This window comes from Diabrotica undecimpunctata, chromosome 5, assembly GCF_040954645.1.
Source record: "Diabrotica undecimpunctata isolate CICGRU chromosome 5, icDiaUnde3, whole genome shotgun sequence".
Lineage (NCBI taxonomy): Eukaryota > Metazoa > Arthropoda > Insecta > Coleoptera > Chrysomelidae > Diabrotica > Diabrotica undecimpunctata.
The window spans coordinates 84,984,620-85,106,515 of NC_092807.1; the positions used below are offsets into that span (position 1 = coordinate 84,984,620).

A 121,896-nucleotide genomic window follows, 5' to 3' on the forward strand; every position below is an offset into this window, starting at 1 on the left:
AAATATTATTTGAATGGCGTTTTTGAAAATTTACTTTTATTGTCAATGAAATATATTAAAACATAAAAGAGTTGTTTACTTTTATTATCAATGATATACGTTAGAACAAAAAAGCTGTACTTAAATTTTTTTCCAACTACATAATGTATAAATCGTATTTTCAAGGATAACATAAACTATTGCTTCTGCAATTTTAAGAACTCTGTTATTTTTAACTGCTTTAAATGGTCCAGTATCATTCTATCATATTTTTTCTAAAGGTGTGAAACAGTTGTATTTATTCATTGTAAAGAAGTTTATTGCGGGCTGCAGTTAAGTTTATTGAGGGGCTGTTTGAAAAGGTATTTATTTATAGCCACGACCGGACTAAAAACGTAAAAAATACGTTTTTGGATCTTATTTATAATATATCTCTCGTTATAACCAAATTTGCCTCGCTATAGACGGTTATAGTTCAATAGAAATTTCACGGGACATCTAATGTATCTCGTTATAAGCGAAACCTCGTAATAACCGTGTTCGGTATAGAGGGAGTATACTGTATATGTATATATATATATTTAGATAAGACTTTTAAAGAAATATTTTGATCTGAATAAATAACCGTATACAAAGTGTTGCATTTTTGTGGCCATCAGCCTTTTTTTTACCAATTTTTAACACTAATTTAGAGGCATAAGTGTTACATTGGTGTTTTAAATATTGATTGTTGTTATTAGAAATCATATTATTTGTAATTATAACTTGACCAGTATAGCTCTGCACTTAAATCTGTGAATATATACAAATTAAATTTGTCGTAGACCATAGTCTAACCCAGAAATAATGCCAAGATACACATCTTTAGAAGAAGAAGTAAAAACCCGGTTAAAGTCACTATACAACAAATATATATATATATATATATATATATATATATATATATATATATATATATATATATATATATATATATATATATGTATATATATATATATATATATATATATATATATATGTATATATATATATATATATATATATATATATATATATATGTATATATATATATATGTATATATATATATATATATTTGTTGTATAGTGACTTTAACCGGGTTTTTACTTCTTCTTCTAAAGATGTGTATCTTGGCACCTTTTCTTGACAAAGGTGACCACGTTGATCAATTTTCTAAGATTTCTCAGCCAAGAAACACGTTTATGTCTAAAGCTTCTCCTGCCCTCAATCTTGCCTTGTAGAATTAGTTTTAGAAGTCGGTATTTATCATTACGCATAATGTTGTCAAAGTGAGTTATTTTTCTTTTCATGACGGTAGTAATCATTTCTTTTTTTTTATCACCTTAATATTAGATGTAGGGTTTTATCAATTATCCACTAGAGTCTTTCTGCATTATCTGCCAGCAGTACGTTGTTGTCTGTATATCAAATAGTATTAATAAGTTATAGTATAGTAAATAAGTACGCACTGTGAATTTTTGTTGAAAATAAAGGTTTAGTATTATAACGTTACTTTCGATTACGGATAGATACGGATTTTCAAAATATTGAATAGTTTTCTGTGTTATTTGGTCAAACGCCTTTTTTTATATTAAAGAAATATAAAAATACGTTGTAGTTGACATTCCTAGCTTTTTGTATTAATTCTTATCAGCTAAAAAATGCAGCTCTTGTTCTAAGCCCAAAAATTAGGATAGAAGTCAGACAAGGATGAATATTGTCACGTCTATTATTTAACGCTTACTCTGAGAAAATTGCAAAGAAAGCTACTAAATCAGAAACGTCAGGGATAAATAGAACTGGGTTTTTAATTAACAATATTAGATTATTGATGATGCCATCATAATGGCTAATAATTTAGAAAAGGTAAAAAAAATAGTAGATAAATATTGTAAAACAACAATAAAAACGAACTCCTATTGGTAGGAGGTAAGTATTTCAGAAGAGTAGAAATGTACGCGTAATTGAAATGCTAGTAATAGAAAATAAAGACTATACTGCTAAACTAAAAGTTACAATTGCAAAAGCACGAGGCAACTTATAAAAATGACAAAGGTTCTTTGTAGCAGAGAGTTTACACAAGCCCTAGAAATATGTTTGCTTAAATGTTACGTATAAAGTTTTCTATTCTATGGACTCGAATCGTGTAAGAATTCTGAAGATCTCATGGATGGATTACGTTATGAAGGTTGCAGTATTAAGAAGAACAAAGAAAAACAAGGGAAGTAGGAAGAACAATAAGAAAAAGAAAAACACAATATCTCAGATATGAAATGCGTGAACAAAATATGGCATCTTGTGGCTCATAATCCAAAACAAAATAAAGAGCATAAAAACTTGGAAAAAGACGAAAAAAGACTGAAGAATATTAGAGAATGGTATGGTTTCAGTTCAAAACTACTGTTTTGAGCACTTGCTTTCTTTGAAAGGTAAAGATTATTGTCAGCCTTCAAAGCAGCGATAGCACTCACTGAAGAAGATTATATGACAGAAGTATTGGACTTTGTTAATTTAATTGTTATTCATCAGTTCTCACTATTTGTGTATGGATTCTAGCACGGTTTGACGAATACTTTAATGATAATGTTTCTAATCTATTTAGGTTCTTTACTTTTATTGTCCAGGTTTCATATCCATAAGGCAAAGTGAGCTATATGTAGCACTTTTAATTTTCTTAGACATGTGTTCAGCGATGTTTATTTTTTACTACATTCAACAGAATTTGAATAAATTATTAATGATTTCTTTACCGATTTGACACCTTCGCTACGTTTATTTAACGCTACTTCAAATACTCATTCAGAGTATACATTAAAAAACATCGGTGACATAACACATTCCTATCTGACACCATTTGACTTTACTCATAGGCTTAATATGCTTTTCGGCTTATGACAAAATTTGGTAAAACCTTTCAGTCAGGGTATTTTCTCTGTGGACGCGTATGCTTATATTATTGTTGTAATTTGTTAGGACTGTAATAGCTTCCAAATTTCCATCATTTATACAGATAATGGTCATATTGACCCATTCTCTTGTTATTTTTGGTCCGTAGACATTTTTTGTTTCGTTTTGTGTTATTTTTGTATCTTCTATGTATTACTTATCTTCTTCTTTTGACAAACATTGGTTACGGATATAGTTATTCATGATAACTACATCCGCTTCTTGGCAGAACTGTATCAACTTTTGGAATTTGTGCAGATTATTTTAATATATAAACTCTAAACAAATTAATCTGAAGAGTTGATAATAATGTCGAAGAACATTAATTACAGTAAAATTAGATGAAATTATTATTAGAAATATAATATTAAGAATAAAAAAATACAAATGTTTGTTTCCCTATAATAAATATGATGTGTTACTTTGGGGCTTAATCAACAACAATTTGAATGGTTTATTTTACGAGCTCAGTGTTCAAACACATTATGAGCAAACTCGTTAAAAAAATTGTGTCGATCATACCATTAGAATATTTTTAAGATATATACTTATCGCCGAAAATTGTTCCCTATTCCTATTTTTTTCTGTATATTTACAAAAGAATATCGCTTTTATATATCTTTGTTGTGTTTTAGAATTTCCATGTTATACTGGTCAAAAAATACCATATTTTATATTGTAATTTTGTAATTTTTTAGTAAAACATTTAAATAATTATATTTAGCGTAAGAATTAATTATTGGTATAATTAAAATTTCTTTTTTACTAATAAGTTAAGTGATATTGTATATATTTAAAATAAGTAATAAATACAGTTGAATAATAAAAGTAATCGTTTATTTTGTAAATAAATACAAAAAAAAATGATATAAATATCCCAAAACCAAAAGCAACGAAACCAAGCTGAATTTTGCAGAGAATTTCAATTTTAGAACGCCAAAAAAGATGCAAAAAAATTTACCGCTTTTACCCTCGGGGTTTCTTCTAGAACAAGGAGCGAGGAACTGAAAAAATCGATTTATTAAGAATCTGTATGCCATATAAAAACATAAATAATAATAATAAAAATTTAATCAAATAAAAATTGTAGCTAAGATAATTTTGAACAAAAAACTGCATTAGCATATTTATGTAGAATGAACCCTTCTCTCAGAAGCAACGTTTGAAGCAATCGGCAAGTTTTAATGTAAGTTACGCTCGTGAAATTAGTGTTCAATAAAATTTGTATCAGCTCGACGGTAAAAATTTGATATTTTGTAATACGAGTTTCCTACTAAAGAGTGTAGCTTTTTGTACGCAATTTTTGTATTTTGCCTCAACCGAGATTTTATAAAGGCGTTAAATAAATATACGTGGCGCGATTTTTGCCAATTTTTGATTCTCCTGAGATCAATACAATTTATCCCCTTTATTAACCGGCCTTCGTAGTGTGAGGCATTCGAAATATGCATAAAAAACGCTGAATTTAAACTTTCATGTTACAAACGATCTAAAACATTTAAAAGGGCTATTTTTCAATTACGCTAATACGTTGTTTAAAACTAACCATTTTTTGCTACAAACTACACTCAAAACTATCTTCTTGGAGGCATTTCCCATGACGTGCGATCTCTTGGAATGTAGATCAGCATCTTAAATTCAGCGTTTTTTAGTCATATTTCAAATGCCTCGTATTTGTTGCCGCAACTCAAAATTCAAATTTTACATTATAGGTTTTGAAGATTGGTCTTTAAGAATTAAAGTTTCACTATGACCGGTCATTTGAAGTGATAAATTTTATGGATCTCACGAGAATTGTAAAAACAGGCAAAAAACGCGCAACGTTTATTTATTGAACAGATTTATAGAAACTCACTTAATTTGTGGCAAAATATAAAGGCGGATACACATATGCGAGCAGAACTGTTCGCGAACCGTTTGTGAACGCTATATTCGTCTATTTGTACGATGGGACGAACCGCTTGCGAGCTGTTCATTCGTTGCTCGTCAGGAACCACAGCCTGTCGGTTTTTGGGACGAACACAAAGAATGTTCGCAGTTAAATTTGGACGGAGTTCGAGACTATAAATTGTTTCTGCTAAGTGTGCGATGAGATCATTCGGTTAAACAAAATTGCTGAACGAGCGCGGCTTATTCAAAAGTAACGAGAGAAATTAATAACAGATAATGTAAACAAAATACCAAAATGTTTAGAATAACGAAGTAAATTAATTCTCGGTTTGTTATTAGATACTTAGGGTATTGGATAGCCTGAACATAAACATATTTTCAAGGAACTCTTCGCGAACAGCTCACGAGCAGTTCGCAAACAGTTCGGCTCGCATATGTGTACCCACCTTAAAACTTACACAAGAAAGATGTACACTTTCCCCTTTAAAACGCATTTTGATTTTTGTCGATAGGACACTCTGATCAAAACATATCGAATTTTTACCGCCGACTTGATACACATTTTATTTAACATTGATTTCGCGCGCGCAACTGACATACAAAACAGCTGGTCGCTTCAAGCGTTGTTTCTGAGTGAGTGAATCTTTCTACAGAAAAAGTGCCAATTAACATTTGTGTTTAAAATCATCTTAGCTACATTTTCTATTTGAAACATTTTTTTCTACGGCATGCAGGTTTTTGGTAAATCGATTTTTTTGTGTTTTTACCCCTCTACGAGTGGTTTTTAGGGGGAAGCCCTGAGGTAAAAGTGGTAAACTTTTTTGCAGCTTTTTTGGAGTTCCAAAAGTGATATTCTTGACAAAATTTAGCTTGTTGGTATGATTTTTAGGGGTCAAATCTCTGACGACTGGACTATAATATATTTTAATCATAATTTTTTCTACACCAATATTTTGCTCTTCCGTATTCAAGAGTTACTTTATTTACCATCACGCTGCATTTTGTTTATTGATTTTCAATGAAGCGTAATTAAAATCTATCATTTTGTCTTATACATATTTTATTTATAATTTATATATATATATATATATATATATATATATATATATATATATATATATATATATATATATATATTATTGACTGATACGTTATGTAAATTAAAGTTTTATTTTGAGGTTGCAGTCATTATTATATGTCTATATATATATATATATATATATATATATATATATATATATATATATATATATATATATATATATATATACATATATATATATATATTGTTATGATATGTGAATTCGATGCAAGAAAACTACAAGTTGCTCTTATTTACCGGCTAGCTTTATGAAGACAAAAATAATTTTTTTAAGTTGATTAATTTGTAATATTGTTAAATTTAGAAATGCTTTTAATAAAAATTATTGAACGCCTGAAAATAAAAAAAAATTTGACAAACATTTATTCTACTCACCTTGTATTCTCTAAATCTGTATTTTGAATTTAAATTTTTTTTACTTATTTGTCTTAGAACATGCAGACTCTTAACTCAAGCGAGTTCTGTGACCTGTACTGCTTGATAAAGCTATATAAAATTATATAAAGCAAAAATCACCACACAAGAAGTTTTATTTTTAATGTACTGTGCAATTATTCACAAGTGATCAATTAAATATTACACAACGATATCTTGTATAATATATAAAAAAAATTATTTAAGATTCTTCCAATAAATAAGCCAATACTTAACCGTTTAATAATAATATGAATGGATTTAGATTTATGACGTAATACAATATTGAAGTAAGTATATGAAATTAGTGTTTTGTGAAGTTGCAACAAGAAATACTTGATCTAAGATCTAATACGTGTTTGTTTGTCAAAGTATTTATAACCTCACTTACTATCTTTTTAGAGCGAAAACAAAGGTTTATAATCCTTCAATTTTTTTAGTTTAACTGTTTTGTTTAATGATTTTAGTAAGCAAAAGAAACGGTGAATTATATTTGGTTAATATTACAAAAGCGATAATAAAATTTTTGTGAACTTGACTTCAAATTATTTTGTTTTTTAACACAAAGATGATTTAGAATGATATAGGCTGTTAAAAAAAAAAGGTAAGATTATTTCTAAAGAAATTTCAAAACTTGCGTTTAACTTTATTAAAGTTCACTTTCGTCTTTCAGATAATCCCTTCTCTAAAAATTTTATGGAAATCTTCAATAACAAAGATTGCATCTTTCAGTGACGTCTTCTAATGGATTAGGGCCGCAAAACTATCAGAATTATCTCTCCAATGGTTGAGAAATATTTATAAGTACCCAAAATGAATTTTAAATGATCTTCAGTCAAAAATAAACACCAAACGGTCTCTTTATTCAGCGAGAATTCAAATGAGTGGAAAAACTCACCTTTCTGGTAGCTGTGGACCTCTTTATGATGACTGCTAACAATTCCCTTATTGGAAAATATACTGTTAATCTGCAGGCTTTGCTAAAATTTAATCAGAAACGATGGTTTCTTATCGGCAAGGTAATTTGAATATACTTTGTTATAATTCAGGACTTTTTTAAGGTTTTTTAAAATACTTTTGAAAAATTGTGACTGCTAAAAAAAATCAAAAATTTTTCTGCCCCTTCGTAACTATTGATTTTCTATCTTTTATTTTTCATTGCTTACCAGATCTCCAAGCATTTTGACAATGTTTTTTAAGATCTGACAGGATTTTTGTATATTTTTGACATTTATGATTAAAATAAAAATATTTTAAATTTTCATAAATTGTTAAATCTTGAGAATTATATTGACTTTTGAAATGAATTGAAACAAATACTAGAGAATTTAAGCATTCTTTTAACATATAATTTCTACAACAAATGATAATTTAAATATTAAAATTTTTACTAACAAATTTGACATACACCAATTTTAACATGAATTAGTTGCTTTTATTTTGCTTTTATTTAATTTTAAAGCTATCTGAAAGCATTTTTGATATTGAATCACTGAGAATTGTCTTCAGATTACCTGTCCATTAAAGATTATATCATTCTGAACTCTTATTTATGAGATATATCCTATTTCACCTCCTAACACGTTTTATTTTCCGAGCTCTATCCATGTTAACTGTATGTTTACTAACAAATTGAAACTTCTTACTTTGTGAATAAATGACTTAAATATTTTATCTGTTTTAGGACTGTTGAAGATTCTATTGACTTGTATATATTAGAATTTGGATTATAATAAAAATTGTAATTAATTAATAAATACAAATTTATGGTTTTTATTTCAACTCGATCCGAAGTGGTTTGATATTTGCTTTTTGTATCTTTATGTTGTGGCTATATTGGCTTATTCTGTAAGTATCTCTTACATAAATAATATAATATATATATAACGAACAATAACTTAAGTTTAAATCATAATCAATTTCATGATCAACAATTGTTTTTGGTTTAATTTTTTTTTTATATATTTTTTTTTAATTGAAAAGTGTTTATCAACCAACTATAACTCAGTGGCTATAATAACTCACGTATTAAAAGAATCTTATTTCTATTATGCTAAATTTGTTTATAATAAACCAACTGGTTTTAATTATAATAATAATAAAATTATTTTGAAAACATTAATTAAATCTGGTGATACAATATAGTCCTTATTGGTTTGTTACATGTCTGTGAATTCTGCTTATTTTTGCTTTTAGTTTCTTTCTTATTGTTGAATCTAGTTTCAACTATTAAATTAACAACAATAATACAATTGTTTGAGTTAAATATATATGTGGTATATTCAATATTGTCATTTTGTTTTATGTTCATACTATTCATAAAAAAAACTGTTTAGGAGCTTTAATTTCATAACAATTCTCCAAAAATTAATATTTCATATTTGACAATTTTTTTGGCAAATATCAAATATTCATTTTTCTTTGACTGGTTTTTTTGCAAGTTGTGTGATTGTTTCTCTGAACGTCGACACAAGTGTATGTTTCAGTGATTTTATGAATGTGTGATGGTTAAAAACAATTAAATTTTTGATTCAGTTGCATATATATGGTATACAATTATGCTGCAGATAGTTTGAATGCTCTCTTTGAAAAAAAATAATAATTAGTTTTGTTCTTTTAATTTTGCATTTGTAAGCTTAGGTTGCTTTAGTTTGTTTTATTAATGCATGTTTTATTTTGAATATATACAAAAAATTATAGAGTTTAAGTTTTATTTAAGCACGTGTGAGCTGCATTTTGTGGTTAGAGTGTAAGCTAGTTTGAATGTGACTTTATTATCATTCGGTTATTTTTAATAAGTTTTCGTTGAGGGTTGAGTTTATATTCTACTTTTGAATCCATTTTATAGTTGTTTTTCTTCCTTGGTTTCTTAGAGTTCTGCCATCTTCGTTTCAAATTTTTCCTCTCCAATCCTTCTTCTGTAATTCCATTCCAAGTTTTATTATTATACTGCATAATTATATCATTATAATCTTTCATAATTCATCATAATTCATATTATATTATATATCATATTCATAATCATAATATCCGCAATAATTCATATTTCATCATTTTTCATAAATAGCAGCATTATTATTATTATTATTCCATCTTCTGTATCCCATTCATGTCCTTTACTTAAAAAAAAAATTGTTTCATTTTATAAATATAACTTAAAATTAATAATGTCTTCTTATTTCTTCACTTATTGTTCATATTTGTAAATGTCTTTTATGTTAAAAACTCCTCTAAGATACCCACTCTCAGGATATTTCAATAAATAACTATTTTCTCCATCTTCTGTTTCAACTTCATAAGGTCCCTCCAATGGTGGTAAAAGTTTGTTACAAATGTTATCTCTATAATTGCTTACCCTATGTGCTCTAATTAATACTAGTTCTCCTTTTTGAAATTTTTGGTTTGTTCTCATCTTCCTTTTGTTTTGTCTTTTCAAATATTTCTCTCCATTCTTGATGATTCTTAGTTTTACATCTTGACAAATTTGGTCATATTCAGGTTCTATTTCTATAATCCAAGGTCTTTCTGGTCTTATCCTTTTCATTAGAAATAGTGGTATCTCATTAGTCACAGTGTTTGGTAACTGATTTATGTATTGTTCTATCCTTAATAAATGTTGATCCCATACAGTGTGTTTGTTTTCTATTGATATTCTTAAAAATTTTATCACTTCTTGAATATATCTTTCCGAAGGATTTGATTGAGGATGTCTGATGCTTGTAAAACTTAATTTGGTTCCATTTCTTGTTATAAAATTTTTGAATCGGTCGTTTTGGAAATATGTGGCATTATCCAGTATGCATTGTTTAGGTTTTCCTATTTCTTCAAAATAATTGTTTAAATTATTTATGATAGTGTTGACTTTTGTATTTTTACTGGAATAAAGTTTGATGAATTTTGAAAATAAATCTACGATTACCATGATATGTTTATGTCCATTTCCTTCCGTTTGTATCAAGTCACTCAAAAAATCTATAGCTATTATATCTAAGGGCTCTTGTGCTATTATATTTTTGGGAGTATTCCAATTTGAAAAATTCTTCGATTTTTGTCTTTGACAAGTATGACATTTTCTAGTCAAGTTTTTGATTATGCTTGTATCCTTCTTGGTGATATAGTTTTCTCGAAACATTAACCATATTTTCTTACTACCCGCGTGTCCATTCTTTTCATGTAAATCCTTCAGTATTTCTTCGGCTAAATTTTTGCTGATGTAATATAACTCTTGCTCTCCAATTCTTTTAATGTAAATTTGATCTTTCAGTATACATCTTTCCTTTTCTTTCTGTGTTAAATTTTGCTGATCTTCTCTAATGGCTTGTTTTGAGTACATTCCCTCCTGTTCTTTTAATATATTTAATCCGATTTGAATTTTTCTCTCTTCTCTTGTTCCTTCATCTTCGTTCCTTGTCAAGGCATCTGCAATGACATTATCTCTTCCTTTTATATGTCTAATTTCGAAGTTATATTCTTGAAGTAGTAACGTCCCACGATGTATTCTATTATTAAGCAATTTGTTATTCATGATATTTATTAACGATAAATGGTCAGTTTCAATATAAAATTTTGATCCTAATAAATAATACCGAAATTTTGTTACACAAAATAGTATGCTAGCAAATTCCAATTCGGTGACACTATACCTCTTCTCGTAATTTCTGGTTACACGTGACACAAATGAAATAGGAACTTCTTCATTGTCCTGGACTTGTAACAACACTCCTGCAAATTTGTGCATGGAAGCATCTGTCTGTAGAATGAATGGCAAATCGTACCTGGGGTGATAAATTCTTAGATTAGTCCGAAATATGTCCTTTAAATTTTGAAAGGCCTGGTTTTGTTCTTCTTTCCATTTCCATTTTTGATCCTTCTTCAATAGTTGAATTAATGGTAATTCTTTCTCACTCAAGTCTGGAATTAATCGTTTAAAGTAGTTGATTAGGCCTATAAATCCTCGTAAATTTTTCAAATTTTTCGGTGCTGGATAGTTCATTATTTTCTCAATTCTTTCTTCGTCCATAGAAATACCACTTCTGTCTAATTTATATCCTAAATACGTGACCTCTTGTTGATAAAATTGGCATTTGTTTAAGTTAATTTTTAATCCTGCTTCATTCAATGCATTCAACAAAATATTTATGTGTGTTAAATGTTCGTGTGATGTGTGAGAATAAATGAGAATATCGTCAATGTAGTGTATAATAAAGTCTTCGTATTGATCCAAAATTTGATGTAAAGCACGTACAAGAGCTGAACATGCACTTTGCAAACCGTATGGAACTACTTTAAATCTATATATTACCCCATCTATCGAAAAGGCTGTAAAATCCCTACTATCTTTATGCAATGGTATCAACCAAAAGCTATGCTTCAGGTCAATTTTTGTAAAATAATTTGATTTAGTTATTTTTCCAAAGATTGCATCTACACTTTGTGGTGCTTCATATTGTGGTGTTGAATATTTGTTAATGTTCCTGGCATCGAGGCATAATCTTAACTCACCATTGCTCTTCTTCACTACCAGTATAGGGTTTATGTACTTTGAATTGCTGTTTTCAATTATTCCGTTTTGTAACATCTTCTCTATCTCCTTTGAAACTTCTTTCCGGTATTTATAAGGAATTGGATATGTCTTCGATTTAAAATTTTCTATTCCTTTTACCTCAATTTTATGCATGTACTTTTCAGCCACTCGGTTTTCGGATTTTATCAAACCATCATATTTTTGCAACAATCTTCCTACATCTTCTTTCCATTCTTCTGCACATACTAAATTTTCTTCCAATTCCATTTTACTTTCTTCTGGTTCATTATTTATAAAATTGTAGTTTGTATGATTTTGAATATTGTTAATTTCCTTTATCTTTAATTCCTCTTGTTTTGATTCCTCGTCTTCTGTATTTCCAAATTTCAGTACTTCTTCTTGAATTTGTAAAGTTTTGTTTACATAATCGATGACCATTCCATTTCTGTCCATTTCGTCTGTCCCAATCAAAATATCATGTCTCATGTTTTCTACTATTATGAATTGCATACTATATTCGGTTGTATCAAATAATACTTTTCCCACTATTCCCTTCTTTGCTTCATATAGTTTTTTGTTGTTTGCACCCACTAGATTAACCTTTGGAATTGAATAACAATATTTTTGAAAATTTAATTCATTAATAACTTTATTGTCAATTAGTGAAACTTCAGAACCCGTGTCTATTAAAATTTTAACTTGTTTTTGAAAGAATTTACCCTGAATTAAAATTAACCCTTGCAAATTTTGATTTTTCTTTTCTTCCCCAAATGTTATGAACTCCCTTGGATGCTCATAGTGACATACGGCCGCATTTAGCAGGTGCTTTATTGAAAATTTGGTGATTGTGAATCTGTTGTGTATTGTGTGTCAAAGGGTTGTGATGGTGATGATGTGTTGAGTGTTTCAATTGGTGACTCTTGTTGACTGACGTCGGTGTATGATTGATGGTGACTTAGAAAATTCACTTGTCTTTTTTGGTTATTTCTATTTATATCTTCTAGACTTCTAGTGTTATGGTTTCGATTGTTTGTGTAGTTTTGATTTGACTGTTGTTGTGAATTGTTTGTCTGATTCTGTTGAATGGCACTGTTTGAAAATGCATGATTCATATTGCCATTGGAGTTAAAGTTTCTGTTGTTATTATTGTAATTATTTCTGTTAAAATTTCCGTTGTTTTGATTATTGTAATTACCGTTTTGATACCGTCCATTATTTCCATAGTTATTGTTGTTAGTTTGATTGTTACGATTATAGTTTTGGCGATTAAAGTTCTGATTATTTTGGTTGCGGTAGTTATTATTATTATTCCTAAAGTTCGAGTTATTATAGTTGTTGTTACCATTATTTTGTCTATAGTTATTGTTAAAATTACGATGATTATTGAAATTATTGCCGTTCTGATTATTGTTTCTGCTGTAGTTATTGCTCCCATTGAAGTTGTTATTATTGTTATTATTTGCTTGGTCATTGTTTTGATACATGGGGTTTCGTTGCTCATGCATCATCAAAAATTGGCACAGTTTGTCTATTTCTTTAAAGTTGTATAACATCATGATATCTTCCAATGTCCGATCAAAGTGTTGCACGATACAACCCACAATGTATTCTTCGTTAAAACCACAGTCTAAGTATTGAGCTGTGCTGTAAATTTGCATGGCGTACCGGTGGTATGACATGCTACGATTTGGGTTGTATTTGCCACTTAACAGCTCGTTTTTGATTGAACGCTGTTGTGCTTGACCCCAGAAATATTCACTGAATTTGGTCGCAAAGTCTTCCAGATCCACCAACTCATTTTCTTTGTTCGAAAACCATAGTAACGCCTCATCCGTCATCTGGTTTCTAATGAATTCTTTAAAGTCTTCGAAATTTCTGTAAGATGCATATCTGTGCCTAAGGAATTTCATGAAAGGTACTGGATGCTGCTGTTTTATTCTTCCACTAAAATAGATTTTACAATCTCTTTCGACCGTTTGTACAACCGGCCTTGCATCCAATTCCTTCTGTGTCACTTCTTTAAGAGACTCTTGTACTCTCCCAATTTCTTTCTCCATTATCTCTTTGGTCTTATTCATATTTTCATCTATTTCATCTTCTTTTTTCTTCCACTGTTCATTAATGTCTCGTCGAAATATCTCTTCCTTCTGCTCAATATGATGCTCCAGCTGTACTGCCAACACTCCCATTTGTTCGTCAATATCTTCGAACTTTTTTTGGTTATTTTGTTGTTCTAGCTTCAAATTTTGTTCCATTAATTCAATCTTTTTGTTTTGAGTTTCATTATTCTTTTCCAGCTGTGCCGATAACACTTCCATTTGTTCTTTGCACTGCTCTTCCATCTTGGCCATTTCTAGGGTTAACTCTTCTTTTACTTCTTCTATCTTCTTTCCCAACTTATCCCCAACCTGTTGTGCCATCTGTTGTATTTTGTCATCAAAATTTTGTGTTATTTCCCGTTTTATTTCTTTTTTTGTATCTTCAAGTTCTTTTGTCATATGTTGTTTATTTTCTTCTGCTTTCTGGTTTATATTTTGCTCAGTTTTTTTTATTTCCTGTAACAAAATTGCCATCATCTTGTGAAAGTCCAATTCATCCTTCTTTACGGGCTGAGCTTGGTCTCCACTTGCCATTTGCCTTTCCATTTGTGCTTCTTCTGGCTGTCTTTTCTCCTCCATTGTCTCCTGTACTTCTTCAGTCTCTTTAATTTGTTCTTCGGTTCTGTCTGTCACTTCCTGTTCTTCTTCTACGTTCTTATGTGATCTAGTCTTTCTTTTGTCCATGTTTATTTTTATTTAATTTCAATTCACTCAATAAACTTATTATCTACACAAATTATACTCTTAACACCCTGTATATTATGTTATTAAATGTTTAAGGTACACCACTGGTTAATACTTTGTTATAATGCACTACCTGTCACCGTCCAAATACACAGCCACACGTTGGGCTCGCCAAATTGTTATGATATGTGAATTCGATGCAAGAAAACTACAAGTTGCTCTTATTTACCGGCTAGCTTTATGAAGACAAAAATAATTTTTTTAAGTTGATTAATTTGTAATATTGTTAAATTTAGAAATGCTTTTAATAAAAATTATTGAACGCCTGAAAATAAAAAAAAATTTGACAAACATTTATTCTACTCACCTTGTATTCTCTAAATCTGTATTTTGAATTTAAATTTTTTTTACTTATTTGTCTTAGAACATGCAGACTCTTAACTCAAGCGAGTTCTGTGACCTGTACTGCTTGATAAAGCTATATAAAATTATATAAAGCAAAAATCACCACACAAGAAGTTTTATTTTTAATGTACTGTGCAATTATTCACAAGTGATCAATTAAATATTACACAACGATATCTTGTATAATATATAAAAAAAATTATTTAAGATTCTTCCAATAAATAAGCCAATACTTAACCGTTTAATAATAATATGAATGGATTTAGATTTATGACGTAATACAATATTGAAGTAAGTATATGAAATTAGTGTTTTGTGAAGTTGCAACAAGAAATACTTGATCTAAGATCTAATACGTGTTTGTTTGTCAAAGTATTTATAACCTCACTTACTATCTTTTTAGAGCGAAAACAAAGGTTTATAATCCTTCAATTTTTTTAGTTTAACTGTTTTGTTTAATGATTTTAGTAAGCAAAAGAAACGGTGAATTATATTTGGTTAATATTACAAAAGCGATAATAAAATTTTTGTGAACTTGACTTCAAATTATTTTGTTTTTTAACACAAAGATGATTTAGAATGATATAGGCTGTTAAAAAAAAAAGGTAAGATTATTTCTAAAGAAATTTCAAAACTTGCGTTTAACTTTATTAAAGTTCACTTTCGTCTTTCAGATAATCCCTTCTCTAAAAATTTTATGGAAATCTTCAATAACAAAGATTGCATCTTTCAGTGACGTCTTCTAATGGATTAGGGCCGCAAAACTATCAGAATTATCTCTCCAATGGTTGAGAAATATTTATAAGTACCCAAAATGAATTTTAAATGATCTTCAGTCAAAAATAAACACCAAACGGTCTCTTTATTCAGCGAGAATTCAAATGAGTGGAAAAACTCACCTTTCTGGTAGCTGTGGACCTCTTTATGATGACTGCTAACAATTCCCTTATTGGAAAATATACTGTTAATCTGCAGGCTTTGCTAAAATTTAATCAGAAACGATGGTTTCTTATCGGCAAGGTAATTTGAATATACTTTGTTATAATTCAGGACTTTTTTAAGGTTTTTTAAAATACTTTTGAAAAATTGTGACTGCTGAAAAAAATCAAAAATTTTTCTGCCCCTTCGTAACTATTGATTTTCTATCTTTTATTTTTCATTGCTTACCAGATCTCCAAGCATTTTGACAATGTTTTTTAAGATCTGACAGGATTTTTGTATATTTTTGACATTTATGATTAAAATAAAAATATTTTAAATTTTCATAAATTGTTAAATCTTGAGAATTATATTGACTTTTGAAATGAATTGAAACAAATACTAGAGAATTTAAGCATTCTTTTAACATATAATTTCTACAACAAATGATAATTTAAATATTAAAATTTTTACTAACAAATTTGACATACACCAATTTTAACATGAATTAGTTGCTTTTATTTTGCTTTTATTTAATTTTAAAGCTATCTGAAAGCATTTTTGATATTGAATCACTGAGAATTGTCTTCAGATTACCTGTCCATTAAAGATTATATCATTCTGAACTCTTATTTATGAGATATATCCTATTTCACCTCCTAACACGTTTTATTTTCCGAGCTCTATCCATGTTAACTGTATGTTTACTAACAAATTGAAACTTCTTACTTTGTGAATAAATGACTTAAATATTTTATCTGTTTTAGGACTGTTGAAGATTCTATTGACTTGTATATATTAGAATTTGGATTATAATAAAAATTGTAATTAATTAATAAATACAAATTTATGGTTTTTATTTCAACTCGATCCGAAGTGGTTTGATATTTGCTTTTTGTATCTTTATGTTGTGGCTATATTGGCTTATTCTGTAAGTATCTCTTACATAAATAATATAATATATATATATAACGAACAATAACTTAAGTTTAAATCATAATCAATTTCATGATCAACAATTGTTTTTGGTTTAATTTTTTTTTTATATATTTTTTATTAATTGAAAAGTGTTTATCAACCAACTATAACTCAGTGGCTATAATAACTCACGTATTAAAAGAATCTTATTTCTATTATGCTAAATTTGTTTATAATAAACCAACTGGTTTTAATTATAATAATAATAAAATTATTTTGAAAACATTAATTAAATCTGGTGATACAATATAGTCCTTATTGGTTTGTTACATGTCTGTGAATTCTGCTTATTTTTGCTTTTAGTTTCTTTCTTATTGTTGAATCTAGTTTCAACTATTAAATTAACAACAATAATACAATTGTTTGAGTTAAATATATATGTGGTATATTCAATATTGTCATTTTGTTTTATGTTCATACTATTCATAAAAAAAACTGTTTAGGAGCTTTAATTTCATAACAATATATATATATATATATATATATATATATATATATATATATATATATATATATATATATTATATATATATTATATATATAATATATGTTATATATATATATATATATATATATATATATATATATATATATATATATATATATATATATATATATACCGGGTGTGGCTCGACAAGTTTTGATTAAAAGTAATAATGGTGGATACAATTAAATTAAAAATCTGAAAATTCAAGGTGTAGGTTCTAGATGACACTGAGTTGAAATATAATGTTGTTCTGAATTGTGTGGCACTTCCAGTTATACCGTATCTGTTATTTTAAATATAACCTAATATTTTTTATTTTATTTTCGAAGTCTACATAAAATTAGACACCGTTAGAATGAGTGGAAAAAATATGCTATTTCGGCTGCAATATTAAGGATACTTGGGATCACAGCTACGAAATAAAAACTCGTATTGAAATAGTCAGAAGCTCTTTCAACAGCCTTAGGAAGATTTCCTGCAACTTACCTTTAAGTATCAATATACCCATAAGAATTCTTAGATGTTACGTCTTTAGTGTCCTTCTCTATGGAGTAGAAAGCTGGAGCCTTACAGAAGATGCCATAAAACGATTGGAGGCATTTGAAATGTGGTGCTACCGACGTATGTTCAGGGTCTCATATATATACCACACAAGTAACATAACTATTCTCCAGAGGCTAAGAAAAGACAAACAAATTATTAAAACCATAAAAAACAGAAAATTGGCTTACTTCGGCCACATCATTCGTAATGATAAATACCGACTTCTACAGTTGAATCTACAGGGCAAGATTGAGGGTAAGAGAGGCCCTAAACGTAGATATATATCCTGGCTGGCCAATCTTAGGAAATGGACTGGTCTAACGTCAACTGATCTATTTCGAACTGCTGTGAATAGAATAAGATGGGTCAATGTGGTCGCCAACATCTCTAGAAGATAGGCACATTTAGAAGAAGAGGAACAATATCTCCATTAATAAAGAAGCTACTGCCGTGAAATTGTAGCCAATAAACAACACACGCATGTTCATTAACGCATTGTATCTAATCCATTAATATTTCATACAGAGTGCTTTGAACTTAGCCGCCAACATGCACAATTAAAATCATTTATAAGTTGCTTACTTTAAATCAAACACCCTTTATTTTATTACTTTTTGACTGTATTTTTTTAAAGCAATTCGTGTAGTATCAGTATTCCCCATACCTAAATCCAACCACTTTTAAGATATTTCATTATCTAAGTTGAAACATAGCAACACTTAATTATTTCAACATTAGTAAAGAGTAGGCCATGATTTCCATTATTTAAGGTGATATTTTATTATTTTTTCATGTTATTAATTCTGAAATGTAACCAATAGCATAAAAGGATTATTAATTGTGAATATCATTTAAAACGTTGACTAGGTATTTTGTAATAATTTAATTAGATGTAGTAAAGATGCTGAGCATCTTTACTACCTACACCTTCGCCACTCGATATCTGTTTCTGACTATTTCTAAAGGGGCGGCAATATCACCATTTAAATTTTCATCATAAAATTTTAATGCTAAAATTTTATTGTCTTTTATTTCTCAAAACATGTTAAAACTCCAACTATGTTGGAAATAACGTTCGCTACTAATACGTGGATTTTCATTAAATCAATTATGTATGTCAATTAAATAATACATTTTTGCTAAAATTTGCTGCATCAGACCATATTACTTTTATGAAGTTTTCATCGTCTTGGATCTTCGTTACAAACAATTCACAATTATACCCTTCAAAGAAGATTGTAATACCACAGAACTGTAAGTTTACATCAAATGATATAAAAATGTCATAAAAATCAATTTGTGTTTTTTTTAAATCGTCGACGAATCGTCGACAAAATAATATCTCATAATCTCTAAGGAAGGCATTTGGAGAAACTGTCAAATATCCCAAAACATTAATTTCGTTTATATTATTATCCACTAGTGGTTTATTTTTATTAATTTTCTTTGATGACAGTTTTTAAGCAATCTTCTTACAATATCACCAGTTGCATTTGGTCGATTTGGATATCTTTCTACGAAAACGCGGAAAGTCTGTTCCACTACTAGTCAATTCTACTACACTCGTCGTAAATAATAAGATTTAACAAATCATCAGTAGTAAATCCTACATTGGTCATTATTTACTATATAATATATATACAATTAACGGTTTAACTATCAAATCTTTGATATCCATGGTCTATCCTTTACTAATATTGAAATAATTAAGTGTTATTATGTTTTAACTTAGATAATGAAATATCTCAAAAGTAATTGGATTTAGGTATAGGGAATACCATATCCAACGAATAGACTTAAACAAATACAGCGGAAAATGAAATAAAATACAGTTTGTTCTATTTAAACTAAGAGACTTATAAATGATTAAAATTTTGCATGTTGGCGACTAAGTTTAAAAAACCCTGTATGAAATATGAATGAGTTGGATACATTGTGTTAACGGAAAAGCGCTTGTTATCTGTTTTTCACGTCACTGGTCTTGTTATTATTGGAGATATCGTTATTTATTGTAAACTAGGATTTTTGTAAAATTTTGAAAAAAATCGAATCATCTCGAAAATAATTTATTTTTGGTATAGGATACTACTACTACTACTAAGGATTTCCACAGTTTTCACTGTCTTCCTTCACTCAACCGTTTTCTCCAATTTTCCCTGTCATTCCAGTCTCCATCTCGCAGGGTTCTTTTCTCCATAGCCTCGTCGATTTCATCTCTGAATGACCTTCGGGGTCTTCCTCTCTTTCTTCTTCCTTCTTCCTTCCATGGTATAGGATATTGTACACAAATTTTTATCTAAAATTTTATGTAAACTTCGAAAATAAAATATTAGGTTCTATTTAAAATAACAAAGTTGACACCTTCTTCCGGTATAACCGGAAGTGCCATATTCAGAACAACATTATATTTCACTCAGCATCATCCAAAACCTACACCTTTAAATTTTCAGATTTTTAACATGATAAAGCGCTCGAACAAGTCGATTGTTATTATTAGTTGCACATATTTTGCAATAAAAACTTTTTATATAGAGTATGTCATGTAACAGTGGTCAATACTGCCGCACCGAAACTGTTCCCTGCGCTTTTGGAATATAATATATGTAAAAGGGCAAAACTGATCGATAGGGGCATAAACATTAATGGAGAAAAGGTTATCCACCTGAGGTTTGCAGATGATATTGGGCTATTAGCTGATAGTATAGATGAGGCCAAAGAACTTTTAAATCAGCTCTACCTTTCCTCGCTAGATGGGGAATTAAAATTAATATATCTAAAATCCAAATGATGACAAATGGTAGTCAGCGAAGATATATGCTTAGGAACAAGAACCATAGACCATGTAATAGTCTATAAATACCTAGGTCACAAGATTTGTATTGGTAAAGATTACCAACCCGTTAAGCTTCTCCGTCGTATAAACCCGACTTGGACAGCCTTCGGCAAGTTGAACCACAATTTCAAATCGTCTGACATATCAATATGTCTTAAAAGAAAAACCTTTAATCAGTGTGTTTTGTCAGTGTTGACTTACGGAGCGGAAATGCTGACTATGACAAAGAGAACAGTGAAAAAGATCCATATGGATCAAAGGGCGATGAAGTGGGCTATGTTGGGCGTTTCAATATGAGATAAGATCCCAAACCGCCAGCTACAGTTGGAGAGATCGGATACTGGAATGGAGACCAAGAGCTGATGCGTACTGAAGCAGACTTTCCACCAACACGTTGGACTGACGATCTAAAACGTTGCCATAGTAGTTGGATGCAAGAGGCACAAGATCGAATTAGATGAAAGATTATGTGATAGATGCATGTCGAGCAGTGAATAAGCAAGGATTGAATGATGAGATGGTGAGGAATCAGAGAAAGAGATGCATAGAAGTGAATCTGACCTATTTAAATATAAAATGTAACTGTAGAGGGTGCATACCAAAGGTTGATTTGTCGCCATATACATACTAACTAACGAAAAAAAAATTAGGGAATATTTTAGTTTGACGCCGGTCTTATTTGATTACGTCTTCGGATATATAAAAGACGATCTTTGTTCAATACCAACAAACCGTGTTCCAAATCCATTGACTCCTGAGCAGAAATTATGCCTGATTTTAAAGTATGTATTTCCATTACTATTGACTACATCATTATTAGTTTATTATTTTCCAAAAACCATCTTAGTTAATAGTTCACCATTTTTTCTAAGATTTTGCACATTGTATTGGTAAGAGAAATTGGCCTATATGAATTAGGATCAGTTCGTGATTTATTTGGTCTAAGTAATGGAATTATTATCGCCTGCTTCCATTTTGTGGGAAACTCATTTTTTGTCCAATCTCTGTTGTATAGGTTAAGAAGATATTTTTTTCCATTATTTGGTAGATTTTGTAAGAAACTAACAGGAATATCGTCTGGTCCTGGCGGCGATTTTTTGCTGGTACTTAAAGAGTGATTAAGCTCTTCAATGGTAAATGTTATATTAAGAGGAGTTCATTTCAAATTGTTTTGCTAGTAGTTCTACTGTCGTTATTAGATGTTACTATCTGTTTATTTTTGCATAGGAATGGAATCCTTTTATGTGTATTGCTTCCAGATATTTTTATGATACGGTGCTTATAGGCATATTGGTATTAAGAGAAGACATAAATTCTTGCCAAGATTGTTTTCTGATTTTTTTTAGTTATATATCTAGCTTTAGTCCGTAATTTCTTATATTCTATAGTATTTTCAGGTGTTTTGTGACGTTTTAATTTGTTAAAGGAGTTTTTATATTTTTTATTATGTCATTACACTCTGCGTTCCAGTATGGTAATGAATTTCTTTTATGTAGAGTTTGTGTTTTACCTATATGTCTTTCACCAGCAAAATGGATTTCTGTATCTATTTATTATCTCTTCTATTTTAGTATCAGGTAGCGCATTAAATAAAATTGCTAGATTCTTAGAAGGAAACTGAATTAAAGTATTATTAAGCACAGCAGAGTATGATGTTTTGTTTTGAGATTGTTGATCATCAGTCATGGCTGTGACAAATTTTTGAGGTCGGATCTGATATCATTTGATAAACTCATTAGTACTTAATTAAACCAGTTATAAAACCAGAAATGATTCTGATAACAGGCTTTTCGGCCGCCACTTAACCTTAAAAAGGGTGTGCTTTGAAATGTTTTTGATATATAAGAATAACTCACTGTTGTATTCCGTAACGTAGTACGATCATTTATTGCTTTTGTTTAAGTTTATTTCGATATAGATTATTTTAAAAAAGGCAATTTTTCGGGACTGAAATGGAAACAGAATTTGTATTATCATGTTCAGGACCGGTCTTTTCTATTTTCATCTTTCTTTTCCATATTTTTTAGATCTTGCCTTCAGTTACTTGTTTTAATAGCTAAATAAGTAGCACTTACGTAGCGTAAATGAGTAATTTAGACGATTGTTGCACCATGTTGTCGTCTTCATTTCTACAATGAGACGTGCTATTTTTCACACTCTGTTGAGATTCAGACTGCTGTTTTATTGCTGAGGGTACTAAAATTAAAATGAAAATATTTTAATATTAGTAAACGAATTAAATATAAATTTACCTCCTCTTGTTCCAAGAGATACTATCTAAGAATGACAGCTGGTCCGATCTTTTCTTCGCTACTGCCCTATATGAACCCGTGCTAGGCTTGCCTCGTCTTTTTATGTAGTAACCTCTTACATATCCCCACATTTTGCTGCAATCATTATTTATAAACATAAAAACAAAAAATGAGTTAGGTGGTGTGAATTACTAGCTGTCATTTTTTAGGTTTTTGGCTACAATAGAATCATTTCGATCGTTGGCGTTTCAGTTTAGAATATATCATTTATGGATTGGTATAATAATAAGGCAAGTTTCTGAATCCATTGTTACAAGAATGCTCACTTTGGTAATGCCACAACCAACAGAAGAAATGTTCAAAACAACATCTAGGAAATATAGATCTCTTTAGGATTTTCCGAACTGTGTTGGAGCAATTGATGGTAAACACATTCGGATATAGGCTCCAAAGAATGGTGGTTCCAATGTTTTCAATTACAATGAGTTTTATTCAGTGGATATGTTGGCAATTGTAGATGCAGACAATAAATTTGTTGTAGTAGACATAGGATCATACGGAAGAGATGATTACAATGAACGTAATTTAAATTGTTTCTAATAAAACTTATTTCATTTCAGGCATATATTTAAAAAGCAGATTTGGACAAAAGATTCTGCAAAAAGAATTTTTTTATCGCCACAACCACTGCCTGGTATAAATATCCTTGTACCATGTTGTTCTCGGGGATGAGGCATTTGCTCTTTATGAACATTTCATGAAACCATACCCAAGAAATCAATCGGTGACTGATTAAACTAAAGCAATATATAACTACGAACTTTCTCGGGCTCACATGATAACTGAAAACGCCATTGGCATTCTATGTGCATTGTTTTTAATATTTTTTAGTCAATTGTTACGCATCCGGAAACCACGGATAAACTAATAATGTGTGCCTGTATCTTACATAATCTGAGAGAAGCAAATACACTTTCTAAATCAACTAATAGTAGAAAGAAATATCCACTACCTACAGAAAATTGACTTTCACTAATTCACAACAACGTACGTGGAGCAAATATAGCCAAATAGAGCAGTCCAAATTCATATTTTACATTTAAAACATATTTTAATGGACCCGCTGCTGTAGCATGGCAGGAACAGCATTACCAAGAAAATTAATGAATCACAGGAATGTAAAATATCTATCTCTATAAAAGCCTATGATGACAGTGACATCTCACACTGCAAGTCCAGTCAACTAACGGAGCCATCTAGGACAGAAATATGAATCCTAACATGAGACATAGCAAATAAGAGGGAAGGATATAACGAATATATTCAGACTAGTAAATTTGCCCGTCGCATGCAACGGGGGATCCAATCAATTGTCATCTACAGTCATTAAATTTTTAAAATAATAAACTTCTTGCACAGAATCCAAGTAAATATATAGTTTGAGCTGGTGCACTTCTAACTTGACATCATGGTTTTTTTACTATACTCTGTATGTATACACACACATACATATATATATATATATATATATATATATATATATATATATATATATATATATATATATATACTAATGGCACGCTATATACATAAGCAAACGTCTTACGTAGTTTGATTTGATGTGTGATAAATTATAGTAAATCTATTGTTATCTATAGTGCCCTATGGTATCTCGTATATTGCTATACGTTCATTAATAATGAAGATACTGTGTAGTGCGCTTTTGATAGTCGTCTTGTTTGTTTTTTTGTATCTGAATACATTCTTTATATCCTCTTTTTTCATTTGCTATATCGCATGTTAGAATTTGATCAGTTGTTTATTTTGTATTTAGCCAGAGGCCTTCTTTAAGTCGATAAATCAAAATTTGTCTTACAGTAAATCTATTTTTATCTATAGTGCTCTATGATACCTCCTACGTCGCTATACGTTCAAAAATAATGAGGATACTGTGTAGTGCCCTTTTGGTAGTCGCCGTGTTTATTTTTTCTATCTATCCATATAAAAAACTATGAATACAGTGACATCTCACACTGTAAGTCCATTCAACTAACGACGCTATCTAGGAAAGAAATATGAACTACCATATTTCAATCATATTTTCTATATCTGGGCTATGTCTTTCCATAAACTCTGTTTTAGTTAGGTTTTTCTATAATCTTTATATTTACAATTTTACAAACAGTCATGGGATCTAACAAAATCTATCAATATTTTGTCCTGCTCACTTGTTCATTCAATGTGTTTTAGTTCAGAACACATTACGCTAAAAAAAACACCTTTAAATAACGTTAAATTTATAAAACATATCTTCTTCTTCTTCTGGTTCCTATCCGTTTCGGATGTTGGAAATCATATTGGCAATCATGACCTTGCTCGCTGCGGCTCGAAACAGCTCCGTTGAGGTTTTCTTAAACCATGTTCTTAAATTCCGCAGCCATGATATTCTCCTTCTACCGGGTCCTCGCTTACCTTTGACTTTACCTTGCAATATAGACTGCAGCAGGGAGTAACAGTGCTGATTTCTCATAACGTGTCCCAGATATTGCAATTTTATGCGTTTGATCGTAAACACAATCTCTGGTTCCTTCTTCATTTTTTCTAGAACTTCCTTGTTCGTGATCCTTGCTGTCCATGATATTCTCAGCATTCTTCTATAAAGCCACATCTCAAATGCTTCAAGTTTTTTAATAGTGGTGTCTGTAAGCGTCCATGCCTCCGCCCCGTACAACAACACAGAGAAAACATAGCATCTCAAATGTCTCATTTTTGTATCCAGGGATATGTTGTGACTTTTGAAGATGGCGCTCATTTTGTTAAAGACCGTTCTTGCCTTTCCTATGCGGCACTTTATTTCCTGTACATTGCTCCACTGTTCGTTTATAATAGTTCCCAGGTAGCAATACTGTTTTACTCGCTCTATCTGCGTCCCATTAATGTATAGATGATTTATATTCTCATTTATATTCTCCTTGCTGACAATCATTTGTTTGGTTTTGTGGGTATTAATGTTTAGTCCGTACTGTTGACTGTACTCGTTTATTCTGTCCATTAGCCTCTGAAGTCCCTCTAAACTATCTGCTATCACCATGGTGTCGTCGGCATATCTAACATTGTTTACTCTTTCACCATTTAGAAGGATGCCTTCGTCTATTCCGTAAAGAGCCTCGTTAAAAATTTTTTCTGAGTACATATTAAATATCAACGGCGATAGAATACATCCCTGTCTAACTCCGCGTAGTATTTTTATGTGATATGTTTCTTCTCCGTTAATTTTCATGTATATAAAGCATATATACCTACTTTATCAGTTATAATACAATATTAAAAGACAAAGTAATCACCACACTTCACCACAGCAATAAACCGTTGACTGAATGTTTCTTGCCGTATTGGCTACCGCATGTAATATGCCGGCACCGTCATATTGCGTTGCAGTGGCTTCCATCGCTTTCTTAAAAATCACTTCTATCGTTGTTCGTGGTACAGTTTTCTATGACGCCATTTGCCGCAATATTGCAGTCGCAATGCTTTCGAGGAAACCATAGCTTAACATGATGTGAACATGGTTGGAAGCCGCTTTTTTCTATTTAGACTATTTCGTAGATTTAAAAAATATAATTGACGCTTTAACGGATGAGTTCCCAATCTCTGCTAGATGTTTAACATTTTCTTAAAAACGACGTTCTTCCGCTTCAACTTTCTTTCACTAAATCAAATTTTAGTTTGTTTCAAGAAACTATTACCTACTCAATTAGAATCATCAAAGTTCTCCTTGATGTAACGATTATTTTGCCTACCACATAGGGTATTATTATAGGGGGTTGAAAATTGGGGACTCACTTTTAACTGTAACTACACATTTAAATTAACACAGCTACACATTTTCCATGAAAAGGGACAAAAAACGAGAAAACATTACAAATTTGACGTAAAATTTGGACCGACCGCCCCTTACAATGGCTTCAGCGAGGGTGATGTAATTATCTTTGAAATTCATTCGCCCAACTTGGTATAAACAAAACATATAAACGGGAATATTCATTTAACGCGCAGAATATTAAGCGGCTTCGATCAAAAGAAAATACCAAAGAATATACGTCTGTGATATATTAACAAACTGTAAAATGTGTTTATATCAACTCGGCGACGAAAAAAGAATTTAAAAATGCTACATTGGTAGACAGCATAGCCTTAATAAAAGAAATTAGATCAGCTTGTCAAAGTGTTAAAAGTGGAAAAGATATTTTTCAAAAATTTAAAACAATAATTCAAAAAACCAATGGTTTTCAGGAACTTACTGAGGTAGCTGATGTTCTTGTTGGTAATCTATATAATATGGTATTAAAAATGCATATTTAGTGCGTATTTTCTAAAAGAAATGCATCGATATTTAATACACATTTTTGGCTAAATTAGTGCATATTTATGCGCACATTTTTTATTTTCTTGTGTATTTACCTGAGTCTACTTATTAGCTAGTGTTTTGGTATGACTTATGGCTTGCTCTTTCGTTTGTGTATGTTTATTGTCCGGGTGATTACGTATGATTTTTGTCCGGGTATAACTGCTATACACTAACTTCTAGATTTTTTTTTAACTTCTACACCCAACATACAGGAAGAATAATAGATATTCTGCATAACTTATCTCACACGTTACCAATAGTATTAATATCTAGCCCAAATTTGTTAAAAACATACTCTTAGTACATATACGATAAGTTGTGGGCCTCTAGTTTTTATGATTCTCAAGATTTTTGTAATATACTAAAATGTTTTAATCATGCTAAGTAGCGATTTCATGTGAAATAAAAATGATTATCTACTGAACTGAACAGTTGTGCATCGGTGTACAAGCATCTCGGTTTACACGTACATATGCATGTCAATAAGCTATTTTGTATGTACCTACAAAGTGTGTTAAAAGTTGGGAATATACAAATCATGAAGTTGCTGACATTAATTGATAATAAATATGAAGTCGAGGTGTTGATTAACAAGTTGAAAAATGTAGTAATACAGGTTTATTAAATAAATGTTCACTTTTATAGGGCAATCAAAGAGCTACAAATAACGTTAGGATATTTAATCAAAATGTTGTTAAAATGGTTTTATCGCTACGCTTCCTTCTTCTGAATTTGGTTTTATTAACTTTGTCTATGATATATGATAAAATTGTATTTTGGAAGCAATAAAAATTCAATTAAATTTGAGGCCAAATTGAGGCAATATAGATATACGAAATCTTTTAATTGTGTGTATTGTGATGCAAGAAAAGAATAACTGACCATCAAAGTAGATTAAAACAAGCCAAAACATATCCAAGAGATCAACAGTTAATGCCACATACAACTTGAAACAAATCCTAGATATGTTTTGGAAGTTTGATACAGATATACTATAAATAAAATAATAATATACATTATAAAAGATTAAATAAAAAAATTCTAAATACAAAAGGATTAACATAAAATCAATGACAATGTAGTAAAGATTTCTTCAAAATACGTAATTAAAGAGCTTCAATTATGTATAAATTTTCACATATCTAACAAAAAAAGAATGAATTCAATAAAATAAGAAGCAAAGATATAGAGGGGTTCGTAAAAAGGAAAAATTTAAAAAGAATAAGTGCTCCAAACCTGAATAATTGTACAAATCTAAATATGGTAAAGTACCTTGGAGGTAATACTAAACTCGACGTGGCATAAAACAGAGAAACCTATCGTTTGATGGTATCCAATTTTTGGTAGAAGACAGCACATAAAGAAGATGAAGACGAGCTGTCAGTATTGTTTTGCGATAGATTAAGGAGTGAAAATGCCGACCACTTAAGATTGTTTGGTAATAACATCGTAACTAAAATGATTTTAGAAATAAAAGGGGGCTAACATGAAAGAGCACATACTCTTTAAGTTCTTAATAGATAACGTAGTAGACTACAAGCCCATGGGACATTTTTGATGGGTCATTTGACCCAGAATAAATCACATATAAATCAATACTGTAATATGTAATAACAAATTTAGAAACTATGCCGTCAATTTTTATCGGTACAGGTGGCTACATATATAGGTAAGGTAAACTAACCATTCAAGAGATTTGAGGTTATTTTGGTCAAACATATTTCTACAGCATTTATAACTTAGGTAGATAATACAAAAATAATAATTGCGATCTAATGCTGTACAAAAATATTGGTCCCAGTAGCAGGTACAATCTGTGATTTTCGGAAAATTTTGACGCCATTTTCGGCAATTTGATACAGTACGGCATTCATACACATAGTTTCGGATCGGTATTTAGATTACTTTTTTTGCAGTGCCGTACATATCGGCTGACACATGGGTGAGAAATCTAAGGCGCAACCTTTGATTTTAACATGCATTCGTTGAGGTCATTAAAAATGTACGGCATCAATTCCAAATGATTACTTGATGCGTAAAAGAATATTTGACAACTATGCCGTCTAAAAGTTATGGTTCTTGCAAATGTTTATAAACAGTTATCTTTGGAAATAGAATTGTTATTTTTTCGGTAAGATAATTATTTCTTGTGCGGTAGTTATTTTTTGACAAAGTATAACTAAAAACAATCTCATAGCTGGTTAAAATAAATTTGAAAAAAACACATTCATTTAAATCGGGATCCGGCCAATTTAAATGAATGTGTGAACAATAATGAAAGGGAAAATAAAGTTACTTAGAATAATATTATTGATCTCGAAAATCGTTATAGACCAGGCGATAATAGTCCTTAATTTTGTGTTTGTTGAGCACAAAGAAAAAAATTTTTATCTTTAAATCAATTAAAATCGGTCACTACCTACTGCCTGATGAAGCAATAAGTAAAGTGGATAATATACTGTCAGTAGGAATAAACTACGTGAAAGTGATATTTAAAACTTTGGAATCGGCTAATTCTCTAGTTAATCATTATGTTATTAAACAAAATAATTTAGTTGCATATATTCTCAATTCTACAACCACAAAAAAGGTATCATAAGAATGGTTGATACTTTTTGAAGTTATACTTCTATACGCGCGGTCGACGTTGAAAATGAAAAGAAAAACGCACGGGAGTGAATCGGTGAAATCATTACATATGTAAGATATGAGTAAGAGAGAGGCAGAAGATATATTTTCTCTCTCTTTCTCTATCGGGAATAAAAATGTCCTTTTGTATATATATATTCAATATTATATATATATATATATATATATATATATATATATATATATATATATATATATATATATAATATATATATATATTGAAATGATATTGTTTAAAAAATTAATTTATAAGTTATATACTAGATAATTTTAGATATAACAAGTATTTGGTTAGTTTAAGAAGTTAAATACTAGAGAATTTAATAAAAATATATTTATGTGAGGGCATTTTAAGAAATTAGCATATAATAATTGTAAAAAGTTGTATTTTAGTAGTTATGATTTTGTAGATATATTTAAGTGAGCCATGTGACTAGGCAACACACTATACATTCTCTCCAAGTGACATTTTAGGAATTAAAGTGGGGTTATAATAATAATGTTAGTTTAAAATGTTTAATTTATATATATTTAATGATTTAAATGTTTATTCTGATCTGAAAAGCCTAAATGTCAACAAAATTATTAATAGAAAAGAATGGAATTCTCTGGATCACCGGAGATGGCCATGTTTGCGAAATGGTTTGTTCCAGAAAATTCAGACATGTATTTAATAGAACAAATTGGAACATGATCTCTTACCACATGATTCTAGAATATCCAAAAAGATATAAATACCCGTGATTTGGATTCAAGATGGCAGTTTTTAGTCAGAAGTCAGGCCAGTTTATTATGAAAGTTAGTAGACACATTTAGTTAGTGAAGTAAATTGTTCAGAATTTTCAAGAAGTCAGTCAGAAAAGTTTAGTAAGAAATATGAAAGTTAGTTGGAGTCAGTGAATCAGTTACAAATAGTCAAATTGTTTAATATAGTGAGTTAAATGAAGATTAAAAATTATGCATATATTTAATGCACATTTATAATTATACACAAATAATTATTGAAGATTATAAAAGTATATTAGAAGAATATTGGATGGACATTGGAAGGAATTAAAATATATTATGATTGGAGATTAGTATAAATCAACTTATAATAATTGGATATTGGTATATTGAAAAGAAGAATAAATATAAATGGTGTTTGCTGGTTTGCTTGGTGGTGTATAAATGCTGGTGAAGAAAACTATATCTTAAATTGGTAGAAGCTGATAATTGGAAAAAGTAATTTCACAAAAACAAGGATAACCGAAGTACGAAGACATTCAGTGATGATTAGAATCTATATAGTGGAAAACAGTTCATTTAGGCATTCAGTGAAAGAAAGGTACAAAATTTGTTAATATAATTTAGTTAGTGTCATAACAATTTCAATTTTGAAGATAGTTTGTTTAAATTTTACATTGTCTATAGAATTTAATTAGTTTTATAAGAATATCAATTTAAAGATAGTTTATTTTAAATTTACATTGGCTAGGTTAGATATATATGTGTGTTTCATAATAGTTATAATAAAGATAATTTAAAAAAGTACTTACAAACTAATTCTTTGAGAACCGCGATAAAAACCCTATATTATTAAAAATACTCATTGCTCATCATTCAAACAAAAAACACATCATAACAATATATATATATATATATATATATATATATATATATATATATATATATATATATATATATATATATATATATATATATATATATATATATATAACATATATTAATAATATTATTTATGTGATATGTTTTGTATTATTTATTAAATGTTCATAATTATTTTAGGCTTTTGTATTTCAAAATAATAATTACAATAAATCACTGTATGACCGAGAACTGTCAATTTTGAAATACGTTAGCGTCATGTCTAATTGGCAAATTTCTTACGTGTTTGGTTTATACGCTGGTATATGTGAGTTCGAATCCCAATATGAATTTCCTTTTTTATTTTTGAAATATTTAAAACCCCACGTTAGTCTTATTAAATATATGTAATATATGCAAAAATGCTAAATTTTAAAATAAAATGAAAATTTACAACATAATCCGAGTTGTTGGTTTTTTATTTTTATCTTCCACAAACATTTTTTGAACTTATACTTCTATACGCACGTTCGACGTTGGAAATTTGTGTGTATTCGTGTGTATTGAGTGAATCGGTAAAATCATTACATATGGAAGATATATGTAAGAGAGAGACAGAAGATATATTTTCTCTCTCTTACTCTCTCGAGACTAAATCTTTTTTTATTAATATTATTATCATGCTAAATTAAACATATGCGTAAGTTATGTATATTGTCATTTTTAAATACTTATGAATATTGCATTTTAATTTGTATTGTATTATAATATTGAATTATGTGGCAGTGTATTATATTGTATTTTTATATTAATACCAAAATTAATAATGAATTTTACTGCAGAGTGTGTGTAAAAAAGTTTTTTTGGATTCAACTCCTTTTATACATAGGTATATGAAAATAAAAATATATATTTTCATTAAAATATTGGTTCAATCCTTCATTTACTTACTATACTCCTATTACAGGTCAAATGTTTATATAAAGCAAACGATGCACCATATACCTGTATACCTAATTCTTTTTCTCTTTCTGCTCTCTCTTACCTATAGCATTACATATGTAATTATTGTGCAGATTGACTCCCATATAAATTTGTAACGACGAACGCGTGTATAGAAGTATAACTTCTACCGGCAGTACCAGTTTCCAACAAAAAAATACTAAGCGTACAAAGGATGAAAAGAAAAATAATAGATTTATCAATTCCTGTTTAGTTAATAGTTAGACAGATACAGCAGGTTCGATTAATTTTGTTAACTCTACACATAATGACATTCATGTTTTATTAGAATTATGACCGAAGCTTAACGAAAACTTTTTTTTTTTGGGAGGGTTCAGTTTAGTTAAAAAATGTAGAGTTGATGGTTATGGCGACGTAGACATTTTAATAGCGCAAGGGCTAGTTTTTAAAGAGGTTAATATAATTTAGTACACAAAGAGTTAGAAGTTTGCGCAATTACTTTAGCTACTATAAACTTATCAATATTTACCGACCGCCCGACGTGGTTGTCAATTTTACCTGATGACATATACCTGATGATCCTGATACCTGATGATCGACACGATAAAATTTTAGCAGATGCAAAAAATCATCTAGAACTTGTAATAAACGATGGTACTCACACTAGAATTAAGTCTAGCAGAAATCATTCAGTGGTGGCTGAAATGCAATGTGGATGAATGAAATCGTAGCATTAACTTGTCATTTTTTAGTTGATAAATTAATTGATGGCAGAATGGGATCAGACCACTACCCAATACCTATCGACATGCAAATTAACACCTTTACTACACCTTTTTCAATAAATCCCTTTACTAAATGGAATGGCACATGCGCAGACTGAGAATTATTTCAAATACTCTTGGAAAAAGATGTTACTCAGTTACTTCTTCTTCTTCTTGTACTGCCTATCCGTTTCGGATGTTGGTGACCATCATGGCAATCTGTATTTTGCAAACTTGGCTCTGAAAAGATTTGTGGTTATTGTGTTTTTTCAACGTCCGAGATTTTTCAACCAGAAAATTCTTCGCCTACCTGATCCTCGTTTTTCTTCTACTTTTCCTTGAAGAAAAACTCAGTTACTTACTGAAAATAATACAAGTAATGCCTCAACATTTTTCCAGGTGATTTCCACTGCATCGACTCGGCCTATGCCTGTTAAAAAATCTTTTACTCTCATTTCTCCGAGGCCATTTTGGTGGGATCAGGAATGTAGTAAGATGGTCGAAAACGGAAAGTGGCTTTAAAAATTGTAGAATTCAGTCCAATCATACTAATTATTCAGTTTATCAAAACGTAGCTAACCAAACTAAACGTTTATTTACAAACAAACAACGCTGCAGCTGAATTAACTTTCTAAATAAACTTAACAAAAATACACCACTGGCGAAAATTTGGAAGTTCGTTAAAGCTGTAAATAACAACATTTCCATTGTCCCAAAAAACCTCTTTCTAAAAAAATAAAAGAGGAAATACTAAACAACATGAACCCAATTTCATAGTAAAATCATTCAACAAACTTCTATTTAATCATGAAGATAAAATGTCTACTTCTTTCACAATTAACGAACTGGATTTAGCGATTAAAAATAGTCATGACACTGCTCCCGGGTTAGATGGCTTTACCTATAAAACAATTTATAATTTACTATCTTCTGTTTAACTTTTTCTTTTGCAATTATTTAATGACTGGTGGAGGAAACAAACATATTCTGACTGGTTTAAAAATATAATTTGTCTCATACTTAAACCTTATAAAAATCCAGAAATTCCATCATCATACTATCCAATCTCGTTAATATCATATGTCATCAAAACATTCGAAAGATTAATTAAGTTTAGATTAGACCCTATCAGGGACATATGATGTAGGTGACCTAAATATTTTAGTAGACAAAATGAAAAAAATTACAATTAATAAAGCTGGATGTGCCAACTGTACCTAAAGATAAAATTACAATTAAAAGCTGCAAACTAGGGACTTTGTTGATATTACCGTAATAAGTTTGCATTTTGATAGTGAGAAATTAGTTCGGCTATCACTTAATAGATGGAAAAATAAGTTCACGTTTCATTTAATAGAAGGCAGCAGTCATGTATTAAATGGCGACAGATGCGTGTTTGCCGAATTTAAGAAAAATCTGGAAAACATTGACACGTAGTTTTGTGGTTATGCCAATTGTCTATTTGTTATGGAGTAACCTTGGTAATACGAATCACGTGGTTTGGTTTAGCAAAGCGGCCCCTCCCAATTAATATTTTGGCTTCTTCTTCTTCGTTTTTTTTTGGGTTTCAAAAATTTCACTGAACAGCACTGGTTCCCTTTAAGAAATGGCTGATTTTATCTGCGCGAACCAGATGCGCGTAATTGACAAGCAGAGTGGGCATTCTGATTGTTTATTTTGTGTCAATGAAAAACCAGCGATAAATTTCTGTTTACTACTAATTGACAGCTGGGTGATATAGTCGTTTCGCTAATCCCAGTCCGAACTGTCTAGTGAATTTAGTAATTATTTTTTTTGCAAAGAGTTACAAGTGGCTGAAAAATACTATACAACCAAACACACATGTTCATAGCGTATTTCATTAGAGTATTTCGTCGACCTTCTTTGCGAACTTATACTAATATTCTATTATTCCTATCAGAAAGTAATTTTACACGACTCAGGATTTTACCTTTTTCATGTAACGTATTTTATTATGTGGATTATATAACATAATATTGAGTACGTTTTGTGATTATATATCATTTAAAATCTTGCTTATTCGGCATTATTATCATCACTTTAAAAAAATAATAAATAAACTGAAAAATATTAAACGTTTATTGAAAATATTCTCAAGAAACTTAAGCTAAATGCTACCAAAAATTGCTACCAAATAAAAAGTTGGTTGTCTATATTTGGCGCAACTCAACGATATAAACTAAATATATTTTTTTATATATAATAGAACCTTACTTTCTTTATACACGCTATAAGTTTCTAAGCGAATTTGATTTTTGACGCTGTCAAACTGAACTGGACGTTAACTGAAATGTTTTTGTTATTAAGAACATTTGTAACATTTACATAATTTGATAAATATATTTTAATGATTAACTTACCTCAACAGGGTTTCATTCCGCAAATAATTAAATAAAAATGGTAGGTAGCTTGAATAAACCTTTGTGCAGTTTCATTACCATGTAATTTAACTAATCCTTACTCATTTAAAAATATTAACTTTTAAAGAACATTTATCATATTTATTTAAGAAAAACTTAGAAACGCATTAGCTGATGGAACAAGTGGAAAACTTTGATTATCCATAATAATAAAATTCAAAATAGAGCTAACTGGTTGACTAAATAGAACTAACAAAGAATTAAACAAAAATAGAACAAATAGAACAATAAAACTGTATTTACTAAAATACACAAAGCGAATAATACAAATATTTACTACAATATATTAAATTGTAACAACTCAAATATTTTAAATAAACTGGGGAAATTTTATGGGTGTAGTATACACTTCCACTATTTAGGATAATTCTTCTTTTTTAATGGAAGAAGTCTGCAATAGTAAGTATATATGAGCTTGTTACGTTAGGAATGTCCTACGGTTAATTTTCGCAAGAGACTCCTGGTTCGAAAAAATACAAAATTTAATTTCAATTACCTACAAAAAAAATTACTTTTGTATTAAAATACACAAATGTGACTTTAGAGTTTTACTTAATTCAGTTTGCTTCGGTGGTACAATTCGACTGAATAACCCTAACTATATCTACGCAATTGTATATATTCTTATAATATGATATTCGATACTTCCTACATTCTCAGACGAAAAAGTCGCAAAATTTAATTGGCTAACATCAGCTCTCATCCGGAGAGATGATACGCTGAGTAGGGAATTTTTTAAATAAACATTAAGTATTTACTCGACATTCTCCCACCTTGAGAAATTTGACATAATTTCTTAAAAAATGCAGAGAGTTACGAGAAAGTCATGAAAATATCACTTAAATGTTAGGAGTTTTCACCACCCGGCCACATTACGAATACCTTTCATTTAAGTCGGATGCTCTGCTTTTTATCACTCCCGAACTCTTTTCACTTGGTTCTTCCTCAAACTGGAGTCGACCAACATTCTCTGGTTTCTGGAACCTTTCTGGAACCGCATCCATTATTTTAAGGTCCAATATTTTTCGAGGAGCAAACTAAGTAGTCCTTGCGTGCCTACATGACAAGAGCGTTTGTGTAGGCTCAAAATTAACTTACGCTCTATAAAATAATCACCCGGAAGTAAGATGAGCAGACGAAAATCTTCCGTGTCAAGTCTCTCAGTAACGCGAGTTTTTAAACGTATAAGTCCAGATTCATCGAGAAACGTGTTTAGCGAGGAATTTAGTTTCGTATCTGAACCAAACGCTTCGTTCTGCACTAGCTTCAGTACAAATATTTCGGCTTTATCGATTTCCTCAGCGAGCAATTCACCTGAACGTTTTTCGTTTGAATTTCTTGCATTATAACAAAATCGTAGCGCCCTAGGTATCATTCTTAAAAGTTTTATGTACGGAGAAACGTAATACAGATGCCAATTGTCAGATGTCATATTCAGTAGTGTCGAACTGGCTTTTTTCTTTTTCTCGGTACAGACTTCTTCTTCATCAACTTCTAATTTTTGTTGGGGCCAATCATTTTCATTTCTGTACAACCATTCCAGTCCCTCCTACCATCGAGAGTCGAACGATTGCCGAACACCATAGCCTCTTGATGGAAGATCGGCAGGATTGAGAGAACCAGGTACATAGTTCCAACACTCAGGATTGGCTTAATTTCTAATCTCCTGAACTCCATTAAAAACAAAAACAGACTAGTCATCCTTACGTTGAATCCAGGAAAGAAGAGTAGTGGATTCGCTCCAAAAATAAGACTCATCATATTGAGAAAATTGTCTTTTTACTGACTGATAAAGTCTAACACCAATAGTGGTTGCCATCCCCGTGTGAAGGCGGGCCGCTCAAGTAGAATACCTTCACGGCTTCTCCTGCTTGTCGTAACAGGCCACTAAATGCAGCAGCTCTCCGCTGTTCACTACCCAAATTCCTAACCTGTCCCTGTGTTATAACAAAAACTCCCAACTATCATACGACACCCACCCCTACCCGTCATGCACGTCCTGATACCCAAACCTATACCCGAGGAGAAAACCTCCACTAATACAAAAATCAGTGGAAAAAATCACTGAGAATAAATGGATATACATAGAACAGGCGGCTACGCATCAGTCTAATATATCCCCACCCTAACCTCAAGGTGTAACACCATCGTGCCGAAGGGGTGCATGGCCCAAGGGGAAAAGTGGGTCTCAAGCGATGTCCTACGGAGGGGGCGAATTGAAGGGGATTTTAGCCTTGGCGGAGTATGGGGGCACTGCCCCGCTGGACCGAAGAATCGACCCAACTCGTGGGAAGAAAAATGGAAAAATATTTAATAAAAAAGAAGGTAAGTATAGGGGTAGGAGAGTATATGGAGGATATCGGCGAAGAGAGGCTGGCGACATTAGCGGAAGAGGAAGAAAAAGACAGTCAGGAGGAGAAACATGACGAGCCAAAGGAGAAGAACGAAGGGGAAAACGAGGACATAAGTGAAACAGTGGAGGAGAATGGCAGTGGAAAAGAAACGGGAAATAGTAATGACGAAAGTGAATAGACGACCAACATTAACAGAAAAAAGAAAAAGAAATCGCACGGAGAGAAAGACATATGAGCTGGTGGAAATAAGAATAAAAGTAAAATCAACTTAAAAAAAAGTGAAACAGAGAAAGGAATGTAAAAATGAGGGGATGCATCGACGAGTTAGTGAACCTAATAAAGACGGTCGCAAATACGAAGAATTAGATCAAACAGGGAGCTGCAAAGGTACGGCAGATTTAGTGCGAAACGGAAAGAAACACTAGAGAGTTAATGTATAGTGCTACAGAGGATATTGAGAAAAGGGAAGGTATAAGAAGATGCGTAACAACAATAGTAACGCAAACAAAAATAACTGTAGCAACAACTACGAGGTGCGTAGGGACACAGGTAGAAGTAAATTGGTAAGAGAACCCAGAATTACAAAGAAAAAGGATTGCGGAACTACGTAAGAAAATGAAGACGGCAGAAAGCACCGAGGAAATAAGTGAAGTACTAGATCAAGACTGGCCAGAGAAGGTTAATGATAAGGTAACCATCTGTGAAAAAGGAATTTTGGAGGTACCGTACGATGTGGAATCTTGTTAACAGAGGATGCTGCTGACGCAAGAGTGAAGGGGGATTTTAGTGCAAGATACCCAGACCTCCCCGGATTTACGTGGAAGATGAAAATGGAGGAATTGGGACTATGTCTCAAATAACATGTATAGTAGAGGAAAATGGGAGAGAGAGGACATCAAAAGAATTTGTTTACAAGCTGAAACAAAGGAGGGGAGAAGAACCAATGGCTGTTAAATTCGACTAGAAGCTATTCAACCGTATGGAAATAATGGATACAGAAAAGATAGGTATAGCAGCACCAGCAGCACTAGAAGTGGACAAATCAAGAAAAGTGCTAGAGTGGGCAGTAAGAGGAAAGAAGGTATTGGCAACGATATACAGCAAAACGTTTAAGGAAAGGCAAAGAGTAGCCACAGGAAAGAAAGGGATGGTAATCGTCACAAAACCGAAGGACAGGCCCTGTACTGAACTAAAAGAGTTAAGGGGAAAGCTAGGAGAAAGAGAGGATGTCGTCATAAACAAGGTTAGACAAACCAGACAAGAAGGTGTGGTTCTGGAATTAGATGGAGGCAGGAAAATGGCAGAACAAGTCAGGAATTTAGTAGCATCAAGTCAAGGATGCGCAATAAGAGTAGTGGCAAAAGGTGGAAGAGTAAAGAAGGGTTTGATACTGGCGGACATGGATGGCCTAACCACAGAAAAAGATATCGTGGAATCGGTGGAGAAATTTGCTGGTATGGAAGAATCATGTGAAGTAAAAATAAGGACAAACAAGGTAGAGAGTAGAATTTGTTATGTGGAGGTGAATAAGGACATAGCCAGAATGTAACGAGTCCATCACTTCAATAATTCTTTAATCACTTTTAAATGAAATTTTTAAATCCATATTCGATTAATATCTCTTAATTTTTAACTTCTAAGTTGTTATTAAGCAGCGACCCAAAGCGGCTATTTTGGCAGACATGCTTATCTGACTAGAAACGAGTGGTCACCGCCACTTCTGTTCTTACTTCGGGTAAAGCAACTTGGGTTTAAAAGTAGGTGGCCAGAGATTGCTTAAAAGTTGTTTTTTTTAGAATATTAAAGTTTTTTTTGGGAAGAAGAAGTTACAGAAAGTTTTGGTTTGTTTTGTTTTAGTGTCCCGTTTGGTTTGTAGCCACTCTAAGCCGGTAAATGTATCCAATTATCAACAAAAAAAAATAAAAAAAAACCGTCAGCTATTTTGATGTCTATAATATTGTCATTTTTTCTTTGATAGCGAATATATCGATCTGTCATTTCTCACATCATTTCATTAAGAAATATTCGACGTATTTATAATAAGATAAAATCATATGTCAATTTTCTATTTTACTTTCCGGCCTTAAAAATATATAATTATCTATCTTTAAAACTATCTATTATCTATTAAGAGTATCTATAAAAATATTTTGTCTCATTCCGTTTTTTTTTATTCTAAAATATATCCATAGCATGCTTTTCGTTAAAATTATCTATCTAATCAATCCATTTTACATAAAATATTGTCAAACCATACGAAGGTCACATTATTTACAAAACCATTAAGGTTTTTTTGCTTTCATAAGTAACATTTTATAATACCTTTCAAAGTTCATAAACCTTGTATTTTTCCCTACTTTTTATCAAGAGTAAGAAGGAACTCTAACACAAATGTTCTTTTTAGCCTACTATAGGAGTCAAGGGGAAGAAATCTTTATTTTGTTTTGTTTATGGGATATTTTGTTTCAAAGAAGAAAGGTTAAGTTATTCCCTAGTCGGAGTTAGACCTGGTTCCAGGTTGATTGTCCTCTGTCTTAGCTGTTCCCTCAGAGCTCCAGATCTTACATTATTATTCCCGGACAACTTCAAGAAACCACCCGCATCATTTAGAGTGTGGAACACTGCTAATTTCTGTTCAGTTTACTCATGAATTTTAATCATTTTTTATATTTTTTTAACATTATATCGTGCTATTTTACCTAATAATAAAGACCCGTCATTTTTTCTAAAATAATTACTGAATAATATTTAAGGACTAAGTGTCAACTACAGGTCGAGGTTTTAAATCCTCCCTATCAACTCTGTTGTTCGGTTTTATGTGTACACATTTAATCAGAGAGTTCTTTATTGGTATTTTATTATTATATATTTTAAACCTGGGACATCTATCCCGTCAGGATAGTGTCCTTATTACTTTTTTGGGACATTTAATTGAAAGCCGAACTACAGAGATACATCTCTAGTAGGCAAGTAAATTACCTTTTTAAGTCCAATCATTAAAATTGTTCTTATATGTTATTCTTTGTAAATTCAGATCATCAAGGATCAATTGTGTATAACCAGGGAATTTTTTTAGCATATAAGTAACTAGGTTAACTGTACATAAATGGTGGTGGGTAGCGTTAACGAATTAGACTCTATATATTTGGATAGGTATTAAATTTGTAGTGAAGATTAAATATTTCAATTAATACCTGTTTTTCTTTTTATTTCAACAAACAGCTTTAAAAGATACCTTGGATGGTATATGTTAATATTTTCCTGGCGTCCAATCACATCTTAGAGCAACGTCTACAGTTTATCACTTTCATTTACATTATTTATATATTTTGTATTAAATTGTCATTCATTTTATCATTTTACGTTCTCTGTAGGGCATGTAAATTGGCCGAATCCTCTTTTGAGTGTCAAATAGTCACTCTCCGGTTCCTTCTGCTAGCCAGCCTTAATTTATTTGTTTTTTATTACATTGGCGCTCTGTTTTAATTTGTTACATTAGCGCAAATACTTGTTACACTACACATACACATTTCTGTTACATTGGCGTCCAACACCCCCATTCATACTTTTTGTTACAAGAAGACTTTTAGTGGCAGAAAGAATAAAGATCGGGATGGTACACGTCATGGTAAAGGAGATGGTGAAGGTGCCACGATGTTATAGATGCCAAGCACATGGCCACATAGCAAGAGACTGCGAGGGACAAGCAAAAGGGGGGTGCTGGATGTGTGGGATGGAGGGCAATGTGCAATCCCAGTGTCAAAGTAACACTGTAAAGTGCTTAATTGTGACGAGGAAGGTCATATATTTATGTCCACTTGGTGTCCCAAATTCAGGGGAATTATCAGAAGAGCAAAAGGTGAAGGTGGAAGAAGGGTAGGAGGTTACTGACTGAGCGACATTCAGGGGGTAAACTACCCCTAGAGTTCCACTATATGGAACTCTTGATGGAAGCAATATAATAAACATTATATGATTATCCAACATTATTATATGGCGATCCTAGACCAGACGGAAGGGAGGAAAGACGTCGAAGGACGACGTACAGGAGAATGGAGTTGTAAACAGTAATTTCATCGTAAAGAACAAAGATGTCAAACCAGATATGGAGCTGAAAGTACTGCTATACATAATCACGGCAGTTCTAATATTGAAGTTGGTATGGTCAGTATGGAAGGCGCACAGAAGGAATTTGAAAAGGGACATCCACCAAGGCATAGTAGCAAGATCAACGGCAAATCTAGACGTTTAAACTGGTAAGTCTGTATTATCCGTTTTTATGAAACTTCTTTGCACGATTTATTGCACATTTTTATGAATGAATAATATAATACATATTTTTTTAATACGATTAGGTCACTAATTTTTATTAAGACTATATGACCTCTATTTTTATATATATTCACCTCAAGATATTTATGTTATTGACATGGTTTTAATCTATTTATTTAATTATTATTATTAATCTAGTTTATTATTATCATTATCTTTGATTATTTTATTACTATTAGTCTATTATTGACAATTTTTAACAGGTACAATAGGTTTTATCATATTTATATAATTTTATATATGTATAATATGTTTTTGACAATTTTATCATACTGCGTAAGACTATCGAATTTATGTGTTCATTGCGAAGTACAAGAATAACGCAAATGGAAATTCTCGTGAATAAATGAGTAGCAACTTTGTTTGTTGAGAAAATTTCGTCAAAATAATTGATGAAATTACACAAGAAGTATTGAAGCAAAGTAAAAGGGTCGTGAAGAAAGACGTACCTAAAGCTAAAGAAGTTAAAGAAGACGGGACGACACAATTAGTCGAATTATACAACAAATTCATCAATTTTATTAGGAAAAATTAGGAGACATTAACGGACAAACAAATAGAGACGTGTAACAAATATTTTGGCAGAATCAGGATTTAGAAGACGAAACAAGCGACACATAGCAAGAAATAAGTATGGCTCTTATAATCGACGAATTTTTAAATATCGCAAGCAAAGTGTTGCCCAGTGAGTTTGATGGAAGCGCAGGTAAACTGTAATAATTTTTAGATGCATTAGAACTCATTGAGAAAATAGCGATAGGGCACGAGGAAACAGCGATAACATTAATCAAAACAAGATTAACCAATAAGGCCAGAAACCTTATAACTACAGAGGATACAATCCCAAGAATAGCAGCGGCACTGAACAGAGAACTGAGAGGCGACCATCCGAAGACGGTAATAGCTAAATTGGCGAAGAAAAGACAAGGACATAAAGATGCAGCAGTGTATGCATCTGAAGTTGAAGAATTAGCAGAAGAGCTAAAAGTTGCATATATAGCTGAAGGAATGCCACTGGAACTAGCGAAAAAATATACAACGGAAACTGTAGTTGCAACAATGAAACGCAACGTCAACACAGAAAAAGCCAAATTAATATTGGAAGCATGTAACTTCACAACCACGCACGAAGTAATGTCCAAATTTTTATCGATCGACGCGACAGAAGATAGTATACAAGAAAGAGTGTTAAATTATAGGACAAATTACGAAGTAAACGAGAGGACAGCACCAGTATAGGAGAGGATATCACAACAAATATGACAAGGGGAGAAGACCTACATTTGAAAAACAGAACGAAGCAAAGGGAAACCAACGGAATTATACACATAGAGGGTATAGACAATACAGTAACCAGGCATACAGAGGAAACCAGAGAGTAGACATAATAGGAATGCAAGGCTACTAGAATTAGAAGATAGCCAAGGGAAACCGGAGAACCCGCAGTTGGGGTTTGGAATGAACAAGATAATAGAAATACACAGTTAAAAGTGGAATATTACATTTACAACTTCGACTTAAACTTAACGAATTTCGTACAAATGAAAACAGGAATCCTAGGACAGACAAATACATTTATCATAGACACACGAGCCGATATTTCTATACTCAAATGTTCACAAGATTTTATGTAGGAACATGTGAAACTAAACACAAAGGCGAAAATAAAATGAGTAACTAAAGGAGAATTGCAAATAATGAGAGAAATCGAAACAACACTAGAAGTAAAAGATCGTCGGTTTGAACATATATTTCAATTAGTAGAACCTAACTTTCCCATTCCAACGGACGGAATCATTGGAAGAGACTTCATTTCAAATTTTCAATGCATATTGGACTACACTAATCTGAAAATGCACATTAAAGACGACTGAGACTGTTAGGTTAGTACGAACATTTTAGATAACATAGATAATGACACGATAATAATACCACCTATATTACAGGTGTAGATAAATTTACAGAATAGTAAAAAATTTTCAAACACTAAAGAACGACAGAGAAATGGAACATCAGGAGATACTACGTGAAATATTCCTAGCAAGAGCAATCATTTCCAGCAATAATCCGTACATCAAAATGTTGAATACAACCTACGAAACGGTAAAGATAGAGACAAACACAATCAGAACACTAGATATTAAATTGTTTAGCATATTATTATATAGACTGATCAATGACAGTAAAGATAGGAAGAAGGAATTACGGGAATCACTCAAGTTAGATATCCCAGAATACACACGCGATAAATTGGTATCTTTATGTGAGGAATACTCAGATATATTTGCCCTAAGGCACGACATGCTAACATGTAACAACTTCTATGAACAAAAACTGAGAGTGAAAGACTAAACCCCAGTATACATCAAGAATTATAGGACATCGCATGCACAAGCAGAATAGTTAAACCGACAAGTACAGAAATTGAGAGACCAAGGAATTGTAGAACCATCTACATCAGAATACAATAGCCCGGTAGTGCTCGTAATAGCCCGGTAGTGCTCGTACCGAAAAAGGCTATAGATGGAAATAAAGCATGGAGATTATGCATAGATTTTAGGCAACTGAACAAGAAAATAGTCACAGACAAATTCCCATTACCAAGAATATACTCAATACTAGATCAACTAGGGAGATCAAAATGGTTTTCAATTATAGACATAATGTTAGGTTTTCACCAAATGCCATTAGAAAAATCATCGAGGAAATACACATCGTTTAGCACGGATAACGGAGCATTTCAATTCACCAGATTACCTTTTGGATTAAACGTAAGCCCGAATAACTTTTCAAGAATGATGTCAATAGCTTTTTCAGGTTTAACCCCGGACAAAGCATTTCTTTACATGGACGATATAGTAGTAATAGGAATATCATAAAAGCATCATTTAGATAACCTAAAAAAGACATTTGAGACATGTCGAAAGTTCAACTTAAAACTTAACCCAGGAAACTGTCAATTTTTTAGAAGAGAAGTCACATATTTAGGACATGATTTTTCTCAGGGAGGAGTATCACCAGACAAAGCAAAATATGCAACGATTGAACAATATCCGACACCTAAGACAGCAGAAAAGACAAAAAGATTCGTACCATTTTGTAACTACTATAGACGTTTTATTCAAAATTTTGCTGAAATATGCATACCACTAAAAAGATTATCGAGGAAAGGACTAGAATTTTTTTGGTCTAAGGAATGTGAAGAATCATTCAATAAGCTCAAATCATCTCTAATGAAACCACCAATCTTAAAATATCCGGATTTCAGTAAACAATTCGTTTTGACAACAGACGCATCCAACGAGAGTTGTTCAGCAATTTTAAGTCAAAAGTATAACGGAATAAACCTACCGATAGCATACGTATCAAGAAGTTTTAGTAAAGGAGAATGTAATAAACCTATAATTATCAAGGAATTACTAGCAATTCATTGGCGAATTAACCATTTCAAATGTTATTTATATGGAGCACCAACATTTTTGGTAAAAACGGATCATAAACGCTTAACACACCTATTTTCCATGAAGGAACCTACCTCAAAACTTAAGAGGATCAGACTAGATCTAGAGGAATACGACTTTGAAATAGAATATATAACAGGGAAAAATAATTATGCCGACAGTCTTTCGAGAATAATATTGTATCAACTAAAGGATCTATACAAAGATAACACGCATATACTAGCTATAATCCGAGCTCAATCAGGAAGAAAAATTGAAGACACAAGACACAAGGATACAGAAAGTAAACCTACATTACAGCCGGAAGTCCACAAACAACCAGTAAGAAGGGTACTAAATACTTTAGAGGCGCATAGACTACCAATTTTGTTTTTTGGAGTAGACCGAATCTCACCAAGACTGATCATTCGAATCAAAAACAAAATCAAGTGCAGCAAGAGCATGGCCACAGGATTTAAGCAGTTTGATTTAAGTCAAATGTTGGCACAGCTTGATTGGCTGGCGGTAGAGAACGCAGTACGTAAAGTAAAGATATACGTAAATGATATTATTTTTAAAGTGTGCATAATTAATGAATTTTATAAACGAAGGAAACAAATTATTGAACAATATAGAAATATACATATGCGAAGTACCAGAAACTGTCGTTGGCCTGAACCCTCGGGAATGAGGGAAGGTGGTCCAATCGCACTATACATAGCTGAAATGGACGGGAGCAGGTAAGGGTCACGGTCCGTGGACATATAGGCCGTATATGCCCACAAAGCTAGAGGGAAATACCTTTTTAAAGAAATGCAAATAAATGTTTACTAAAACTAAGAATTTGCAAATAAAGTGTTAATTAGTCTTAGAACTTAGAATCTGTAAGAGAAAGTTATTAGTTATCCCACCTAAGACTAATTAATGCAAAAAAGAAAAAATGAAAAAAAGTGAAAATCCGTAAGTCCCAAAAATTTCGAAAAAAGGTAAAATGTCTACTAAGTCGATTTCGTCCAAAATGTGATAGAAGTGTTTGTCGTGGTGACTTCGGGACGAATCAACAAACATATGTAACGAAATATCAACACAAAGCGTGTTATTGGAAATTTTCGATAGTCGAAAATTTCGAATTTCGAAGTTATTTTTATAACAAAAATATTTCAAAGTTAATAAAGAAAAATAAAATACTAGAAATATTTCAAAGTCCCTAGAAAATAGAGAAATAAAATATTAGTAAAATTATTAAGTTATTTTACTAATTATTAAGTAAAGTTATTTTCGGTCTGAAAATATTTCAAAGTCAATAAAGAGAAATAAACTAGAAATATTTCAAAGTCCCTGAAAAAGAATAAATATTAGAAAAATATCCGAGAAAAAAAGTTATTTTACTAATTATTAAGTAAAGTTATTTTCGGTCTGAAAATATTTCAAAGTCCATAAAGGTAAAGAAATAATTGTCAGAAATTATCTTTTAAGTCGCTGAAAGAAATATAAAAATATTATAAAATTCTACTAATTTCCGTTCAGGATCTTAGAGAATCTGAAAGAGAAATAATTTTACAAAATTAAGTCTAAGTCTAAATTCGTCGAAAAATAGCAAATAAATAAATATGAAAAATTATCCTAAATTCGTTTATGAACTGAAAAAAGTCTGAAAGAGAAATTAAAATAACAATAATTTACGAAATTATGCCAAGTTAAAATTCCCTAAAAATATCGAATAAATCAAATAAGAAACTATTCTAAGTTCGTTTAAGAGATCAGGAAAAATCCTGAAAGAAATAACCAAATAATTCAAATTATCCAAAGTTATTAAATCAGAAATAAATATCTTACCAAAATTTTCTAAGTCGAAAATACCCTGAAATTGGAAGAAAAATATGAAATCGTACTAAGTCGAAAATACGATTTAATTCGAAATAAAATATTTCACGAGAAATATCCTAAGTCGAAAAAGCTGAAATAAATACAATTTAAATATATATTAGACTAAGTCTCGCTAGAGAACTTAGAAAAATCCTGAAATAAAGGATAGCGGTTAGGTGCAATAAAAAGCAGAGTTTCTGGGAACTAAATCAACCAGAAGGTCTCTAATGCCAAGAAGGCTGGTTCTGCGGAGCCCTGTCCAGACCAGAATAAACTTTTGGTCGTCGTGCACCTATACTTATATGAAATTAAGTAGATCAAGTGCTCCATGGCGCTCTGCCATTGGAGCTTGCACGACAGCCAATGCTGAATTTCGGGCAATATCATTGGCTGCAATTATCGTTGCAATTCGATCAATCGTAAAGCCGGAATTGAGTTTCAATTTTCGGGCAATACCATTGACTGCAATTTGACCAATCGTAAAGCCAGAATTGAGCTATTGGCGACATCCCCCCCCCCCGCTCTGGAGACCTTCTGGTGAAGTATGCTTTATTGAAAAACATAGAAAACAAAAATGCATTCGTTGCGAATGGAACTTATCTGCCTTGACTGTATGGGAAGCTGGAAGCTTGTTCCTTACAAACCAGTCAAGACGGACTAACAAAAAAAATAAAAATGTTTTTCAGAAATCTATTGTTTTTTGGGGGCATCATTTCACTCGCCGTCTTCTGTAGAGACGTAACTACGGGACTCTGGCTTGTGACGATAAGGTTTTCTCAACTTCTCCAGTGGTAGGTGCACTCTTACGAGCAGCTTTGATTGCTGGCTGTCTACGTGTCCCTCTGTCATCGGTAGACTTTAGAGCGGACTGCCCTGAATGTGCCATTGGTTCTGCATTGGCTGGTCCGGGGTCGGTTAGCTCGACGGCCATCTGGGGGGCTTCGTTGATCGGCTGGTGGACCTCGGTGGTCGGCTGGCGGGCCTCGTCATCAAGGACGCCTTGGTGATCTACGTTGATCGCAATATCTGGGGGTCGGTCTTCACCTGGCGGGTGGATGCTCTTGGTGTTGTGGGTTTCGTTAGATCAAGTGCTCCATGGCACTCTGCCATTGGTGCTTACACGACAGCCAATGCTCAATTTCGGGCAATACCATTGGCTGCAATTATCGTTGCAATTCGACCAATCGTAAAGCCGGAATTGAGTTTCAATTTCGGGCAATACCACTGGCTGCAATTATGATTGCAATTTGACCAATCGTAAAGCCGGAATTGAGCTATTGGCGACAAAACAATAGAGGACGACAAAGAAAAACGTAGGGTAATAGAGGAATATCATAGCCACTCGATGTTTGGGGGTCATGTAGGATATAATAGGCTAATAAAGAAACTAAAGGCAATATTTAAATGGAGAAACATGGAAAAAGACGTAAGAAAATACATTAAACAATGTCATAAATGTCAAATTAACAAACCGAAAAGACTATATGTCGAGGAATACTTGATATCAGACACTTCTTCAAAACCATGGGACATAGTGGACATAGACACGATAGGCCATTCCCTAGAAGTAATGAAGACAATAGATACTGTATCACAATGCTGTGTGAACTGACGAAATACGCAGTGAGAATACCAGTGAGCAACAAAACAGCCGAGACAATAGCTCGCGGAATTTTCGATCATTTTATACAAACATACGGACTCATGAAAGTCAAACTGGACAGGTAAAACCAACAGGGTCAAATATGCTCTGAGCTATAGAAAGCATCAGTCTCTTAGTTATTGGACGTTTCAATTCCATTCGTTGAAAAGTTTCACTATTGATTTTCAGAGTGTCTCTTGAAGAGTCCCAGAGAAGACCAAGAACAGGGACAACTGTTTTTGTATTACCAGAGGCCTCCCACCCTCTTAAGCGCATCTTAGCTTCCTCTATAAGGCGGTTGCTTCTGATACAAACACTCTCAACTCATTTTCATCAGTAACACTGGTCACATAATTATCCACATAAATCCCATCCACATAAGCTTTTCAATTGTGTTTTTAGAATACGGATTATCATTACAACATTTTTCCAGCGCCTTTGTTAAATGGAACTCTATAGTGGCACCCAGAAGAAACGGACTACAATTGACTCCAAAAACAACCCTCTTGTGTCAAAATACAAATTCCTTTCCTTCATCGTTCACCCATAGGAACCTAAAAAAATCTCTGTCCTTTGAATGTATAGAAATTTAAAGAAAAGCTTTTCGAACATCCGACACAACTCCTACCTTTTGTTGTCTGAATCGTAATAGAACAGAAGGAATAAGTTCAATAAGATTAGGCCCTACCTCCAAACACTGATTTAAAGAATGATAACCCTGTTCATGAGATGATGCGTCAAAGACTGGCCTAATTTTTGTGGTTTTACTATTATTTTTAATAACGGGCCTGTGAAGTAAATAATGCACGCAATTATTCTCTTCGGGATTATTCACTATTTCACTATATAATGACAACTAAATTATCTGAAATTAAAGGATGTCCAAGGTAACATAACTTCATACCTGCCTTCGCTGTCACATCGTACAGTCTCATGGAAAAAATTCTTAGCCTCTTTGGCCGCCACCTCTCCTGTCATTTTTTCTACAGGGTCGGTTATCCCAATAACATCAAGCTCTCAGAGTTTTGCTACAGAAGAATAATCAACAAACAACGAAAATGTACTAAAATTAGAAGCAACTGCCGCCACCTTCCCCATAAGAATCCAACCTAACAAAGTTTTAACTGCAACAAGACCACACTGTAACTGATATTTCCTCCCTGTATACAATTTACCTACAATATCAGCTCCAAACAAAATCTCAATTGGTGCTGTCTTTCCGACATCGCTGAGTGAAACTGAGTTCCTCAATCCAAGGGCTGTTATAAATAGAATAGACATCTGTACAAATTTTTGGTTGATTTAAGGCATCAAATGAACAAGCGTAGGCTCCTTCACACGCAGTTACCTGGTACAATTTATGTCGTTGTTCAGAAGTGCCTTTACCGCCAAATAATGCATATACAATCTTTTCCGTTCCCTTAGCAGAAAAACCCATTTGTTGCGCGGTACTTTGTAAAATATATATCCTCTGCGATCCAGTGTCAATAAGTGCCCTTACTTGTTTAGTACCATGTGCACTTATTATGTTTATTCGCAGTTTGTAAAAAAACCTGTGTATTATTCAAATTAGCAAGTGTCTGATCCTCAGTTAAATTTACTTCCGGACGGGTAGTACTTGAGGTCGATGTATCAATTTTATTAACAGGCAAATTAGGGCACATTAAAACAGCATGTGATTTACAACTTTAAAAAATTTAAAACTGCCAAACCTAGACTGCAAACTGAATAATTTTTGAGTAATTGTCGGTTACTGCAGGAAAACTCTCCACTAATCGTCTGGCCTTACTAGACTCTACAGTGGCTTTTCTCAAAGAAGCTGTCTTATCAGTCAAATCAATTGATGGATCGTCATGCACTACTTTGAACTGTGATCAAAAAGGAAGCCAATCTTTCAAGTCTCCATTAAATTTCTTGAACTCGATTGGAGGTAATTTAAATTTGCGCTTACCTTTTATACTTGATGACTCTGAATTTACTGAACCTGGTCTGTCATCATTATTGTACTTAAGTTCAAAGTACCTTGCACTATATTTATCGTTTGCCTTCATCTCACTCAATAACTCTTCTTCGGAAGCTTCTTCCAATACACTTTCAAGTACCGCACTTTCCACTTCACAAAGCTCATTGTACTTTATTTGGAAAAGTTCCCTCTGTGCGCTAATTTTCTGTCAGGGTCGAGTGTCCAACGGTTCAACTAACAAACTATCCAAAACAGTAGCAACTTTCGTAAATGCACTACGAAGCACCGTTCTGCGTTTTTTATCTGATTCAATTTTTTGCTTAAAAAGGCCTTACTTTGGCCGAGCCTCACAACAAAAACAAAATTATTCGCCGGAAAAAAGTTTGCACTAAAATAAGCGAAAATAACTAACTTTTAAGCACACCCTTATATAAGTCCTGTCATGGTCGCCAAATGTTACGTTAGGAATGTCCTATGGTTAATTTTAGCAAGAGACTCCTGGTTCAAAAAAATACAAAATTAAATTTCTATTACCTACAAAAAAATTACTTTTGTATTAAAATACACAAATGTGACTTTAAAGTTTTATTTAATTCAGTTTGCTTCGGTGGTACAATTCGACTGACTAACCCTAACTATATCTTTGCAATTGTATATATTCTCATAATATGATATTCGATACTCCCTACATTCTCATACGAAAAAGTAGTAAAATTTAATTGGCTAACACCAGCCCTCAGCCGGAGAGACGATACGCTGATTAGGGAATTTCTTAAGGCGGGTACACATATGCGAGCAGAACTGTTCGCGAACCGTTTGTGAACGCTATATTCGTTAATGTGTACGGCAGAAAAAACCGCTTGCGTACTGTTTCATCGTGACTCGTCGCGAACCAAATTGTTGCGGTTTATTTCACGACTTCAAAGGAAGCTCGGCTTTCAGTTTGGACGGCGCTTACTAGACGCAGCGAACATTTTTATTGTGTCATCAAATCGACATTGTGTGAATGACGTGTTCCTTCCTAGAGAGACGTGAGAAAACAGTAAACTGATTATTGTCATGTATAAATAAAGATAAAATCTTTATTTATACGTCGATGATTACTGCACATAATTTTATTTTTGTTAAACAAGCAAAAACAGGAACATAAATCAGTACCCAAATTATAAATAAAATGAATCATTTCGCACATGTGTGTTCGTTGTAGGTTTGTCGGTTTCCATGGATCGAGATAAGTATGCGATTAGTTCGATGTAGAATATTTTTCAAGGATCTGTACGCGTACTGTACGTATACCGTTCGGCTCGCATATGTGTACCCACCTTTAAATAAACATTAAGTATTTACTCGACAGAGCTATTAATACTGAGAGATAGGAATTTTTGTGTTGTAGGTTTCCAACTATGAATCTGTCAAAATATGCCCGACCTAAGCGAATGGACCTTACTTGAATGTTATGTAAATTTTTATATTTTAGGATATTCCAATATTTTCCGAATTTATTATTTTTTTTTTTCTTATTTTGACAAGTAAAAATTTTTTATAGGTGTATTTGATAGAATTTGATAAATTTATTAATTATTTTTATAACTTTGTCAGAGAGTTTGTATAGAGTACTGTGTAAAGATATTGGACTCTCTATTCCTAGGACTCTTCTCTATTTAATAATTCTAAATACAGATCCATATTTTTGTGTTTGTTTATGGGACATTCAAAGAAGATGTGGATCACTGTTCCAATGGTTCCACATTCACATATCGGTGTTTCTGTTTTACTTATTTTGTAGAGATAGCAAGGAGTTTTACAATGTCCACTACGTAAACGATTAATATTTATTATAGTATTCCTGCCATATGTATACCCACATTTGGCGTACCATGGTTTTATGGGGAAATCACACTGCAATCTACAATAATCTGGATCTTTATCTTTAATTTAGGAATGTCATTCATTGTAGAATTGTGTTGAAATGTCTTTTTTTGTAACACAAAAGATATCTGTACTAATATTTTTTATATCATATGGTATTCTTAATTCTCTCCCAATATTCGCCAACCTATTTGCTACCTCATTACCTTTAATCCAGTGATGCCCAGGTACCCATTCCTATTGAGAATCCCATATTATTAGCTTCTACCAATAGATTTTTGGTTATTATGATTACATAATCCATTTGATCCCATTTGAGACTAGAAATTTTGGATAAAGCACTTGTTGAATCCACAAAGATAACTGCTTTCATGATCTTCTTCTCAATGTATACAGAGGTAGCTTTATATATAACTATTATTTCAGTTGTACAGATTTGTGTGTAAGTATGGAGTCTTGATGAAAATTTATAATTAATGCGTGGTATATAAATTCCAAATACAGATTGGTTAGTTTGTGGGTCGATAGATCCATCGGTATATACATAAGTATTATTCCCATATATTCCACCATATTTTGCTAAAAACGTTTCATTAGATTCAATTTCGTATTTTTCATATTCTAGACTTTTAATTGTAATAGGATATAAAAGAATTTTTCTTTCTACTTCATATATGGGATTAATTTTATATCGCATTACCTATATTTTTGATTTTTTGAGTATGTTCGTATATGCTAATGAGTAGTCTGGTATAGCTTTATTCTTCCAAAATTTGTTATTTGCATTTATAGCTTCATTTAACTTATGTATTTATAAGCCAATGTTTCCCTTCTAACTTTTAGTGTGGATACTGAACATTCCGCTTGTAATATTAAAATTGGTGTAGAACGTACACAACCTGTTGTGTTTGGATTGTTGAATGTTTGGATTGAATGTTTGGATCAACTCCCCATTTTGTACCACAAATTGCTCTCATAACATTCATTCTTTTGTTTGCTTTAGCTATCATATCATTTATTTGAATTGTCATATTTAAGTTAGATGGAACCGCCAGATACTTTATTTCATTTTCCATGGGATTTCCATGTTTTGGTACATAAGGTGGGAGAAGTTATAAGCTTGATCTCTAAATATTATTGATTTTGATTTATGTGCTATTGTGTGTTTCAAATCACTCCTGTAATTTTTGTAGATAAGTATTTAAGGAATTAATTATTTATATATATATATATATATATATATATATATATATATATATATATATATATATATATATATATATATCGTCGGTATACTGCGAAAACCAGATAAATGACAAATTTTAAAATATTGAGTTAAGTATACCAAAATTCTCAGCTTTTTCCGCTCTACATACAGGTAAAACCCAATAAATGATACGACTTACCATTCAGCAGATAATTTGTGTAATAAACAAATAAGTACACCTAATCAACTTTTCATTTTCAAATAAAACAATATATCGCTACTTACTTCTATAAAATTAAAGTTCTGTTGCATGTAAAACAAAGTAAGCGCACATATATTATTATGCCGGACAACAATATATTTCTACTACTGCAAACCATATTCAGTAAAAAGGTGATAAGTGTCATTAATACATTTTACGTGTATGATTTATTAAAATTTCTCTTTCATATCGACTAGTAAAAACCTTTAAGTACACTTACTTGATTCTACCTGAAAACGGGTTGAGTTAAAATTTAGAAATGGTGCCAGTTATTTCAGTGAAGATTACAGACAAAGACTATGTCGTGATTATTGAAAGTTAGAATATGTAGGCCTGAAACATTTCTTATTGCACGTATTAAAATGGAGCCACCAAAGAGAGTCGTTGCAGTTCGTTGAAGTTTAAAAAACCACGTGCATTTTCCAAAAAGTGTTACTTTTCTTTAAATGGTCAAGACATACAGGTATGTGAGAAATTTTTTTGTAAGACACTTTGTATATCAGCGTCGTTAATACAGGATGTTGTAAGAAAAACTGATATTCTAGGCTGTTATGCAGATACAGATAAAAGAGGCAAGCATACACCGCCAAATAAAACAAGCAGTAAAACCCGAAAAATCGTGAAGGCTCATATTGAGTCTTTTCCAACCATGGGCCCACATCATATTCGCCAAAATTCAAAGCGTAGATATTTGGACAAAAATTTAAGTATAAGAAAAATGTACCAACTTTTTATAAATGACTGTGAGCAGAAGAAACTGGAAGGTGTTACCGAAATTACATATCAAAGAATATTTTCTAACGACTATAATTTAAGCTTTTTTGTTGCTAAAAAAAATCAATGTTTAGTTTGTAATAAATATGATAGGGCTAATCCAACTGACAAATCGGATTTAGAAGACAGTTACAGAGAACATCAGAAAAGAAAAGAAGTATGTAATCTTAAAAAACAAAATGATAAGAAAAGATCTAATGAACAACGGGATTTTGTTTCAATTACTTTCGATCTACAGGCCGTACTACAGATTCCAAGTGGATTGACTGGAAAACTATATTATTCTCGAAAATTATGTGTCTACAATTTGTGTGTGTATATGAAGCCGCATTACCAAATGCAGCTTACTGTTTTGACTGGTCAGAAATTAACGGTAGACAAGGAAGTTCTGAAATAAGAAGCATTATACTCCACTACTTATCAAAATGTGTTCCAGAATATGTAAGTGAAATAAGTTTATTTTCTGATACCTGCAGAAGACAGAATCGTAATCAGCATATTGCAGCCTTACTATTATGGGATGTTCAAAACATAGACCATTTAAATATTATTGAACACAAATTTTTAGAGTCTGGACATTCCTATGTGGAAGTTGACTCTATGCAGAGTAATATCGAAACCGCTAAAAAACACAGATCTATCTATGCGATGCCAGATTACTTGTCTGTTTTTCAAAATGCAAGATTAACTAAAAATATCAAGGTTGATGATAAAAAAGTATGTATAGAACCATACAAATGTAAAGAAGTTAAATACTACGACTTTTATGATTTAAAAAATTTGTCAAAAAAGTTATCAACTAATACAAGCAATCTTGAAGAACTTAAACGACTTTATGATGCACATTTGCCAATTAGCATAGCAAAAAAGAGAGATTTGATACAGCTATATGATAAGGGAGTGATACCGGAGGAATATCACGGGTGGTATCGTAATTTGAAAACGGGAAATGATGTAACAGACATCTTGCCAGAGCCTGCTTTCAGTGACAAATCGGACGAGGATATCTCATAATAATAATATTGTTATTATTATATTCGAAATAAATTTGTTTTTTTATAAAACTGCCTATCATTTATATAAATAATAACTATAACTACAAACAGCTGTTAATAAAATTTTCAGGGAAAACCAGTTAAATGTCATAAATATCGACTAATTCCTTAAAACATTACTATTACCTAGTAAAAGCCTCATATCTCGATCACAAAACCTGAAAATATTATTCTTGATTTATTATATTTGTGTTAAATTTGTTATTTGACGAGTAACTGATTTATTTAGATTTACAGGTAAAACCAGATAAGTGATAACATTTTCAACTTAAATTTAGGATTAGTCAGAAAAGTGTCTCAACTTTTTCAAATTAATGATAGAATATCATTTCAGACATATGCATCTTTCACTAGAATAGCTAATATCAAAAACAAGCTGACTGCTTAATTCACAATAAAAGACTAAACTTTAAAAACGTTTTTTCTCGATTTCGGTATTCCGACATTTACCTGGTTTTCGCAGTATACCGAGCAGTATATATATATATATATATATATATATATATATATATATATATATATATATATATATATATATATATGTATATATATATATATATATATATATATATATATATATATATATATATATATATATATATATACCTATATATATATATATATATATCCGGGTCACCTTGAAAATTTTAAGTTTTTGGAATATTTTTGCCTCTGGTGCAGTAATAACCGTTTTTTAAAGCTAACGTATTTTTTATTTTTCATTAATGTTTGTTTTGAAAGAAAAAAAAGGTTTTTTATTGTTTTGATTGAAAAAGCAGGAAACAAACCAAATTGTTGATAAAACAGGCATACGAAAAAAATGGAAAATACAGAACGTGGTAAAATGTCAGTGAAATTTCAATGATTAATATCGTGTATTGCCTCCACTTGCTCTAATGACCTCTTGCAGACGACGGGGCATACTCTCAATTTTTCTCCGGATTACATGTTGTGGTATGTTATTCTACTCTCTCACTAACAGATCCTTAAGCTCCTGTGCGATGTTAGGAGGAGAGGTTAGGGCTTGAATACGTTTTTTTTTAAATCGTCCCAGATCTGTTCGATGGGATTCAGGTCCGGAGACCTAGCTGGCCAGGGTAACCTCGTAATTCCAACCTCGTCCAAGTATTGCATACTGATCGTGGCAACGTGTGTTCGGGCGTTGTTCTGCATAAAACGATGTTTTCTCCAAGCCTTGCCATGGTATGCATAACATGTTCTTCCAGAATCTCCGTAATGTCCCTTCGTGCAGTTAAGGACCCATTTTCGATGAAGGGTAATTATGTGCGGAAGTCGGAAGATACACCTCCCCAAGCCATGACTGAGCCTCCACCAAATGGCATTCTTGGAGCAATGCAAGTTTGTGAAAATCATTCACCGGTTCTCCTCCAAACTCTTACACGTCCATCAGATCCAGTTAGGCAGAAAGGGGATTCATCTGAGAATAACTCTTTGCTCCAATCGTTAATTCCCCAATATGCATATTGTCGAGCAAAAGCTAGTCGTGCAACTCGATGCGCCAGGCGAAGTGGCGGTCCTGTAGCCATTACCCGAGAAGATAGTCCAAAAGAACGAAATCTTCTCCTGACTGTTGCAACGCTAACATTGCGATTTCGTACTTCCTGTAGACGATTTCGATGCATAATCGCAGTTGAGGTCCGGTTTCGTAATGCCTAAAACACAAGAAAACGGTCATCTCGTACCGTGGTCATTCTTCTTCGTCCAGAGCGATGTCGTCTGGATAGCAAACCCTTCTCCTGAAAGCGTTGAAGCACTCGTTGAACCGTAGAAAGGCTTACGCCAACAGTTCTTGCGACTTGCCGTTGAGTGTGACCGTCTTTCACAAGCGCAACAATTTGTGCCGTTTCAACAACAGTCAAGGGTATTTTTGGCAAAAAATAAACAATAATAAACACTAATAAGGGCACTAATAAACACTAATGGTGGCAATAATAAACGTTTGTTCGTTGCGTTTGAATAGAAAGTCGAAGCACAAATGAGACATTTAAAACAAGCGGCAGTTACAGATACCGTTCATTTTGGGAAGTGTGCACTTTTCCGCGAAATCGGCACTATTGAAATTCTTTGTTGTAAAGGAAACCACTAAGTCGACAACAATTCTCAGAAACATGCATTAGTTTGTATTTGTGTTATTATTATTTACGATAAAAATGAAATATCGGTGATTTTCAAGGTGACCCGGATTTTATGATTGCGAGTGTATATATATATATATATATATATATATATATATATCCCTTGTGGCAATCCAGTTGATGCTTGGATTGGGCCATATATATTGTTTGATTTATCTTTGATATAAATATTTCTATTGAGCAAGAATTGCATGATTCAGTTTGCATAGGTTGTTGGAATGCCATACTTTATTCGATATTTATATAGCCAAAACGTATTGACAGTATCATATGCGCTACTAATATCCAAAAAAATTGTAATTGTATTTAAATTTTTACTAAATCTTGTTTTAATATAATTTATTGTTAAAGCTAAATAATCGTTACATTCTTTAGTTCTAGAGCTAATTGCTATAGTTATCGCACATAATGGATCTCTATAGGGTTTTAAGAAAGGAATAACAAGAGTATTTTCCAATTCTTATGGAAAGCCAGCTTTTCTTTTAATTATTTGACTAAATATTATTGTCAGTGATTCTAATGCCAGGTAAACAATTCAGAATTGATGTCTGAAATACTTAAGAATAAAATACTTCCAAATGAATGAACGTTTTGTGTATAGTAGGATAAATGTCAAGTAACATGTTTACTTATAAAATTCCCTAATCAGAAAATCCCGCTGAGCGCTACTGTAAGGCAATTAAATTTTACGACTTTTTTGTCTGTGAATGTATTGAGTGTCATATGTAGTAGAACTGCATAGATATATGTAGTAGTATATGTAGTAATTATATGTAGTAGAATTGCATATAGTTAGTCGAATTTGTACCACCAAAGCAAGTTGTATTAAAATAAATCCACACTTGTGTAATGTAACAAAAAAGTAAGTTTTTTGTATTTAAAATTTAATTTTGTATTATTCGAACCCCGAATCTTTCGCGAAAAATAACTGCGGGACGTGACAGGACTTATATACGGGAAGTTAGTTGTTTTCGCTTATTTTAGTGCAAACTTTTTTCCGGCAAATAATTTTGTGTTTACCATAAGGCTTGGCCAAAATTAACCTCAGAAAATGGAATCAGATAAAAAACGCAGAACGGTACTTCGGTACAAAACGGTATAAAAATTAGCGTACAGTGCTTTTACAAGTAAAGTACAATGAGCTTTCTGAAGTGGAAAGTGCGGTACTTAACAGTACCTAGTACGAAGAAATTAGTGAGAAGGAGGCAAAGGATCAATAGAGTGCAAGGTACTTTGAACTTAAGTACAAATATGATGACAGAACAGGTTCAGTAAGTTCAGAGTCATCAAGTGTAAAAGTTAAACGCAAATTTAAATTACCTCCAATCGAGTTAAAAAATTATTTAAAGTTTGTAGTCTAGGTTTGGTAGAGAAGATCCCCAGATTGAAGTTTGCATTAGAGAGCTCTTAGAAGTTAATTTTGAGTCGAGTTTCTAGTACTCTTTGTAATATGTCTGCTCTTTATGATATGATTGAGAGTCAACAAGTCAACTTCGTTCACTTGAGACCTTAGACAAAATTGCTGACAAGTTTGCGGCGATATTGTATCCTCTTATTTAGTTATGTTTGCCAGAAGATATGATTCGACAATGGCATCTTATGTTTCCGTACCCATGGAAAATATCGGAGAAACTGCAGAAGTTACAACTTTAGAAACAGGATTGAGTAGGCTGATGAGCTTTTTACAGAGTGAAGTTCAAAATAAACAAGAAATTGCCCATGCCCAGTAGTCCATGGTATGCCATCAGAATCTAGTTCCCTTCTGCTATAGCCAATTCTTTTTCCTTTATACCAGCTTCTTCCATGGACTTCCATAATCCTTCTATCCACTTATCCCCAAGTTCAATTTCAATATTATGGAACAATCGGTAAGACATGGAAGGAATATCTAATGCACCTTTAAAAAAATCAATGAAACTAAATTTGTACTTTATTACTGTATTATCACAAACCTAACAATCCTGTTAACTGTGCATATATGTACACTTCCCGTCATATAAAACTGGTACACTTTTTTTCCCAATGTAAACCTGGGTTCAGACTGGATACAGTGGTTCGTGAATTAATTCGCTGTTGCCATCACAGATAACGGAATTGCACTAAATCTAATTAAAAAAAATAAAGTTATTATTAGATAGGTATTATTTTTATCATTAACAATAAAAAACCGTATTTAATAAATTTAATAACCAGAGATGGGGTTCAGCTAATATCCAAAATATTTGAAGGATCTTTAAACCTAGATTATTGGCACAGGGAACATTGGAACGCATCTACTGTATCTAATTTTTTACTTCAATTACCTAGCAAACACGAACTGTATTTTGTATCAATAAGTTTAGTCACAGGCCAACTACCAAAATTAATTTATTATTTATTATATGAACGATAACATTAACAAAAACTAACATTATACTTTATCCTACGTAGATTATAAAGTGACAGATCCAATACCTCACTGTAATGTTTTATTATAATAATTTAAAGTTATGTCTAGATTGATTTTATCTATCACTATATTTGAATTGAAATATTTTCATAAATTATAATAAAACACAAATCAAGGTATGAGTACTTAATTGAGATAATGAAAAATTACAAAATTAATATGAGAATTTTTAGGATGCATGTTTAAACAAATTTAATGTGACTGACTGATCGAGAATGCTCGATGTTTTAGAATACTCAAAACTGGCGGTCTGTCACACAGCCTTGCTTTTAGCTGATTTCATATAATATTTTCGTTGAACTGGCAACAGTGCCCTAGAAATTAGAATGACACATGTGACAAGATCAACTTACACAACTTGAAAAACATTATTTTCGGTAATAAGAGTTGTACCAGTTTTTTATGACGCGAACGGTACCACCTGTTGATAATGTTCCAAAATCCCAACAGCTCCATAGTTAATAGTTGACTGCTCACAAGGGATTTCTGTTGAGTTTTCAGTCTTATAACCACACATGTTGCATAGTAATACCACTGTTGAAACTAAACCTTTATGTTTTTCATCAATTATCTGTAGATTTCTCATCGTACAAACTTTCGAATGAGCAAACTGTAAGTTTAAAGCCCACTGTAGGACATAATGTAAGTCAACAATTCGGTGTCCATTAAGATGTTTGTTTTACTGGTTATTTTTTAATTTACAGGGGATGATTGTTAATGCTAAAATTAAATCATGTTTGTTGGTAATTAAAAAGACACCATATATTTTACTTTAATATTCTTCTGAAGAAATAAAGCTGAACTCATGCAAATCTGATGAGGTTGATTGCACTGCTTCTTTGCTAAAAAAACAAAAGTATTGTTGACTTATATCTTGTCAGTCAATGTAAACTTAACATAATTTTACAATGAAATTTGGTACGGTTGTAGTTTTTAAAATGCCTCTTTTAAGTGTTTTTTTATAAGATATTCTAAACCCTTTGATATAACAAATTCGTTACTGCTTACAGAAGTGACTGGAGCATTTTAGATAAGGTTATTTACACTAAATTGATCTAAAATAATTTCTTGAATTTGCATTCTTCTTATGCAGAGTATTTATAACAAAAGACAAAATTTACACGATACTGACAATACTTTTTCACATGATGACCATTTTTTCAAGTAATGTAAATAAAATATAAATATAGGTACCCACTTCTCTTTGTAACTTGTAGAACCACAAGCTACTAATGAAATTTCTTTTTTATTTTTCTGATATTTAATCAATTATCCCTTTTATTAAAGGACTTTAACCTGGGCATTTAATCAATTATCCCTTTTATTATAGGACTTTAACCTGGGCACTTTATTCACACCTGAAAAATATTTAATAGATAACCTTTGGCATAACATTACAAATAAAAACAAAAAACAACATCACCGTTATTTAACTAATACTTAAATATTAGCAACACTACCCATGTTGACATAAAACAAAAATTGTGTGGGTGGCCATGGCCACGGCCACCATCGTCACATGAACTTCTTACACAAGAGTTATAGCAATAGGTACTTACCTATCTATTTTCTTCAATATTAGGAATCAAGACTGGTATAGACTATTTAAAATGTTTATAAAACTAAAAAAAAACAACACGCAAAATCAAAAGAGCAACCTCAAAGGTAAATAAATAACAACACAACACGATACAAAATAAAAAATTATATCGAAAATAAGAATTTCTGAAACTTCAACTAATAGCTAATATCAACTTACTAGTACATTGAACAAGACTGCCGATTGAGAGCGAACTGTACCGATCGAATATATATTATAAGTCCCACTACTTGGCTTCGCTGGCAACTATGTCGATGTTCAGAGACTTAAATTTCGGGAAAATTAAAATATTAGAATATGATGCACGTGCTGCCACCTACTCAAAGATTTGTTAAACGTTAGTTTATTTGAATGCCACTCATTTTAACTGCGGCGTGAACATACCCCCTTAAACAACGAAAAGTTTCCTATTTGGGACATATAATGAGAGGTCATAAATATGTCTTGAGATTGATTTTAATGGACAAAGTAGAAGGAAGAAAAGATCAAGGAAGAATGCAACATTCGTGGCTGCGAGATATTAAAGTTTGGTGCAGGATTCGAAATGCAGGAGAAATTGTACGCTGGCCAGAGAAGGTTAATTACAAATATATTGCGGATGAACGTATACACGCTAGACACATGACACTTTAGAAAGAAACTTAAAAGAAAACTAAAAATTATCAACTAAAAAATGAAATAGAACAAGCTAAGACCCACAAAGGGTTATAGCTAATGATGATGAATAAATAGAATAAGTCGGTAATTATGAAATACGTGTTTACACTCAATAGTTTGATATATGTCCTTAAAAACTACGGATACACACTGTCCCTTACAATTGTAGGAACAAGTTGTGTTCCGGCCTACGTTTCTACGTACTGCATACAATCGGAGGAAAGATTCCAGACAATGTTACTCGTAGGCTACTTTAAATTGATTCCGTCTTGTAGATTGTTTTGACAACAAAACATGACAACAAAAGGGCTCCTGCAGGGTTGTTCCACATCTCCAACCCTATTCAAAATATAGTTAGAGAAAGCCTTGACTACATGGAAAAGAAAATGCGAAGGCATGGGAGTACCGGTACGGAACGAATACCTATATACGTTAAGTTTTGCAGACGATCAAGTAGTGATTGCACAAGACCAAGACGACCTCAGCTACATGATGAAGAAACTACAAAAAGAATATACCAAGGCTGGCCTAGATATTAACCTCGCGAAAACAGAGTACCTATCTACAAGTGAAGAAGACATAGAAGATCTACAGATTGATGACAACGTAACAATCAAAGGAAAGGATAAATTCAAATACCTGGGGTTTATAATCACGAAAAAGGCAACAACAGAGGAAGAAATTACACAAAGATTAGGACAAACAAGAACAGCAATCCGACAACTTAACTCAGTATGGTGGGATAGACACCTAAATATGAAGACAAAAACGCAGATTTATAAAACATTAGTGCGAAGTATTATGACATATGGGGCCGAAAATTGGATCATAAACAAGAAAAACATCAGTAAGATAATAGCAACAGAGATGGAATGCCTGCGAAGATGCTGCAGAGTAACAAGAATGGATAGGAGAAGTAATGACGAAATAAAGCAAAGAACATCAATAGAAACAGACATACTAACATATATAGAACAAAAAAGACTAAAGTGGTATGGACATGTAAGAAGAGCTAGCGACAGCAGATGGATAAAAAGAATAACCGAATGGAGCCCCATAGGAAGGAGGAAAAGAGGACGACCCCGAAAATCCTGGAGGAACGAAGTAGACGACGCCATGAGTAAGAGAGGACTAAACGATGGAGAATGGAACAACAGAGAGAGATGGAAACGGTTGAGCGAGGGAAGGCAGTGAATACTGTAGAATCCCTAAATATATATAGATTGTTTTGTAACAATTTATAATTAGTCATCAGTCATCATAATTCCTTTATGCTGTTGTAACATTTCATATGATCTTTATAATAAAACTACAGCATATTACAAAATATTTATTCAAAAAATGTCATACAAGAACGCATACGAAACATTAAAACCATTTGATTTGGAATATTCTAACGGAAATAATTTATTACACTTATGTAAATTGGTCAACAATTCTACCATCATAGGTTTAGATATGTCTACGCTAGTAACCAATGAATCGTTTTCCCATTGTTGCAGGAGATGTTCGTCTTTACTGACAAACTTAAACAAAACTTTTGCTACATTATATTCCTTTACATTAGTCTCTCCAAAGAGTATTTGAAGTTTCTTTTCTAACACCCACAGCATTATTGTACCTGTTTGTGTAGAAGAAGTGTGACAAGATAATAAAATTTTTGATGCATTGTGAATAGAATATCTTAAACTGTTTTTTATGGTCTGGAAAGCGTCCTCTAAGCTACACGATGAAATTGATCCAGAATAATGTGTAAATTTTATAGTATTAAACCATATTTTTATTGTGTTATTGTTGTGTTTTGTTCCTAACCATTGGAGGCAAAATCTGCATACAAAAACTTGTTTGCAACTCTTGATATTGCTGACACATTTTGCGTTCATGTGAACAAAACATTGGGAATAAAAAATATCACTAGGTTTGGGATCTAAGCTGATATTCGTTTTCTCACCGTGATTATGGCAAAACCAGTCACTTGCATCTGAATTTTCAGAGGGTAAAGGTAATATCCTAGTATATTCGATTGGATCTGATAGAGACCTATTACAGTTAATACACTGTAAAACATATGTAACACCATTTGATAATAATGGTTTGTTGTTTAAAGATTCCTCATTAGCTACAGTGTTATGCAAAAGTTCTGTTTTAAAGCTACCTATTTCCTCAGCCGATTCTGTCAGAAATCTAAATGTAAGAAATTTATCAGTTACTTTTAAACAAGTGACACTATTTGAGATTATTTTGATACCTCGACAAGGAATTTTAGCTACTTCTGTTCCTATTGTCAATATTACAATTTCATCATCCAAAGTTACTTCTATAGTTTGATGACCAGTAGACAAGGTGATGAATGCATTAACGCATTGTAGTCTTGGTCTAATTTCAAACAAAACAGATTTATAGAGACTTGTCATGCTAAGACTTTGACAGAACTCCTTTCTCCTCTAACTTTTTGAAAAATTTATCTTGCTCCCGTACTACAAAAGGTATGGTTGCTTTTTGATAATAATCTGGCAATAGCTCAATGTTACTGATGACCTGAGAAAGGAGGTGAGCTTTTTCTGTTAGGATTCCAGGAGCTTCATGTTGTAGATAACCGAAATGGATATGTAAGTGATAGAATGAAGGTTGGTAGTGAAGATAAATTCTGAGTCTAGAGCTGTCCAATGAATATTTTGATTTGATAGCTTCCTAAAACCAAAATATATTAAATTCAATTTAACATAAAAAATGGTACTGCCAATGTAAAATGTACATGAAATAATAAACAGTTTCCTACTAACAATAAACGCAACCAGATGATTTATCAGTAGAAATTGCAAGAAATGATCCATGAAGATAATTTTAAATACAGTGATGAGTGTCTTACCACCCGGCAAAATAGCGGAAAGGATAGAAGACAGATTAAGTTGTGAGATAGTGCGAGATAAAGCTAATTTTAAGACGTGGCTATTTTACTTCAGTCATAATAAGGATGACCTCGAAAATATTTTATTTTAATAATTTTTGATGTTAGAATAAATGATTGAATAAATTAAGATATATTATCATAAAAAACATTAATTAGTAGCGATTTTAAATTATAAATCTTTGAGTTTATTTAATAATAAATATAAAACAACTGAAATATTTGACAAAACTAAAGGTAAGTATGTTCTGCAAGAATGTTATAAAATAGAAATACAAAATAATTCAAATTCAATTCCAGTTTTACAGTCTTCAGTTGTGAATGCAAAATAATCCGGCGAATCTCAGTGTTAATATCAATTCCTCTGTACAGGTAGATTTACAGTTCTCTGTCCTCTGTACAGTTTATTTTTGTAGAATTTTTACTTATTTAAACATTCTTTAAAAGTTCTTTTAATTTTGAAGAATTTTTACTTTATTTTCGAAGTATAACGATACTGTTTTTTCAATAAGATATTTATGTTTAACTTTAAACACTTCTAATACTAGTAACGAGTGACATAAATGTTAAGTGATTCAAAGCAAAACGATCTCTGCATAATTTCAAATTATTAAAAAAAAAGAAAACCACAATGTGGGTTTTGAACTCTAATCGTCTGCGACGTCTGTTTCGCAGTGTCGAATTCTTACCACTAAGCCACGAAGGATTGATTCATTATTCTGTGACAAGAGTGTATAAAACTTCTCAAATCATAGTAGAAATTATGCTTGGTTAATAATTTAAAACTTTAGATTAAATAATCACTATTAATTAAATTATTTTATTCACATTTTTGCTTTATTGTGGTCAATCAGTTTTTACTTTATGCCAAATTAAAATTGGAAATATGTCACACAAACGACGTTACACATAATAATTATGACCGAGGTGATTTAGCTCGAAGCTAACGTCTAAAGGTGTGAGACTATCGATAGTGGTAATGTAATGTAATGTAAATTATAGGTTTCTACCGATTATTTCCCACCTCTACGAGTTTCATCTCTTTTTATTTCACAAGGTAACTGTGTTTTCTATCTCTTACGTTAAAAAGCCGGGTGGTAAGACACTCATCACTGTATATACTTAATCAGATCACAAAAACATGCAGCATTGTAACATATAAAATGTAATCTAAACTCTAAATTTAATAGGATGTTCTGGGATTCATGGTCTAAGTTCTAAACACCTGGTAGAGAGCGGTTAAATACCAATTAACATTTTTACTGTAATATCTGTAATAAAAGGGCGGTCAGGTAAAATGGAAACGAAACACTAACGCGCAGTACATATTTTAATAAAAAAAGATAAAAGGTGGTACAGTAAAACCTCCGTTAACCGAAATATTTGGGGGGGAGGCCGTTTCGGATAACAAGAATTTCGGTTAAAAGTAAAATTGTTTTTTATAGTATTCTTGGTCAAAGTATTAGTATTAAAAAATACTATGAGGTGATTTCGTAATGTTTTCTAATAAGTAAATACAGAATAAAGTAATAAAATTAAGGAAAATGAACAAGTTTAACATGGTTTTTTCTATTTTCTTTTGCGTTTTTGTTTGACCACGATGTTTTACAGCTATATCTCTTCATCGTTCAATTGCAGAACGTCATGAGTTTGCCTCATTCGATTGTTCAACGAAACGTAAAGCAATTTGAAAAGGACAAAACTTTATGCAGACCACAAAAATTAAGAACCTAGCCGTGTCCCTAACTAACTAGGCCTACTGTATAAAGTTCTTACCTCTACTTTTCTCTTCTTGGTTAACTTTATGCAGACCACAAAAATTAAAAACCTAGCCGTGTCCCTAACTAACTAGGCCTACTGTATAAAGTTCTTACCTCTACTTTTCTCTTCTTGGTTAATTTCTTCACATCCCGGCAAAATGTTTTATTAAAGTTTTAATTTTTTCTGTTGTTTCTTTACGATTTTCTTCTTCAGGATCATCAATCAAAATTCCATCAAAAAGGTTGTTCCAGCATTTGAAGATTTGATCTTGGCCCACGACTCAGCACACCAATAAACAACATGTTTCATTGTTAAAGATTGAGAATCAACAGTTTTGGATTCATTTGTCTTCCGTAATAACATATGTCTTAAGAATGTTCCTCTATAATATTTGTTAAATGTCTCTATTACTCCCTGGTCTAACGGCAGAATTAAGCTCGTGACATTCGGTGGCAAAAATCTGACCATTTCGTACATTTTGAGGGTGAGTTGGCGCATTGTCAACAAGCAACAATGCTTTGATGGGAATGTTTTCTGATTTAAAAAAAAAATTTTACACTTAGGACGAATTCATGTTCGAACAGTGGAAAAAGTGGTCGACATCCATGAGCTTTTTTGGCCTCGATAAAAAGCTGGAAGTGCTTTTTCGGAAATATCTTTTAGAGCTCTTGGTTTTTTTGATTTCCCAACACACATAGGCATTACTCGGTGAGTGAAATTAATGAAACTGTTTACGTCTTGCGATAAAAATTTACTTTTTATTGACGAAATTATTGAAACTCAGCCGTTTCGGTTAAACGAGGTTTCGGTTAAGGGAGGTTTTACTGTAGTTATCTGCGAGATAAAACAAATGATTAATTCGGTATGTGAAGAATTACGTAGAAGAAATCCAGATATGTTGATAGAGGATGTCGCAGCATTGTGTGAAGATTTGACGAAATTATCAGCTTGACCTGTTTGTCGAATAATTAAATTTAATAAAAAACTTCAAAAACCTGATTCACGAAAGACATACAAAAATTGTATTGGACAATATTAGAAAAATATAATCAGGTAATAATGAAATATCCACGTTAAAAGCCATTTAACAAGAAATGAACGTAAATACAGATGATATTTTAAACAAAATATTTTTAAGGGTATTGCTTCTGCATCTTGAAAGACATTACAAAGACAAAGACGCAGACTGGTTAAAGAACAAAAATATAGATGTTAACTCAACAGAAAGATTGAATTACTTGATACAGTGCGAAAATAGTTCTTACATCAAATTTACATCGATTCAATGACACGTAAAACACACCATTAAGAAACACCATAAAAAACACCACATTAAAATTAAATGATGTCAAGGTGTTACAGGAGAAGCCATACAAAATGTAACAGCTTCTAACTGGCAGTCATGCATAAAATATACACAAAAACAAGAAAACAAAATGACAAATGTAGATAGCCGTGTTGAAGTTCTTAGCGAGCCCATTATTACTACTACAGGAGAAGATAGTAGTGAAAGTGGATGAATATTTTACTAATCTGTGAGATAATTCCTCACAATGATTTCCTTGACTACAATCAATTTACACACCATCATTGAACTGCACTCGTCTCTCGTCACAGGCCCAGCTCAGTCATTCTTTTAAAAGAATAACTTGAGAATCCTTTAGAATTTCGAGTTTAGATTTCAATAAAATACTTGACGAGAACTTTCTTACATAAAAACTAGGACGACCAAACAAAATAAACACAGCCTGAAATTAATTTTCCAAATACAAAAAGATATAATTATGTAAATAGAAGTAAACCTACTACCATGACATTCACGGTCCCGTTTCTTCAAATGGCACTAGATGCCGCCTAATAGTTTTTACAAAATATCTAAGAATGCCCGTCATGTATTGTAGAAATAATTTGCAACTTTCTACTTAAAAAAAAAATATAAAATAATGTGTAAATAATATATGAAAAGGAATATTCACACCTCGTCAGATAAAACTTGCTGATAAAGACGAAATGAAGAATATATCCCTTCGTATATCGGTGGTAGATTTAAAACCGTTGTCAGTAACTGCCTAGTGCAATCTGGTTTAAATAGAAGCAAATTGATATCAATGTAAATCTCATAATCATATGTGAGGTTTTATGTTTCCATATTAATGCACAGATTGTAGGTCATACTATGAAGCAACGATGTTCAATAAACTGTAGGTCTTTAAAACATGGACTGATTGCTGTTAGTACAACCAACAGATGGATCTCATGACAAATGGGATTGGAGAATGTTCTTAAATGGAATATAAATTGGATAGAGCGTCCTTGGCCATATAATAGATATTTTAATATGATCTCTACTTATAATAGATAAACATATTAAGGGCAAGAATGGAATAGGAAGAAAGCCAATGTATTAGTTATAGTATAATTAAGGAATGGAAATCCACAAATTTCAGATAGGCAGTCTAAGATAAGACACATAGGGATATGAAACAATAGACTACAGTGTACTATAGTACCTCAAATAATAGAAACGATAAAATAAAATTTTTAAAATGTAATTTGTAAACATAATCAACTTACCGTTCCTTTTTGTTGTATATTCTTCAACAATGGCAAGTGTTCATCTGTCAAGTCTCTTATTGATTTAATATCACGTCTATTAACAATTGCTAGTAGATATAGTGTATCCGCTTTTCCATTCCATTTTAAATCAGGCACCATAACAAATCCATTTACAGTATCTTTATCTTCAAACACCAATCTTTCTACTTCTGATTTGTGCTCAAGAATATTGTATACCCACTAAAATATAAATAACTAAAATATAAACCAACTTGTTTACAATACTTTAACACAATGATAACTACAAACTTCAAAAACTCAATTACTACTGTTATTAAACTATTAATTCCATCTGTTTATATACATTTTCTAATGTTCCAGACATTACTAGACATTTTGGTATTTTTCGATGATATCTCGAATATTCTAGATTTTTTTTTACTTCTTCTTTTTCGCTAAGGGTCTTTATGGAATAGAGGACTTAAGGGACTATATGGAATAGATGCCACGGCACTGTCGTAGCAGTGCTCCCTTCTTTATAGTTATTCACCTCGAATAACTGGTCTATCAAAGATACATTGAAGTAAACAGGGTGGATCAGTTCCATAGTATTGATCTAATCTCTCGATATGAACTACCTTGGGTTTACTTCTTATCTGAAAACTGGATGCGGTAGATTAGATCCTTTATTTTCTGCCGTAAGATATACGCGTCCTCCCAGTTTCGTTGACGTTTCCGACAAAGTGCTTTCTTACTTTTATGATTGGTATAACCATACTGGGTCAACCCTTTCGAAAGTTGTTCCGGTAGCATGCATTTCGAACCAGACCCTGGCTTTATCACTTTGAAGCTTCAAACTTTTATGAGCAAATTCGTAGGCTGCTTCAAATTTTTCTTTCAAATTTTCGATGAACATCAGGGATGTAACTTGTCCTCCGCAGAGAGGTAATTTAAAAATAAGCGGAATTATGAGGAAGATTCCTTTGTCTTCCGGTGATAAACATCAATGGAGAATAACAGTTCACTTCATGTTCGGAACTTCTATAGGCTAGCAGTAATAATTTTTGATTATCAGCTACAAACATTAAAAGGTGTTGACAAACAGTTCTAGCATGTCTTTCGACCATAGCCTCTGATTGACGATGGAGAGGCGTAGTGCCAGTTTTCTTAATACCCAAGACTTACATTAATTCTTGCCATAATTCTGATTCAAAATTTCGTCCTTGATCAGAATGTAACTCTAAAGGAACTCCTTGTCTTGATACAATGTGTGTTATAAATGCTTCTGCTACTGTAGTCGCTTCTTGATTAGGAAGGGATGTAATTTCAAGCCATTTTGAAAAATATTCTATTGCGTCATTAGGTACTTGTTTCATCTCTCTGTTTATTAATAAAATAAAACTGCTTCAATTTAAAGGTTTAATAATTGAAATGTTTACTTTTGAAATTTTTAGCTGTTTATGCATTAATATTTACAAATATAATAATTTTAATCAAAATTAATGATTATATATTTTTTCTAATAATCATTATTCTTCATTTTTCAATAAAGAAAATTTGCAACATTAAGTTTTCTTGGAGTAAGAGGTAGAAATTTTTGTGTTGTAAGTTTCTGACAATGAATCTGTTAAAACATTCTCAAGTTGAGATAACGAACTATACATATATTCCTTACATAAATTATTGATATAATCGGTTCGATGATCTCAGTCCCAACTATTTAGTAAATTTTAATAATTATTTTTTGCTGCCCTTGTTAAATTTTTACGGACTAGCAGTGGCTCGAAATTACTATATAACCAAGAGTACATGCTCATAGCCAATATTTAAACAAAAAATACTTAAATGCAGTTTATTAACAAAATAAACCTTCATTATTAAAAAAAATGTTTATTTTGAAAATTTTATAGTCATTTATAGATTAGTACGTACAAAAGGAAAGTTGATAATTAAAATTAATGAATATACTGTTATGATAAATATTATGAAGCATAAAACTGTAAACATATTAACCCATTCGTATTTTCTAGATCATATAATATATACCTGCCGGCAGAAATTTCTAGATGTATGGGTTCCCCTCCGATATAAAAAACCAGCTTTTGATGGAATTCTTTCGATGGAAGGTCATCGATTGTTCGCCGTAATTCTCGATTAACGGTTATATATATGTATATATATACATATATATATATATATGTGGGGTATTAACAAACAAATGTACTTTTACAAATTAATAGTACTTAATTAACAGAACTATTCCTTCGATAACTCTGGCGAGAAAAATGGACTTTTCCTCATTGGTGCAAATAATTATTAAAATTTAAATGGTTGCAATAAACAATCAAAAACAATTTATAGGTTTAGGTAAATCTAGGTAAAAACTTACCGCTGGGTCTAATTACCAGGGTTTGCACTACAAAACAACGAACGAAATCAATTCAATATGCGTGCATGGGTTCACGTGCCGGGTTGCGTCTTTTCTTTTCAACGACTGGTGCTCTTCTCTCTTAAAGGGACGCATTCCACGAGCCCGATGGCGGTACTTATAGGGATCGTAGGAATACAGGGAGGACAAATGTATTGATTAATTTATACAACCATATTCAAATTTAAACATTCTCCCCCCTTTAAAGGCCATAAGGTCTTTAAAAAACAAAACGAATTCTAAATACTATCATTACTTAAACAACTAAAACGATAATTAATACAAACAATTCCTATACAAATCTTAAACAAATATTCAAAACTTAAACTACAATAAAAAAATTTAAATTAAAATGGTGGTTTCGTCGCGGTTATATTGACAAAAGCCGACCAAAACAAAATCAGTAAAAAGGCTGACCATCTAATCTTCATCTATCGGCAAGGGACAGATTCGAACAAGAGGCCGTTTTAAGGTTCCGGTGATCGTACGCACGGTAGCCACTCGAGCTACACCGTCTTTACCCTCATGTAATTCAACAAGACGCGCGAGAGGCCATTTACACGGAGCCAAATTATCCTCCTTTAAAACAACTAAGGCACCGATTTTAGGTACAAAGCCAGAATCTAACCATTTGGACTTTTGTTGCAAGGTGTGCAAATATTCCTTTCGCCATCGAGCCCAAAAATCCCTATGGATGCGTTGTAACAACTGCCATCTGGACAAACGATTGAAGGATACCTCCGAAAAATCAGGCACAGACAATGATGTCAAGGGTTCAAGAGTCAGGAAATGTCCTGGGGTCAACGCATTGAGATCTTCAACATCATTGGTTAATGGGGTGAGAGGGCGTGAGTTTAAGACCGATTCAATTAAAGTTAAAACGGTATAAAATTCTTCGTAGGTCAAAATTTGAGCCCCGACTATACGAACAATATGTTCCTTTACAGAACGAATTCCCCGTTCATAAATACCACCAAAATGTGGAGCAGCGGGAGGAGCAAATGAAAACTTAATATTTTCTTTATCGAGAGCGCTCTCCATGAAGCTACTAAGCTGTCGATAAGCACTATGAAAATTAGTGCCATTATCACAAAACACTTGCGATACTCGACCTCTCCGAGCGATAAAACGTTGTAAAGCGGCCAAAAAGGCTTCCGCGGTCAAATCACTAGCTAATTCAAGATGTAAAGCCTTTGTAGCGCAACATACAAATAGACACAAATAGGCCTTTTGAGTTCTAACTCCCCTGTAACGAGACATGGTTATCGAGAACGGTCCACCATAATCTAACCCACAAATCGAAAAGGGTTTAATGGCACCGAGCCGAAATTTAGGCAAATTACCCATAGGGGGTTGTAAGTTTTTAGGAGATTGTTTCCAACATCTAATACATTTGGATAATACCGAATTAACGGCTTGTTTAGAAGACATTATCCAAAACCTTTGACTAACCAAAAACTGAGTACTCTTAAATCCAGCATGTAAATACTTCTCATGATAATGACGAACTAGAAGAGTAGTAAGACGAGATTTTTTTGGTAACAAAAACGGGTGTTTTGCTTCATACGATAACGAAGACTGAGATAGACGACCACCTACTCTTAAACACTGAGTACTATCATCTAAAAATACTCCCAACTTACGAAATGGTTTTGGAAAAGAATTTGATTGAAGATGTTCTTCAAAATACTTTTCTTGTGTAAATCTGACAAGAATAATCAACGAGTCTTCTAATTCTACGAAAGTCAAGGGTCCTGACCGTTTCGACCTTTTATAACGAGAGTTGTGCGCGAATCGCAACATAAAAGCCAAAATTCTTTGGATCGAGGTAAAAGACGATTTATTTTTCAACAAACAAGACAGAAAATGTTCCTCACGAGTGGAAACAAACACTAAAGCTTTCTTTATCTCTTCCAAAGAGGATTTTTCCTGCAATGAGGGAGGAACCTCTGGAAAAATTAATGGAATATTATACAAAAACGAAGGACCTGTTAACCAGTCTAATTTTGATAGAAAAGCGGCCGGTAGCATGCCTCGCGAAGGCGCATCGGCTGCATTATTTCGAGATTCGACATAATGCCAAGAATAATTTTGACTATGGGACTGGATATACGAAATGCGATTTGCGACGAAAGTTTTGAATCTCGAGTGGGAGCTTTTAATCCAGTGCAATACGATTTGAGAATCTAACCAAGCATACACATTTTGAAATATTATATGCTTCCACGACTCTAACACAAACGACATAAGTTTTACCAAATGAACAGCAGCTAACAATTCTAATCGAGGTATAGTAATCTGTTTTATAGGAGCTACTTTCGATTTGGCACACAGTAAATTAACTTGAACTAGGTTACGAGTATCAATACTACGAATATAAACGACACAAGCATATCCCTTTTCACTAGCATCGGCAAATCCATGAAGCTCTAAGATGGGACATGAGGAAATATTCAAAAAACGAGGAATTTTGAACTGTGAAATAAGAGATAGTTCGCTCTTATATTGTTCCCATACCCGAATTATTTCCGAAGGAGGACGATCATCCCATTTAAGACCGGTTGCCCAAAGTTGTTGGATTAAATGTTTAATAAAAAAGGTAATAGGTGTTAAGTAACCACAAGGATCATAAATTCGAGCTAATTCGGACAAAAACGATCTTTTGGTACAAGGGACGTCTTGCAATTTGACTGAAAATTGAAAGACGTCGGACTGTGCAATCCACTTCAAACCAAGGATTTTTAATGAAGGACCATTTGCTTCTGGATCAAAATTAATGGAGTGAGGATTAATATGGGATTCAGGAAACTGCGACAGCAATTTGGGTTCATTCGAACACCATTTCCGTAACTCAAAGCCTCCTAACTTTAACAAAGCGACTAATTCGTCAACTAAAGTTTGTGCTTCTTCGAGAGTCGAAGCACCAAAAACAAAATCATCAATATACGAAGCGTGACGAATAAGCGAGACGGCGTTAGGAAAACGAGAGCCTTCGTCTAATGCTAATTGTTGGAGAGTTCTTAAAGCGAGATACGGCGAAGATACTATTCCAAAAGTAACAGTTAATAAACGATATTCCTGAATTTCCTCAGCGCTAGAAAATCTCCATAACACGCGTTGATAATCCGTGTGTTCAGGAGCGACTAAAATATTACGATACATCTGACGAATGTCCGCACACAGCGCAAAACGATTAAGTCTAAAATTCAACAACAGCGAGACTATGTTCTGTTGCAGCTTAGGACCGACCAGTAAATAGTCGTTTAAAGATTTACCGCGACTGGGACTTTTCTGAGACGCATTAGATACAACTCGAATTTTACTTGAAACACTATCTGGTTTCACAACGCAATGATGTGGAATATAATACTTTCCCCTTTTCTTTTCGGCATTAGAGACTAACTGCATATGACCTAAATCAAGATACTCCTGCATATGAAAAGAATATTCTTTTTTCAAACTTGGTTGACGAGATAAGCGTCGTTCTAATGATAGCAATCTATTTAAAGCAATATCATAGCTATCTTGCAAACAAGGCGGCGATTCACGAAAAGGCAAAGATACAACATATTTACCCGAGACGTTCCGATTATGCGTTTCCAGATAAATGTTCTCACACAGAACGTCTTCTGGTTCTGAAACTGGCTTTTCCGGTACGTTTTCCAGTTCCCAAAATTTCGTTAACGAAGAATTTAGTGGGTCTTCAATATTTGAAAGACAAACAAGCGAAGTCGACGAAAGGTTAGGTGTGCTAGTAGGTCCTAACAAAATATAACCAAAAACGGTATTTAGGGCATCTGGTTGTCCCGCTTTACCTTCAATTTTACCTTCTAACAACACCTTCGAAAATATGCTACAACTAATTAACAAATCTATAGATTGACTACAGTTAAATTCGGGATCGGCTAACTTCAAATTTTTAATATAATTCCACGTCGATATGTCAATTTTGGTGCTCGGCAAATCCGAGCAAACCCGATCTGTAATAATAGCCTCCAAGTGAAACACCGGTGACTCCTGATGACGAGGTTGGATAGAAAAACTTATTTGACCTTGATTCAGTTTCGTTTGCATCGAATTGAGTCCGTTAACTTCAAATGAACAAGGAGTTTTAGGCCAACCTAATCTACTGGCAGCTTTACGACTAATGAACGAACTCATTGAACCTGAATCTAGAAGACATCTCAAGGGCTGTTTACACCCCTTACTATCAATCGCGTGAACTAAAACAGTACCGAGCAAGATTTCCTTTTTTGTCTCGTTTTTTTTTCCTATAAAACTAGCAGCACAATGTGATATTTCAGGCGAATTTTGTTCGACTCCCGATGCAACTGAATTATTAGTATTTTCTGTGGACGACTGATTATTGGAAAGATTTCTATCAAAGTGCAACAAACTATTATGAAGCTGACTATTACATTTACTACATTTAAAGGCCTTTGGACACGACTTGACAGAATGATTAGCCTGATTAAGACACCTAAAACACGAGGAAGATTCTTTACAAAATTGGTATCTTTCTTTTGGAGATTTTTTCAAAAACAACGAGCAATGGTTAAGAAAATGACTTTGTTTACATAAAGCACAACATATTGACGACGAATTTGTAACAAAGGATGAACTACTATTATGCCTTGACTCATTGGAATGTTTATAATTACACTTTGGCTCCGTATAAGTTGGAGCCCTCGACGATTTCTTAGATTCACTTAAGCTACTATTCAAATTATCGTAAGCAATGTACTGAGTTTCAATAAACTCTACCAATTTTTGAAATGACGGGATTTTATTCGATTTATTCTCTAACTCAAATAACTTTACTGAATCCGCGTCTAATTTCGACAAAAGTAAATTAAACATAATAAAATCCCAATGTTCTGTCGGAAGACCTAATGTTTTCAATGCGGCTAAATTTTCTAAAAACGTGTCTACTAATTTAGCCAGATTTTTCGAATTAACTACCGATATTTTCTGTACGCCCAAGATCGCATCCCAATGCGCGGTCGCACAACGACGAACATTTGTGTAGCGTTTAACAATTAGGTCGTAAGCAATTTGATAATTATCGCTATTTATTGACAAATTACGAATCAAACTAAGTGGAGTCCCTTCTAAACATCCTTTCAAATACTTAAACTTTTCTACGTCTGCTAGGCCTGCGTTATTATGTACAACCGAATTATATAAATCTAAAAATGAACTAAACTCCTTAAAATCACCCTTAAATTTAGGCAGCTCTATTTTAGGCAAGCGAATATTTGATTGTGGAACTACTACCGATCTAAATGGTTCTGGAGTTTCAAATTGTGGCTCAAATAATTCCGCACTAAATAGTTTTATTTTATAAAATTGTTCCAAAAATAATTCCCGAACATTTTCTTCAACCCTCGTATCCGCGTCTGGTACAGAAAGAATATTACTAATAATATTAGTGTGATGTTTTAAGAACTCTTCGCGAATCGAATCTAATTCTTCCAGTCTAATTTTAAATAAAGGGCGAATAGAAACGTCTGAACGGGCCTTAAAACCTAAATCGAAAATTAACTGAATATCATTTAAAGCAGTTTTTCTTAAAAATTTGAGCTTCCTATTCTTTTCTTTAAGTTTTTCCATTTTAAATTTTTAACAAGTTCCAATAATATTTATACAAACGAAAATGTACAAAATGTGGTCTAAAACCCCGAAATTACCGATTTGTAATTCGATACTTTATTAAAACGACGATAATTCCCTTCTAAAAAGTCCCATATGGTCGACTTTACAAAAAGGTCATAAATTATTCTCGAGCCACGACAAGAGACGCAAACTTAAGATAAGAACCCTCAAAACGATAAAAAATACGACATTCGACGAAACCAACCATTCAAATTTAAATAAAACAAAAATATTTTTTCAACAAATGAGTTCAAATCCGGCTAGATAGGCCAATGTGGGGTATTAACAAACAAATGTACTTTTACAAATTAATAGTACTTAATTAACAGAACTATTCCTTCGATAACTCTGGCGAGAAAAATGGACTTTTCCTCATTGGTGCAAATAATTATTAAAATTTAAATGGTTGCAATAAACAATCAAAAACAATTTATAGGTTTAGGTAAATCTAGGTAAAAACTTACCGCTGGGTCTAATTACCAGGGTTTGCACTACAAAACAACGAACGAAATCAATTCAATATGCGTGCATGGGTTCACGTGCCGGGTTGCGTCTTTTCTTTTCAACGACTGGTGCTCTTCTCTCTTAAAGGGACGCATTCCACGAGCCCGATGGCGGTACTTATAGGGATCGTAGGAATACAGGGAGGACAAATGTATTGATTAATTTATACAACCATATTCAAATTTAAACAATATATATATAATATATATTAATTTATATTTAAATGGGAATAAGCCACAATTAAAGGTTAAAATACGTTTATTTAATAAACGTATTTGAACCTTTAATTGTGGCTTATTCCCATTTAAATATAAATTAATTTAAAATGCCACAAGAAAATAGCTTCAGAACAATATATATATATATATATATATATATATATATATATATATATATATATATATATATATATATATATATATATATATATGAGACATTTTAGTTTTTTAATAACAGTTAGTTTTTGAACATCGCGTCGAGTTTTTAAAACGTAACGCACGTATTGTAATAAATGTAGATCAATTATATAATTATTAGTGTGAAATAAATTAGTTATATTGTACAAATAATGACTTTAAATAAACTTGTGTTATAAGTGTAGAACCTTTGATAATAAATAAAAACAATAAATTAGATTAATAAAAATATAACAAATGGTGTCAGAAGTGGGATATAAAATAAATAGTGAAAATGACTACGATTTATGAGCTCACAGTTACGAATTTAAGAAGACATCTAGAGGATAGAGAATTAGCTTCTACCAACGAAAAAAGGCGGAGTTAGTCAAACGATAGGCGATATTTCGAAGTTTCCGACAACATCGCATCATTAGAGAACAAAGTTTCTGGTGACATCGCATCATTGGAAAACGAGAGTTTCTAACGAGATTTCTTCTCTGGAAAGCAAAGTTTCTGCTAACATCTCTTCGGAAATCTCTAAAGTCACTTCTGAGATGTCTGCCCTGGACAATAGAATGTCTTCGTTAAAAAACCATGTTGCAGCCGATATGTTGGCCTTCGAAGAAAAGATGAAAATGGAAAGGAACATGGAGGAAACAGGGACAGCAGAGAGAGAAAACAATCCGATTACAGTAGAGACAAAAGAAGACGAGACGAAATGTAAGTTGAAAATAAGGCCGAAATTTGAAGGAAGTGGAGGTTCTGTTCTTGTCATTTTTATACAACTGGAAGTTGTAAAAGAGTTTCTATCTTTTATTAACGATTCTAATCGTTATAGCCGTGTATTGATGATGTTCACTTTTGTCTAGTTAAATCCACAATTATCAATATCTATAACTTAATCATTTCAGTTATAATCATTGTCAATTTTCAAACAAACTTATATAATATTAATATGCGTTAAACACTCCCTGCCGTTTCGTTTAGTAGTGATACAAAGTTACTTGCTGCAATCCATGAGAATAGGATAAGGATGTGTAAATTATTGTAATCTGATGGAAATTTTTGATGAATAAAGACCTCAGTACTTTTCTTATGTAGAACTGTTTTCAGTTAAATTGGCTGAAACTTTGCAGAGAGGTAGCTTTGGTCATGCTAATCAAAAAATATCATTGCGCCAAGACTCAGTAATCAATTATTTCTGAGTTACGGATATTCAAAGTGCCTGTTTTTAGTCCTTTTGAATAACGTTTGTAAAATATACAGAATTTTAGTAAATACGTACTACTAACTTCCGGAAGTGATTCTGCATAAAAAATAATGAAAGTTTGCCATAATAGTATGTCCACAAATGCTTCCTTTTCTGAGATACCGAGTGTTGCAACTTTTCTTACAAACAAATGATTTACTTATATTACCCTGAAATCGGTTTAGATAGACAAATGAAATTTGGTTGTTTTTAAGAGTTGGTAATTGCAAATTTTTTGACATACAATTAAAAATTTTATATTCATCATTGGCGCGCATACAGGTAATGGTCTCAATTTTTTGAAGAAAAAAATGGTACGCCACTGAGTCCTTTCAAATTAAATTATAGAGTCTCAAAATTATTGTTTTTAGTCCATTTTTCAAAATCATTAATTCGGAAACGTACCATCCTATACATTGTGAATCCCAATAAATACGAATATGGTATTGGAATGACATTTCTTAATATTACCCTGTCAATAACAGAGTGTTTAAAAAATAGATTAAAGACTGACAGTTTGAAGCTCGTTAACTTAAAACAATTGAATTTTGAGTCTTGTGGTAATGAAAACTTTTGATCAGCATGACCAAAGTAACCCCTTTGCAAATTTTCAGCCAATTTCACTGAAACCACTTTTACATAAAATAAATAAGAAATATACCAGAAATATGTACACAACTACAACAACCGATGAGGCTAAGAGCTGCATCTTGTGTCAAATTTCAAGGTCATTTTGAACATTTTTTGTAACATTGTTATAAGGTGTTTTATTTTTGCATAAAAACAGAACCTCAGGTGAAAAAAAAAAAAGAAAATAATTTTAATCACAAGTTAAACAAATAGTTCAAAAATGATTTTTAATTTACAAATCTCAGTGACATACCATTTTTTTTAATTTTTAATTGTATTTCAAAAAATTTGCAATAACTAATTCTTAAACCCTACCAAATTGCATTTGTATATCTCAACGGTTTCAGGGGCAATAAATAACTGTATCCTATCCTGTATCCTGGAAAAGGGACAATTTGCGGACATACATTTATATAACAAGCTGTCATTATTTTTCATGCAGAATCTCTTCCTGAAGTTAGTTGCACATATTTACTAAAACTCTGTATATGTTACAAATATGTATTATTCAAAAAGACTAAAAACCAATACTTGAACCTCTGTAACTCAGATATAATTGATTTCTGAGTCTTGGTACAATAATAACTTTTTATCAGCATGACCAAAGCTACCTCTCCGCAAAGTTTCAGCCAATCTCTTACATTTAAGAAAAGTCGAACAACCGGCCGCTGCGCCAATGTCCAATCGAAACATGTTGACTATTTGTACTTATGTATTCTCGATGGCGATCGAGAAACAAACAGCCGAATTCGACCGAAGCGACTGCTACCTGTATTCATTCCTGTATTTAATTCTTGCAGCTGATAAGTGAGGTTTGTAAAAATTAGAGTTAGACTTCAAAGTGGAAGTTTTAGATATAACTGTAAAAGAAAAGTGATGACGTAAGTAATTATATTCATTGGAATTAATATGTATAATATTATGAACTTTTGTTGCTATTTTTGCCATAAAATATGTCTTGCACGATTAAGGTTGGAAAATACCTTTCATTGTTGGCAATGTTTTGCTCTCTTTTATTTGGGACATTTTGTTCATTCCAGAATAATAGAAAATTGGCTGAAATCTCGGTCTTTGAAAAGAAAATGTCGGGAAGTCACTGAAGCATCTGAATCAACTGATTCAGTGACAACTAGTAGAGATGGAGAAGATGCAAATGTCCACGAGATCCATTCGAGTCGAGCTCATCCAAGTTGTTCTCCCTCAATTCGTGGAAAGGAGGTTCCTTACCAAAAAGAAATTCGGCAAAAAATAAGAAGGTATGATCCTAGCTACCTCACGTTATATAGCTTTATTCAAGTTGGCAACGAACAGGCACCAGAAGGCCAATGCGTTAATTGTCACAAAATTGTTGCTAATGGGTGCTTGGTTCCATCTAAATTAAAAAGACATTTGGAAAGTAATCATCCTGGTTTAGACGATAAGTCCGAAGAAACCTTCAAACGTCGTACTTCATCTCTTCATGCAGGGTCATGCATGATGGAAAGAGTCTGCTAAAATGAAAACGAAAAGGCCACTGAAGCATCATTTATTGTTGGTTTGCACATTGCAAAAGCTGGAAAACCCCATACCATTGCCGAGGAACTGATTAAACCTTGCGTGAAGGAGGTCCAGATATGACCAAGAAGATTGATAATGTGCAGATGTCAAACAGCACTATAAGCAAGAGAATTCACACTATTTCAGACTTTGTAGAGAGAGAGAGCTTATAAATAGATTAAAACCTTGTTAATTCTCCAGTTTACAGCTTGATGAAAGTACCGACGTTGCTAGACTTGCTGTTCTGCTTGTGTTTGTAAGGTTTCCATTCGGGATGAAAATAGAAGAACTCCTTATGTGTGAAGAGCTTAAAAGTTATGCTGGTGAAGAAATTTTCAAGGCTATCCATGAGTACATAAGAAAAAATTATATAGAGTGAAGTAAATGTGTGGATATTTGCTTTGTGGTCTGTAAAATTAGAGGGTCGGTGTCTAGAATAAAGGTAGTGGCAGAAAATGCCGCCAGCAGTCATTGTATCTCACATCGCCATTCTTTGGCAACTAAAAAGATGCCGCAAGATTTGAAAGACGTATTGGATGGTTCTTTGAAAATAATTAACCATGTGAAGAGCCGTCCGCTTCAAGCACCACACCTTTTAAAGCTGACCGCGGAAGATATGGGTATGGATCACTTCAATCTTTTGCTCCACACAGAGGTCCGGTGGCTATCGAGGGGAACAATTTTAGTGATACTATTTAACCTTAAAGATGCACTGATTATCACATTTACAGAGGAGTCTTTCATCCAAGAATTAAAAGATGTCAATTGGCTGCTAAAATTGGGATACCTTTCAGAAATCTTCAAAATAATAAATAAAACCACCACTTCGCTTCAAGGCAAAGGAGTAAGCAATAAAAAAATATATGTTAGAACAAAACATGTTAAACATTTTTAGGCAAAAATGTTTATCAGAACCTTTTAGAAAAAGGTTTAAACTTGAATTTATGTACTTGACGATTACAAAAATAATATTTTTTACTTGTCTTTTTGAGCCTTAAAAATCGTCAGTTTTCGTTATTTTAGTATTAAATTGTTTATAACTGGAAAACAATCAACATTTTATGTTTCGAATGATCCAAAAAATCTAAAATATCTGCACGGGTCGAATTTTTTTTACAAAGTTTGTTACAAATAAAACAAAGTCATTTTTTAATTATAGTCAGGACAAAATTATATCGGGCACCCCTTCTTTTTTATAATTTTTAACATACTAAATTACACATCAAATAATTTTTATCCATTAAACAGATCGATGCAGGTCGACCTTATATTGGATCCTCTACTATAAGAGTAAACTTTGAAAAGACAGATTTCGTGATTTTAGTTGGAAAAAGTATAATGATTATATTTATTAAAAATGTCTGATACGGAGTCTGCGGATGAAAATGGGCAACTGTTACCACTAAGTCCTCCTAGGAAAAGAGCTAAAAAGAATCACATAGATAAAGAACCAAAGAAATAACGGTTAATACATATATAAATGTGAATTACAAGATAATCCTACTTTAGCGTTAACGGACGTAGATAAAGATAAATGGAGTTTGTTCGAAAAGTGTCTTCAATGACATTAAAGAGTATGTATAAAAGTACCCATACATTATCTGCACCTAAAACAAATCAAAATCGTTCAAAATCAATAGACGCTGTAGATGATTTTGATAAGTCAGCTATAAGAAGAAAACTTCATCAATATTTCTTCCATAATGAAGTTCCTACAATTGACAAAGTCTTAAGAGATGTAAATACTGATTATGACTTACCAAATTTTAAGAAACAAACTCTTACGAAAATTAAATTTTAAATTTCAAAAACGTGGAAGAAACAGTTTGCTACTCGACAGAACTGAAATTGTGCTATGGCGAAGAGATTATCTGCAAAAGATAAGACAATATAGAGCTGAAAATAGAACAATTTATTACTGGGACGGAACATGGATAAATGATGGCCATACAAAACCAAAAGTTTGGGTGGATGGTTCTGTGACTTCTGCAAGACATGTATTTTTGGATTAGCTGTCCACAGGCTTAAAAAATCCCTCAGGTAATTCAAATTAAAATAAACTTTGAATTTTTTTTATTATTATCTTTAATATCACTTTTAGGAAAAGGTAAAAGATTGATAATCTGTCACATCGGAAGTGAGAATGGTTTTGTTCCGGATGCACTGTGGGTTATTGAATCTAGCAAAAGTGGAGAGTACCATGAGGAGATGGATGGGAAGTCATTTGAAAGTTGGTTCCAAAAGATTTAACCAACACTGGAAAAAATGCCGTAATCGTGTTGGACAATTCCCCTTACCATTCCAGAAAATTGGAAAAATTCTCATTATGGCTACAAAAAAACGCAGGTATTCAAAATTGGCTTCGCTCAAAAAACATTCCTTGTGAAGAAACGCTGTTAAAAGCGCAACTTTTAGAAATCGTTAAATAACATAAAGGCGAATATAATAAGTACATAGTAGATGAACTGGTAAGAAGCACAAATAGAACAGTGTTAAGGTTGCCAACTTACTACTGTGAGCTCAATCCAATAGAGCTTGTATGAGCGCAAGTCAAGAATTATCTTCTTCTTAAGGTGCCTTCTCCATTACTGAAGGTTGGCTATAACTACAGCAAATTGCTCTCTATCTTGAGCTGTTCTTAGTATTAAATGTGTGTCCATACCTATCCAGTCTCTTACATTTTTCAACCAGGAGCATTTTCTTCTTCCTAGACCTCTTCTTCCTTCCACTTTCCCTTCCATTATAAGTCGTAGGAAGTTGTATTTTTCTGTATTTTACAATATTTAGGAGTTCTCTCTCAGTACCCATTCTTCTTAGCACCTCGTTGTTGGTCACGTGCTCTGTCCAAGAGATCTTCAGCATCCTTCGAAAAACCCACATCTCAAAGGCTTCTATACGCCTCATACTTGTAATTCCGAGAGTCCATGTTTCCACTCCGTATAGGAATATGGAATAAATAAACGTTTTTACAAATTGGTATAGGATATCCAACGTTAACGTAGAGTTTATTAGGAATTTTTTCATTCGTTGAAATGCGGACCTAATAGCATATTCTATACAAGCACGTATTTCGACCTCGTGGTCAAGATCGTTTGTTATCCAGCAACCAAGATACTGGAATCTTTGTACTGGTTCTATATGTTTGTTATAGATACAAATATTAATGTCGACATTTGGTGCACGTGTAACAGCCATTACTTTTGTTTTATTTGTGTTTATATTTAGTCCCAAGCTATCTCCCTCTCTGGTTATGACATTCAAAAGTCGTTGTAAACCCTCAGCACTGTCCGCAATAATGACGGTGTCGTCTGCGTATCTTAAGTTGTCTACGCATTCTCCGTTGATTTTTATTCCTTCTTCAATATTTTCGAGGGCATTTTCAAAGATCTTTTCGGAATATATTATTGAATAACAGTGGAGAAAGTACACAGACCTGACGAACTCCTCTTTTTATTGGCAATTCTGCTGTCAGACGATTGTCTATTTTGATCGACGCCATTTGATCCCAATATAGTTTTTTTAATAAGTGCTACAGTGTTATGGTCTATACCATGTTGTGTTAGGGTTTCTATGAGTTCTGTGTGTTTTACTCGATCAAACGCTTTTTCGTAGTAGATAAAACAGAAAAACAGGTCTTTTCGCTGATCTCGGCATTTTTGTAGTAATATCTGGAGGCCAAATAATGCCTCCCTTGTACCAAGCCTCATACGAAATCCAAATTGAGTGTCGCTCAGGTTTCTTTCGCATTCTCTGTATATTCGTTAATGTACAATTTTGAGTAAAATTTTCAGAAAATGGCTCATCAGGCTAATTAATCTGAACTGTGAGCATCTATTTGCTTTATTTTTTTTTGGGTATAGGTATAAATGTCGATCTAAGCCAGTCTTGTGGGAAGATTCCAGTGGTATATATTTTGTTAAATAATAGTGTTAACGTCCGAAGCTTTATCATCTCTACATATATTTCATCTGGACCTGAGGCTTTTCGTGGCTTTGCCATATTGATTGTTTTTGTAATTTCCGATGTTAATATATCAAGTATTGTTTCTTGTACTATATTCATTTGTGGTTCTGTTCTCTCCTCATCAAACAGATCTTTGATGTATTTTTCCCAGATATCTTCTACATTTTCTGGACTAGATACTATTTGGTTGTTATCATCTACAAAAGTTGTTGTAATGATTTTTTTCTTCATATTTTTGACTTTTTTAATCTTTTTGTATGCATTTAAGTAGTCATGCTTTTTTTAGTAAATCTCCGAGTTCCTCACAGTTGCTTCTCATCCATTCTTCTTTGGCTTCCCTGATTTTGTTTCGGATGATTTTCTGGGTTTCTCTATATTTTTCTTCATTGCGATTTTTGTAAGATCTCCTTATGTCCATCAGTTCTAGGACTTCTTCTGTCATCCATGTATTCTTTGTTTTTCTGATGTTGTCCTCTTCGTATAGTTGTGATTGTTGTTTTTCTTCTGCTGCCGCGGGTGCTTCATTGAATTTTTCTTTGAGTGTATCATTGAGTGTTTTCTCTATTTCTGCCTGTACTATTGGATCTTTAAGTTTTTCGGGGCTAGGTTTTATCTTCTCTCTGTATTTGATTTTCTTTAGTTTAATTGAAATTTTACCAACAACAGGATTGTGGTCGGAACCGATGCCCGGATATGTTTTAACTCCCCTGATTCCATTTCTATAGCGTTTGTCAATTAATATATAATCAATCTGGTTTCTTATAATGCAGTTTTGATTATTGCCAGGTGCTTTCCATGTATATAATCTTCTTTTTGGTTGTTTAAAAGAAGAAGCTTCAAGAATTATGTTGCTGCCAATAACACAAGTTTAAATTTGCTGACATTAAAAATTTATTCCATGAAGCTATATCTGGAATAACCATGAAAAATGGAAAAACTGCGTTAGACATGTAAAAGAAGAAGTAGAGCCAAAAAAGTGGGAGTTAAACAATTTAATTGAAGCCCAAATTGAGCCTCTCATTATTACATTATAACATTAATGATGACAGCAGTACATCAGATTCTGAAAGTTAATAACGAAAATACAGTAATTTTATAAACTTTCTTTTTTCTGCATACATACTTTATTTTGTGGTTAATAGTTCTAGATCTTGTAAATCACTTTTATACTAAAAAAATTGGTGTACTATAATCTGTATCTGTCAAAGTTTGTCTGTTTTATGTTGCATCTTTAATTTACTAGTCCAATCCTGAACAAGCGCGTATTTCCAGTGTGCATTTGTTTACAAAGTCCGTAGCTTGAAGTTGAATTTACAGTACAAGGATGCCGCGACTAAAAAAAGTTTGAGAACCACTGCGTTTAGAGTAAGTACTTAATATATATTTTTAACATTATAATTGATGAAAATTTACAGGCAGTCACAATGGTTTATTTCAATATTTTTTGTAACATATTTTTTGGAATCAGTTTTTCATTTGGTTTTTGCAGATAAATATCAACTGACTTATTTTATGGTAAATATGAATCATTAATGTATAAAAGAAAAAAAAATGAAATTACTTGATAGTAGACATAAAGCATATGATTTTTCTAAAACGTCTGACGAAGAAGTATGGTAAATCTTAGATTCGGTAGAAAATGATTATTCATCTGACACTTATGATTATTCTGACAGTGATAGTGTTGAACAAAAATGCAATACCATTTACGCTAATACATACATAATAAACCCCATAAATGTGAAATAAAATTATTTGTCCTATGTGATTGTACATATACTCATAGAGATTTGAAATTTACAATGGAGCTGGTGATACTGCCATTTTACCAGGAAATCCTGATTTTGGTGCAGTGTCAAATATAGTTATTCATTTGTCTTAGACTATCCCTAACTTCAAAACATACATTATCTACTCAGATAATTTTTACACTCTGTTGCCACTACTAGTGTAGGCTATTTATTCATTGGGAACTACTCAAACCAATCAAATTAGTAACTGTAAATTACCATATGATAAACATAAGCAACTGGTCAAAGAAAAAGGAAATATACTGTGGAAATGGCATATGGTATTGAACTGTATTTTGGAGAGATACATATACAGAAAGGACTGCTTTGGAAATATAGAATTATGTCTAGCTTCCACTTATGTAGGTCAGCAGCCATTCAGATAGGCACTTTATCAACAACAAATAAACAAAGCAGTTCTTTATGACAGAAGATAGCCTCACATTGACGTAAACTTTCCACAGATCATTAAAAAATACACTCATGTGAGTGGTCTAAATCTTATGGACAGTCTAATGAGTAGATACTGGATGTACAGATATACAGGTGCATTAGATCAAATGCAATCTAAATTTATGTATGACACCAGAAAAAACTGCTTTTGAGTTCCATCATAAGTAAATAGTTTACTATTTTTCATATTTTTTTTGTATTGTTTTACTTTCTTATTTTTATATTTTGTTTGTTAAGCTGCATTTTTGGTTTTGTTTCAAAAACCATTTTTTTTTTAGTTATTCTATTCAAATTACAGCTGTTTTAATTTTCCACAAATAAACTGTCTAAGGACAGTCTACCTCTTTCTCATCTGGTGGCTGAACAATATTGAATATTAAGAAAATTGACATGAAATTAATTTTTATATCACCCAAAATACCTGAAATAGAAATTTTTAGATATTTTGAACTATTTAAGAAAAATTGAAAATTGAGAGTATCATTTTAAATTTAAAAGGTCTCTTCTTTTTACGGAATAAGTCTATATATATATTAGGTAAAAAATTTTTATTTCAAATCCTTTATAAAAGGTATATAATAAAATACCCAAACGGGCTATATCACAAGTACACTACAGAACGTTTTCGGAATGTAAATTCCATCATCAGTGTAACGAAGTATACATGCTTGTGAGTGAGTTGTTATCAACAGGTCCTCGAAGACACTTTGTTTCAGGACCATGTAACCTATGTAGAGTCATAAGTTGCCATGTTACCAATTCCAACGGTAGCTTGAACATCCTAATTTGCAATAATATATAATGTAACATATCTATAAATTTATAACATTTAACAGGTTTTCACCCATATATTTTAGTGGCTCATAGCATGTATACTTCGTGACACTGATGATGGAATTTACATTCCGAAAACGTTCTGTAATGTATTTGTGATATAGCATGTTTGGGTATTTTATTATATACCTTTTATAAAGGATTTGAAATAAAAAAAATTGTGATACATGGTATACAGCCAGCTACAGGAACTTAGTTTCCTAGTGGATCTATATTAGGTATTTTTTCTTTTCTTTAGATTATTCTTTTTTCACAAAAAAATATATATCATGTATAAACATGTATAACATTATCCAGAATATGGGTATACACCACATTAATAAATTTGCCTATTAGTTCTTATAAAATAAGTCAGGTATTAGGTGAATTTTGGTTAGATTAGGTTAAGTCTTTTTTCCACAAAAATTTATTAAAAAACAGTTTTATATTTTCATTAATTTGTTTTGATGATTGTGATTTTCATATTTTTCAATTATTTCAAAGTGACATCAAGGTGACATATACATAAAATTTAACTTTGTGCACATATCTGTCGTATTGTTTTGGATGATACAGAAGTTTTAGTTATTTGTTAAACATGTGTTTTTACACAATTTCATAGTAAAAATCATTGCTATTTATTATTGTTTGCTTACATTTGTTATTAATTAAACAATAAAGCATTTTTGTTGTGTGGTGAACAACTGGAGAGAACTAACAATATCACTTACCTTGGTTGTAATCTAAATGAGAACTGGGACATGAGCAAAGAAATTAGAATACGGATAGAGAAGGCCAGAGCTGCATTCTTTAAGATGAAGAAACTGTTATGTGGAAACAATATTACTTTAACTCTGAAAATTAGATTGGTGAGATGTTATGTGTTCTCTACTCTTTTGTATGGTGTCGAAGGTTGGACTTTGACGGATACACTTCTCAAGAAACTGGAAGCCTTTTGTTGTTGGAAGTTGATTTGCATCGGATGGGAAAAGTTACGGAAGTCATCAAAACAGTTAAAAATCGCAAACTTGAATATTTTGGCCATGTTATGCGCCACCCAGAGAGATATAATATACTCCCTTTAATAATACAAGGCAAGGTAGACGGAAGAAGAGGGCCAGGTCGAAGAAGAACGTCATGGCTTAGAAACCTGAGAGATTAGTTTAACAGATCCACTGCATCTCTTTTCCGAGCTGCCGTCAACAAAATTACTATAGCCAATTTGATAACCAACACTCGATACTCAAACTCGGCACATGAAGAAGATTTTTGTTGTCTTTTCAAATGAAAATGTTATATAAGTATTACATTTTTTGATCACTTTTACTAGTTTGCAACAAAGAAAACATTAAAATTTTAGGTTTTCTTCACGTTTTTGCAAGTCCACTAAAAATTGCACATTTTTAATACTCTATACTCTTTTGTTAAATACTTACCATTAATAGCCAACTTACATGCTCAGATTAATTGATACAAAAATATCTAAGTTCTATAAAAAATTTAGATACAGTAGATAAATATAAGATAAATATAAAAGTATTTTTTATAAATACTAAAGTACCTGTAAATGAAGTTGTTCATCAGACAATTGTGGTAAAATGACTTCCTTATATAATTTAGGTGTCTCATCAACAATATAGAGCTTCTGTGTTGAAAATTTGACTATGTGCTTCTCAGTTGCTGGATGAATTACAGTGGTTTTAATAACTACAAATAAAAAATGAGACCACTTTTATAGATTCTGCAATTTTAAATCAACATAAAATATTGCTATACATTTATCTGTAAAAACTTTAAACTGTAATAGCTGTATAGTTTGTTCCTATTGAAGGAATCATATAACTAATTTCAATGACTCCATATTAAGGGGTTGACATCAAGGTGGACTTAAAATTTTATCCTTTAGCAAGTTAACAAATTGAAGGATAAAATTTTATCCTAAGTGTTAAAGGAAAGTGTACAAGTGCTGACTTACCACTTAAGTCTCTATTGGGAAAGTAGTGGTAATCTCCATAGATATCATTCTGGAAGGTCTTCTCCAATAAACTACTTTTATTGAAATATTCTTTTGTTTTTAAATCCTCCTCTACAAATGCAGATTTTTCTAATATTACAACAGCTTCGCCGTCTTTAGAATCAAAACTGCCTCTTATGCAAACAGTTTTCCGATTTGTGTTGTTAGATAAAATTTCACTTATATTAAAAGTTGACAGATCTGTAAGGTCATTGTGTATACTTTCTTGTTGTATCAAGTTTTCATCTGTATTTAATTTAGATTTCTTCTTCGCCGGACTTATTTCGGCCTCAATAATCTCAACACATGAAGATGCTGACATTTTATAACCTCAAATTCAAAATTCAACTCAAAATCAAAAACTCCTTTACTGTTTACTGTCCATTCTTGTGGCGCTAGTTTCCGTATCGGACATTTTTCACATTTGGTCACAGTGAAGATAGCCTCAAATAAGTTTGACAGAACGAGATATTTGGTGTTTGGCAGTAATGCCACAGAATAACAAACAATATGCCCCATCGAGTTCATAAGACACTATGCATTTTCTTGTATCATTTCTTATATCGTTTCTGATATAGAAAGTTATTTATGTTTTCTTGTATCGTTTCTTGCACGTACATTTGTGCTCTGTATGACACTATGCAAGTTCTTTTACCGGAAATTGTATGTGATTCGACACGTGATTGGTCGAAATTTTGACACATAAAAATAGAACTGCAGTACCTGAGGACCACAAGTCAGAGCCAGATGCTACTGATTATTTTTAAAATACTGTGGTTCGAACATGAAAGAAATAAAATGTCCCAATATTAAAACTAAATTGGAAACCACAATTTTTGAAGATATTCAAGAGGCTGTAATGGAAGACAGAAATAATAAATCATTTGGTTGTAATAATTTATTTGTTTTTTTTTACAAATTATGTGTTTGAAAGGCATGCTCTTGAAATTCTATTCTCTTATTTGGAGATATAAAATAATCTTTAAACTCATCACGAATTTTTAAAGCGGTTATTTTTTGTTTTTAGTAATACATCTCCTCATACTATCAGTAGTTCCGATTGGTTCCGATGCTATTTGATCCAATCCCTGTGATTTATTGTTTTTCAATTTGGCTACTGCTGTTCTAATCTTGGTTATTGTTGGTGGGCACTGTTTTCTGATGTCTGCTTAGTCTAATAAATTGTATATCAAAGTTCTTCTCCAGCCGCCATTATGACAGAAGTTTTACGTTGATGGTTTTTGCGCACAAATTGGCGCATTTCTTGTACAAGAAACTGCAGCGGACACAAATTCTTGTATCGTTTCTGATATAAGAACTATACGCTTGTATGACACTATCCATTTTTTTGTTATATCAGAAACGATATAAGAAATGATACAAGAAAATACATAGTGTCCATCGAGTTTAGATTCTAACTCGATGATAGTGTCATACGGCCTTAAAGCCTTTAAGCGTTAAAGGTTAAAGTTAAGTTAAAGGCATCGAGCAAAAAGACAAAAAAAAGGAAAGTAAAGGTAGTGGGGGCAAAAATATTGTTAGACAGGAAGTGCCATCTTGACAGGCCACATTAAACAAGGAAAGAGAGACTCTTTCCTTGTTTAAGAAATCAAATTTAGTTGGGTTATGTTATTGCTGATGTTATTGTTTGTCCCAACTGTCACATGAAAGATATTATTTGTATTTTCTATTGAAGTTTTTTAACATGTGTTTCACATTTTAGACTATTATTGTTATTATTTAATTAAAACTTTGTTTTCTAGTTTAAAAAAAAAGCATTGTAAGTGTATTGTGTATTAATATTATGTAATATAACAAATAAATAGATAAATTAGAACCCCTACACCACTGTATGATTATTGTGAAGTGTCATAAATTTTAAATTTGGCGCATTCGCATTTCCGGATATGTCCGCCATCAGAGGCCACTTTGGTCTCCTTTTCATCAAGGTTAGTAGATGTTAAGTAGGTTGTCTCGTAACTATGTGGGCGAAGCGAGGGGAAGGCAGAATGCGTACGTCACTCATACGACAAAGTCAAATTTGACAGTTGATGAACAGTTGTCTGCACGTCTGAGTTTAAGTTCACGTTTGTTGTTGTCTCTATAGTATCATTAGTTCGTTTATTTGTTTAGTTATTGTTTAGTTTTTATTTTTAAGTATAGGTATAAGGACAATATTATTTATAGAGACTTATTATTTAGTTATTTGTGTACATAAACACTTGTGAAGTGTGTTTTCGTAGCCGTGATATCAAGGTTTGTCTAACAATTATATGTAGTTTTGTACGTTATAATAATGATATATTTTTTAGATGAGATAAGTATATATAGTTTGAAGATTTGTGCTTGAAGGACTAATCATTTTTTGTATTTTAATCTAATAATAAATTATTTATATTACCTATTTGTTTTTTTTTGCCTACCAGTAGATATGATAAGAATGCTGCAAATTCCAGGAAAAACATAATAAGTTCCTACATATTTAGTATTTTTGCTTTTGAACTTTTTTCTACTGTTTTTTTGGGTTTTTGTGCGAAATAAACTGTTATCTCCATTTAAAACACACAATATTATCACTATAATCAATTCTATTTTTTGTCATCAGACTATTGATTTTAGAAAAAAAATTGATATAATTACTAATATAAGAACCACTTAACATCCCTATACCCAAGAAAATCCCAAAATATATTGCAAAACCTAAGTTTTTGAACCTTTTATTAGCATTGAAGCTTATGGCAATTTTAAAAGTGTCGTATGGGTGACGTATTCCCGCCTTTAAAAAGCGAGCATTTGATTGGTCTATAGTTACGAGACAACCTATTTAATATCTACTAACCTTGCCTTTTCATAATGATTAGATTCCCTCTTTTGTCTTTATGCTCGATGGTTAAAGGTCAATAAAAGACGTTGAGGCACAGTATAGACAACTTGAGGTTTGACTGGTTTGAGGTTCTGTTAATTTGACAGCACTTGACATTGACAGTCCATAGTACACACAATCATACCCGATAATACCACCACACCAACGAATATCATATGAGAATAATAGTGTTTGAAAACTAAATTTTTGTGTTACTACATAACTGTATTTTTAATTTTGCAAAACATGAATTGTAGCCTTAGATTTTAGATTTTTTACTACAATTAATTGTCAATTCATAGTTGTAAAATCAGCGTTTAACATGACCGTGTTTTCCAAAGTTCAAGGATTTATTTCAAGGCATAGGAACAAGTTTTACATTGGGGGTGCTATTATCTCAGGATCTATTTTATTAACCAAATATGCCCAGTATAAGCTTAGGGAATGGCAAGAAAGGGAAACCAAGGAGTTCTTTGACAGAAACCGCAAACAAAATCATTTTGAGAGCATAGAAAGAACCAAAAGTCAAACATTTTCTAATTTTGCTGTGGCTCTATTAGATTTAATTTCAGATACAGTAAACACAGATGAAATTATTGAACGTCTTAAGACAAATCCAGAAAACAAAGTTGAACTTTGGAACAATTTAAAGGTAAGTCATGAGTACAAGACATATTTACTGGTTAATATCAAGTATTAAACTATGTGTCGTGTCTCTATTCCTTGTTAATATTGTTAACTTAAGTCAAAACCATATATCATGACCAATAAGTAATTAAGCCATGATCAGTGGTCCTCAAACCATGGCTTTAAAATTTAATTCCAATCACTTGAAAAGTAAATGGCTTATAAATTGATAAAGGAAAAACATTCAAATATTGTTGGACACAAAATGGTAGAGTCTATTTGATAAAAGCTGAGGATTGGGAGCCAATTTATATCAATAATGAAGACATAACTAATAAAGAAACTAATATTAGCCAGTGAAAAATATGGTAAAATTTTTAAATTAAACATGGCTAATGAATGTAAACTACAAATTTAATTTAGATTAGATAAAGTTCAATGTAGTAATAGTACTGAATTTAGTATACTTTACTCAAATGCTCAATCAACAAGGAATAAAATTTTAGAACTGGAAGGGTTGGTAGCTAAGTTGAATAATATGCTAGATGGACTTGTAGTGGTTGAATATTGGTTGAGAGCTGGTGACGAATCATATTTTAATGTGAATGGATGTAGTGCAGTGTGTCTAGAGGCAAGGAAAGTGGAGGTGTAGGGATATTTATTAGAGACTGTTTTGTTTATTCTGAAGTCTATTCATATAACACAAAATCTTTAATACTTTTCTTACACATTGATAGTGGGCAGAGTGTATAGACCTCATGATTTCCATCACAATGATCCTTTGGGGGTAGTGGTTATGACCTTAAACAGGTTTATGAACAAAACAATACCAATCTGAATATTTGGCATCTTTAATATAGACCTGATCCAAGAGAATTTACCACAAAAATAATAAATCAAACAATCACTTGAAATGATTTTACAATATTGAATAAAACTGTTCCTAAGAGAACTACATGCCACTCAGCTACTTGTATTGATTATATAGTGACCAACAACTTTATTATATACAACTATATTATTCATTATGATGATAAGCTTTATATAGTGGACGAGGGCTTAAGTGATCACCAAATCCAGATATTTATTTATTTTTATTTATCGTATGGCATACAATAAGAACACATATATAAAGCTAGTTCGCGTCCGTAGTAGAATACTACATGTGCACCCTGGGTAATGCTAAATGAACTAGCACTATAGGCAGCCAGATAATCTAGACTCTCTAGATCTCCTGGCAAGAACACATCACGATAAGAATCCAGTTATTAAAATTAGCAAACTCATCATATAAGTCTACCAAGAAATATTATACAATAACAAAAATAAACAGAGAGCAGTTCAGAAGTCAAATAAACACTCTGGGAAATCAAATGTGGAGTGAACCCAATTCCTTATGTGACGAAATCATAAGAATTCCAACCCTTTGTGGGTCTTGGCCTGCTTAACAATGTTCTTCCATTCTGCCCTGTCGGATACTTTCCTTCTCCACTGCCTGATGTTCATGGTTTCAAGATCCCTCTCTATGTCGTCTATCCATCTTTTACGGGGCCTTCCTCTTGTTATGTTTCCTTGGGGCTTCCATCTCTGGACTACTTTTACAGCTCGATTATCTGGCATTCTTTCTAGGTGACCAAGCCAGTTTAGTCTTTGTGACTTTACAAATCTTACAATATCTGCACTCTGCATTAGTTCATCTAGCTCGTGGTTCATTTTAATTCTCCACGAACCATTGCTGCATTTGGTTGGTCCAAATATCTTCCTTAGTATTTTGAAAAAATAACCTTAGTACAAAAACAATAAAAACAGTTTTCAACAAAAGTGCACCACAGTTTAATTATATTACATAACATTATATAACCTTGTTTCAAAACAAGATTTCCACTATTAATAGAAGGCATAAACAGTTTCCAAATAGTAAGTTACTGCAGGATACCTATAAATCTAAACAAAAAGAGTTAATTGATGCAGTGGCTAAAGCAAAAAAAGATTTTTTCTCAAATAAATTATCAGAGGCACAAAACAACAGCAAAAAAATATAGTTAAGATTAAATTATATGATGCACAACTATATATACAGAGCATACAAAAAAAACAGTAACAATTCACACAAAGACAGCTGAGGATATATATAATCAATTAAATCAATACTTTGCACATGTAGGAAAATCTCTAGCAAATAACATACCACCTCCATCAAAAGCTTGAATAAATATACAGCCAGGAAAATACATATTTGAATGGCAACAAGTCTCAGAAAACCATATTAGAGAGATCATAAGAAAACTAAAAAAAAGAATGAAAATCTCCAGGCTATGATGGCTTCAGTGTGGATACTATTAGATAGTTTGCAGAGGAGCTACCCATAATAAAGTAACCTAGAAGTTATCAGCCAATATCTCTTAACAGACATGTCAAATATCTTGGAATTATGTGTAAATAACCAAATTATCCAATTCTTTGATTTATCCAGTTACTGGTTTAACAGGCAATATGGTTTTAGAAATTATTCAAGCACATTCTTAGCTGCTACTGACTTAATTACAGACATATATAACAAGTTAGACAAAGTGTTAAGTGTATTTGTATCATTGTATCATTGATTTTGTATAATAAGCTGCCCAGTATGAAGGAAAGTTGACTAGGGAAATTTAAATTTGAACTAAAACGATTACTTTTTGACAACTACTTGTAAGACCAATCAGATTTGATTCATTTTAATTTCTTATTGTGTATTTTGAATTAGGTAATGAAAAAAAAAAACCTTTATGTATTAAAATATATTGCTTAATCGAATTTTGTAACTAAAACATATGATTTAAATATCCATAAATGACATAAAAAATTCTTTTTAATACTCTCCCTCCCCTTCGTCGTAAAGCATCCATAAATGACATAAAAAATTTTTTTTAATACTCTCCCTCCCCTTCTTTGTAAAGCATCGTTTAGTCATGGCCCCCTCATGTCAACGCCGGAATTGCAACTAATGACCCCACCCCCCTTTTCAGAGATTTTTTAAAAAACTCAATGTTATTTCTGGAGTTTTATATATATATATATATATATATATATATATATGTATATATATATATATGTATATATATATATATATATATATATATATATATAATAATAATTCACTTAAAAATATGTTACTCTGTGGTAGAAGCTAGTAAAAAATGATATTTATGGAAACAATAGTGACAAATTGAAATTCACCAGAAATGACGTCAGATGTACACTCATGCCCACCTCCCTCTTGTCGTATACCATCTTTATAAGCAAAGCCCCCCCCCCCGTCTACTCTACGACATAGTTTATGGTTGTTTCCAAAGAAGCTAAACTTCTTCTTCTTTACGTGCCATCTCTGCAACAGAGGTTGGCAATCATCATGGCTATTCTGATCTTAGTTGCTGCCGCTCTGAATAGTTTGATTGATGTGCATCCATACCATTCCCTCAAGTTATGCAACCATGAGATACACTTCTATTGCCCTGAATTTTCCCTTATAACTAATTGAAGTATGTTGTATCTTTCATTACCCATAACATGCCCCAAGTATTGCAGCTTTCGTGTTTTGATGGTTTCCAATATTTCCATTCTTTTGTTGACTCTTCTCATGACGTCGTTGTTTGTTACATATTTGGTCCATGATATCTTCAGGATTTTTCTATACACCCACTGTTCAAATGCTTCCAATAATTTAGTAATCTACGCGTTGAGTGTCCATGCTTCTATCCCGTAAAACAGAGTCGAGAAAATGTAACACCTTGCCAGCCTAACTCCCAAGTCTAATTTCAGTTCTCTTGCACAAAGTACCTTCCTCATTTTATTGAAGTTTGTTCGTGCTATGTTCGAAGCTAAACTAAACACATAAAATATATTTGTGCTATATACCTATTTGTATATAAAAATATTGATTTGATAACTTTACATACATTTTAAAAGGGTTATGTGTTCATTTAATATTATAATTATATATATATATATATAACTGTTTTGGATGGGTTGGAGTCAATAATAGGGCTATTGGTTAACTATTTTTTTATTCTCGAGCTTTCAATTGTGTTTACAATTATTATCAAGAGCTAAAAAAGACAAAATACTTACAAGGTTGAACTAAAAAGAAAAAACAATTTTTGTTAACTTACCAAATAAAAATTAGTTTGGTAAGTAAAAATCACTGCTTACATGTTCAAAATATTTAATATAAAAATGTTTTGATCTAACAAATGTTTCTCCGAAAAATTTTTTTTTTTGAAAAATTTTTTATAATTTTGAAAACATTTTTTTAATATAAAAATAATTGAATTTATAAATAAGTTCAAATAGCAACCAATTACAAATAGCCTCAATGTCAAATGCCAACATAAAATTTTTATTTTTGACAATTATATTGCCAAAAGTAAAACTTCGTTTAAACATTCTTTTTTGTTTAGTAACAAAAAGAAGAAGATTTATTCACCCTTGACAGATGTCTGAAAGAATGTGACAGATATATGGAGAATTAAATATGACATTTTACAAGTTTTATATATAAATTATAAAGAAAGAATATAATTATAAATTTTACTTAAATTTTGAATTTCAGATCTTTTGTTTAAACTCTTATCATTTTTGCTAATACAAACCATTTCCAAAAAAGTCCTTTTAAATTTATTACTTTCACTACATAAAATTTTAATGTTATCAAAATCCATAATATGGTCTTTATCGATTACATGTTCTGCCAAAGCACAAGATGGTTTTTTAATTCTGCAATCACTTTTGTGAGAAATAATGCGATTTGAAAGATTTCTTCCGGTCTCACCAACATATTCAGCCTCACACTGAGTACAACTAATGCTGTATACTAAATTCGTTTTTTCAAATTTGTCTATAGGATATTTAGTTTTAGAATATAAAGATGAAATAGTTTTGATGTTCTTTGTTGCTATTTTTATATTGTCAATAACCTTTAGTGTTTGTATTAATTTAGGTGTTAATGATGGTATAAAAGGTAGTGAATGATAATAGATGTTCTGATTGTTAGATACAATGTTTTGATTTATAAATTTATATATATATATATATATATATATATATATATATATATATATATATATTATAAATTCAATTATTTTTATATTAAAAAAATGTTTTCAAAATTATAAAAAAAAAAATTTTTCGGAGAAACATTTGTTAGATCAAAACATTTTTATATTAAATATTTTGAACATGTAAGCAGTGATTTTTACTTACCAAACTAATTTTTATTTGGTAAGTTAACAAAAATTGTTTTTTCTTTTTAGTTCAACCTTGTAAGTATTTTGTCTTTTTTAGCTCTTGATAATAATTGTAAACACAATTGAAAGCTCGAGAATAAAAAAATAGTTAACCAATAGCCCTATTATTGACTCCAACCCATCCAAAACAGTTATATATTTGTTCCAAACGAGTCACAAGTACTTCTTTTTTCTTATTCTTATATATATATATATATATATATATATATATATATATATATATATATATATATATATATATATATAATATTTATATAATCATAACACAAGTCATTGACATTGCACCTACACATAATTGATTTAAAATGAATTCATATAAATTTGGATAAACATTTTTTCTCTGATCCATCATTCTAGTGGATTGTTTTTCTCTCTAAATAGTCCTACCTTAAATTTTTATTAAACTTTATAATGCCAGCCATTTGTTTTTTTTCCTGTCTTTGTTTTTACGGTTTCTTATTACAGTCATCCCAAATACTCTTCTGTTAGCTTCCGTCTTCATTGTCTGCAACATTTATGGTCATATTGTTTGACTTAATGACTTTTCATAAGCTCTGACATTTTTAAAACCTCGATTTTTAAACGTTGGATCCTAAGTAGTACACTCTGCAGAAATAAAAACTACATTATCTTCAAGACTTTGAAATCGACTACTCATTTCTACTTTATTACTTATATGATTTAACTAATAAAGTGATAACATTTTTTTCTGGACCAATTTTTGTTCTTACTTCATAAAAAGGTTGAAGGAGCAGTTTTATGGATAGGTGGTTTTGCAAAAGGGCTATAGTTGTAATAATAGCATCTTTTATCTTACTTAATCTAACATTACAAAATTCCAACAAGTTGGAACCTCTTGTTTCAATACTGTTCTAATGAATTCTTTTAATTCTGTTTCTTCGATCATTTTTAATGCATGATGTCCTTTAGGGCCCATTTTTATATCTTGCCTATCAATTTGATCTTTTTTGTGTATTGATGCAAACTTTTGAACGAAATTTGTGATTTTGGTTTGACATCTTGGTTTTATACTTGAGAAAGGTGATGTGTGATTAGAAACATCTTCACTATTTATTACTTGGATTTCAGGTTTAACTGCAGATTTAGACGGTTAACCCTTAGCAGTGCTAATTGAATTGGAGCAATAATTGTACTTGCCTCTTTTGTCTCCATGTTTTGTATGTCCCAAACAACACTGTGCTTTTTTTCAAACTCATATTTTTTATCTATAAATAATAAAGACTTAATTAATCACTTACAACCATACAGAAAACAATTTGTACTTACACATATGAACAGTTTCTCAGAGAAATAGAATATCGAATGAGGATACATTAAGAGAAACTGGAATCTAGGATGTCGCGAGATGGACACACGAGCACGACGCCACAAAGGGAGAGATCATGTCGACAGAATGGACCCAGGAGAAATTGCGAAATGGACAAAAACACATAAACCCAATACAAAAAGACCACTAGAAAGACCCCCGAAGAGGTAGTATCATCTGGACAGCTGCCAATCAACATCACAAGAGCTGAATATATTACCAGTTATCAACTCAATGTAAAGAAAATTAAACAATGACAATAAAACGCACCACAAACTTGAAATTAATAAGTCCAACATATATGATTTGGCAGTGTAGACTCAGTGATAATAGACGGCGGTACTATTTACAATAGATCGATACAAGTCTTAGAATATGCTGATGACATTGAGATAATAGGGCGTAGCAAGCGAGATGTTGAGCAATATCTCCTAGAATTGGAAACAGCGGCGAAACAGGTCGGTCTAGTCATCAACGAAGACAGTACCAAGTACATGTTGGTTACAAAGGATCCGATAGCAAATGAGGAACGAGAAACAGTCTTTGGAAGTCATACCTTTGGACTGTTGACAACTTCACATACCTTGGGTCGCTATTGACTGCTACCAATAAAACAAGCGAAGAAATCAAAAGACGAATAAATCTTACAAATAGGGCATACTGTGGACTCTAAAAGCATTTCCACTCAAGAAACATTCAAAGAAGAACTAAAATTATTATATACAAAACATTGCTGAGGCCAGTCCTCACATATGGAGCAGAAACATGGACTCTATCGCAGAAATATGAAAGACTTTAGGGAATATTTGAGCGTAAAATACTCCGCAAAATATTTGGAGCTATAAACGACCAAGGGCAGTGGCGCAGAAGATATAATTTTGAATTGTATCAGCTCTTTGATGAGCCAGATGTCATAACGTTCATTAAAACACAGCGACTTAGATGGGCTGGACACATAATACGAATGCCAGAAAATACGATTTCTAAAAATCTAACCTGTAGGAAGAAGAAGCAAAGGAAACCGACTTACGGATATTAAAAATCAGAAGATGGCAACATGTTGCCAGAAACCGAACAGAATGGCGACGAATCTTAGAGCAGGCCAAGATCCACAGAGGATTGTCGAGCCAAAGATGATGATGATGAGTTAAAATTTCTTTAGTTAAATCACGCTCTCCCTTCCAAGCGCTTCAATTCCACCGTTGTGGTTTAGCGTTTGGTGCGTCTCTACTCATAGATTTGAAGTGAACTGATCTAAATGAATGAAACTCTGAGAAATGAACAACTGAGTGGTTTAAGGTAGATCTGGCCGAACTGGATCTGTGAACTATTTCGTTCATGAACTACTAGTTCTGTAGCATGTTGATCTTTCTCTTTCAGATTATACAAATTCCTTTTTCCAAATAGTATGTAAACTTTACTGAATGACCTATAAATTAGTGAAAAATGCCCTGTATCAATGTGTCAATATTATCCCGATATGTGGTGAAACTTTATGACAGTTTTGGCATATGCTACTTAACATAATAGTTTTTTTTTATTTTATTTATCCGCATCAACCACTGGGGTTATTAGCGCTAGGTTTATGATACAAATAGAGAAAATAAGGTACATTTTAAATGACTTTATGTACATGTAACAAAATTAAATCATAATTTATTATAGAGTTTACAGTAATTTAAAAAAGACAGAACTTCACTGAATTTTGTAACCAGTGCTTCTTTCAGGCTGTTGGGTATCTTGAATATCGCCTTGGCTGAGGTGTACTCTGGACATTCTATTATTATATGGTTGACTGTGAAAGGTGTTTGGGATCTTTGGCACATTGGTAGTGGTTCTTTGGAAATTATGTAGCCGTGCGTAAGTCGTGTATGCCCAAGCCGGAGTCTGCTGATAATTACATGGTCTTTTCGTTGTGGTGGTATAGGAAGATTTTTTGTAGATACGTCTGGTTTGATGCTTTTAAGATTTGTGTTTGATCCCATATTTCTTGTCAGATTTTATTTACATGAGTCTTGAATAAAGTTTTAATATCTGATATTGGTATACCTGTTGTAGTCGGAACGCTCACATTGTTTATTGCTGCAAACGCTGTTTTGTCTACTATGATATGATATGATTTTCCCAGAAAATTGGAGCTGTTGCAACGCGTCTTTAATTAGGAATATATTGATGTGTGTAGGATAAACATGTTTAATGGCCTGTAAAGAACTTAATGAATCTGATAATATTAGTATTTGTTTTTCATTCGTGGTTTTACAATAATTTAGTGCGTCAAGTATTGCTTGGAGCTCTGCAGTATAAATACTACATCCGTCAGTTAATCTAGTGGCAGAAATTACGTTTTCTGATACAGTAGCAGCTGCTACTTCGTTGCGATCTTTGGAGGCATCAGTGAAGAACAATTTGTAAGTGGAATATTTGAGTAAATTTGCATGATACTGAAGCCTGATCTCAGCAGAAATGTGTGAATACTTATCATGATTAAGTAAGGAGAGGTCTACTATCGGTAAATAAACTGTCCAGGGGGGTGTCTGGAATATTTTTATGGGTGCCAAGGTGATTTAATTGATATAATACGGTAGTCTTTTAACTCGTTCGTAAAATCGTACTGTCTTGGTGGTGTAATTTATGTATTGTTCTAGTGATTCTTCCTATACTAAACTTGCGAGAAAGGTATGATCCTTTGCGCTTAGAATTTTTGAATCTTAGCAGAGTGATATATATTGTCTTCTGAGCTATAGTGACATTTCTCCTACTAGCACTTGAAGGCTTCTTATTGTAGTAGTTCTAAAGGCTCCAAAGATTAGTCGTAGAGATATGGTTTGAATAACATCCAGTTTTTTAGTTGATTTTTATTTGCTGTTTCATAACAGATGCATCCGTAGTCGAGTTTGCTTCTTATTAATGTCTGATATAAATTTAGACGAATTTTAGTATCTGAACCCCATCTATGATTGGATAAAACTCTTAGTAAGTTTACTCTTTGTTGGCAGGATTTGATCAAATTGTTGATATGTGAAGTCCATGTGAGTTGTGAGTCAAATATTACACCCAAAAATTTGATTTCACGGACTTGTTTCAGAGAATGACTATTTAGATACAAGTTTAATTTATATTCTGCTCTTCTTTTTTCAAACATTATTACTTTAGTCTTCTCAGTTGAAAAAGTTAAACCAGTCTCTAAAGACCACATTTCTAAGCTGTTTAATGTTCCCTGTAAAATTTGCGTAGCAAATTCTATATTTTTACATTACCACATATATAATATAAATATAAAATATAATATAAATTAAATATAATATAAAATAATATATTACATATATTATTATTTTAGATCATCACCAAAAATATTAGCTTTTACGGGAAGCTTTATGTGGTTTGTTATATTATTTATTGCGATTAAGAATAATAGTGGACTTAATGCCGATCTTTGAGGAATTCCATTATGGAGTGATTTCGATGTTGACATGAATCCATTCGTTTTTACTTGTATGTACCTGTTTTGAAGAAAGTTTTTGGTAAGAGCGAGAAAGTTACCATCTATTTTCCAGTTTTTCATAATTTTGAGGATATAATGTTATGTCGAAAGCTTTTTTGATGTCGAAAAATATTGCGATAACTTTTTGTTGATTTGTAAATGCTTTATGAATTTCGGATTCTAGTGTAACAATGTTATTAGCTGTTGATCTGTCTGAACGGTATCCGCTTTGTATTGGAGTAGGGAAAAAGTTTTTTCTTTTCCAAGTGCCATTTCAGTCTTTTACTCAATATTCTCTCCATTGCTTTGCAAATGTTACTGGTGAGAGATATTGGACGATAGGAGGATGGTAAGTTTTTTGGCTTATTTATTTTTGAAAAAGGAATTATAATTGCTTGACGCCATATTGAAGGAAACGTTTTATTTGTGTAAATATTGTTAAAGATGTCAACTAAAATTTTCTGTTCCAGTAGTTTCTCAATAAATATTGTAGGAATATCGTCAGGTCCTGCAGAAGTTTTTTTTAGCATTGCCTAGGCTTTCGGTTAACTCGTCTAGTGTAATCGGTATATTGAGATGGCATAAAATATCTTCTATTTTGATTTCTGACAATTCGGTTTTTTCTTTGTGTTTTAAGAATGTAGAGTTGTATTGATCATTGCTCGAATATAGTTGATAGTGATCAGCTAAGATTTCTACAATTTATAGTTTATCTGAAGTAATTAAGTTATCTGTAGCAATGGTGTCGATATGATTAATTTTGGTTGAGCTTTTTATTTTCTGCCAAATATCACTTATTGGTGTAGATGAATTTATAAGTTAGTTTCGGAATTGTGTTTTTTCAATATATTAAAGGAGTGTTTTGTTTGTTTCAAAGAAGTTTCTGTAGATGGTCGCTGTCAAATAAGTGTGAAAGTGTATTCCACTCAAGTAGTGGTGCTAAAGTTGAATTGCTGAGGGATAAATCGATGGTTGAAAACGTGCCATTGTATGAGTTGAAACGCGTAGGCATTCCTGTGTTTAATAGCACCAGTTTGAGGTTTTTAATTATTTCTAATAGAGTTTTGCCATTTTTGTCAGTTTTCGCAGATCCCCAAGATTCATTATTGCAATTTGTGTCAGCAAGAATTAATTTAGGAGATGGAATTTGTTCTATTACATTTGTAGTTCGAGGAGTATGGATTCTTCCGGATGTGGTTAATATACACTCCAAATGTTAATTTTGAAATGATGAATTATTGAGACTGCAACAGCTTCCAGATTTGTATCTAACGGAATTTCTTTGGACTCGACCGTAGATTTCACAAAGATGCCAACACCACCGCTAGCTATTTGCTGCACCGGTTTATTTTTGATGTATGGTGTATAGTTTTTCAATTTTATATTATTATTAGAAAGTCGTGTTTCTTGTAAACATATTACTAAAGGTGAGAATTCATTGATTAATATTTTTAAGTTTACGATATGTCTGTAAAAGCCATTAAAATATCATTAAACTATGAATTTGGTTATTGGATAGAGTTGCCGCCGCTTTCTTTCTCAGTAATAGAAGAGCTGTCTGTTCCATGTATCTTTTTTAAAAACCTTTAAATTTTGGTTTCATTGAGGTTTCGATGTTCAAAGTTTTTTTAGGTGCAGATTTCTTTGGAACAGGAATTATTATTTTTTGATTTTCTGACTCATTATTTTAGGAGATGTTGACATTTGTCTTTTAATAAAAGTATGTGATATTATGTTGGTATTACTAGATAGTGATTCGAGTAGGTTTTATGAGTCGCAGGAGGTATTTGGTAGTGGTCTGGTTGAAGGAGTAGCAGGAGTGCTGGATTGATGAGTAGTTGGGGTTTCTGATGTAAGGGATGTTTTATTTATTGGATAATTTTCTGTTTCAAGAAATTATACATCATTTATATAATAACATTTATATATTGAGATAGCTGGTCAATATTTTGTATATTAATTGGTTCGATAGTGCAGTTTTCATCTTTCATTTTTAGTGTCCTGTGGTATTATATTTAGAGCAATTTAGGCCATCTAGGGAAAGATAAATTCTGTAGGGGATATTGTCATGAGATATTAGAAGTGAATTTGGGATATGATTATTAGTTGTTGGAGCAACAAATACTTGTCGCCTGGCTTATCGGCGTTTTTATTTGAAATAAAAATAGATCTTCTGTTGTTTAGCTTTCAATAAAATCTTTTAAGTGGTTTTATGTAGATCAAATAAAAATTGTACTTACAATTTTTCTCTTCTGTAATTAAAAAACACTTTAATTTCACTCTTAGTACAAACTTGTATTCAAATTTTTGGTATAAACCAACAAAAAACACGTTTTATTCGGAGCTGAAATTTATCGACACTTTACTCTTGTTATGAGTTTATTGATTTATATATAATAGTTTATTTGTATTATTTTTATACAATAACTTTTATTTTGACTGTTTTGAATTTTTAACACTTTTATTTTACTTATATAATCTTATATTTTAACTCTTATTTAAAACTGTATTCATTGAGTCAAATAATTTTTTTCGGCAGAAATTGTTTAACGTGGGAATAAGTTCTTTTTCAAATTGACATTTTGGTCTAAACACTATATATTTGAAAAAATGTATTGTTGAGAACAGATGTGTACTAAGTGGATATACTATTATTAATAAAACTGCCAATTTTCATCTAGAAACCAGTCTGGGGCATACTTAAAATTGCTATTACATATGTTCAATTTCTCTGTGTACAATTTCAACTAATACTTTTTCTTTTCAGGTATTGGTAATGACAAAAGTAGCAGTCACAGTATATTCCTTAGTGATGTTAGCTGTTACTTTGAACATGCAACTTATGATAATTGGAGGATATTTATATAAGGATCCCAATAGTATACCCACAGATGTTCAAGAAAAGTATTTGGCACATTGTCAAAATTTTATTAATGAAGGGGTTAAGAAGTTAGCTAAACTTATTGAAAATGAGGTAGATACAAATTTTTTATTTTAAAACAGTCTCGTATATTAAATACCATAGGATAAATTTATTAGATAATTTTTGGAATCTCTGTATACCGATTCTTAGTAGTTTCGATTTATTGTAAGGGTATTCATTTGGGTGGATCAGACAGCCTCCCAGCAGAAATTTTTAAATTTGGTGGTCAAACATTTGTAACCCTCTTCCGCTACTGATACAGGTATGGCAAGAACACGCTGAATACTTGAGGACTGGAATACAGCTATTATATGCCTTCTTAATATGGCACACCAGGTTTTGTCCCTAATACTGCACTAACGACTGGCGCATTATGCTGAAACTAGCGTTGGAACCTAACAAAAATGCTTTTCAAAAAGCAGATCTACAGTTGATCACATCAACCATTAAACAAATAGAAAAAAAAACAGTGAAATTTGATATATACTGCCATCTTCATGAATTTTAGAGCTGTTCTGACACCATTGACAGGCCGCAATTATATTCAGCTGTTTGTTAGAAAAAATTAGTAGACCTATTTAAAATGACAATGGTGAAGTCAAATGTAAAGTGTGAGCATATAGGCAACTCTCTGAACCATTTAAAACTAACATAGGACTGTACCAGGGAGATGCGCTTTTATGCACAGTGTTCAACCTGTTCAACCTAAGTTATGAGGGACTCGGAAGTAAACTTAAACGTTTGGATATACACCCGAAGTCTACAAGTAATATGATATGCTGATGATATCGTGAATTGATATTTTATGAAACCAGGGTTGCCTGGGAATTCTATTTTGGTGTTTTACAAAATTTAATCTGTTTGTACATGTCTTACCACGTACTCTAATTTGGTTATTTTATGGTTCTTATTTTAGTTTTATGAATGGATCAGAAGGAGGTAGTTTAAGATCTAGTCCCTTTTCTGTAGTATGTTTCTGTTCTGCCTGTGTCCCTTTACCAATAAATAAATGACTTGTGAATCTCATCGTGTAATTTCAGAATCTGTGCTTCAATGTCTACTGTCTATTGTCTATTGTACTTTTGCTATCTGTAGATATCATAAATTTGTCATGTTTAGAACCTACTTAACATATATTTCATAGCTCATGATTGCTGCTGTTTCTGCAGTATAAATGGAAGATTCCTTCGGTAAAGTATATTTTTTGTATTGTATATATTTAAATGTAAACTTTATAAAAAATAGTACACCCAGTGCTGATTTAAAGATTGGAAACTTGGGTAATGATCAAGTAAGAGCAAGTTTTGCTTCGAATATTTGAAAAAAAAGTACTGAGTACCATCTATAGTAGATTTAACGGACAGGGTCTATGGAGAAGGCGATATAATTTTAAATTCGGTACCATTTTTAGTGCTGCAGATATCGTTACAAAACATCAAAATAAACTGCCTGAGATGGGGGGCCTCGTAATGAGTTGCTCTCCTAATTTGTACTGATGCTGGTGACAATCTAAGAGGATCTCTTATTATTTCTGGTCATGCAATGGTTCTTGTTGCACCCGTATCACTTAAGAATGATCTAGCCATATTATCAATGTGAACATTAATGTATAAGCTGTCAACTCCATCAGAACACGTTGTGTTAATTATATGATCGTTCATTCTCGAGGTCACTATAGTTGTTTGACTGTTGTGTTGGTTTCTGCCAATTGCGACGAAGGTGACTTATTTCGCCACAATTCGAACATCTGTCTCAAATTGTTTCTTCGGCATCATATCTTAAATTATTTTCCTGATCATCTTATTCCAGACGTTCAACCCCTTCTCCAGTGGTTCGAACTCGATGGTCCCATGAAGTGTTTGACTAGCAGTTTCATGTTCCAAAGCAATAGCTTCATCTAACAGTGCTGATATTGCTAATCATAAAGCATTCTGTAAATCGCTCTCTCTCTCTCTCTCGTTCTCTCTCTCCCTCTCCGCCCCTCTCTGTCTCTCTCCCTCCAGCTCACTCGTAAATCGTTATGGCTATTTCTTCCAAAATGTTATCAAAGGCTTCTGGGGAAAGCAACTGCACCATACGAACAACATCTGCTTCAATTTTCTGTAAGTTCTCGTTGAACGGTGGATACTACTTCGCAGTTGTTCTTTGCATACTTGATGTAGGTGGTCTCCATAGCATTTTTTCAGTCGAATGAATAAAGTTTGATAAGGCAGCCCAATGCCGCAAAGACGAAAGTAGCATGCTTGACTTAAACAACAGGATGACATAAAACCAACCTTAAATCTACTTTAAAGACAGATTTCTCAGTTAAAAGAAACTACTTAGGTGTCATATTTGATAGAACTCATAGCTTTAAAGCACATCTTACAAAGCCAACTACAAAACTCAGAAAACATAAGATATCATTCTGCAAAAACTATACGGTGCCACATGGGGTTCCTCAGCGCCAAAAATTAGGAGTTAGGCCTGGTGTACACCCTCGCAGAGTACCGCGAACCTCTGTGAATCAGCCCACACACCAACCATGTTCACGTCCAACTGAACCAAGCCATGCAAACTATATTAGGAACAATTAAGACGGCGCCCACTGGCTACCTGCATAACCACATAGCTCCTTCATACATCCACCGAGAATCCAAGAGAGTACTGATTAAAAAATGCAACACATATGAATTGAAATATTCCATGTGAAAAAAAATTTAGCGGTAACGTGATAGAACAAGTAGAACAATATCAATACTTAGAACTTTGATCAATGAAACCAATCATCATACTACAGAAATAAACAGGCCAATAAAGATTGCCAGATTAGCATTTATATTAATGAAGCCACTCCTAACGTACAGAAGTCTTAATTTGAAAATTAGACTACGTACCATTCGATGTTTTATGTTTTCAATATGATTATATGCAGTTGAGACATATTAAAAAAACGCAATTTAAAAAGAACTGGTTATACCGCAGATGCTTTCTAATGCTTTCGAACTCTGGTTATACCGCAGAGTATTAAAAATATCATGGATTTATAGAATTTCATAGAATAGATAGCAGCACTCATCAAATGGAAGAAAAAATGTACGAATATGGGCATACCACTAATTGATTTAACTTTGTACACTATGTGCTTTGCGGATGATCAGGTCGTCATCGCACAGGACTCTGAAGACCTTAGTTACATGATGCGAAAACTATTAGAAGAGTTTACAGAGTGGGTTTTGGAAGTGAATATGGAAAAAACTGAGTACATTAGTATCGGAAGAGATCAACATAACCTTCTCGTAGAGGAAAATCAAGAGATCAAACTATGTGACGACTACAAATACCTAGGAGTAAAGATCACTCAGGACGGAAAATTAGATGCAGCCATTAAGGAACGAAATACACAGGGAAGGAAAAGCATTGCCTTACTGAACAGCGTACTGTGGGATAAAAACGTCTCTAAAGAAAATAAAAGAAAAATATACAACACCATAATAAAAAGTATAACATATGGATACGCAGTGTGGCCCCTAAAAGACAGAACAGAGAAAATGCTTAGAGCAACAGAAATGGACTTCTGGCGCCGCTCGGCGGGAATCTCCAGACGCGACAGAATAACAAACGAGAGAGTTCGAGAAATCAGGGGGTCACACATAATATTGTTGATGACACCAAAACGACACAACTCAGATGGTACGGACATGTAAGGAGAATGCCGGAGAATAGAATACTAAGACAAATTCTTGAATGGCAACCAAGAGGTAGGCGGAGACCAGGAAGACCTAGAAGAAGTTGGAGATAAGCAGTTGATAAAGAAATCAGGGAAAGAGAACTGGAGGACGATCTATGGAACGATAGGATGAGATGGAGATTGGAAATCGGAAGACGTCGAAGAACATTGTAAACCGACATTATATATATATATATGTATATATATATATATATATATATATATATATATATATATATATATATATATATATATATATTGTGACGATTGGGGTTTATAGAAAATAATTTATAAGTTATATACTACATAATATTAGATATAAAAAAGTATTTGATTATTTTAAATAAGTTATATACTAGAGAATTTAATAAAAATATATTTATGTGAGGGCATTTTTAATAAATTAGCATATAATAATTGTAAAAAGTTGTATTTTAGTAATTATAATGTGGTAGATACATTTAAGTGAGCCATGTGACTAGGCAACCAACTATACAAACTCTGTCTCCAAGTTGACATTTTAGAAATTAATCATAATTGGGAATATAAAGTGGGGTTATAATAATATATTGTTTGAAATGTGTATTTCATTAAATTAGAGTGTTAGTTACTAATTTGAATGTTTATTCTGATCTGAAAAGCCTAAATGTAAACAAAATTATTAATAGAAAAGAATGGAATTCTCTGGATCTCCGGAGATGGCCATGTTTGCGAAATGGTTTGTTCCAGAAAATTCAGACAAGTATTTAATAGAACTAAATAGAACATGATTTCTTACCAGATGGTTCTGGAATATCCAAAAGGATATAAATACCCGTGATTTGGATTCAAGATGGCAGTTTTTAGTCAGAAGTCAGGCCAGTTCATTATGAAAGTTAGTAGACACATTTAGTTAGTGAATAGTGAAGTAAATTGTTCAGAATTTTCAAGAAGTCAGTCAGAAAAGTTTAGTAAGAAATATGAAAGTTAGTTGGAGTCAGTGAATCAGGTACAAATAGTCAAATTGTTTAATATAGTGAGTTAAATGAAGATTAAAAATTATGCATATAATTTAATGCACATTTATAATTATACACAAATAATTATTGAAGATAAAAAAAGGTATATTGGAAGAAATTAAATTATATTATGGTTGGAGATTAGTATAAATCAACTTATAATAATTGGATATTGGTATATTGAAAAGAAGAATAAATATAAATGCTGGTGAAGAAAACTATATCTTAAATTGGTAGAAGCTGATAATTGGAAAAAGTAATTTCACAAAAACAAGGATAACCGAAGTACGAAGACATTCAGTGGTGATTAGAATCTATATAGTGGAAAACAGTTCATTTAGGCATTCAGTGAAAGAAAGGTACAAAATTTTGTTAATATAATTTAGTTAGTGTCATAACAATTTCAATTTTGAAGATAGTTTGTTTAAATTTAACATTGTCTATAGAATTTAATTAGTTTTATAAGAACATCAATTTAAAGATAGTTTATTTTAAATTTACATTGGCTAGGTTAGATATATATATGTGTGTTTCATAATAGTTATAATAAAGATAATTTAAAAAAGTACTTACAAACTAATTCTTTGAGAACCGCGATAAAAACCCTATATTATTAAAAATACTCATTGCTCATCATTCAAACAAAAAACACATCATAACAATATATATATATATATATATATATATATATATATATATATATATATATATATATATATATATATATATATATATATATATATATATATTGATAGAATTACAAATAAGGAAGTACTCAAAAGGGTTGGTAAAAAACAGAACTAATCACCACTATGCAAACCAAAAATCTGGAATACCTAGGCCACGTAATGAGGGGACCAAAACATGAAATTTTGAGACTCATAATACAGGGACAGACTCAAGAAAGAAGATCTGTTGACCATATGCAGAATTCTCGGTTGAAGAATCTTCGTGATTGGTATCAATGCAGATCGATTGATTTGTTTAGAGCAGTAAGACCAAAAATAAAAATAGCCATTATGATTGCCAACCTCCGTAGGGAGACGGCACTCGGAAGAAGATGTGGAAGAGAAGAATAATTTTAGGTTGGGCTGCATTCGGAAAAATGGAAGACGTGTTTAAAACAAATTTCCCAAAAACCTTTCAACCCGTGTATTCTACCAGTTCTCACATACGGAGCAGAAACCTTAATTCTCACAAAAATATCATCGGAAAAATTAAGAAGAATACAAAGTAAAATTGATAGATAAATGTTTGAAATAAGCTTAGGAATAAATTAAGAAACGAGGAAGTTTGTAGACGAACCAGAGCAGAAGACATTATCAAACGTATTACAAGGGAAAAATGGAGATGGGCGGGACATGTTGCAAGAATGAAAGACACATATGCACAAAAAAAAATGCTTGAGTGAAGACCACGGACAGGCGAGCGAAGCCGGTGAAGACCCCCAACGCGATGGAGCAATGACCTTAAAAGAATTGTGTCCAATTGGATAGCAGAGGCGCAGAACAGAAAAAAGTGGAAACATCTGGAGGAAGCCAATATTTAACAGTGGACAAATCTGGGCTCATTGATGATTGATGATGGTGATGTGTTACCAGCAAGCCAACAACCAGTTTCAACCAACCAAGTCGAATCTTGGCAACACTTACAGAATATGGACAAACTGTGGCAGTTCAAATTCATTTTTCAGGAAATAAAAAGTACCATCCCCAACTGTAACTTTGGCGCTGAAAGACAAAGTAATGAACATGGTGCAGGACTGCTTCATTGGATCTCACAACACTCAATGTGTTGTTTAATATATATACAGATTGAACGAATTTAAAACGGAACATACAATTTAATATATGTCTGTTTGAACTGCATTTGAAATAGTGGACCAATATAAAACTTGGACAAAAATAAATCCATACCCGGTGATAGACATTGTATAAAATATCGTTCAACTATCTGTCTCCTTTTAGGACGCACCATAGTCTATAGCGCCGCCCAAAGTCAATGTTGCCAATCGCCGTGTAATAATCCGATTTGCGGATCTTTTTGAGAGTTATATCTTCTTCGTATCTTTAAATAAATCGGATATTTGCCTATATTTTTCATTGTATTTACCAATCTACTACAACAGACTAATAACAAAAATAAACTTCATGGTTTGTAGTTATTTCCTTTCTTTCCTGTAAAATTTTTATGGTTAACACCTTATTTGAAAAACATCTAGAGGAATGAGATTGGCAACACCGCTCAAAATATCCATCTGACTGCTTAGATAAAGGAAAGAGGAGCTTGCCTAATAGTCGGAGAGATAGATCCGAAATTTTGAACTGATCAGTAATATGACATTTCTCTATTGAAATATATTCATTGTAACTGGGTTACGACTTTGCCTTACAGGCGGACGCCCCTCGTGGTACAGGGGGTGGCTATAAAGGGATGAAGTTGTAATTTTTTTCGGAAAAATTAACGATCGATAATATGGCTGAAAATTTGCCCAGAGTAAGATCTTGGTATAACTAGACGAAATCCCAAAGGGCGGACGCGAGGGTGGATACATAAGTGGTGGCGGAAAATCTTTCCGTAAATAAAAAATTTTCGTAATTTTTTGAGGTAAAATCTAATTTGTAGAATCCTTTCGAATTTCTGTGAGTTATACCATGATTTTTTTCCAAAAATTTTCAAACGATTTTTCCGATAAGAAAAAAAAAATTAGAAAAACTTTAAAAATTTCGTCATTTTTCTCACTCTCATTGATGTCATCACATTCATCATCTTCGTCACTTTCACTTTGAATAATATCACATTCATTATCTGCTTAATTTTCAATCACTACTTCTCGAACTGATTCTGGCATCTGAGGTCCACTAAACCATTTGAATTTATATGTTTCATCTTCAAGCTCCAAACCATGTTCTTCAACAATCAATTCTGTGGGTACTTTTTTATGAGCATTTGTCCAAATATTTGAAATATAATGAGCTCGCAGTAGATGTTGGTGTAATTCATCTTGACATGGTGGTAAGCTTGAAGCATCGAAATTATTAGTTTTTTTTTTTTAAAGGCTCGTTCACATCATGCAACTTATACTGCCGGTTAAATAGTGAAAATCTGACATCGTTTACTTTTCTTTTTGGAATTGTTCTCGTCAATCCCGTTCCATATAAGTGACATATGAAAGTTTCTAAGGTTTCAAAAACTTCATTACAATCGAAGTCAGTTTCATCAAGTTGGATAAAAGCATCTTGATACTTATTACATTTAGCGCATGCGTCTAGAATTACTGATCTAAATGGAACGCGCATCATTATTATTTTTAATATTTTAAAATAATAATGATGCAAAATTAATGTCCAATCAGAATTTGTAAAATTATAATTAACTAATGAAAAAGAAATTCAACCAATTTGAAAGTAAAAAAAAAATATTGAAAATATCTACAAAGTAAATTTCAAAACTTAAAAAATTGATAATTCCACTATTAAATTGATTTTTATTAATAATTATTTGTAAAATATTAAAGGAATTCTACAAATTGAATTTTACCTACTGATAAATAGAAATAATATATTTTGTATTTGATTAATAATGTAATAATAAATCAAATTTTTCTTATATCTGAACAACCATTATTTATGCAATATAAATGTAAAAACCTTTTTATTGTAATAAAAAATAAGTAAAATTTCTATTTGTTATACCGAAAATATTCAATAGTTAACATAAAATTACTTTAATTTAATAAAATTACTTAACCGGTTTCATAATTAATTTTTATCAATCATCAGATAATTTCAATTGATTATTATATTGAAAATATTTTTTTTTGTTTTTATATAACTTTTGTATAACTTACAGAAAATCGAAAGGATTCTACAAATTAGATTTTACCTAAAAAAATTACGAAAATTTTCATTTACGGAAATTTTTTTGGAAAATTTTGAGGAAAACTCTACTTGACGCTTTTCAGAATAGTAACAGAAGTGAGCATACAAATTTTCAAATCAATCCGTATAAAAATATCATAATAAAATCAGTTTGAAAATTGTTACCGAGACCTAAAATGCGCAGGCAAGTGGTACATTTGACCCCGTTTTATGGCTCTCTGTACCAACCCAGCTGTCCGCCCTTTTTGATTTAGAGTTTTTAGGGGCTAAATAATGAGCCATGAAAATGGCGGACATATTACTTATCGTTAATTTTTCCCCAAAAAATTGCAACTTCACCCCTGTCCGCCAATCCCTTATGTATCCACTCTCGCGCCCGCCCTTTGGGATTTCGTCTAGTTATACCAAGATCTTACTCTGGGCAAATTTTCAGCCATATTATCGATCGTTAATTTTTCCGAAAAAAATGACAACTTCATCCCTGTATAGCCAACCCCTGTACCACGAGGGGCGTCCGCCTGTAAGGCAAAGTCTTAACCCAGTTACAATGAATATATTCCAATAGAGAAATGTCATATTACTGATCAGTTCAAAATTTCGGCTCTATCTCTTGGACTATAAGGAAGCGATAGGTGATTTGACAGCATAATAACTGCTTGTTTAGTCTAGTTTTCACAGTGATTCTAGGGATTCTAAGGAACCTATTTGGGTGGAGTTTTGACTTGTTCTTGAATGAGTTCAGAATCCAGCAGCCCGCTGAAGTATTGGATTTTTATAATATAATTATTTGACAACCTTTTGTTGGCCAACCACCTAGAGCGGAGTTGAGCCTAAATACATTGATTTCGTATGTTCCGTTTTAAATTCGTTCAATCTGTATATATATATATATATATATATATATATATATATATATATATATATATCTATATATATATATATATATATACATATATTTATATATGTATATATACATATATTTATATATGTATAACTCACTGTATGTATGACTTACCTGTGGTGTAGCCATACGCTAAATAAAATTAATATATTATATATTTTTAGGTTCAGAAATATGTTGGTAATATGGAATTAACAAAGCAGCTAAAACTTGGAGATATAGAAAATTTAAACTGGTCCGTGCAAGTAGCTTTATCTTCACAAAAGGATGGTCCAATTGAATCATTTAGAAGCTTTATATTTTCTTCAGAACAAACTAGTGGCAATAGTAGCAATAGCATTGTATATGACAATATGGTAAGTAGTTTATGTTGTTTTATAAAATCCTATTTTAGGAGTTTTATATTACAGGTACATATTATACTACAGGTACAAATGTATACATATAATATAATGTAAATACCAATTTTAATTGTGATCAGAGGATTCCGGTCCTTAGCCCGTTCGGAGCAACCATACATATGTTTCTCTCTCCTCCCCTCTTTCTCTCTTAAGTATATGTTTCGTAGAGAAGCCAGATGCTAAATAGTTTTACAAAATATGTAAGAAACTAAACACAATGCAATTAAGTCTTGGGAATGTGCTGATATGAAGCAATTAGCAAAAGTATTGTATACTAAGAACATTGTACTTTTATGTAGTATATCCATTATCAATCTGAAATTAACACTACTCTCTTTCTCTCTTAAGTACATGTTTTGTAGAGAAGCCAGATGAAAAATATTTTTACAAAATATGTAAGAAACTAAACACAATGCAATCAAGTCTTGGGAATGTGCTAATATGAAGTAATTAGCAAAAGTATTGTGTGCTAAGAACATTGTACTTTTGTGTAGTATATCCATTATCTGTCTGAATTAAAGCTGAAGTAAAGCCTTCAATATGATTTAAGTCGGGTAACATGCAAAATAAAAATTGATAAGTTCGCCATGTTAATAGTGACTTTGTATCAATTACAAAATTGACAAATAATTGTTTCATGTTGACAACCTAATTTATCTATAATATCATTTATGGGACAGTCACACATTTTGATCTTCGTTATGCATTTGCATATTTCAGCACAGACTTTTCCTTTTTCTTGTTATATTTGATTTTAGATGTTCACTAATTTCGGATGTAATTTAATTTTTTCAGTTAAGAGACACTGCAGACTTCCTAGAGAGTGAAGAAGTAAAGTCACTCACCACCCATTGTATCAATCAAGGATTCATTTTATTAGGAGACCAGCTAGCAGAACTGTATACAAAAAGTAATATGGCAGGAGATGCCAGCAATAGCGACGAATCATTTAAAAATCCTTTTGAGCTACAGAAACCTCTAGCTAAGTTAATCCCGTTAATAAATGGGTTACTAAATAAACAGTCATTTCCCCACGCACTTATTCAGCAATTAAGTTCAAATAAAAAACTTCAAACTTTAAACGCAAATGTTTATGAAAGTTTATTGTGATAATAAAGATTTATTTTGGTTATTGTATTTTTTTGTACTAAGCTTATGTGATAACGTTAGCAATATGTCGTAGACTACGATGAAAATGTTTAATTTCTCACCTACATTTAATCAGGTGTAGCGAGATTAAATAAAACGAGCGGTTCGAATTTATATAAATATATTTATTTATAAGTTTCCAGTTCGGTACTCTCTTATCAACTAAACTCTATTCCTAACATCGTTACATGTATATACCAAAAGTATTATTCTCGAATCTTCTGGGGTAGTCCCACCTCTAATTCGTCTCATCGAAAGACGGGCGCTATTGAAATGCCAATTCTTGCGTTTTCTAGATTTATCCTTCTAAGAATTATGACTTATCGGGGATAGGCTATTTCGTTACACAGGGAAAACCCGAGGTGCGATTATTATTTAAATAAATTGTAAAAACCAACAGTATATCAAAACTGTTTACGTAGAAGAAACGACAACATCTGGAATCTCTCCGAACAGTCAAAAACCCTAACGGGCGATGCAACAAACTATGTAAAACATCACAGACAATCTAGGTGTAAGTCTATTAATATCAATCAATTAATGCTTATCGCAGAGATAGGAATAGTTTTAGAACAGAAAACTTACAAAAACCACATTGCAAGGCGGTTTTGCCAGATCTAGCAATTTAAATACATTACAAAAAACACTTGAAGAATAAAAATGACGAAAGTTTCTAACCATACAGTAATAAAAGCTATATGAATAAACGTGGGGCCTCGGAGAGATTGAATATGGCTGAAAATTTGCTGTCGATACCAAACCGAATAGTAATGATTAAGAAACCGACGGGGTCCTGAGAAAAAAACACCAAAATAAAAGTAAAAAAAGACACCAAGAACCCCCAAAATTATTGCAGGTCAGGAAGAGAATATAACAGTCAGAAAACCGTCTGTTATAAACCGGTCGTATTGTAGCCAGTTTTCTTATTGTACATCTTTCATTTATTCGTGATACCCATTCCAAAGAACCCTGTACTAGCTTGTACACGTTTATAGGATAGGGTGTTTGCAGCCTGCGATCATGCAAGATATGGTTGACTATTTCAGGCTCTTTGCTGTAGAATCTACAGCTTAAGTCTCCATAAAACAACCACATTATACATAGGTGTCCCTTCACTGTATGAATGTGATATACATTTTTCTATACCTCAACCGGGTATATTTTCCCAGTAAGAATTATGTTGTTTTCGGATCCAGGCTTTTTTTTTGATCACAGGCGGTGTTTTTTGGCACTTTCACGGCAGGCTCTGGACCGAAGTATTCTGTAGCTGATGCTCTTTTTAAGCTCTTTCATAGAGGTGTATTCCTCGGTGATATGTAACCCAAACCAGTCTGACAATGTTATGTTCCATTTAAGTTTGTCTAGTTCTCGGCGTTCACACCTCGAGCGTATAGTCCACCATAAGGCTTCTAAGAGGTCGCTGGGCTGTGTGCATATATTGATCCACTTCAGAATCAGTGGCAGATCTAGACATTTGCTTGGGGGGGGGGGGACTTTTCAAATGAAACACCAGCCTAAAGGCATACAAAAGAGATAAATCCAAACGACATAGATAATAGGTTTCCTTTAATTTTGGACCTTGTTGGGGGCCCCTGCTTCAGATCGAAAGCGCTCATTTAATTTTCTCTTGCGAACTCCATGATTGCATACCTCTGCCTGGAATAAATAGAGACATATTGTAATAGGGTAATATAAATATTTAAATTTCAACTACTACATAATATTCTTGCATCTGACCCTTCTGCAGTTTTAGACCCGTCTGTGTTCCAGGTAAAATCCTGCAGTCTGGCTCGTGCGTTTCCTCTGACCTATCCCTCTCGTGGGCAAAAGTTCACTTGGAAAGGTAGTTTAGGCCTATATCTGCGAACCATATGGTTAGAACTTTTCCATTTGGTATCCCCGATTTCATTTATGTTATTACTATGTTCTGATCTAATCATAATGTTATTCCAGTTTTCTCACAGTTTATAATATCCCATTTCTTGTTTCGTTTCCCCCTTACGCATTGTGGAAACAAGGGAGATCCAGTAGGGCTTCCATAGCTGCTGTTGGTGTGCCCACGCATAATTTGGCACCTGTTTTGTTTGACTTTTTTACTGCACCTTGTCATCATACTACTGATGCATATGTAACTGTTGGTTTTATCACCAGGTTATAGATCCAATATAACCTGTTTAGTTTT

At 32.2% G+C, this 121,896-nt stretch overlaps 3 protein-coding genes across 3 annotated transcripts; 1 reads left to right on the forward strand and 2 right to left on the reverse strand.

Annotated features, from left to right (window-relative positions):
• Positions 1-64,828: 64,828 nt before the first annotated feature.
• LOC140441430 (E3 ubiquitin-protein ligase E3D) lies at positions 64,829-65,925 on the reverse strand. The gene has a single exon (XM_072532159.1). It carries the CDS (start codon positions 65,923-65,925, stop codon positions 64,846-64,848), a length of 1,080 nt encoding a protein of 359 aa, XP_072388260.1. The 3' UTR covers positions 64,829-64,845.
• A 1-nt stretch (position 65,926) lies between these two features.
• On the reverse strand, positions 65,927-92,623 carry Dcps (Decapping enzyme, scavenger). Its single transcript, XM_072532160.1, has 4 exons — positions 92,131-92,623; positions 91,717-91,862; positions 70,755-70,976; positions 65,927-66,202 (listed from the first exon to the last, which is right to left on the reverse strand). The coding sequence occupies exons 1-4, from the start codon at positions 92,489-92,491 to the stop codon at positions 65,927-65,929; spliced, it is 1,005 nt and encodes a 334-aa protein (XP_072388261.1). The 5' UTR covers positions 92,492-92,623.
• A 2,516-nt stretch (positions 92,624-95,139) lies between these two features.
• On the forward strand, positions 95,140-119,697 carry Pex3 (peroxisomal biogenesis factor 3). Its single transcript, XM_072532161.1, has 4 exons — positions 95,140-95,684; positions 108,520-108,726; positions 118,329-118,520; positions 119,361-119,697. Exons 1-4 carry the CDS (start codon positions 95,355-95,357, stop codon positions 119,673-119,675), a joined length of 1,044 nt encoding a protein of 347 aa, XP_072388262.1. The 5' UTR covers positions 95,140-95,354; the 3' UTR covers positions 119,676-119,697.
• The last annotated feature ends 2,199 nt before the right edge of the window (positions 119,698-121,896 follow it).

Bases quoted from the DNA above. Each gene is read 5' to 3' on its own strand.
- LOC140441430 (XM_072532159.1), bottom strand. From the start codon at position 65,925: ATGACAAGTCTCTATAAATCTGTTTTGTTTGAAATTAGACCAAGACTA.
- Dcps (XM_072532160.1), bottom strand. From the start codon at position 92,491: ATGTCAGCATCTTCATGTGTTGAGATTATTGAGGCCGAAATAAGTCCG. The intron at 91,863-92,130 runs GTAAGTCAGCAC...TTTTATTTGTAG, and splicing joins TCCCAATAGAGACTTAAGTG to TTATTAAAACCACTGTAATT. The intron at 66,203-70,754 runs GTAAGTTGATTA...TTTTGGTTTTAG, and splicing joins ATATACAACAAAAAGGAACG to GAAGCTATCAAATCAAAATA.
- Pex3 (XM_072532161.1), top strand. From the start codon at position 95,355: ATGACCGTGTTTTCCAAAGTTCAAGGATTTATTTCAAGGCATAGGAAC. The intron at 95,685-108,519 runs GTAAGTCATGAG...TTTTCTTTTCAG, and splicing joins AACTTTGGAACAATTTAAAG to GTATTGGTAATGACAAAAGT. The intron at 118,521-119,360 runs GTAAGTAGTTTA...TAATTTTTTCAG, and splicing joins GCATTGTATATGACAATATG to TTAAGAGACACTGCAGACTT.